The sequence below is a fragment of the Chaetodon trifascialis genome, chromosome 5, assembly GCF_039877785.1.
Source record: "Chaetodon trifascialis isolate fChaTrf1 chromosome 5, fChaTrf1.hap1, whole genome shotgun sequence".
In the NCBI taxonomy this organism is placed as follows: domain Eukaryota; kingdom Metazoa; phylum Chordata; class Actinopteri; order Chaetodontiformes; family Chaetodontidae; genus Chaetodon; species Chaetodon trifascialis.
Window position 1 is genome coordinate 14,360,328 of NC_092060.1, and position 120,847 is coordinate 14,481,174.

At 42.8% G+C, this 120,847-nt stretch overlaps 4 protein-coding genes across 6 annotated transcripts; 1 reads left to right on the plus strand and 3 right to left on the minus strand.

The window, feature by feature from the left end:
• Positions 1-1,855: 1,855 nt before the first annotated feature.
• On the minus strand, positions 1,856-52,745 carry nexmifb (neurite extension and migration factor b). 2 transcript variants are annotated; one of them, XR_011602169.1, is made up of 4 exons: positions 52,058-52,745; positions 15,004-15,134; positions 3,802-9,333; positions 1,856-2,857 (listed from the first exon to the last, which is right to left on the minus strand). XR_011602169.1 is itself a non-coding variant. In XM_070962231.1 (3 exons), the coding sequence occupies exons 2-3, from the start codon at positions 15,083-15,085 to the stop codon at positions 5,111-5,113; spliced, it is 4,305 nt and encodes a 1,434-aa protein (XP_070818332.1). In that variant the 5' UTR covers positions 15,086-15,134; positions 52,058-52,745; the 3' UTR covers positions 1,856-5,110. The 2 variants fall into 2 exon arrangements, 1 of the variants encoding a protein (XP_070818332.1); XM_070962231.1 differs by having other exon boundaries at positions 1,856-9,333.
• Positions 52,746-59,078: 6,333 nt separating this feature from the next.
• On the minus strand, positions 59,079-83,364 carry abcb7 (ATP-binding cassette, sub-family B (MDR/TAP), member 7). Of its 2 annotated transcripts, none has more exons than XM_070961978.1 (16): positions 83,189-83,364; positions 81,478-81,561; positions 81,316-81,393; positions 80,079-80,198; positions 75,270-75,402; positions 73,300-73,568; positions 72,518-72,606; positions 72,239-72,326; positions 68,948-69,122; positions 68,109-68,266; positions 66,338-66,501; positions 66,045-66,174; positions 65,434-65,605; positions 63,315-63,418; positions 62,481-62,588; positions 59,079-61,065 (listed from the first exon to the last, which is right to left on the minus strand). In XM_070961978.1, exons 1-16 carry the CDS (start codon positions 83,336-83,338, stop codon positions 60,847-60,849), a joined length of 2,241 nt encoding a protein of 746 aa, XP_070818079.1. In that variant the 5' UTR covers positions 83,339-83,364; the 3' UTR covers positions 59,079-60,846. The 2 variants fall into 2 exon arrangements, with proteins under 2 accessions (XP_070818079.1, XP_070818078.1); XM_070961977.1 differs by having other exon boundaries at positions 59,576-61,065; positions 83,111-83,348.
• An 18-nt stretch (positions 83,365-83,382) lies between these two features.
• uprt (uracil phosphoribosyltransferase (FUR1) homolog (S. cerevisiae)) lies at positions 83,383-88,361 on the plus strand. The gene is made up of 7 exons (XM_070961982.1): positions 83,383-83,960; positions 84,858-84,900; positions 84,990-85,059; positions 85,287-85,349; positions 86,301-86,462; positions 87,041-87,139; positions 87,733-88,361. The coding sequence occupies exons 1-7, from the start codon at positions 83,725-83,727 to the stop codon at positions 87,837-87,839; spliced, it is 780 nt and encodes a 259-aa protein (XP_070818083.1). The 5' UTR covers positions 83,383-83,724; the 3' UTR covers positions 87,840-88,361.
• On the minus strand, positions 88,071-93,993 carry zdhhc15b (zinc finger DHHC-type palmitoyltransferase 15b). The gene is made up of 11 exons (XM_070961981.1): positions 93,837-93,993; positions 93,374-93,400; positions 93,166-93,260; positions 92,943-93,063; positions 92,565-92,634; positions 92,234-92,266; positions 92,025-92,145; positions 91,711-91,843; positions 91,391-91,517; positions 90,879-90,997; positions 88,071-90,142 (listed from the first exon to the last, which is right to left on the minus strand). The coding sequence occupies exons 1-11, from the start codon at positions 93,952-93,954 to the stop codon at positions 90,096-90,098; spliced, it is 1,011 nt and encodes a 336-aa protein (XP_070818082.1). The 5' UTR covers positions 93,955-93,993; the 3' UTR covers positions 88,071-90,095.
• Between the last annotated feature and the right edge of the window lie 26,854 nt (positions 93,994-120,847).

The following is a 120,847-nucleotide window of genomic DNA, read 5'->3' on the forward strand; positions in this document are numbered from 1 at the left end:
TTTAAAAGAAAATGTCATGTCCATATAACTGTAAAAATCAAGAAGATAATAACTTTAATTCACTTTAACAGTGTAGTGCATACACATTTCTAAAACATTTTGACAATGAGGTTTAATTTCATCTCTAGTTTCTATGCCAAAACTATTGTCAGAAAACTGTATTTTTGCTAACTTGCTATGATAACATCATCGGTTGTTCCTTTTTGTGTCAGCAACTTGTATCAGTAATAATGAATTATTACTAATCCATTTTCATTTCATTCATTTTCAGTTTCTTTTCATGTTAAAAGAAATGCAAGGCAGAAATACTTTGTGTTGTAAATGACTGATTTCACAATCCCACCCTGAATGTGCTTACAATGCATCAGAGTGAAAACAAAAAAAAGGTCATATAGCGGTGTCAAAGTCCAGGGGAATAGTATAAATTCTTTTATCCTTTATCCTTAAAATCATCACATGAAACTTTTTTTAAAAAGAGGAAACTATACATTATTAGAGTAAGAAACACCACAGGCTTATCACAGGTCCTCTACTCGTGTGTGGGTGGTGGTGGGACAGTATGGACACAGCTGCATGCTGGAAGAGACCCAGTGGTGACCCTTTGGCAGTAGGTGGCATCTGCTTACAGGCCATTTGTAAACAAACGTGCACAAAAGTAACAAGCATCCAGTGTTGGGCAGTTGTTGAAAACCCCTGCAGTGGCTTAAAACTACTGCTTTAGCAGACCAAAAAGGATTTACCTAGCAGTAGCACTGTGCCATCTTACTGAACTGAACACAGACGATTAGTGTAAAAAGATTTGCACTGAAAGAGGTATTTTTCTTTCAGAACAACGTCTGCCACCTAAACAATAAAAAATGTGCTTGAGTATGGCGTTTGTGGGCTCTTGTGACTCAATAAGTACACGCCTACATTATGAAAACATGCGGAAATAGACAAGCTGATTATTTCAAAATATTACTTTATAGCCTCATCGCTAACGATGAAAAAATGAACACACAAACAAATGCCCTAATGACAAACAGTTGTCCTAATGAGAGAGTCTATGGCTGTCCATGCAGTGTGAGCACGCACTGACAAAGCAGCTAGGATCTCATTTAATAACCACAGGTGTACTTGATCCATTGCATTAGACGTTCCATCGTACAATTTGCTTGCTCCCTTATCTGCTATGGGTGACTAAAGAACAAAAACAATGCTAATACCACCTGACAATTTTGGAGGCATACATCACAGGATCTGTTTATGGTCTGAGACAGTATCTCCAGCTCCAATTAAGCATGCCAGAATGAGTTGCAGTGTGGACCACAGCAGCCCAGCTCGGAGTTATGGATGAGCAGTCACTCTAGCAATGCCTGACCCTGTGTGCTAATTAGATATGACATTAAAATAACATGAGCCAAAGCCAGACTTGTGCAGAAATTAAAATGCCTTTCATCCAAGAATCTTCCAATATGACAAATAAGGACAGACTAATTGGAATTATTAAGGCTGTATTTACATGTACACATTTTGTGGCAAGAACAAACATTGAATATAACAAATTATATTCTTTGCTGTTACTGTTACTGTAATACTACCACAAAGATGGGGGTGGAGGGTATTTGCTTAACAGATATGTTACTTAGACGTCACTCCGTACATCTCAATAAGTGGTTTGTAATAATGTATTCAAGTGTTTTCATAAAACTGCATGCTATAACCCTTTTGTAATTGTTTGAATTACAATTTTGTTGAATGGACTGAATTTCTTTGCAGAGAAGCTAAGAGTGTGGAGATTTTGTTTACTGTTTATGCTGTAGTTACTGGCTACAGGAGCGGGTGGGCGGTAAAAAACACAACCCAACTCTCTTCAGAAAGCAGCATTCAAAATCTTATTTTAATTTGTATATTTACTCCATAAACATTATTACAAAACTCAGCAAGTTACCAATATTACATTATCACCATACAGGCTTGATCACAAATATTTAAAACCTTTGCAACAGTTACAACAAAACAAAAAACAAAATAATACTCAAATAATTTACATGAAAATCTATAAAACAGCAAATTGTTCACAAATTATATTTTTTTTTCCAAGTTTTCATTTTTTTTTCTTTGCTTATTTGTGTTTTGCACAGTAACACAACACTCTCACAACAAGATCATGGTCTTATTACAAAACTCCCAACAAAATGTAAATATTTCTAGTTTTCTGTTGATACTTTCATATTTTGGTTTTTAAAACCAGAAACTTGTCATTGTATATCCTTTCCACTGCCCATAGTGGCGCATAAAAGGTTACTCACACACACACAAATACTTCACAGCACTTTCTAAGAAAAATATACACTTACAAAATATGTTACAAATTGGCACACAAAAAATATACAAGATTTTGTAGTGTCAAGAGTTCATTAAGATTCCTTCTGGTAACAACTCTAGACAGTATATATAAAGCTCGGTAATCTTTTAATGAAAAGAGCAAAAGTAATTCCAATCAATGTCAAAGAATCATGAAGTGAATACATCAAACATAACATTGTAATATACATTCATAAAGAGGGTTAGGTACCTAATCTATTTTGCATTTCTTTTTTTTTCTTTTTTTGTTAACTCTGGGAAAACAAAAAACAAAACCCAAAAAAAGAAAACAATTGTCAGCTTTCTTAGCACCATTAACATGAGGCAGCTCAACAGTGGCACATTTTAAAAACAAAAAGAAGAAAGAAAAAAAAAAAAAAAAAAAACTATGAACTCAGAGAAGTACATTCAATTTGACAATAGGCAGAAATGAGAGAAGGCAGACTAAATGGGCTTGCAGCCCATGTGGAGCTTCCCATCAGCAGCTTGTCTTGGTCCTAACCCTGATACACTGGAGAAAAGAAACAAAGGATCATGGCAGAGAGGAGAGAAAAAAGAGACAGAGAAAGACTGATTATGATTCTTGCCATATACAAGCAATCAATTACTATCACCTGTGCGTCAGAATTACCATATCCAGTGTGACAAGGCCTGTTTTTACATCACGCTTCAGTTTGTCCGCACATCTCCGTGCAGTCTCATGTAATTACTGCTGTTTGAAAATGAAATTTAACATTCAAAAGAGAGGGAAATATAGGCCTATTGTTTGAGTACATATCTATAAAAGCATTTTATAACCTTTATAACCAATTAAACATGATTGTTAGGTTCATTTATTTCAGGGTCGTGAAGCAGTGGATGAGAACTAAGAAGAAGTAATTGATGTAAATAATTCTGGGAATACACTGCATCAGATAGCACCAATACCTTTTTTTTTTTTTTCCAATTTGTGCCTTTGTTTGGCCTTGATTTTCTGGCGACAATACTTTCTGCCAAAATACTGACCCATCAAAACTGAGGTGACAAAGCAGACATATAAAAGAAAAGAACCTTCAAAAGAAATAATTCTGTTTAGACATTAAGTGAAAAATTAACCAAATTAGCCAGAGACCAAATACACCAGAGGTGCAACTTAAAGTATGGCAGTGTCAAGAAATTACATGAGAATGTCAAGAAAAATTACTGTTTAAATTACCGTTCCAGGTAACAGAAGTAAAATTCCCATGTGGAGCAAATGCAAAGACATGCTTTCCTTCATTTACAAGATTACTGATTCCATTTGTACTGAAAACTGCCTTCACATTCACATTAAGTCTTACTTCAAGAATGCAACGTTCACTCACGACTGATGCGTGCATCAGAATCTCTATGAGTAATAAACTGCCTTGAATTTCCAGTACAAAACAGCTATTCAGTGAGGCACAGCCCCAACTGACAAATAATTTGCTTGCTTACCCTCAAACATCTGCACTACACTTTCCTTGGTCCAGAGAAAGCTCGTTTGAACATCTCTTTTTTTCATCCTCTTCCTCTACAGTAGCCTTCAGAGCAGATCTCCCCTTTGCCTCTCTTTTGTTGCTTCTCAGTGCCAGGCGATGTTGAGGTAAATTGAATTTGGCAAACAAAGTGGGGGGAAACAAGGAGAATTCAGAGTCTTTCTGATTTGGTTTTGTGAGTGGCGGTGTACCACTGCCAGCTGTTGGTGCCTTTCATCAGAGAAGAGAGAAAAGTCCCAAATAAAGAATTCCTGTAGTGGCAAGTCTCTGTAAGGAGTCTCCAACCCGAGCAGCCAATACTCCAATGGATAGAAAAGAGGAACAGCCAATATTCACACATATATAAGAGGTCATTTACACAGCATTGTTACTTTTGGCACATTGATTTTAAGATTATAATCATCTTTTTTTTGCAAATATTGCATGTCCCTGTACAACAACATTGACAAAAATACTCTGAGGGTGGAGCTTTTATGAATTTGCAAGGCGTAAAAATGTAAATTTAGATAACCAGTTCCTCTAAACTCCACAAGAAAAAGAAATGCTTGATAAAAGGAAATGGGGAGTCATTCCAACTTTGAGGGGGGGGGGAAAGACAACGTCTGATATGTCATCAATACAAAATGGTCCCATCTTGTGTTTTCAAGATGTCTTGGGCTTAAATAGGGCTCATTAATTGTAGGTTTCCCTCTTGAAATGAGCCAGGCAGTGTATGAAGGACAGCAACAACAGGACATCCATATTCTGCATACAAAAACAGATGAGGAGGAGGGGTGCGTAGATGTCACTCAATGCATTTGTGTATATAGCTACATCTTTAGGGAAATGGGGAATAAATACATAATTCAGGAGAGCTAGTTCTGCTGAGAAAATACAAAAACAAGGTTCCTCATAAAGGCGACAGAACTGTTTTCAAGGCTTATTCTTTTTTTTTTTTTTTCAGACAAAAGTAAAACAAAAACAACTATAAGAAGAACAAACAAAGCAGAAACAACAAAAGCAAGAAAAATGCAGCCATGGTCGTTTCAAATCTCAGTCAAGCTTGACACAATCACTCAATAGGTAGTTTGCAAAGTACAAGAAGTTTTTCATGCAGATATTAATTTCCTCTTCGGGAGTGGGGTTAAAAGGAAGTGGGAGTAGTCAGGGGGAACGTAGTACTCATGCAGCTCTGGCATAGCGTCAGTGTAGGTATGCTTGGAAGGGAGGGCTGAGCAGGTAGTGGGGGAAAGTGAGAAGGGGGTGCAACAGCAGCTGATAACAAAATATTACCTCAGTTTCTCAAAAGAGGTCATCAGTGCTATGTCCTTATTTGGGTCTCTCTCAGCTCGCTTCCCCTTCAGTGTCTCAATCCGAGGGAACTTTGCACTGGTCTTGTGGCGGTACAGCTTTTTGTGTGCAGGCCCAGGGTTAATAAAGTTGGGTTTATCAAACATGTTACAGCCCAGAGCTAGTTGAGGGAATAACGGATGAGAAGGGTTGAATTTGGCCTGGTTTTTTCCTCCTTTGCCCCCTGCCTTTCTGCCTCTCCCGGCCCCTGTTAGCACTGCTCCTTTTTTCTTCAGGTCAGCCTCTGTGCCTGCCAAGATTTTGAGGGTCTTTAGGTTGAGGCTATTGGCCTCAGAGGGCATGCAGGCCTCAGACATGGGATTCCACAGTGGCTCAATGGACGCCATCATGAACCTTTGGACCTCAGCCATGCCAGATACAATGTTGGACAGAATATTGGAGGGCTCCTCGAATTCTCTCTGGTCGTCCCCAACCAGGCTGTTGCTCTCTGACCAACCGGTGCCAGCCCAGTCCCCAGTGCTACTACTGTCAGTCAGGCCTGTGCCACAACCACCTGCCTGGTTCTTTGCTGCCTTACCCTCTAACATGGCCTTTATCTTTTTGGTGGAACGTGAGTTCTGCTTGGGCGTCTTGACCTTGTCTGACTTCGGAGCTCTAGGTGCCCGGACTTTCTTTGGGCTCTGCCCTGCAGCTGTCTGTTTGCAACTGCCTTTCCTCTTTGACTTGATGCTTTTCGCACCAGCCAACATCTCATCAGTCTGTTCATCAAATTCTGTAACTCCCAGCTCCTTTTTATCTAAGCATAACACATCCTGACTGTTAAAGTTGTGCAGTGGAAACTGGCTGTCTTCCACCGTGTATGCATTTGCTGTATGCTCTTGTTGCTGCATAACATCACAGTTCCACTTTACCTCCCTATTGCAGTCCATGGTCATATCATTCACATCCTGGTATTCTCCAACATTCCCTGCCATCTTCATCTCACGTCCCACCACCTGGGGGGACAGGTTGGGGGTCTCAGGAGGGGAAAGCTCTGACAGTGATGAGTGTCTAAACTTGTCAGGGGTGAAGTTGGAGATGTCCAGCAGGTCTGAGGACTCCCTGAGTGGTGTAAGGGCGTCCACACTCTGCTGAATCACCACTTTAGGACTGCAATGAGCTAAGAAGCTATCTCGACCCTCCTCCTCACCCTCTCGCTCACAAGACTTGAGGCTGAGGGAGCTGTAATTGCTGGAGGAGGCTGACAGAGAGCCCACTGAGTCATAGCTGATGAGCCTGCCATTGTCTGTGCACAGGGACCCTCTCTGGTATTGCACCTGGCCCTCCACACAGGCAGACTGACACACTTGCAGATCGGCCCCAGGCTGTAGCCCAGCCTCAGTCAGGTAGCTCTTCTCATAAAGTAGCCTGTCAGCCTCAGGGCTCAGCTGGCTGTAGTTAGACACTGGCAGGCTGTCATTCAGGGGCACAGCAGCTGGGAAGTTGTTGGGTAAGATGGGAGTCTCAGGGGTTTCGGGCCCAAAGCTCTGGCTGTGACTTGCACAGAGCTGCGGGTGCCACATTTGGGGGAAGCTGGGGCAGTTCTGGGGAGACTGCTGGAGCTCCGACTCAGAGGGAGGAGAGAGGACACAGCTCTGAGCGAGCTGCAGAGAAGAAAACTGTTTCTCCTCCAGGGATAGCCCCAGAGGATACTGCTGCCTGGAGGGCTGCTGGGGGAAATAAGAGATAGCTGCTCCACTGGAAGAGTCTGTAGCATCTAACAGGGTCTGCAGGTAGCCCCCCGGGATGACAGGGACACCCGCCTCCACCTCCTCTGAGGAGGAAGCCTTGTCAGGAGAGCAGGTGGACGAAACAAAGGGGAATTTCTCCTCAGATGTTTGAGGGGTGGTGGTATTGTCAGAGAAATGGGGTTTGACTGTAGTTGAGCTAATGCCTGCCTCTGCTAACCCAGCAGTAGGGTCCTCAATCTGTGCTGCAGCAACACAGGCATCCGTTTCATTTGTCACGCTCCTGCCCTCCTCTCCTTCTGCCTCTTTCATTTTCTTGCTCCTCAGCCTGGCTTCGCTTTTGAATTTTCTTATCCTGACTGTTTTATTTCCTCCCAATCTCCGCCCCTCCCTCTCCTCCCTCTCCTGGGAGCGGCTCTTGGCTGTGACTGTGTGCGTGATGGAGTTTGTGTCTAATGTCACTGGGAGGCCTGGGGCTGCTATTATTCCCCCAACCGTGGGGGTGGCCTCTTCTTTAGTGACACCTCCCTGGCCCCGATCAGAGAGAGGGGAGCCCTGTGCTGTTGCTGATTGCTCCACAGTGTGAATCCTCTGAACCTTAAGCCTGTTTGCAATCTTGTATTTCCTTTTGGGATGACTAGAATTAAAAGGGCGATGATGGCGTCCGTTTAGATGAAAACCGCGTTGTTGTTTATCTCTGGCAGCCAGCTTAAGCTGTTCCTGTCTCTCTCTTTGCCTCTCCTGCCAGAAATCTTTCAGAGGAGCCAGTGTCTCATATTTGCTTACTGTGTCTGTGTTTAAGCTCACAGTAGCATCCACAGGGTCCAACTTGCCCAGTTTCACTGACATGAGTCTCTCTCCTTTAAACCTGTTTATGATGATGTACTTGATGACCACTGGTGGCTCTTTACGGCAGGATTTCCGACGTTTTTTAGGGCACCAGTCTACATCCTCCTCCTCTTTTTGACCCGAGGGAGCTTTCTCTTTTTTCTCTGCATTCTTCTCACTCTCAAGCGAGTCAACGTCATATAAGTAATCATCACTGTATCGAACCTTTCGCTTGGAGCGCAAACCATAGTTAAGAGGGTTAGAAGGGCTGAGTAATCTCTTTGAGTGGCCCTTCTTAAACTTGCCCTCCTGCAGAGTGTCTGAGGAGGAGCCAGTGCAGGAACTGTCATCACTGAATTCACCTGATTCTTCTGTAGAATTGAAGTCCATTAGGTAGCTGACTTTGGGAGTGGACATGGGTGAGCCTTGGGAACCATCAAGGGGGCTCCTGCCACTGCAGTCCCCAGTCTTTCCTTCCTGTACTGTCTCCAGGATGAGCTCATCAGTTTTGGGCTGAAGCTCCTCAGCACTCCTTCTCAAGAGTCCCACTCCTTCCTCTTTCTTGGCACAGCTGGCCAGGACACTAGGGAAGAAGTTGAACTGTGTCTCCTCCTGCAACACATTTGTTTTTTCCCTCATGTTGTCCTGGAAAGACTCGTAACGAATCTTCAGCGAACACACATCGCTGCTTAAAGTTGAATCATCGTCCTCATCATCGAACAGATTGTCAACATCTTCTTCAGAGAAGAGGTTGACTGACAGTTCATTCTTAGAACAAAGGTCCAGCAGTTCCATCTTACTCTCACTGATGAAGGATTCAAAGTAGCCCCAGTCCTGACCAGCATTAGCCAGCAGAACCTCCTCTCCACTCACTTTGTCCAGTAACAGTCCCTCATACAAGTTCTTAGCTGCTGCATCATCCTCTGGGTCATCACAGTCCTCTGTTGTTTTGTTTCCATCCACTCTCTTGCCCTCATCTGGGGCTTTCGGCAGAGGAAAGCTAAGTAGCTGGTCAGAGAGGAGTTGCTCCCCATAGTGACTCACTGCCTCCCCTGCATGGCTCAGGCACTGGATGCTGATATTGTTAATGTCAGAGAAGTCCTCTCTGCTCACATCCCCTATCCTTACACTTAGCCCAGTCTCTGTGTCAGGGTTGGTGTTAGGGGCATGGGGCGGGTTCTGAATGGAATTTGGGTCAGTGGCATCACGGGTCTCGATGAAGCAGCCAAGGCAGGTGCGGTTAGGCTGAAGAAGACACTCCTCTGTCAGGGCAGAGACAGTGCCAGGCTCCATCATTGTAGCTGTCAAAGGGAGGGCAACAGGCAGCAGAAGGGAAGTCTTCTGGGTGTCTCCTGTTGGGGCCCAGGAGCTTACAGCTGGAGCGGGAAGTGATGTGGGAGTGGGAGTGTGGTGAAGGTGGGGGACTACAGTTGGAGCGTCATCGGAGGGAGGGCAGGGGGCCGTTGTCAGGCTCAGGGAGGAGTCAGTGGCAAGGGGCAGGGGGAGGGTTGGCGATGTAGGCGTGGTCCTCTGGTTTGTTGGGCACGCCTGCTGTGAAGTCTCTGCAGCAGGAGGAGGTGAGGATGGAGGGAGCGCAGCATCAACGAGCCCGCACAGACTCAGATCACCACTCTGCTCACATACCCCTGCAGGGGGAAAAAAAAAGATTTCAGCTCTTTCAAGTCTTTGAACTGTAAGTCTTAAGTTAAATTACATTGTTTTTGTTCTGCAGTTACACTGACATTTCTTCTTGGCTGCTGAAATGCAATTAGTGTCAATTAACCCCCTAGAGCTCAAAATGTCATTTTGTGATGCCAGCCTTAAACATTAATAATTCAGTTTTGGTACTAGATTGAATAAGAGGTATTAGCGATGTCAAGTTGGGTGAGGACAAACTCTTACCCATTACTGTTTGATGTTCTAATGTAAAAGTCTAGACAAGGCATGAAGTAACACAGCCATAAAAATTCCTGCCAAATTCTCAGAACACATAAAACACGAAGAAGGTGACTCACAGATGGAGTCATCTGCTTCATGTTATGTTAACATGGTGGCATAAATAAAAGTGACAAAGAGCTGCTAGAAATGAATTTGTTCAATTTTGGTGCAACAAAATGAGCAATTTCATTATGTGCTTTAAGGAAGTGATGCAAAGTTCTAAAAACAAAAAACTGAGTGTCCTGAAAGTGGGTGTTAGTGAACAATGGAATGACTTCAAAGAAACATTTATTTTATGAGATAGTAGTTAATAAATGGTTTGAATTTTGTGCTAAATAAAGCTTTCATTAATAGATAGAGGTAGGAAAAGTCACCCCAAAATGTTGCCTCACTGACTGAAAATAATGTCAGTGCCACCAATCAACCCGTTATGATCATAACACAATGATACTATGGCTATACAGACAGGTGACAGATTAAAGGAAAAACCTGAAGAAATGACGCATGATAAACATAACGCATGCAGATGCGTCTGCACAGGTGCACTACATGGTATAATTAAGTAATTAACACCGTCATGCTCTGTGGCATGTATAAAATGCTGATAAGGCCCAGTAAATTCTGATTTTGTATCAAGATGGCAAGAGGAAAAGATCTGAGGGTTCATCGGCAAGGGTGACAGAAGCTTCAGTCACAGAGACTGTTCAACTGGCTGGTGTTTCAATAGGAACAGTGTGTAAAGTGACATCTGCCTTTAGATATATGGGAAAGACATCAGTAAATAGTCGGAAATTGTGGTCAACACCACACATCAGACTGTCAGCAAGAACAATTACAGGGAGAGGGATATTATAGCAGGGTTGCAGTGCATAAACCCCTCATTACAAAGATGAATGCCCATCTGAGACTTCAGTGGTTCAAAAACCATCTGCACTGGTCTACAGAGATCATGGAAAAAGTAATATGGTCGAATGAGTCATCCTTCACCATTTTCAAGTGGGCGAGTCTATGTGTGGCGCATTCAAAAGAATGGGGGGGGGGGTTGCTGGCATGGTTTGGGTCAACTCGTGCCATTAGAGGGAAGACTCACTGTGAAATAATACGAACTTGAACACCTATGGAAGGCGCATTGACGCTTCTCTGGTGGCACGTGCTGACCCAACTCCTTGCTAAGACACTTCATGTTGGTTTTTCATTTGTCAGCCGTCTACATGTCTTCTACTGCCAGCCCAAGGGCAATAGATGAGATCAAATTAATGCAGTCATCTTACATTATCTCCCCCTCCCTTTAGCATTTCATCTGTATACATGGGTCCAACTTAGCTCTAAGGTAACAAGATAGCACAGAATTACACAGATTGGCAGCAACAATAGCAGTAATGACTAAATTGGAAGTAGGTTTTGGTGATTTTCTTCAGGTCGATTGTGACAATGTCTTAATCAGTTGAAGACATCCATCTGATGAGTAACAATCAAAACCCACAGAAGCGGGCTTGTAGCAGCAGGCAGATAGCTTTGTTTGCTCTGCATAATTAGATGACAGCAGCGGAGGCAGGTACGTACACATGGGACAAGACAGGCCCATATGTTGGAGACTGTATAACCAATATCATCTACACCTGCCTCCCTCTACAATCCCAAGCTGCTGCCTCACACATGTTCTTTAAAATCATGCCAGAAAAACAAATTAAAATTGAAAAACATACCACAGCAATTAATATGTTCACAGAGGTTAACTAGCAACTTCAACCATTTTAGAATGGATGCACCTAATCGTTACTGAGGTACTGATAAATGCTTGAGGGGGGGCAGACTGCTTAACAAACAGTATTCAACATGGCTGTATTGATGGTGAGTAAATCTTTGAATATGGATATAATTTGAGGACGATTTAACGAGGTAATGGAATTTCTGAGAGCAGATCTCTCTGGGTCTGCGGCCTGCAGACACATTGGAGCAACCGCAACGCCTACTAAAAGCATACAACTGTGCTACTGTCATCCTTAATGAAAAAATCCTCAGGAGAAATAATGCATCTTCTCTCTTCCTCTTGGAGTGAGGGAGCTGTTATAGCAGCAACTTGTCAGAGGCTGCAGAAGCATCACAGCGAGGCGTTTGCCATCAGTTCCCTTCAATCTGTGAGCCAAAATGACCTCAGAGCAAAAGCATGTTACTGACACATGTTCTCTGTGGAGAGTCAGGACCTTTTCTACATTTAACAAGGATTTTCTGTTCAGTATTACATTTTGAGCCACATTCCAATGTCTGACAAGAGTAAAGAGAGGAGCACAGGAGGACTGCAATGATAATTTATTTTTTTTTTTCTAGGCATGGACACAATTCATTTGGATTTATTTGGAATTATATGTAAACAGTGCCAGTGCCTCAAATCTACCAAGTAATTTCCAGCACTCATAGATAAGGCAAATATAAAGAAATGATTACTTATCTCTTTTATTAGCCCTACAAAGAAGCAAAGCCACAGAAAGAGGGAAATCACAAAAAAAGGGGAGAAATTAACTTCCTTTATTCCCCCGTGTTCGCATGAATCCTAAGCTGCCACCTAATATTGCCAAAAGATTGTTCAAAATTACTGTGAAACATTAAACTCATATTGAAAACTGTGCTTCCTCAGGGTTTATAATGGATTAACAATCTCTCCTATCCAATGTGTGTGCATGTGACTTTCTGGAGTTTATGAGCATGCGTGTACGTGAAAGAGAGAGTGTGCATGCGTGGATGCATGTGTGTCTTCATGTATGAGTGTGTGTGTTCGTGTGTGTGTGTGTGTGTGTGTGTGTGTGTGTGTGTGTGTGTGTGTGTGTGTGTGTGTGTGTGTGAGAGAGATAGAGGGAGAGTGATATAGTGTGAGTATTGGCTTGGGGGTATAGTGTTATCGAGAGGCCATCTGTCTCCAGCTGGACCATTAGCTCTTCAGCTGTTCAGAATGTGCCACAGATCAGTCAGTCAGACAGGTACACACACACACACATACACACACCCATGCACACACACATGCAGGGTCTCACAGCGATGACTGTAGATGACAAATCAAGTTTGACATTAGAGGTCAAAGGGGGATCAGCAGCCTCATATTCACTGATACAGTACAGCATAATGTTACTACTGCATCTGAGCTGGCAGATGTAAACAGGATAAACATCCAAAATGCTTGCTGCTGCCAGAATTCAATATCTATCTTACAGAGAGAGCAGCTCATATATACGAATAAAAAACATGCTTTGTACAGTCTGAGAACATCCAAACACAGCTGCAGTTTTGTAATTGTATTATCAGGAGAAGTTCTCCTTGAATGAAACCGAGGCTGGATGTGACACTGCTCATGCAAGCTGGCATGGACATTCACCACTGAGCATATGGAAGGACCCCGGCTGCTGGCAGGGGGTGGTGATCTTCTGATCCCCAGCTCTGCCAAGCCCAGCCATGCTAGACAGCCCGACCACCGCCAAACTAGACCAGACCAGACCAGACCAGTTAGCACTCGGAGTTCTCGGAGTCTCGTCTATCTTTCTAGCCATGACATTCAGGGCTCCATCCACCTGAGGTAAGGCCGAGCTGCTCTGTGCCAGGCGGCTCTGCGGGGCAACGAGCCCATGCCGAGGGACATGGTCATGGGCACAGGGAGAGAGACAAGTTGGCGTCTGTGGCCTCATCTATTAGTGTGTCAGATGCCACACATGCACACACGGCCACACATGCACATACACACATGCTTTTCCTCTCCTCACTTAGAGTCACTTTAGAAACGGGGCAGAAACAGAAAATATAAGAATATTCCTATATAGCGACAGTCTGTTCCTGATATTACCAAGAATCAAACTCATACATTCATTCCATGTAGCCCAGGGAGTAAAATAGCTCAAATATCACAATATAAAGTACAATGCAAATGAAAACAGCTGACATGGCCTTTTCTTCCTTTTAATGGCTTTTTGAAATCATTCCTCACTCCCACCCCCCCTTCCATCCCCTTTTCCTGCATTTTCTGCTTGCTATCTCCTTCCCTTCCAACTTCCCTGCTCCTTATCCCTGTTATATGGAGGCTTTTACATTCGTAAAATGCCGAGCTAGCCGTTCTGCAGCTCAGCCACCCGGGGCATTCACTCATCCGGCTGGTAGGCCAGCCACAGAAGCTGCTCGCTACCTATTGCTCTATCTTCACTATATGACATTTTTTGAATGGTGGGGGGAAATCAATCCAGCCAGTACAGGATGTTCATAATAAGTGGTGAGTAACTGCAGCATGATTCATGGCCATCCTCGTTAGAGAGCTTCCCTATCCCTGCTAAATGGAGCTGCTTTCACCCTTTCCTCAACCGCTCTTTTTCCTACTCTCATTCTCCATCCTCTTTTCCTCTCAGTGTCTCCCGAGGAACAGGCTAGTGCTGAGGATAATCTGTGTGATTCTCACAGTGGGGACCAGTCAGTGCCCACTGAGCCTGACCAGAGCTGAAACACTAAGATAAACCTCATCTCAGGATCAGTGGTGCTTGATAGAGGTAAACTTTAGGGGGCAGCAGGTAGTGGCTGAATAAGTCTTGGAAAAGTGTAGCATCAGTGGGTCTTATAGTCCAGTAAAAAGAAGGGACTACACTGCAGACATACCTGGATTAACTTGAATTATGTTTTATATCGAGAGTTTACATCAGGGGAATATTATCATGCATGGTTTATATCATTGAGAATTCACAGGGAGGCAGCGCATGCAAATAAATAAACAAATAATCGGAATAAACAGTGTTTTACACACACACACACACACACACACACACACACACACACACACACACACCCCCTTTTACTTATGTTAATGAATGTGAATGAGTGTGAGAGAATTAATGGCTGCACCCTCTTTCACATTTGCACCTTTTTATAAGAAAAGGTGCATGTCATATTTCTCAGTTGTGGAAGCATCGAGGGAGAGGATTAACAATAGCTTAAAAAGCTTCATTTAATGTTTCTTTTCCACTTTTCATTTAAAAAGACTGGCTGTGTTTCACGTTCCCCATATCTTGTCAAAGGGCTTAAAACTGAGGGTGAAAAGCTAATTTGAGAAAGCCAGTTCCATGGTATGTCCTAATACTAATTGTCTTCTCAAAGTTTTTAAGATGTTGTGAGAGAAACTGTTGTCATTAAGCTTTCATTTATTCTAACAAATACTTGATTATTCTGGAGAAAATTTTAATTTCTGCTCTTAGGTCAATAACCCTGTATCTCTAAATGTTCAAAGCAGAGTTCAAAGACTTAAAAGGCAAAATTAACATTTTTATGTGCATTTCCCATTCAAAAAGAAGTTACATTTAATGAATTTTATGTTTACGAGCGATAGATCGAAGAAAAAAGTGAGTCGTTTTCACCTGTGTCCTCCACTACATTTGCATTCTCCGGTTCTGAAGTCTTCACCATCAATGTGAGACTGCTGTCTGTTAACACATCCATCAATACGGCTCAATGCTTCACCTCCTACGCATCATTTTGACTGTCCCACCTGTTGAAAGAGACAGCCAGAGAGAAACAGAGAGGACACAGAGAAGTAAAAAGACATGTGAGCAAGGAGGGGATCGTTAAAGGGTGACTGCCATGTGTCTAATGCAGAATAACATTAGCAGCAGTACATCAGATTTCACTCCAACAAAGACAGACAAACACAGAGATGCAGTAATTATAGAAAAAGCTACAAACATGACAGAGACATCAAAGAGGCCCTTGGGGCACCAAACAATCACTCATTTCTTCTCTGTATCACAGATTTGTGTCTAAGATTAATTTAAACTTTACCAACCAAGAAAGTACACCAAGAATCACAGCTAGGATCACTATGGCAACTGTATGCCATACGATCCTATTTTAAGCTTCATTTAACATTTATAGCAGAGTTGTTAACCTATGCGAACCTTTCATAGGCAGCTCTGAGCATATTTGTTTATTGTAATTAGCTGTGCCTCTGCAGCACGGAAACCAAGCCGGCTCAAAGAGGACAGATTAAAGAGATGTGACTGAGGCGGTGACAGCAAACTGTGAACACTGACAATACTTTTTACTGTAGCGAGAGATGGTGAAAGTGGGGGTGGGGGATGATTGAGTGTATGTGTAGCAGGATGCAGTGCGCTGGGTACAGTGTAAAACAAAACAATATGTTAAGAGAGAAGAGAGGCTGAAGTTTGTCAACCTCTTGAAATTGGGTGGGGTGGCACAGAGAAGAAAAAGCATATTAACCTGGTGTGATTCCTGAAAGAACAATGAAGATACAAGAGACTCTGGGCCTGTAAATGATGAACATTTGATGTTGTGGCCTCCTGCCTGTTTATATTGTTTTCTTTTTTCAGCTCCTGCAGTCCTTCTCTGGAGGAGTGGTGCTGCAGGATGACAAATGAGCCAGGGGAGGGGATCTAATAACATGATCTCCTTGTGGTGTGAAAACGGTGGCTGGGAGATTAAGACAGACGGCAGACAATAAGACAAAGGTGGTGTGCGGCTGACTACAAACAACTGCCATCTCTTTCATCCTATTGCTTCTAAATGTCATTAGCTGTTCACTGACCTGAGCGAGAGAGCTACCTGAAGGGAACCCCTGCCTCAGCTTACAGTTGCATACACACCGGCTCAGTGGGTAATTATCTCATGAGCCATCACATCTGCTCATGTGTGCAGCAGGTACAAGGACCCTGTAGGCAGACCTAGCCAGAACCCGTTCATCTCTTCATAGAGAAGCACTATTACTCCTAAAGCCGAGGCTTAAGTGCATATGGCATTTACAGAGCTAAGAGATGTTTTTGAGGTCATCTTGTAGCTTATGAATTCGGCACACTGAGAAATTGAAATTCTACATCTGGCAATAAAAACATCCCCTTCGACAAAGCATGGATACCTCCTCCTGAACTGGCTGACACACATGAGCTAAGCCCTGACTTATCAAATGCAACAATCCTGGGGACTCAGAAGAAGTGAACTCACCGCAGCTCCCTTTTAGACATACAGGCTGTAGCCATTGAGCAGTGTGTCTCCAGAGTGGCAGTGACAAAACACACAGCTGGGATGCTGGTGAGGCTACAGAGGTCCTGCCAGAGCTCAGCGCCTAGAGCTGCTTGTGGATGTGTAGCGGGGGAGATGCATGGGTGTGTGTTTGTGTGTATTTATGCCCACTTGCATGTGTGTTAGACAAAGCCCCAAGGCTGAGGATCCACAGCATCAGCATCCACTGGCAGAAGCTGCACATACAATCACATGAGGAGAGAGGGAGGGAGAGAAAACGAACGCCGGGCATTTCACAACACTCCCAACACCCCTCCTGCCAGCCAGTTCCAGTGCCTCAAATGTGTTCATTTTCCACATTATTCATGATTCTCCTGTATGCTCCCCCTCTCCCACCCTTCACCATGTCCACCACTCTGTCAAGACCTGACGAGAGGCCATTTCAATAATGAAGATGGACTAACTGCAATAGAGAGTGCACATAAATTGGAGCTACAGCCAACAAGCATGTCCAATTTGCCAAGCGGTTAAGCCTGATGTCTGGGTGCAGCTTTAAGAGAGCGCCGCGGCTGCCGTCAACAGGTTTGTGTCGACCTGATTCATCCATCCACATCATTAATACTTCACAGAGGGCACCATCACTTAACTCTGCTGCAGGAAACCACTCTTTAAATGCTGCACATTAGGGCACGTAATCACTGTGCACTCATTTCTGGAGCATTCAGCGGGTGCAGGAAAATGGCTCGTATTTCTGACCCCTCCCTTGTTCTTGCATGTGTGCCGGGGTTCTTTGCACGACGAGAAACAGAAATAGAGACAAAGCAGAGTGGGAAAAGCCAAACAGAATGATTAGGATTTGATTTATTCTTTTAAGCCCTCCTCCACCTCCTCCACACACCATGTGTTAATGTGCAAGCCGGATAACAAGATAAGAACATGTTTACTTGCTCTATATGGAACTTATCAGCACCACAATCTAATTCCTGCAAGCCTCTTCGCACATCCCCATTTCTCTGCATTTCCCCTCGATTTGATTGCATGTCTTTCCAGTGAAGCAGCAACAATAGGCATGGCTGGAGCGGGATCATGTATAATTGCCAAAAATACGAAGCAAGGTCCCACAGCAGCAGTATATGTAGGTACAAAGGGCCCTTTGTGTCAACAGAGAGAAAGAGTCAGGGGCCAGGGAATAGATCCCCAGCAGAGGTGCTCTCAAAGAGGGCATAGCGCCAAAGGGAACACAGATCCAAACAGACAGCGCTGAAATGGCGACTCCTCTTTTCAGCACAGGTATACAGTTTCAGAGCAGGTTCACTGGCTGGCTGCAGACCTGCCTCACACGCAACTCACGGCAATACTCTTGAGCCTGTAAGCTTGCAGCAATACGTGGTAGGAGTACAGAGAAACACAAATCCAGTACAGGCGCGCACGCACACTGTATTCACAGAAACATATTAACAGGTATGAACTTATCTTAAAGGCCAGAATTTCTAAATCTAGGAAGAAAACCTTGGCTCCTCTTAATAGAAGTACAGACTCTCTCATGTCGAGCACATGAATTTAACCTGTACTGCTATCATGAAGAGGGCAAATATCCTCCAACACGCTGAGACAAGCTGCAGATCTCCCTCTGATTGAGGGAGAACATGCAAACACCACACAGACAGGCCCCCGCTGTTTTGATATCTGCCAACGGTGCCATCCACTAAGCCACTTCATTTGTTTCTCTATCCCTGTCATTAACTAATTGTTGACATTCTGTTGTTAACTGATAGGTGGACTGTAGAGCTCTCCACGTACTCCTGCTATTGTCTGAGTTGTGTATGCTATGTCTCTATTCCTTCCATGTTGCAGGAGAGGCAGTAACTCTCTGGTTCTCCCCCTCCGTCTCTTTCTGTTTCTCCCTCACAAACACGGGCATTGTTCTGTCGAAGGTCAACTGGCCTCCTCGCAACTGATATGTCAGCGCTCTCCTCTTCTGAGGGCACCTACGGACCAAGCCAAGCTCAAAGAAGCAGCCCTGTCAATGCACTGACAGATCAAACACATTTTTCGTCACCTCACATCTATTAAATGTTTTACTTGAACATATTGTCCAGATCACAGCCGAGAGTCAACATGCTCATATGTTCCGTGCCTGCATGAGTGGAAGTAACAAGCGAGTTGTCAGTGTTTGTAATGAGAACCGGTTGCTATGGCTGAAATCAATTGCACAATATTAATACAAGTTGGTTTTTTGTTCTGTATAGATATGCTGTACATCACAGACAAAAGTCTTCACACGTAAAACAAGAACTGGATTAACTGTTTTTTTGGCCGCTTGGGGGCAGCGCAATAACCAGCTTATAAAATCAATATGGTGAATGTCTTAGCAAACAGCTGCTTATTCGCACATCCTGCAGATATTGAAAAACAGCATTCATTTGGCCACGTGACAAGTCCAGTACTCCACTTTCCTTTTCAGCTCTGTTTTGGTCTCCACCAATGAGGAAAATGTGTCTCTTTAACACTAAATGCTCCCCTATGTTAACCAGCTAGCTGCTAACTTTGTCTGTCTGCTGTTGGGAGCTGTCCAGGTAGCGTGCAGTGCATCTATCAGAGCTTTGTTTGCTGTAAGAGTGAACCAAAACAGCTCAGCTACAGGCCATGAAAGCAACACACTGAGTTAAAGGTGTTAGAAAGATCCAGTCGATTAACTGCTATTAATAATTAATATTTAAAATCGTTTCATAATTTTAAAACTGTATTTTATAAAATGACATGATTCCACACCCTATTTGTAATAAATATTTATACAACTTTTCCAAAAATGTCCACACACACTCAGCAACACAGCAGCACTATCTAAAACAGATGTACAGTATGTGCTGTATGTGTGTCCTGAATCGCACTGCTGTTATAGTTCTAACCACCTCTCCGCACAAAGCTCTGATAGGCTGACTTTGTCATGAGGATTGCTTGTCAGGTAAAAATTGTGCAGCAGCTAAAGACAAATCTCAATAACTTTGTCTCTGACACATGAAGAGACAGAGAGAAAAAGCATTCCTTATCTGTATATCTTAATTCAATGGTGCCTTCTACATGTGCTTCCGCTACCGTGTGTCTTCTCTGTCAGCTGTTTGGTGCAGTATTTGATCAAACTGCCTCACCTAAAATCCCTGACATGGCCACGGTGATGGCAGAGATATGGTATCCGCTTGTGATAATCATCGTCAATCACAGGCTGCTGAAGAGCCCATGAAGCATCTGATAGGTGGAGATTCACTATGAATCAGGATTATAGAGCTGGATCTTTATCAGCACAGCACAACCTGCAGAGCCCGATCTGGACAATTGTAACTCCTGTTACCTCTAAGGCCTCAGTCTGCCTCAGAATAAAGGTGCAGGCCTCCATATGTATGTCAAAATCCATTTTTTCCTCAGGAGACAGTGCAGTCAATTAGTATTTTGTTCTTAATGAGATCATAGTTCTGCTGAGATACAGTATATAACTGACACATCTGCCAGGATTTCTTCCAAACTCAGCACATGGCTTCAGAGATGAGAGGGTTTCAAATGTAACTTACCTTTGAGCTTAGATTTGCAGAAATGTAATGTTTTCTTAAAGCATCATTTCACGACCCTTTTCTGGGAGTCATGTCAATGTTTTTGATCATTAACTCTCTGCAGCAGCTCATATTTCATGCACAACGCAAATACTGTTCCTAAATACAGCATGCACTGTCATTTTGGTTTGTTATAGCAGCAAAATTTCCCATAATTCTCGAGTCACTTGCTTTAAAGACATCTTTCTAAATTCAATATTTAGTGTCCTGTGATAACAACCAAACCATCTCCATGAAAACAGAGCAAATCCATCCACTGAGAAAAGCCACGAGATGTGGAAACAATCTTTAGGATTCTCCTGTTCATACTGAGACGTCCAAGTACCAACATTCATTTTATTTCATCCACTCTGGACAAAATTCACTGACATTATCACCTTATTGTTGAACCGTATTGTGTTGTATTACATTACATTACAAGCTGTTAGCTGCTTTGTCTTCATAAGGGCAGTACTTGTGACATACGGTGACTATTGCATTAGACTGCATTACATTCTCCAATTGGATTTTAGAGGTGTTTGTTGTGTTGTGTCAATTATTGTATAATTTAACAAAGGAAAGCCATTACAGGTTAATCCTCTGATTCAGGGAAGTATACGTCAGCTATTGAACATTTAACAGATGAAACCTTAATTTTCTTTACATTACTTTTTTTCTGCCTTGGCCATTACATGAAACATACAGTTTCTAATAGAAGACATCCATCCATCCATCCATTTTCTATACTGCCTATCCCTTTCGGGGTTGTGGGGGGGCTGGAGCCTATCCCAGCTGTCAACGGGCGAGAGGCGGGGTACACCCTGGACCAGTCGCCAGTCGATCGCAGGGCAACACATATACACAAACAACCAGTCCCGCTCACACTCACACCTAAGGGCAATTTAAAGTCACCAATTAACCTAATGAGCATGTATTTGGTCAGTGGGAGAGAAGAACATGCGAGGGAAGAACATGCAAACTTCACACCCGGGGATCGAACTGGCGACCTTCTTGCTGTGAGACATGCGCACTGCCTGCTGCCCCACCGTGCCGCCCCCTAATAGAAGACAACAGCTGACAAATATATTAATAAGTTAGTTATTCTCTAAGTTTAATTTACATGCACCCAGACACAACATTTCACGAATAAGAACCTATTTAATTTAGTTTTTGGCTCATGCTTTAAAACAAAAAGAAAAGTGATGGTGTCTAAATGGGGATGGGGCCCTGCTGGTGAATGGCAGAGAAAAGAATGGCAATAAGGCAGGCAGTAGGCGAGGTGTTAAAAGTTGATTAGGTTGTTAAAGGTCACATAGTCAGGCCTCATCAGCTGTCCCAATGGAGCACAAGAGGCAGCTCAGGGCCTCAGCACTGCTGCTAATGAGACAGAAACGAAGCCATTCCCAATAACATACGGATATATCCTTTAGCCATGTACAGCTATCTACCTGTGGTACATGAGAGTGCACAGCAGTACGCAGTAAATGTGATAACCAAAAAAACAGCGTGTCTAGTCTGAGGTTGCTGTAACAAGCCCCCCACAAGGGCACACAGTACAGTGGAAGACTGGCTGAGGCATGAGAAGAAATTATTTGATCACTGAAATTGAAATTTTGGTTCCAACATGCATTTGTACTACACAGACACACACATGGACTAACACACCATAAACTTTCGCATTACAGATTCATTTGCAAATCTATGTTTGGTCCACCCACTGCTCTTGAAGGGTCAGTCTTATGAAACGATTGCGTATTTAATGAGGCTCTGCGTACAAGCTCACACACACGTCCACGCACACGTTCCCATACACACTCATTACATACACAGTGCTCCCACTCAGTACAGTTAAAAAGATGCTGATGTATGAGTAACTGCTGATAAATACAGAAGATGCATCCACCGCCCAGAAACACAGAGCCAAAACTACCAATCATGACTAACCCTTAGAACTCGTGATACAGACAAAGCCACAAACACACACACACACAAACACACACACATGTGCATGGTATGCATTGAATAATCTTTACTGCAACGGTGAAGGAAGGTCAGCTTTCAGAGATGCAATTATCATATTTCTAACAGGTGCATTTATTAGAGCTACGCTTCGTTTGCTTTGCTGAATCTAAATCAGGCTGGGGCGATTGGGGGCCATTACACGGCGGTGATCAGTGCTAATACAGTGACATAATGTCCTGCAGGTTTACATGCCTGAAAAGGCACTCTGTCAATGACTGTTTCTGCCACCACAATGCCTGTCAGACACATTATGGGTTGAGGTGATCAATATCTTTTATTACCACCACTTTGTTCTACCTCTCTCACATAAGCTGCAGAATAATTGACATTTATGCAATTTTCAGGGCCACTGCCTTTCTTTTCTTCACAAGTGAGCATATGTGTGTCAGTGCATGTATTTGTGCATGTGTGTTTGTTCCTTACTATAAATGAACATGTGGTAGTATTTGGCTCCAGTTATGTATTAGACTGATGTGCGTCTGACAGCGCAAGAGCGTACTGATCTGTGTGTGTGTGCTTGTGCTTCTGTTATATATTTTAGAGATGTGTGTGCAGCCGTGGACATCTGCTCATGTAAGAACTTAAAGTCCCTCATAATGAGAAGCCCTTAAAGGTAAGGCTGGATCACAGAGAAAGGGCATCAGAACAAGAAGTGATGATGGTCACTGTGGTTGCTGGCTTCCATGGTAGCCAATCACAGCTGAGAAAAAAAAAACAGCACATGTAGCAACACATTTATACTGTACCCCTTTTAATTCAACCTCTGCAAGTACAGACCTGCCTACCACGGATATGGTGGGGAAAAAAGGCAAGATGGCACTCAATATCGGTGTTGGCTACAACTGCCATCAATTGCTAATCAATAGTGCACTGCACCTATGGGACACATGTTCCATTAAGTCTGTGGGTCAATGTGTTTGCCAACAGATAGCACTGGTTTATTTTCCCTGATGCTTGTCCCCAGCCCTGTACCCCATATGGTTTAATAGCGGCCTTGCTTGGCTCCATTGATGTGTAGCAGTGGTCACCCCCAGAGTCCTATCAGTCAGTGACTCTCAGAAGGCAGAGGATGAATGCATGTGACCCATGACCTCTGCCCTCTGACCCAGGATGACCCTCAGTTAATTAGGTGTGTGTGTTTACCAAGCATCTGCTGTACTTGCACCATTACTCCACCATCTGAAAAATAGAATCACATTTACAACACACACACACACACACACACACACACACACACACACACACACACACACACACACACACACACACAAATACTATAAATGAGTTATGATGCAGAGGTGGGCTAAATATTGAGCGAGATAAGTAACAGACAAAAAACTGCAGCCAAATTTCAACTGCCCAATATGTTATTGGCTGCTTTAATCGAAACAGTGAAAATGTGGGTTTAGTTTTTACATCAGGTCATTTGGTTGATATTTCCTTTTTTTGTCAGCAGCGAGCTCTTTTGTCAGCACGTACATGTACATGTCATCACTACACAGACTGACAAACAGAATGTGAGAACACGTACGTAGCACAAGAGCTAGTAATTAATGAAATGACCTCTGAATGCTGAACCTACAGCAGCCCCCTCTCATCACAGCTACACACACACACACACACACACAGAAAGAGACGCACACGCACACATACACACACACACACACACACACACACACACACACGCATACTAGAATAGACGGCCTGCCTGTAGCTGGTGGAACCTGCCAATTATTCTGTACTTTACTGGACCCTCGCTGCATCAGAGGTGTGATTGGAATAACAACCATCCACCAAACCACGCAATTCTCCATTCCCTGTAGGGCAGCACTGAACCAGCAGGGGAAGGAGGAAGGAAGCGTGACGAGATGGTAGCGGCGATGAGGAAGAGGATGCGTACGAGACAGAGGAAGAGGAGAAGGAGAAAGCAAAAAGCCAAGGATTACATGATGAAGGAGAGGAAGGGGAGGAGATGGGAAGAAGTCAAAGCCGGGGCTCCCTGGCAACACGCAGAGGCAGAGGCAGTGTGAGAGTGAGTGCTGTCTGAGTGACACTCACTCTCATATCCCCCCCTCTGGGGAAATAACCCCCTTAATCCAGCATGCTCTTTCAGATAGACAAGATCACCCTTCTTCTCCCAGCAAGGATATGAAACGCTCCCCCTTGTGATTCAAATACCAAGGATGAGGGCTGGAAATCGAATAGACAACAATGTGACGTGGCGCAGCTAGAGAGAGACATCAGTGTCCCCATCTCCTCCTCTCTGGCAGCTGACTCGCTGCCACAGAAGGAGGCACAAAGTCATTGGTTAACACAGGAGGAAGTGGCCTGCCATTGGCTCGTTTGTTGGGAGGTGGCATAACATTGGTAGTAAAAGGCACAATTTTTCCTGTAAACACCAGCTTTTATTTGGACAAAGAAATCTTACTTTCTGTTAGAATGTTTGTGTGTTTGTCTCATGGTATGGAGTGCAGATGTTTTTTTTTTTTTTGTTAATGTAACCGGCCTAAACACACAGCTTCTTTGCCTTGATTTCTGAAAATCACTAACTATATCCTTCCTGCTGTTTTTAATGCGTAGTCTCTCTTAGTAATATCCTTTTTAATAAGCGCACACAATGTGACAAACACTCGCAGACAGAGTTAATTAACAGTACACAGCACTGGACGGACCACGGAATCAATAAAGTAAAGGCAGGCCCAGTCGCAGCAGGCCGAGCGGCAGGACCCGCCAACCACGCAGCCTTTCAGTGTAAACCGAGGGAGGTCTTTTTCTCTCCATACTGGTAAATCACTCCACAGCCAGGCTGCTTGGCACACACAGCGAACTGCAGTGCTAGGCCGACACAGTGTGATATTATATTAGCATTACAAAGGCTTTCCCACCATCTGTGACACACAGTGAAAAAAAAAATCACTTTTCTGTTTCCAAGCCCCAAGTGCTGATGTTTCCATAGGTTCTATGAGGAAGGCTGATGGGAGTGTGGCTGGGGACGACAAACGAAACATGCATTTATTACAGTCTCTCTGGCACGTGTGATTCACCTCCAGTACAGTACATACAGTACGCGTAACACACTCAAAGCCTCGCGATTATTCTAAGCCTTTTAACTCCAGCTCAGGGTTAACAAATATGGATATTCACAGCCATTATAAGCTTATTAATGTTACAACACTGCACTCTGTGGCATTTCTACTCTGATTCAAAAAGATAGGCCAAGTTTATGATCATTTCTAGCATAGCGTGTGATAAAAAAATCCATAAAGTGCTGTGTTCTCCTCAGTGAGAGCAGATAGAGTTCTGTGCTTCACTCAGCGGCCTAGGGGAATGAATAGACTTGGCTCGTCCACACAGCTCTCCTTGCTTTCCACTGTAGCCTGTTGTCACTAGCCCCTGGTCGTACGCCAGTCGCCTACTTGGCAGGGAGAGGTGCTGTACAAAGCAACTGGCAGGTCTGGTAAATAATGCTGATGGAGTGTGATAGAGAGAGAAGCATCTCCTTTATTCCACACAGCTACTGTATCTGTTTCAGTGGGGAGAGTGGAGAGACAAATGCCGCCCGCTTTTTTTCCAATCTATTCAACTGGAGAAGCAGGGAAAAAAAACCCAGACCTACCTAGCTCTTCTTTGTGTTATCTTTCATGATGTTTGTCATCTTAAGAAAAACCAATAGCCCTCAGCCAATGGCTTACCACAGTACAGAGCAGTGCAGGAGCAGACAACCTGCCAACAGCTGGGATTTACAGTTGAAACTTCATGCATACAATTACACAGATGAAGGAGGGACAAGTGGACAATAGCAATGCAGCGTTGAGGGGAAACACTCATCCAGGCAATCATGCAAAGCCCTCTACTTAGTTAGTGAAACGGGAAAGAGGGAGAGTGAAAGAGAGAGAGAGAGACACGTTGTATGACTGACTTCAGAGTTCAAGCTTCAGCATCGACACAGAAACATGATCGCCTGCGTAAACGCTGTGACTTCTTCAACAATGCTGTCTGAATTGGGGGACAATAAAAGCAACCTTAAGTTCAGTCATTGTGGGAAATTGCTCTGCAGTGCATTTCCATGCTGTAAGAGTTTGTCTGTGTGGCTTTGTGTACGCCAAGGGTTTGGCAGAGCTGAGCCAGGACGAGAAATACCTCATTAACATTGCTCATTATCATTAAAATGCTGTCTGGTCCTACCATCAGTGCCTCCTGTGTGGAGACATGAAGGAGCTGTGCAGTTTACCAGTGGCTATATTTGATAGGAGCAAGCCCTGCATTGTGTATGTGTGCACACTCAGTGGACTTCACAGGCGATGGAAACACACATAATCCTGTATGACAGCACACGATCGCATGTAGAGGCTCTGTGCCAACCTGTAACCCGTATGAATAAATACAGTGCACATGTAGACCCCTGTCATCCGATGTGGATATTAACTGGGGGTATTACTGCATATAAAGAGCATATATGGCTCAGTGGCAGTATATAAAGCCACTCTCATCGCTGTGGGAGTGAGAAGGGTCAATGAGGTTTTCAGCCCAGTGTAATATTCCTGTCACCGCGTCTAATTCTAAAAACACCTGTAGATGCATCCGGCATCCTCCCTTTCACGAAGCCTAATTCGCATTAGCATATGGCCCAGAATACCCAGCCTGGTGAAGCCGTCAGCAAGACAGCCTGGTGAGAGCGAAGGTAGCAGGGTTAGCTCTCTTGTCAAAACCAATATCTACCTCTTAAAGACTAGACTGGGGAGAGGCAGCCAAAATCATCTGCATAAAGGAGAGGCACTAAAATCACCTCTCATAAAATACGACAGGGGAGCCAGCTCACACTGGTTAAAGCATGATGAAAGGAATGGAATCCAGCACAGCTCCCTGTCTGTGGATAATCAAACAACCCTGGCGCTAAAAGCATGGCATTCAAATTCAATTGTGAAAGCTGCTGCTGTCTGAGAAAAGGAAAAAGACGCGAGAGAAAATACATCCCTGTTGTTTTGAACTCTGTGGGAGCTTAAAAGATGTGTTTTATAATGCCTCCCATTAGAAATAAACACACAAATCCAAAAATCAGAAAAATAGTTAACAGTACACTTGGTATACGCTGAAATAAAGAAATGCTGCAACAGTAATTGCGTCAAATGATGATTGATTGGTGTTGAAATGAAAGCAATAAAGATTTATTAGAGTGCAGGCAGCAGCGTGATCTCATGATGTCTTCAACCTGGAGCGTGACAGCCACGTCGAATCCCCAAGGAAACAGCAGTACATGCTAACCAGCAGATGATGACAGTATATCAAATAATGTCAATGCCTATTCTTGTTGCGATAAGCCAATCAATTTATAGAACTGAAGTGAAGGTCTAAAAGAAAAATATATGCTTTAAACTGGAGCTGAATAACATACTGTATATCTATGGGGTAAAGTGACATCAATGCACATCAAAGATCCGCACACATTCACTGACACAACAGCAGGCTTTTACACTTGGACTGCAATGTAGTGGTGCGGCAAAACAGCCGAGGCACCAGAGAGAGAGTATGAATTCCTTATTACAGTGTGCGAAGTGGAGCTGGAAGCAGTGAGGGAGAGGGGAACGTCTCAGTGACAGAGGCAGAGGCTGATGAAAGCCCTGCACAGAGCAGTCGAAAGTGCTGACACATGACACAGCTCATAACTGCTCACCATCCAGGACAGGATCGCATTCATGTAGCCCCCCTCTGCTTCATGTATATTTAAACGCTCACAGCTCCAGTTCAATTTCAGCCAAAAACAACGCATACAAACACATATGCATCTTTGAAATAACAGGGCGAGCCTCGCATAGCGGCAAGCTGAAAAGACGAAGCCGCGGATGACCCCCAAATGGAAAGATTTGTCTTTTACGTCATTGTTTCATTTTAATTAATAGAAAAACTGAGCAGGCTGTAGTGGCTCTGACACATTAAGACTGCGTGATCTTCACACATGGGTGTATCTTCAAGGCCCTTGGTGTGTTTGTGTATGAGTGTCAATGTGAGAAAGTGCGTGGGTGAATTTGCTTGACTATATCTTTGTGTAAGAGAAAAAGGGAATGACGCGATGGTGAGAGCGAGAGAGGAGAGACGGAGTACGGACATGAGGGCTGAGAGTGAACGAGAGAACATGGTGTTGATGGTAGAGAGAGAGAAAGAGTTCGGTTGGGGGTGGGCGGGTGGGGGGGTTCTCTGTGAGCCCAGGGGGTAGGTAAGATTACAGATGTACACACAATGTTCTGGAGCACAGGCCGAGGGCTGAATAACAGAGTGTTGCTGTTTTTCCAGAGCTGCTTGCTTCAGCTCACTCTGTGTCTTATTCTGCTCAATGCCCAGGGCAGCCATTCAGAGACGCTCCCCCAGTAGCAGCACAGACACACTCTCATATCCCAAATAGTTCCTCCAACAGAACGGCACTGTTGTTGATGAGCCCTTGAAAAACACACTCACAGGACAGAGAAATCGAATGAGAAGGCTCACATTTTTCTCCACTGTGACGTGATTTGTCATTAGCCCCTCTGAGTACATATTTAGCAGTTATAACACAAAGGTTTTGCTATAATGCTACTATTATGTTCAAATGTAGGGCAGTAGGTAATTGCTCCTGCTTAGCCTCCTTCCATTATCATTATAACTAGTGACACTACAATCTGATGTAAACATCGAAGCTCATGTTACTCAGGTTAAAGTAGGAATAACGCGATTAACCTGGATTACATGTATGTATATGGTATATACATATAATATGTATTTAGTATGCATAGAGCTTGGTGTAACTCTAGTTTATGGTTTGATTCTACACATGATCTTTGGCTGCGATATACGCCACAACAAAAAAACAACAAACAATGACCCTCCTTTTTCTTCCTCTTCATTTGTGGCACTGCTGAGATATTTTCTGCAGGCTACAACAAACCTTTCAAACTCCAAAGCTGAGCACCATAAAATAAAAATCATGTAAACTGAGGATCACAGAAGAATGTCGCTGTTCATCATGTGAAAGCTTTAATTGTTTTCCCCTTTAATTGGGTTATAATGTGCATGTGAATACAGACTGTCTACTGCTATTATTTGCATTTTGAATGCATTCAGTAAGTACTGGAGGTGGTACGGTGTCAGAAAACAAGGTACAAAAACTTTTGTCACTGCGGCTGTCAGTTTGACAGTAATGCACTGTGCAATGACAAAAGGTACAAATTCTGTACAGTGTTTTCTCAGGGTGGTAATAGCAGAGGTTGTGATTTCAAAATACGGCTCATGCCTACTGCACTTGGAGAAACGCCGCTGTCAGCGAGCTCTTTTGCAAATGAAATATGTCAAGCCGTTTGACTTTGTTAATTTCCTTTCTGCACCCTCCATTCTTTCTTCAATTTGCATTTTGTTTACAATTTATTTAATAAAAGGGGAAAATCTACACCTACTGTTGGGAGGTGCTTGCAGGCAGACATCCAAAAAAGAGAGTGGAAAACTCATTACCCTCATGCGATTATTTGCCTATTTTAAGAGATCAACACTTCAGTGAACAGTTACCAGTCTGACATAGGGCTGAGATATAAATGCTCATATATGAAGATTGAAAACATCTCATGTTCAAATTAGGGAAGGAATCCTTTTTTTTAATTTGTGGAATAATATTAAATATTGGCTTTTAGCATTATATGAGTAGATGTACAGTACCTTCCTCTTTTCCTCATTCCTTCCCCAATATGAATGCAATGCAACATGTCCTTTAACATGTATTTTCCTGGTTTGTGCTTGGCTTCTTGATCTTGCTTGATGTTTGCGTTGCAGGCCATCCTTGGATTGGTCACTCAAGTTTATTGCCCTGATTTGACATACCAGTCCTAGATGGCAGAAAAGCCAGGTGACTAGTTGCATGAGTGTAAACCAAACATGAGACTGTTACAACGTGGATGAAGTTGTGTTCAGAAGGGGTGTGTCAGCGCATAGCCTGGTGCTGTGCTTGAGTTAAGTGCCACACAAAAAAGCAGAGTGCAGTGCCAGCATGGCCTGAGCTTGGCAGCCGCTCCAATCAGTCTCACTACTTACTGACCGATAACATCACAGGTCAGCGCCAACTAGAAAACAGCAAGTCAGTTCAGAAGAGCTTCAAGGTACAAAGCTCAAACCAGTTAGCTGCAATGCTATTTCAGGGCACATAGGCCTGTGCACAGCGACACATCTAACAACACGTTCTTACTCCCAACCCGTCACATCCAGACGCCTGGTCACGACCTCTTGGCATCACATTTTTAAGGCACTGGGTCCCCCTTAACATAATTTTTCCGTCTACCTTGTGATTTCACTATTGTTAACACAAGGCTAAGGAGCTACTTTCATGGTATTCAGTAGAGGCAAACGTGCAAACCTTATGTTACGCCCTCAAAATGATATTTTTAATGCATTTATGGCATGGAGTCTGGTGAGGTCAGGTCATTCAACTGCTGGTAGGTTTATGCGAGAGCCTCTTTTTTACTTGCTGTTACAATCAGGAATCAGACATCCATTTCAATCGAGGAAAATAAAAACACAAATCTATGCACCTTTCTGCACATCACAGCCATTCCACAAGCTCATACTGTGCAAATCACAAGCAGTATTGGAGGAGTCACAAAAAATGTCAGGACAATATTCCTTGAAACACAAAACTACAAGCATCATCTCTTATATGATAAGCAAAATAAATAAAGTGCAACAGTAAAGCAGACAATTGCTTTCACACAGGATATGAGTGTAGTTGTTGTGCCTTGTACTGTCATTGTCATTATGTAATTGTGAGTAAGTGGTGTTTGTTTTGTCGCAATGTATATTTAAGATATATCCCAAAGAATAGCTGGTGTGATTATAGCATCTCATGGAGATTCAAATACAATAACAGCATATTACGATATGACCAACAGTTCTTATTAATTATTTTAGCAATCCAAAACTGAGACAACTGTGAAGGCATCCCTCTCTTTTAAAATAGTGTACTGTGCATCATTATGCATGGAAAGAAACATCATGTGTTGTTTGAAGCATCTTCAGGGTGCTGCATATTCCTCAGCTTTTTCAGAAGAGAGCATGCTGAGCAGGCTTTTAAAACTGCATTTCTGCACCTACGATTAAATTATGAATGAAAACAGTTCAAGATAAATTTGGTTTGTATTTCAGAGGTGTGTGACTGCATGTCCTTGGCATGCAAAATGCTAAAAATGAATGAATATTTACAGGTTTCTTCATCTGCTTCATGGATTTTCTTTGTAAGTGATCTGACAGAGGAAGCTCACAGCCCACACTGACCTGTAGGCCCACCCCCACTCATGAATATTTATGAGGAAGTGAAGAGAGCGAAGACATCGATAATAATATCACACAGACCTTGAATATGTCTCAATTTAATGTTGCAAAGTCAGAAACCTTGACCCTCATCATCTCAGGTCAAAACATCAATGTTAATGTTAGTCTGTCAATTCAAATTCACCTCCGGCTGAAAAAACATGAGCTTAATAAGGCAGCAGTAACATGATTCATAGATTTCATGTGGTCATAAGTTGTTTTTAGCAGATATTCATAATTGGAAAATCAGCTTTGCATACATGCACAACATTCATTCACGCTGTTACACAGGTTGTACAACCGCAGTTTTCAGTGCAATGCCTCTACAGTCAAAGTGATGCAATGACCTGGGATAAACTCACATTTGTCTTCAGTGCAAATGGCTCAACATCCATGATGCAGCACCGAAAATGCGTTTAACACAGCTTGACTTTGCTGTGAAAGGATCGACATTGGCCTCAAGCATATAATGATAATAATACAGGATTATTAGATCATTACTGCAGAATTAATACTGAATTGGTGATGGCTTTTGAATCCCTATACCATAAATTCTGCACCCCTCAATTCAGATCAACACAGTTTTAGATTGTTGCATATTTAGTTTGTTAGATCAACTTTTCAAACATTGACCTGATAAAAAAAAATTCCACAAAGTTCCTCGGCACGGTATTGAATTTGTCGTGCAAACTTTGCAGCCACAGTTCCAATTAGCTTATTCAAAAGGGCAGTATATTTATCAGGTTTACTTGTAGTATTTATGGAAGCACAGCTGCTGACCTGTGAATCGTGACGGCCAGAGATATAAGCAGACTGAAGAGGTCAAACGCGGGTGGAGCATGTTCATTATCTTGTGAAAATCTTTTTCTGTGTGAAACTGCTACAGTATATCAGAGGAGGGACTGACACAAAGCACTTTACCCAGCCGTGCTTCTGGACTGGCAGCTCTTTGGTCAAAAGCTTGCTTCTTAACCTCTAGGCTACTGCAGAAAATCTCTTTTTCAGAGTAAGATCAACATTTCTGGACAAAAGAAAGTGAAAAGAAAAGTAACACCTCTTTGGCTCTTGGTTCAAAACAAGTTAATGGATGAAGATTACATCACTGAAAACCCTCTAAAATCTATTGGAAAATTCAGATTGAAATGGCTCTTCAATAAAATTGGTTTGTGACCAAGACCATTGAAAAAATAATGTGTACATATGTGTGGCACTACCTTACCTAACAGTGAATTAAGTGAAATTGTCCTCATCCATGAAGTAGTTGATATTGATATCATAAACAGTAATATACAGAAATTAATGTTTCCACCCAAAACAAAGATGATGCACGATGACCAGAAATGGGGTAAGGGATGTATTTGTAGGGCTACAACTATTATTTGCATCATCAGTTAAAAAACATTTAGAATTTCCTAAAGCCCAATAGTCCAAAAAAAGGGTGATCAGCTTGTTATCATAGAAAACTACAAAAAACAAAACTACATCAGGGTACCCTGATGGACGTAGTCAAAGCGCTGACCCTCAACCAGAAAAAACTCCTCAAATTCCCTCACTTCCTGTTATAAAATAAAATGTCCCAAAAATGATTTGAAATGAAAGACTACTAACCAAAGCCAGCAAATATTCACATCTGAGAAACCGACAATACTTTGGTGCTTTGTTTAAAACATGAGAATTCATTAATTAATTAAAAAAAAAAAAAAACATTGCTGATTAATTTTCCATTATTCAACCGATGGATTAATTTTCTAAAAAATAAAATTTGAGATAATGAGGCATCTGTCAATACAGAGCACCAGTAAAACCACAATTTCAAGAGTTGGAACGCTGTGCAAAACACAAATAAAACAGAATGTGAAAACTTGCCAATCCTGTTTGACATATATCAATTAGAAAGACTACAAAGACAACATATGCACCTCATCAGCACCATTGATTTTGTAAATATATTCTTATTGTGAATTCGATGCAGCCACACGTTTCAAATGAATTGGGACAGAGCCACTAAAGACTGGGAAAGATGTGGAATGCTCCAAAAACACCTGGAACATTCCTCAGGTAAACAGGTTGATTGGTAACAGGTGATAGTATCATGATCGGGTATGAAAGGGACATCCTGGAAAGGCTCAGTCGCTCACAAGCGAGGATGGAGGGAGGTTCCATTCCACTTTGTGAACACATGATCGTACAAAGGAGATTCCTGCACGAGCTCGGGAACACAGCTTGTTTGCAAATGATTGCATTCTGTTTTTATTCACTTTTTACAAAGCCACTCAACTTTTGTGGAATCAGGGTTGCAAATATTGAGTATCTCATAATGAGTATTGAGGTATGTTTTGTATTTTACGCAAAGCTGGCTTTATCATTAAAAATCACACTATATAAACATGCATACATATATATATACAGTACGTGTCTGTATGTGTGCATATATATTTTTTGTTTTGTTTCTGAAACCTGTTCTGTTCACAGATCTAAAGCTACATCTGAGATGAGTCCACATATCAGCCAACTGATGTGAGAGCTGTGAGAGTATTATCGGCATTTTCTTTGACAGCGCATTTGCTTATCCAAATCAAGGCTACAGTGCAGATTTGCCATTGCAATAGTGCATCAACTTCAGCACAGCGTCTCTCTGACCTTGTTAGATGCCCTTTTTTCCTGACAATTACAGCCAAGTATTAGGTTTTTGTCCTGTGCCGTGCTGTGGTGGCCTTGCAGCCTGTATCCAGCTTCTCCTGCGTGAATGACAGTTGATAAAAGCCCTGGGCTTTTGCTGGCGTCACCACCACTATGTAATTCCACTGCAGGGGAGTGTGCTTTTAGCTATGAAGCCCACTGCCACAAGAGCACTAAAGACACAGGCACAAACCCTCGCCAAATTGCCCTTAAGCTCCAGTAACATTTCATCTGACATTTTATTGACAGAGACAATTGTCACTATTCTAACCATGTGTTATTTCTTGTATTGCATCAGTAGCCCTGCGCATACCACCGCCAACACTGGAGCACAACAGCAAGCGATAAGGCTGGTAGCTGCATCAAATACAGCCACCCTAATTATGAGGGTCCGCATTAAAATTTCATAACAAAAAACAAGATGACAATAAAGCCTCTCAAGTCAATAATGCGCCACAGCAGCACAATAGAAAATTATTTTCAACAACCCAGAAACCTCAAGTAAAATACTGAACCCTGCTTATTTATGCTTGCAAAAGTGTGTATGTGTGTGTGTGTGTGTGTGTGTCTGTGTATACATGAGTGCATGTGTGTGTGTAAGAGAGAGAAAAGAGAAAGAGAGAGAGACCTTGAGTGCAATGGGAGGAGTAAATGCTGCAGCATTCAGGGAGGGAAAGCAAAGCTAGCTGTGAGTCAGACTCTCTCTTTCTCTCTCTTCGGCCCTTACCTCCCTCTTTCCACTTCCACTCTCCCCTTCTCCTCCCTGTCTCAGCACTTAAGCAGCTGCCTCCACTTATGCAGGGCACATTTCAGATGACAGGAGGGAGGGAGGGAGAAAAAGGGAGGAAGGGAATGATGGGGGGTAGCAGGAGGAGCAAAGGGGGAGGGAAACAAAAGGTTGCACGATGATTGCACAACGATTCAAAAGCCGCTGAAGGGGGACATTCCAGCCTAGGTGAAGATGCTTCCCCCTCCTCCTCCTCCTCCTCCTCCTCCTCCCCCCGCTCTAAAAACCCACGCTGCTATACATCAAAGAGGAGAAGGTTAACCGCTAGACACAGTAACCTCTGTAATAGAACTGTTTTCTAATGACCATCAAAGAGTGTTTACTACCTCTGGGCCTGTGATTAATGGCTGTATGCACGGGCAGCCTCCTATTTCACATCCTCTCTCCTCGTGCTCAGAGATGGTGAAAGAGATGTGGAGAAAATGACAGCTGGGAGGGAAGATCCGTCTGAGTGCTCCTGTAGGATCTTTTAGGACATGGCCAGCTTGATCTCCTGACCGCTCCTGTGACAAATTAACGTCTGCTGTCAAAAAAAGACTCATTGACCGTCCTGTGTTAACACCACTGTTGTGCTTTCGCAGCTTTAATGAATGGATGACGATGCAGCAAGGGAACTGATCCAAAACACTTCAGGTCGTTTTTTTTTGGTCAATGAAATTACGATAAACTAACACTGGAACTGATGATTAGGGGAAACTGTGTTCCACAGAACACCCCAAATGAACAATCAATGACAAATATTTCACAAAATTAGATTTTATTTTTTAATTTTTTAAATCAGATTATTTAATTCATGCCGTGTCTTCACTGGTTACATCAAGCCGTTAATACACTGCTGTCATGTGAAAACCATGTATCTCCAGGTTAACTTCTTATCAGTTAAGAAAACAGCCCTATATTCAAAAACACTACATGTTTCAAATAGTCAAATTTGTTTCTAAATGATTTCTAATAAATAAATAAACTAAAATAAAATAAAAACACATTGGAGAATTGCCTCATCCTGTAAAGGGATGAGAGAATAATGAAAATCAAAAATCACCAAAATTTGGTGATATATGATCTTCACAGGGCAGCGGTAAAAAGCAAATTGTTGTGGTAATCCTGCCCTTCTGATCCTCCCATCAAAAAAAACTGCTTTCCATCATCATAACGCAACAGGAAATACATGAAATTGGGGAGGGCAAGAGCTCTCAAACCACAGTGTGACATGTTCAGGATGAAGTGACAACTCCACGGTTAAGGTTTGGTTTAGTTAAAAAACAACTTGGTTAGGTTTGGGGAAACATCATAGTTTGGGATAAAAAGCCACTTCATCAAGGTTAGGGGAGCTTTGTCACCATGGTTACAATAATAACACAGTGCTTAAGGTGAGGCAGTAGATGCTTTAAAGGTCCAGTGTGAGGGGCATCTAGTGATGAGGTTGCAGGTTGCAACTAACTGCATCCCTCACCTCATCCTCCTCTAAAGAAACATGCTAAAAATGCTAAAAGCCCTCTCTGGAGGCAGTGTTTGGTTTGTCCATTCTGGGATACCGTAGAGACAACATGAATGAATCCATGGAAGTGGACCTGCTCCCTCTGTAGATATAAAGGGCTCATCCTGGGCTCACAAAAAACACAAAAACTCTCATTTTCAGGTGAATGCACAGGAAAGAAAATATAAGTATGAATGTTATATTACATTTCTGCCAATAACTCTCCCTACATCCTGCACACTGGACCTTTAAAAGAAAGAAATTTCACTGTCAATGTGGACGAACAGCATTCTCCCTGTTAAAGTCTGATGTTGTGTTGACACCCTCCATCTATGACAACATCACCTGACTCCATTTTTTGCACCTGTCATAATACCTATGACCTCTAGGGGGCTCTATCACGTGACTAGACATACTGTATGACCTGTTTGCTAGACCAACTTATGTCTTTCTTCTCAGGAAGACCGTCTTGTTACATCCAACCATATTACCTCTTTCGCCGAATGATTACAGCTAATTCATGAAGGTCAAGAAAAATCTAACACCAGACAAGAGCTGATATGTTTTACAGAGAACACAATAGAAGCATGCAGAAAAAAACAAACAGCTGAAATCTACAATGAATTCCTTTACTACTGCAGTTTAGTGGGCAAGTGTCTGCACTGAGTGCTGGAGGCCGATGCAATTACTGTTTATCACTGATTGCACCAAAATGAAGAAAAGCAGGTAACTCACATTTTACACACTGTATACAGTGCAGAGTTAAGCCAAGCTGAAGGCGTAAACATGCACTGCAGCTGTCTCGCTAATGGATTTAATATCATGTCTTAATTGTGCTGAAGATATTTCTCAGGCTTAATGTAATTAGCCTTCTAAACACTGACTGGCAGTATATCAGTGCTAAATGCAATAAATAAAAAGCTGGGTAGCTTTTGTTTAGTTGTAAACAATGCAGTAAAACATTTCACTGCAGAACCTTGTGTAATTATTGGTGACAAAAGGACAGCAGGCTAAAGTTGTTATACTGTGAGGTCTGCTTCCCCTGACAATTGTGTTGATGGATGAGAATTTAAGATGACTAACACTGCGACTCCAGCAGCTACCAGAGAGAGAGCTCAGGTCATCCCGCCGAACGCCTCTATCACCTCTGTGAAAGCCAGCGCTGAAGGGGAAGGAGGCTGCAGGAGTGATGCAGGACAGGATGCTGCTGCTGCGCTGATTACAGAGCGAGATTAGAGGGTCTGATTAGCATTTCATTTAGAGGTTCAGTAAGTGAGATTTTTACTGTTACTAACACAGAATAACTCACAATAATACAGCTTATCTGTGGGGGTCATATTGGTTTGATGAACACCATGTGTCACTTCACTCACTCACTGTGTGCATTTTGCTCTGTTTTGATTTTATTTTCTGTTACTCAGCGTAGGTCAGTGTTATTTTCTTCTCTCGCTAAAAAAAGATGAAGTCACAGATGCATTTCGGTTGGTACTATCTAGGTATTTTGCAACTTTTAATAAAGCTCTCGTGTAAACTGTAAACTGGAGCGCGCATACATAACACACTTTAAAAGGATTTCACTGTACAAATATCTTGGATAAAATGTTTTTTAGTTAACGATATAATTCAGAAACTGTCAAGATATTCCTTTGCAATTAAAATGTGCTTTAAAAGGATAGTTTGACCTTTTGGGAAATTTGCTCATGTGCTGCATTTTTTCTCAGAGTTAAATAAAAGAGTGATGAGCGACCACTCTCATGCCTGTGCGCTAGGCTACGCATGGAGGAGCCAAGAGGCTGGCTGTTAGCTTAGCATAAACAGCAGAAGCAGGAAGCAATAACCCGCCTGGCTCTGTCTTAAGTTCAGAATCAAGATGTGGGAATTCAAGACAAGACTTCAGTGTCTATGACATCAATCACGGTCAAATGCTAGTGACCCTCCAACTTGTAACTGCGAGTTTGACTAGCAGTCAGTTTGTTTGTGAACACAACAAACCTGCATTAATCATTATTTTGTGTCTAAACATTGAATGGAACCACTCATGGTGCTTGAATGATGAAAATTATCACCCAACTCTGCAGCTCTGTTGACATTTTAGCCTCTGTTAGCAATAACCTAACATGCTTGCAATAACAACTGTATAAGTCAGTGGTAACTTATGAAGCTGCTATTTTTCCCTCTCATTGCCAAAAAATGATATCATATTTAATCATTTGGATAGTTTTTATTAAATGGCTGAGGCACTTACTGAATAAGAGTAAGAAAATGACCAGGTGTCCAAATGACCTATGAACACTGCGTCACTGACAAGACACCATCAGAAGTGTAGCACAAAATAAGATAGCAATACAGTTAACAAGTCACAGCATCAATAATGTCAAAAGAAAAATAATAATTAAGTCAGCTCTTTAAGCTCCTGTATGTCCTGTGCAAGGCTGTGAGGCAAACCACTTTCACATTCACCAGTCGCTCATCAGTCTGTGTGTCCAGCTCTCCGAAGTGTAAAGAAACACTTCTTTTCTGTCTCTTCAATGAAGAGCAACTCAGCAATTATCCCTAAAGTCCAGCAGATTTGGAGCATCATTACAGCCAACAGGCAATAAACTGAAAAGGGTCATTAAATCTTACTTGAGTGCACTACTTCATTTTCTTTAGAAATAATTGCTAATGTTATTTTTCAAATATTTTTTGATGATTTAATGAAGCACTTTCAGGTTAGTCTAAGAGTCTGGGATACAAAAGGGTCACTAACAGATTTATCAATTCAAGTAATGGAAGCACTTTTTTTCTTTTTTTTTTAAAGTTCTGGGGAAAATGTCTTTCTTTTTGTCGAGAGATGGATCTTGTTTTCTCAAGTTTCTTCTTTTTTAATTCCAAAAACAAGAAAACAGCAAATTGGCTGAACTGCTATGAAGCCCCTATAGGCTTGTAGGCATGAAGACACCCCTTGGTGAAGATAAGGAACCACAAGCAATCTACACAGCTGCTAAAAAAAGTGCTAAAGATGTTTGTTGAGGAGACTAACGAGTAAGGGTTTAGTGTAAAGATCAGCTGCATCATGGCTTCCCAATTTCTTCTTTTCTTGCACAATAAATGTCCCACTAATACGTCTGCAGTCCATTGAGCCGAGACAAAAGCAGCTCATTGATAACGGCTCAATAAGTGAGCATGGAGGTCTGTCGAGGGCTTTGAGGAATTTCTAGTCAATATGTGACCATAATGGATTGCACATGGCACTTTTTGAGACTGTACTTTAGCCCTGAAATTGACGTAGCTGCAATTTGCCAACTTGCCAACACAACTAACCCCACCAAAATACAGTAACAATGACGAAACACAATAGACTCATAAATAATAAGCAGCTGATGAATAGTTAATGCACACTTGTAATTTTTTGTAAACTATTTTTCTTCTGAGTTACTTCTTTAAATCTAATAATAATGCTCCTGAGAATATAGATGTATTTTATCCATCACACATTACACCCTTATTATTTTTTCTCTTTAAGCCACAATCTTCTATCAGTACTTTGTTTTTCACAATGACAGTCTAAAATGAAGACAGTTTTCATCCACATCACAAAAACCATTCCATTACTCTCACAGTAAAGACTTCCCTTTGTTCTCCGAGCCACAAATTATTTCTCCGTTGCTTCAGAAGGCGACTCCTTTACTTGGCTTCAAAACCAAAGGACAGGGGCAGGTGGGGGGGGGTGGGGGGTGGGGGGTAGTAGAGGACAGAAGGAGAAGAAAGGAGATACACAGAGAAAAAGAGGGAGAAAGAGGGCAGAGGGAAACATGCCGGAGAGACAAGACTGAAAAATGCAGAGAGGGGTGTCAGTCAGAGGAAGAGTGCGTGTACAATGTATGTGCTGGAGGGTAATAATGAGGAGGGCATGGGACCAAACAGCAGCCCTACTTTGCCCTTCAGACCGTCTACAAACTCAAATCTCAATATTCACCCTCCATCTCTGTGTGCTAATACGCTTTGATATTTGTTTTCCCTTTTTAAGTCATTGATGTTATTAGTTTTTGAAACCCGGCTTAGAGGCTTATTGATAGGCTGTGCAGATGGAAATTCAAATGACCTCAGAATCTCTGATGAGAGAGAACAATAATTCTTGTCTGTTGCTCCTGTGAAGCTGCAGCACATCTACAACACACAAACCACGCCAGGAGGGAGTTTCTGTGCTTTCCTGCATCCAGACATGCGTGCATGTTGCAGTTTGGTAAAGGCCACTGCAAACACAGTGGCCTTTACCAATAATAAATAAAAACCAAGCATTCCTGTGAAGCACTTCATCAGGCTGTATGGAATCAGTGAGAGCAGTAAAAGGAGCACACTGTCACGGCTTTAATGCGTGTCTCTCTGTGTTCAGTTGGGGGGGGTTAGCCTCTCTGATGTGCCACAGCTGAAATTGGCAGGCTATCAGTCACAACCCTGTAACACAATGTACAGCATTTCTAAACAGTATAAAGAGATATGACAGCCAAGAAGGCAGAGAGACAGATTGAGGGAGGGAGGGAGGGAGAGAGAGAGAGAGAGAGAGAGAGAGAGAGAGAGAGAGAGAGAGAGATGGAGACAGAGTGCAAAGCAGAGAGTGAGAGTGAGAGAAATGCCATTTTTAGAAGGCTGATGTGTAAATCTAAATGTTTCCTTTACAACTGGGTCAGAACAGCACATTATTCTAGACTCCCAGAACAAGCGTTTAGTCTTTTGACACCATCAGATTGAGCTCTGTAGGTGCAGCAGGTCATCAGAGTAACAGAAGCATCACAGCCACAGCGTCTTTAAAGGATACCGTGTTGTGTCTGAATGAAGGGGAAGTTGGCAAGATGCTTGGGGGGGGGGGGGGGGGGGGGGGGGGGGTCAAGCTTTTCTGTGGACAAATGAGAACAAAGCCTGCTCTGCCTCCCTGTTGGTAATCAGGCCTATTGATTAGTGGCAGTGTGGGTCTGTGAGGGACCGCAGAAGCCTGGGAGCCAGTGGCTGTGTGCATATGCACAAGGGTATTAGGAGCGCTTATTCTCCGGGCCTGTGGGACAATGCAGCCTCTGAGCGAGGTGATTAAAAGGCCCGAGCTATTGAGCTCCTCCAATCAATGCCCTCCTGTGCTGGTGGACAGAGCCAGAGGCCGCTTCTTAAACAACAGACTCACACACATGCTAACATACTATCACTCCCCGACTCTCTGTTTCTCCTCTCCCTCCCCAAAATCTTAAACCAGCTTTGTTAAGTGTCGGGGGCCAGCGGGACCAATGGGGGCCAAATCCCCAATGCTGTGCTGTATGGCTTGCCTTGACCACACCACATTGCAAAGGGACTTGCCATTTTCATCATGTGCAATGGCCAATTAAACAAATCTAATACTGGAGAGAAGAAGGGGTTGTGGGATAAAAGTAGGAGCTTTTCATTTAAATGGATAAGGTTAATGAGTTATTTGTATGGTTGACGTATTCCGATGGTTTAAAAGGTTAGGCGCATCTACACAGCTGCCCTTTGGAGTGATCACCTCTGTTTCACGCTCCCTCAAGCAGCTGTAATGAGAGGTCACTGTGCACCATGAGGGCCCTGGGAGCCAGCGGGCCCAGCCAGACAACCACACAGGCACCACCATATTACTATTTCCTCCAAAATAAACAGGCCTTGAAGAGAGGAGCAGGTCATTTCGGCCCTTTCTCTTCACCTGCCTTTCTCTCTCTCTCTCTCTCTCTCTCCCTCCCTCTCTCTCTCTCTCTTTCAATATCCTGACAAGTGGTCTGCTCTCAGCTCGCTGTGACCGGAGAACACTCCTCCCTCTTGTTTTTTTGGAACATCCACTTTCATATTTTCAATAACTGCAGAATCCTATTTTTGTTTCCTAATGGAGCCTCTCTCTCTGTCTCTCTCTCTGTCTCTCTCTGTCTCTCTCTCTCTCTCTCTCTCTCTGTCTCTCTCTCTCTCTCTCTTTCTCTCTCTTTCTCTCTCTGTCTCTTTCGTCTCTAAATTCCATTTCAGAGAACTGGCCTGTTTTCTTTACATCCGCCGCCACAATCAGACCTGCTATTTTTTGTCGCTGCGTGTCTCATCAACACCTCGTTTAATCCAGGCAAAAATATCACATATTGCTGACATATAATTAGTCATGGAAAATATAACTCCATCGCAGAATGATTATGGAATAACATACAGGCGAGCCAATGTCAATTTACATACATATTGGCCCCATTCTAGGCATGAACTTGGACTTGAGCTGGGGAGAACTGTGAGAAAAGACCTTGCATTGGTTAATTCAGAGCTATTGATTTGGTAATTATTTCATAAGATGGTATGTACAAGTACTCACAGACACAGAGAAGCCCATATCACAGGCGGCCAGGCAGCTTGGGGTGTGTTGCTGTCAGGTTTGCCATGTGTGAGCGGACAGAGGCGGTGGGCTCTGCTTAAGACAGAGTATTGGACAAACACAAACAAATGAGGCAGCGGCCACTGTGACTCAGTGCTCTAATGAACCAGCGTATTGACTTGCTGGCTTTCTTTCTGCCTCCATGTCTCTCTCTCTCTCTCTCTCTCTCCCTCTCGCACACACACACACTCTGCCTCGCTCACTCTCTCCCCCTGTCTGCTGTGTTTGTATGGATCCCAGCTGCCACTCGGAATACCAATTACTGTAGGCCCAGGAGTGGGGGAAGGAGAGAGAGAGAGAGGTAGAGGGAAAGGGAGGATGAGAGAGAGAGAGAGAGAGAGAGAGAGAGAGGAGAGGCAATGAGGAAAAGGCAGGATGGAAGGACGAAGGGAAAGAAAGAGGAGAAGCTGAGGAGTGAGGGAAGGATTGTCCCCACTTTATGGTCAGGACAAGAAGCTCAGAGTCGTGGGTGATGACAAGCAGGAGGAGGAGGACTTTGTTGGGTGGGGGGGTCTTCATCCCTGGAGCTGTGGCACCTCGCAAGGAGGGAAAATCAAAAAGTGTCTCCACGTGAGACACTTACATCCCTGATGCTGTGATACTCTTGTAGCTGACGCACGAGGAGGGAAAATCAAAGGGGACCTTTTTGTGGTCTGCCACAAATAGGTGCACCCCTGCACAGGAAGGGAGGGAGGGGGTGCAGAGGGTTTCACAGGCAGAAGTAACATTTTCCCTGTGAATTCCTGGGACCAAGCTGGGCGCTACATCTCCCATTACAAGATACTTGTGTTTGATAAAGGGATTTGGACCGAGAGGAGCTCTTGGTTCCAGTGACACTCCTTCTCTCCCTCTCCCTTTCTCTTCCTTTCTCCAACCACCGCAACAATTCTCATGACAACCATAATGAGCATGCTCACATTCTGCACGATACCACTAATTTGAGAAATTTCCAGCACAAAGACATAATTAGACAAACTAATTAGACGAAGACTTCGCTGCACAGAGATCCTCCGCAGTTCAACTCATCCGCCTACCTGCCGATGACTAAAATAGGAAGCAGCCGTCAAGCCCATCCATGCTTATTCCCCTCAGTTAGTGCGGTGAGATGTTTGTGAGATGGCGCACAAGGGAGAATAACATGATCTCTCCCAAGGGCTGCAGCCGCTCCTCAGCAGCAGTACAGCAGTGTCTTTGTTGTGGCTTTAGTGTCACATAGGGCTAACAGGTCTTACCAAGGCACAGATTGTCTTCCTATTTATATCTGAGACAGCAACATTGTCTACATACTGCGACAAAGCCAACTGAGAACAATCTGTACAGGCCAACAGCTATATCTAAGACGTATTAATAAATCAGAGAGGCACTCAAGTGTGCCACCAACACTTAGAAATACACAGGGTTCCAGTCGAGGTGTTCGTAGTGAGCTATAGGTGAAGTGGTGGGTTTTCTAATGAAGAATATGAGGAGAGTACTCAGAGAGAGTTGGAGAGGCGAGGGAGGTAGAAAGGTAATTGATTTTAAAAGTGATGGGAAAACCCACAGGTCTCAGGAGGGAGCAGCAAACCGTCTCAATGGATACAGGAGCCCCAGCTGCCTCCAAGAATAATGGAATTAATTCTTAGTCTGATTTAAATACATTTCATAATGGGAACTTAAATTAACATTTCCTAAAGCCCCCAGAGAAAGAGTCAAAGTGTAAACTGTTACAAATGTTTTATTATTTTTTTAACTTTTCTCCCGACAATGGAGCCTTTGTCCTCTGAATGTGTGTTCCTTGTAGGCACTCTGTGTTAGCCAAATAACAGCGTTTTGCTCGTTACCACTTTTGTGCAGTGTAAGATGAAGAAAACATAAATAATTTCAATATTATATGAATGCCGACTGACTCGTGCATACACAAAAACAAACTTCTGTGCCCACGTAAAAGCTCAGGGGGCCAAATAAGCATGTGCACATGCGTACGTACACATTCATATTTTCAACTGCTTGGCAGGCTGTCGCTGCATTCACTGTGAAGTCTCAGTGGTTGTAGGCAGAGAAGAAGAGGGAGAGACAGACGGGTGTTTGTTATTGCTAATTTTCTGTCACGTTATGAAGTCCAGGTAGACTCAATGCACCTTGGGATTAACAGTCAGCACAGAGGGCTTCTGTAAGCACCGGCTACCCCTAACACAGATAATTCACACACACACACACACACCGTAACACATACACTATGCACAGAGATACCTTACCCCTGATCTCCAGAGGCCTCATCACTGGAGCCAAAACATTGCAGCAGCATACATCTTTGATACTGAGTTTAAAACCTATTAGATCATATGGCTATAAAGTATGCATGCACACTGCACACCAGCTCTCCCCTGACAAAGAGTTTGTCTCAATGGAATTACCTGCATAAATAAACCATAAGCAAATCCCCAAATAGTGCGCACAAAAGGCAAAAAGGAACACTCATACACTAGCATATATACACCTCCAAGCCAGATCTCACAGGAGCAGGTTATACACAACATCATTTGAATATAAAAGGTAAATACCTGGTGTTGCGATGCTCCTAAAGTATTTAGTCCATCGTGACAGAAACATCACTGCATCATAACAGTAAATGGCAGACAGACACTCTCACACTGGAAGCAAGATTACTGCATGGATGAAGGGCAAGCGTGTACTTTCTGCTGCATTATCACATGTAGCAGTTCGAGCAGAGGTTTGATGCCAAACCTTATTTATCATTTTTCACGACCTTACCTTGAGGAATAAAACAGGATTTTCTGCAAAAACCCTTTTATCTATTTCAAAAAAGGTCAAACTTCTTGAATTTCGTTTGTCTTAACTAGGACCAAAATTAATGATTATTTTCTCACTTAATCAACTAATCATTTGGTTTGTAAAATGCCAGAGAAGATTTCTTAAGATTTGTCTGATGAAGGGTCCAGAACCTTGAGATAATGTTTACTTAGAAATAAGCCAAGAAAGAGCACCAGATCCCACACAGAGCAACCAAAAAATAACTTTACTGAAGTGAAACACAGTCTAAAAACAGCTAACGTATGGGCCTAATCAGGAAATACATGATTCAACACTGACAGCTGAGTCAGCACTCAAAAAGTTAATAAAGATCAAAAAGGTTTTCAATACCCAGCCCGAACCAAAACAGTTGGGCTAACTTTAATGTTATGCTATTGTAAAACATCGCTTTCATTTTTCTTTGCTTTTTTACCAAAAAACAAAAAAATATTTGAACTAAAAAGTATCTGACAAAATTAAATGTGACATACATGAGTTGAAAAATAAATGCACTTTATTCACAGCAAAGCTAAATACTCTCTTTCTGAAATCAGTCTTGCACAGAGAGCCTGGAAATTATTCAGCAAATCCAGATCCCCTAAACTCAAACCGTATACAAGATATTACAAAGAATCTCTGAGGCTTTGTGTGACTAAATGATGAATTAGCTCTTTTATCAGCAGCGGCTACGCTGAGGTGCATATTTGACTCCTTCTGGAGAGCATTTTACTGGCTCAACTGTGATATATGTGGGCTGTATTCTGACAGTGTCGCTGAATGATGACTTGGGGAAATGGGTTAGAAGAGCACTGAGAGATACTGAGTTGAAAAATGTCTATTTGCGCATGACAGAGCTTCAGTACGTCACTGAGCGCTGCTGTCAGGGGCGAGCCCAGAATAAACGCAGAGGAGGCATCCTGGCCCTTTGTGTCTCTTTATGTTACAATTAGCTACTTCTTTATGACAGCAAAGACTGGGTCACTGCCATAATGCAAAACATATTTGCGTGTGTGTTTGTGTGTGAGCATAACATAACAGCAGTCACAAAGCTGACGAGAAACCCAGAGCCAGCATAAATTCTGGAGCGAACACACACAGGGAAACAGGCGAGTATACACACAGCTGTACATCCTAGAAGTCAAAGAGCCACAATACACACTTCATACACTCTTCTGCAATGCATCTGAAATGAGAAGTCCTAATTATTATTTCCATTGTGCCCCACTCCTGTGACAAGGACCACTAGCTGTGAATGATTATAATTATTACTCGTAGTAGAATAGCAGTCATGCTGTTGTATCATCAGCAACATCATCCAACAGCTCAGGGTCAAATCCGACTTGAAATTCATGTATGCAATTCAATTCACATTCTCTGTGTTAAGATATTCAAAAACATTTCTCATTTGACTCTGCTTAGATGTGTCGCGCATGGATTATATTTTGCCTCTGGCGTGCTGTGGTAAATGGAAAGTAAAGCGCCATTCGTCAGCTGACTATCTGACAGGAAGACTTTTGCGTCTGCTCAACAGGCTTTTGTCATTCCGCTCTCGACGTCAACCGCAACATATGATAAAATAGCTGTTCAATTCAATTATTGCTAACGTTTGATTAGGGCACAAATGGTGCAGTCTCCACAAACAGCAGCACAATTAAAGTGAAATGAATTACAAGAAATCTTGGGCCCAACACTAGCAATGCCATAAATTTCAAACACTCAACTTGTGAAAGGATCTACAGCAAAATATAGCCTGTCTCGTATTTGTACATAAATTCACAACATCGTTTAGAGTAGCAAACAAGCCTGTCTTGAATGGCTGGTAATTATGTACAGCAGCAAATAAAGCGTGGTTCCTTTCTGAGGCACTGGTGCCTTGTTAAGTGGTGAACAGACAAAACAGCATTTAGAAAATGAAAGGTGCAGGGAAACATCCAAGGCACAGCGAGCTTCTCTTCCCATTAGAAACAACACTGTCTGTCTCACGGCCGTTTGTTTGTTCCAACTGGCTGTGCTGGGAGGACGCACCCTGAACCCCCACAACCACCAGTAACTATGTCTCTCCCTTTTTTCTGTCCCCTCTCGCTCTGTCTGTCCAGCCCTTCCTCTAATCTTCCCACCATGGCCATCCCCCCTCTCCTCTGCAGCTCCTCTGTTTTCTCCTCTCTCACAGTACATCCTACCCTATGTTTTGCTCCTTTTCTCATCATCAACCTCCTTTTTTCATCCCCCTCCCCCCGTTTTCCTTCCACCAAATCAAATCAAAGATAAGGCTAATGAAGGTGGCTTATTATTCCAGCATTCAGGATCCTGACAGTACACACGTCCAGCGGAACATGGATATGTGGCTCCTCCGGCTCCAACATGAGGAATTAAAAAAAGAAATGTTCAAATTAGACAAGGGACAATGAATCTATTAGTGTTATTATATAACAAAAACCAGAGCTGTTATTGCCACTGTGTGTGCCATTACAAAGGGAACAATACATGGGAGCACACTGTGTGAAACCAATTAAAATCCAGCCCCGTCATATAGCTTCCTCCCTCCCGAGTCATGTTGTGAATATGTCGCTTTCACACCATTCATGTCAGTGCACCTGTGTCCACTGCATTAAATCCCCACCTCTTTCGGCTCCTTCTCAAATTTCCCAGCATCACGTCTCGCTATCTGTTTCAAGAATCCCATGAGTTGAAATACAAGGGGGCCCGGGAGAGAGTGAGCAGAACAGGGGAAATTTCACATTATCTATCCATCTGCAATATAAGGGTCTGATGTGGAAGCAGGAAATGAGCTATGAACGTCAAGCCCGCATGCCCATGGTCCCAGTGGCCACCAGCCTACATATTGAGATCAAGTAGGCAACGCGGAAAGTGGTTTAATAGACCCCAGTTTAATTGGACTTTTATTTGTTAATGGCAGAAATCCTGATGCATTACTTTAATTATCCTGGCAGAACTAATTCATGAACACGGTGCGAAAACGTAGCTGGACTTGGCATTCAAATAGCATCCGCCTGCTTTCCTCTCTATCTCTTCTTTAAACCTCCTATCCTCAAAGCACCCTTGCTTCTGCCTTTCACAGGAATCTCTCTGATAGGACTTGTAAGGCATGTGATGGTTTAAACCCTCAGTGTACTTTAACCAGCCAGCTGTCATGAATGAATTCAGAGAAAGAGGAGAGGAGAGCGCCGAGGCCATTTTTCCCCTAAAAGCGCTGGGGCCCACCCAGATCCTATATGTGAGCATGTTTGCCAGGCCCTCAGAGTGCAGAGCAGCCCTCGTCGGTTTGGCTGCTGCTATGAAGCGAGGGAGGGAGAGAAGGGGGGGTAGACACAGCTCCCCCTGCAGAGCGCTGGTCCAAGACAACCACAGGCAGCCTCTGCTCACATCCACACTCAACCCAATCACACGTCAACTGCTCTGTCAATGCCGAGCAGCAGCCAATTGAGGGAGAGATCCTTAATGTCTCTCTGATCGCGCTGTTTTTAATTCATTACATGACTGCGCTGTAACAGTTTTGCCTCAGTGCCTCACACCTCGTACCGACACATATTTTCTAAAACGGGGCATTCTTTAAAGTAGATTAGCACAGTTTGCCTGTCAGCTACAGATGTAATTTTTGCCTCTCTCAGCCACTCTGTATGTTGGTGTCTGTGTGTGTGCTGCAGGATGTGTTTGTGTATGTTTATGTGTGTGTGTGTGTGTGTGTGTGTGTGTGTGTGTGTGTGTGTGTGTGTGTGTGTGTGTGTGTGTGTGTGCGTGAGCATGCCAGTAGCGTGCAACTACAAATGCGTGTGTCTTCCTGGAACAGCTCCCGTCTGGGGGGGCAGAGCAGGCAGCAAAGAGCTCAGCAGCCCCTCAGTCCCTCAGGACATGCTGCAGCTCTCTCTCCTCGCGGCCATGAAAACCAATCAGAGCCCAGCCTTCTCCCCTGGACTTACCTCTGCCTTTAATTACAGAACTCAGCAGCGGCAGCAGTACAGAGAAAGGCTGCCTCCGCTGGGCCACAGCCAGCATGTCACAGCCCAAATGCAGGGCTGAGGTCAACGCAGCGGACCTCTGCATACAGTGGCCTCACATAAACACAGTGTGCTTAAACATACAGTCGGTCCTGATGGGCTCAGCGGGCTTCTACGCAGGCTGGGACAGAGTCAAGGTGCTTCCATACTGAAACAATACAATGAGCAGAGAAAACTGCAGCGCTCCAGACATAAAACCCAGCAGGGCACCACATATGCAGGTAAAGCACTTTCTGTGTGCTAAACAAGATGTTCTCAAATGTATCCTGCCTTTTCTGAAAGTCGGAACTTGCAGCACAAGCTACCAGGCAATATCTGATGACTAGAAAATGATCAATCACACAAATAAACATTGGTGATAACGCAGTGTAATACCCTGATGGTTGCATCTTTTCATTAGTCTGCTTTACAGTGATAAGCAGGTGTAAAGGGGTAAAGTATGAATCGGAAACTTCACATATGAACAACATGTCCACTGGTAAGAAAGCGGGTGATTGATGAGCATCAGCTCATTCTCTACAACTGAGACTCCCTCTAATTTGACAGGTGTGGTAGTAGAGGCCCGACACATGTGCCTAAGGCTGAAGCAGAGGAGAAGCCACAGAGCACACATGGGCAGGGGAAGATAAGAGACTATGTACACAAGCTGCTGGTTTTATTGCTGCAACATAACGCTCGGAGAGCATTTTAAACACATTTTCAGAAAACCTTCCAGCACTGTCCTTGCTACTATGGAACAGAGCCATAAAATGTGTCATTGGGCTCAATTTCTCACCCAATTTCAAGTGAACGGAGAGCAGCACTTGAGCGAGAGCAAATGAGACTGACCAGGCGGAGATGTGAACGGTGAACGCTGTCAAGACAAAACTCCGTGGCTGGCTTGGTGGCACACTGCAGAATGAAGACACAGTTTGATATGGTGGCTCTTGTTAGTTTCCGGATCTGTGATCCTCAAACAAGGCCAGGCGGCCAGAGTGAGAAGACCCTCTCCCCTCAACACGTCACGTGGCCCCGGGCCCAATGGTGTGATGGCACACATGATAACACATGATAATGACTCCCACATCAACATGTCAACTCAATTTGGCCCTCTTATAGGCTCTCTTTGACTCAATCAATGCATGGTTTTCCATCTGGTTTCCACTGCTGTCTTCACATTAGAGAAGGAGAGGGCTGCCCCCATAGTTTAATTAAGCAAATCTCCCAACAAGCACCCAACGCATGCTGAAAAGTCTAAAAACACCCCGTCAAATCGGCTAATAAGAGCTCCAAAACATAAATCAAAACGTGTCAGGTCAGGTCAATAACTGCTGGCTGTGCTGCTGATTAATCGTGGCGATAAATTCACCAGGTTCTTATTTTGAAAATCCCATATTACAAGACATTCCGATAAACATCAGCCAGGCAAATTTCTAGCTCGTTAAAATTTAATCCAATTAAATCCCTATTTAAAACAAAGTTAACAAGTGATTCTAACACCTCCACAAAAGCACAGCACAGAGGCTGCTCGAATGGGCTGCAGCTCATTATTCTCGAGCATGGCTTGTCTGGCTCGCAGTGTGGCTGACTGGGACATCCAGTAAACATCTGTCATGAGGCATCCTTAAAGGGGAGCACAGACACAGTAAGCTACTGATCTAGTGACCCGACAGTGCAGGCATTCACACATGCCTTGGTGCACCTGTGTGTGTGTGTGTGTGTGTGTGTGTGTGTGCTCTGCTATCCTGATGTTTAGGCCATTTTTTTAAGAACTGTGTGCTTATAAACTGTTTATGAATCATTTATTCGCCATATCACAGTGGAGGGGCCTAGCTGTAAGATGATGTGTTATCCCATTGGGTTTCAATAGCCCATTCATGAATCATTCATTAGTTTGGACTATAGATTATTCCCCCTTATTCATCTCTTATTCATTTTTGGGGCAGCACTGCTCGGGATACATAACGCTGATCCAAAATGACGTCCACAGGCCACTGTTTGCCTTCAAAACATACAAACAGTGCAAGGCAGCTGACTCCGATATGAACAACCGCACGTGGCATCTGTATTTGTGTTCAATTTCCGAGCCGAAAGCGAACGGGTCCGTGCCTGTGCTTTATAGAAGTGGGGGTATTTTTCGCAGGGAATAGGTAATCGATGGAGCAGAGACGAATGAATGTAGGCTACGACAGCTGTCCCAAGGAGGCAGGGCAGCTACTACACCGCATGCTTGGTGTGTTCTCCCTTTGAATAAAATGTCCGATCACATCAAATCAGGCAAAGCAGGCACATAAATCAGTGTGTGTATAAATCAAGCTGTCATGTGCATACCTAAGAGAGCTCGCTCACTATTCAAATAGACACAGCACGCTGAATAGCAGCATAATAACGATTTCACTGCCTACCTCCGGAGCGTGTGCGCCCGAACTGCGTTTTTCCCCCGTCGCAATGGGATCCTTCTCAGCCGCTTTGGACAGTATCAGAGATGCGTCTTTCCCCCGAAATGCAAACACTTCCCCTGCATGTCTTCCCCCCCCACCCCCCACCCTCCCCGCCACCACCACCACCACCACCACCAGCACCAGCAGCAGCAGCGGCAGCGGCAGCAGCAGCCCGGGCCTCCAGTGATAGCAGGTGGACGCGCCTCTCAATGATGGAGACAGCGCGACTCTCCTCTCCCCCGCCGCTCCATTTTCAATTACGGAAGAATTCGTATTCCAGGAAACGCGCTATAGGGCAGCCAGCATGTCCTAATATCGCCTCCTCCTTCTCAGGACAAACAGGGGCCGTCGCCTCCCGATTAGCGGCGCCCCCTCGCCTGTTATCTAGGTTTTACGAGATGCTTGATGTTGCCATTGTCACGCCGTATTTTTTTTTTCCTTTTTTTTTCCTTTTTTTTTTTTTTTTTTTTTTTTTTTTTTTTGCAGCTGGACCTCTCCCCCTCCTTGCGGCGCGCAGCCTCGTAAGCGCGCACCTTTTGGACTCCCCCTCCGATTCTTCTCGGTCCGACCTATGAGCGCGCGCAGCCAGCCGACGCAGGGCCACGCACCGCTTTGACGGACGCGCTGAGCAAATCAGGTAGCCCACTCCAAATAGGACTGTATCATAACAGGGCAACTGCAATGACATCAATAATGAATACGCTACTCATGTATGTCTATGCTGGATGATAGGCCCACTCATAACACTTACCGGACTGGAGGCAATACTTGGATAGAGAGGGTCTCTCTCTCTCTCTCTCTCTCTCTCTCTCTCTCTCTCTCTCTCTCTCTCTCTCTCTCTCTCTCTCTCTCTCTCTCTCAGTGAGAAATCAATGAATCGATTCAATACATTCAAGAATAATAATGGCAAAACAAAAACAAAAAAAAAACCCACAATGGGCTATTTATAGCCAAACAGCGATTTTCGCGTTAAGTGTATCAATAATAAATACTCGACTGATCTTGTCACATTTTCTGAAGTAACAATGCAGAGTTATGTCACATGGCAGCTCTCAGTGCATCATGATGTACTGTAAACATGTCAGTCGGTGGAGGGCAGGACTGTACACAAACAGCAGCACTGTCATTAGTTAACACGTTTTGGAAAGATGTTGCACAGTTTTCATTCATTCATTCGTTTCGGATCAAAGTTGGAAAGAAAAAATCTTAATTGATTAATCAATTAATCATTGGAGAAAAATGGCCAATTACTATTTTAATTATTGATTAGTTGTTTTTCAAGCAAAATGCCAGACATGTGCTGGTTCCACACTGAGATGGCTCTTCAGTGTGTTTGGCTTCTGGACTGTGGGTCCGACAAAACAAACCTGAAGACGTTACCTTGCGCTCTGAAAGTCACTTTTATCTATCTCTAGATATTTTGCCGACAAAAGCCCACAAACATAATGTAGCTGTTAAGGCTGAAACTAAGTCTTATATTCATTATTGATTAATCTGACCAATATATTATTTTTCCATTTATCAATGAATTGTTTGGCAAAGCCCAAGATGACGTATTCAAACAGCTTGTTCTGACAGACCTGCAGCATGTTATCCAAAGAGATTCAGTTTGCTGTCACAGAAGCCAAAAAACAGAAAGATGTGCTTAAAATCTGACTTGAATGAGTGCTCAAATATCTAAATTCTTATCAATCTAATATTCTTTGTTGATCGACTTATCGATTAATCAACTTCTTGTTTCTGCTTTGGCATTATTGTACGTCTACTATCACTAAAAGTCTATCTTTAGACATACATATTCAGACATCTTGGTGCTCATCAGTTCTCATCTTCACTGGACTGAAAGTCACTGTGTGTGATATGAATGTGTAGAGCTGCTAAACTAAACAATTTATTCAAACTAGACAGTTGATTTCCTGTTGTGTGAATACATGATTAAGCTGTAATTGCCTCTAAGAAAACAGAGCCAAAAACTGTCCTGCTGCTTGATCACATGGTAAAGGCATGTTGCTGTTCCTTGTTTCTCAACTTGGTCATTTTGTTCGTGCACATATATAAAACATGTATGCTGGTATTTGTGGTCTTGATCTGCAGCATCTATCTGTAACTGAAATGTGGGCACAAATACACAAACACACATGCTGAATTACCTTGGAAACAGATGAGTAGCATACATTTTATTTCACTTCTCAAGTAAAGTACAAGACGCACTAATGACTCCATAGTAACAGAAATTATATCAACATGTCTTAAAATACCTTCTCAACTGCAGCCATCATTACAGATGTTTTAAGGAAGAGGTAAATTGGCTTCACTTCAGCACAAGTTGATAACAAAACTCAAGGCTGACAAGAGCAGAACATTTTCATGCTGATATAATTATAGAGTTTCTTCATGTCTTTACAGTAAACAGAGGTAATCACTGCTGCAGTGTGATGAGTGTATGATGAAATGATAGGCTTAACTATACATATTATCACTGAAGCCGGCAGCTATCCATCATCTGTGCAATATAAAGCATTGATCACCAGAGGTAATGTAATTATCATAAAAGCTGTCATAATCATCATTGCAGCAAATGTATAGAAGGTTTCATATCCAGCTAACTTAGCATATAAACGAAAAGTGACATCTTTGCCTCCCATGATCATAAATGTGGTCGTTCAAAAGATATTAGTATCATCCTCGTGGATGAATGTAGCCACAAAGCAAACACTCTCTTTGAGACTAAACTAAAATGAAGATATTTGAATGGAAGAAACAAAAATAACAACTATAACTATACTATGTTTAACCTTACTGCTGCACACAAAAGAATTTTAATACTAGTATTTTACATTTACTAACGTAAGACCCTCATCCAGTTTGTGCAAAATAATTGTTTTAAGGGATTTGGCTCAAAATTAATTTATTGAAATAAAATTAAAAAAGGATGTGTTGCTGAACAACAGCCTACAATTTCCCCTCCAAAACCAGCCTACATACAAACCCACAGCCGACAGCAGTTCATAGTGTATTCACAGAATTAAAAAAAAGAAGAAGAAGAAGAAGAAGGAAGTACCGTAATGTAAATTAGAAAAAGTAGAAACCAAAAGTGATACATGTTTGCATTTCTGTATTTCAGGAAAACAGCATCTCTAACAAGCCCAAGCAGCTGTTCATAACAGCTGGAGGCTTTACAGGTCCAAATCCTCTTTACACAGACGTGAATTTGTTGTGCTGCCCATGTTTTTGCAGGATTTCTGTTGTGTATGAGTGATGAGTCATATATATATATATTGTTCTTCCTTTATTGTTTTATTGTAAAGCAAGAGCTCCCATTTCATAATGCTGACAAAGTCAATAAAAATATTGCCTGCACTTGTTGAACAGTGTGAGTTCTATATGTACACTTCTGTTTTCATGATTTTCAGTCCTGTTGGCTCATTGTAGTACAGATAATTGCTTCAGTGTGCACTGATTGACCAAATACCTGCCGTGGAACAGTCATTTGGTTATTCTGGTTGATATAGTACTTGCGCTTATTATTTTTTCTCTTTTGTTATTTAAATGACATGAATTGCCATGCGGTTGGGTTTCAGTCACATTAGCCACAGTAAGACATCTGGAAAATAGTGTGTCCAGAAAGATGTTTGTGACCAATTGTGACAAAAGTAAGTCAAGACTGAACTTGAAATTCAGGCAACTGGTGAATAGAGCTAATGTCAAGGTAAGGATATGCACTGAAACCCATTACAGGCCTGCACTGAATGACAGGAGCGTACACTGACAGGCTCGGCATGGTGATAAAATGTTTTACATTACAGTCATAAAGTGAGGTTTCCCAGGCTGTGCAGCTGTAACGTTAATCTGAATTAAATGTGAAAAATGGGCAGATTCTCCGTAACACTGTTTAAAGTTTAAATAAATCGACAGGTGGTGACTCAAGCATTCAAGCCCATGTAAAATTAAAGGCTGTAAGGAGTTGAGAGCAGAATGTAAATGCTGAAATTTCGGGCTTTGACACTCACCAGGTCTGACAGTCAGTGTGAAATCTCCAATAAGATTATGACAGTTGTAACCTGCATGCATCCATCTTTGTATTAGAATCACTGTGCCTGACCAAACAGTGTAAGAAGGGGCCATTTGGTCTGATTTGTCAGCTCTGTTTGAGCTTGATTCACAAAGCGCTCCAGACATGTACACGCAGGTTCACGCTGATTCACATGAATCCATCTAAAAGTCTTAAAGACCACAGAACGACAGGGCACGACCAGAACAAACACATATATCCTCCACACCAGGCCCTCGGCCTCAGGCAGTTGGTCCATTTTTATAGTTTTCTCCTCACCAAATTCAGACATAGAGTTCTGGGATTTTTGCAGCACCATATACACATCTGGCACGCCTAGCTTTTAGAAACGCTTAGAATTTAACTTCAAAACTGTTCAATACATGTAAGACTAAGTTAGTGGGAAGAAGAGTTTGAAAACAGCTCTAGATGTGACCTTTCTATTGGAGACTTTAAATCAAACCCTTGAATAGAAAATCTTCTGTTATGCTTAGTATAAATCTGTGAATTAGTTTCTTTTGTAAAATCAAGGAGACGGGCAGGAGTGATGATGATGTCATCCAGACACAGACCCCAAGGCTGCTCCATAAACAGTGAATAATAGAACAACTCCTGTGGGACTCTTTGACAGCAGCCACAGTCACTTTACTGGGACATGGAGACATTTTCTGAGTCACAGCTAACACATTTACAGTACAATTGAAATTGTCTGCAGATTCATTCAGTAGTTCAGTGTGACATCTAATGACATCACCAGCTCAGGTGTTGCCCTGATTTCCACCTTGGACAAGGAGATTATGACTTTGTCGTCCAAACTCAGTGGATGAACACAGCTGAAACTCTGTAGGGTTTATATTTATAGGGTCAGTCTCTATCTCTTTTATATGTCTGCCTGTAGCATCCAACACAAAATACAAAACTTTCAAGAACCAGTGGAGGCATAACTTTTCAAAAATGGTTGTATAGTTCAAAAGAAGTTGAAAAGATTCAGTTGTTTTTATTGCTGTACAAAGGAAGAAGACCCTTCTGCCTGTGAGTGTAAAACACGTTCAAAGCGTACTGTGCATGCTATAAATGTGTGCCTCTGCTCAGAGGTTGCATCATCTGCATCTTACTGTATCTGACTGTACATGTGCAGAGATGGTTACACCACTATATCTGTATTTATTGACTTTAAAAGGATCAGCCATGTGTGCGCACAAGTGCACACATGTGTGAATATTCATTCTCATTTTGACCAGAAGCATTGATATAGTACACAGGGATTACACACATAAATTTACACTCCCACACAAAACGGTGGAAATAACTACATCTTCTCTGAGGCATCGATGCATATTTATCAAGGCGTAGACGCCCTTGGCCACATACTAGTTCCATTGTAGTGGGATGGGAGTGAGCTGACTGTCTGGTGCAGAGGGATCGCCCTGAGTCTCAGCCTGCTCTGCCTGTTATCATTATGAAAAAGAGCGCAGCGGACTTCAGCAACAGGCCAGGGAAGGGTCAGCTGGGATTTGACGTGTGTGGCTGAACCGCTCTCATCACCTGTGCAGTCTGAACAGCTTTTGTGGGACCAGAGATGCAGCTCTTTGGGCGTGTTAGGAGACCCACATATTAAATCTATCACCGAATCACCACGCAGGGTAATGTGATACAGCGATGCGTAGACAGAAAGAGTGGGTTCAGTCAGGAGATATCTGCTCACCAGCAGCAAGTTCTTTGAAAATCTCTCCTTCAGCAGAAGGTCGTGGTTTGCATTAGAGGCTGACTCTCCTGCTGCGGTCCATATTAAGGATGTTATTAAAGGCCTTTGTGTGCCTGTCTTCTTTTGCGCCTGCAAAATGCTTCATGGTAAACAGGGAGATGGCTTCCTCATTACCTCCTGAGGACATGCAGACAAACAGCTCACAACAGCACTAATCACATGCACGCCACACAGAACAATTAAGGGTCATTGAACAATAGATTCTGTGATTCAGGTCTCAAACATAAATAGCCAGAAAGCAAACACCCTCTCCCTGTGTAAGTCCATCTCAGATTGCAGCAACTTCAATACTTTGAGAGTGTTATGTCCTTGACCGTATCCAACACACACAAAGCTTTGCCTCAGCAAAAAGGAGGGAAAGCAAAATATTCTGCTGTCTGTAATATCTAAAGCTCTCTCACTGAACCCGTGCAGATCATAGTGAATTATGTTCACTGAATAATTAGCGAATAACCTGTTAGGGGCAGCAGCTGAACGTTGTTGGGAGTCGCTAATGAATAGTCTCATAATCTCTTCCGAGGTTGGATTAGAAGGATGCCATTAACATCAACTCATCTGCCTGGACATCTGACGCATGAAAGGAGACCCATCCAACCAGTAATCATCCAGTTGCTTTCCTTTAAAGCAGGGCTCTATCAAAGTCTACTTTCATCTATAATGTGTGACTTCCTCAGGAGGTGGTGGAGGCTACACTACGCAGCGCAGCAGGGCTTGGTCTGTCACGCTATGTGAATGTTTTTGTTATTGTCGGTTTCAATTATAATCCTGCCAAAAGGCCTCGCAGAAAGTGTCGTCTAATGTAGCCGGTCCCCGAGGAGGATCCACAGAGTTCTTGAGAGGGATCCACTGTCATTCTGTTCAGTAGACAATGAACAGAACCGTGAGACTGTGTCGGGATTCAAGGGAAGACAGATCGATAATCTCTTAAGTACAAAATCTGAAGCGATTATTATGACTGCTCTCATTACACATTATACCGAATTTTACTTTTAGGAATCCAAGAATTTTCATTTTCATATCAATTTTGACGCACTGAAAGTGTTTTCTGCATTGTGTGGAAAGATTTCTAAATGTACATACTGATATGTGATTGTGTCACAGTGGATGTAATTTTACATTGCTGTATTGATACACGTTGTTCTAGGGATGAACAATATGCAAAACAAAATCATAATGCAATTACTTTAATGGATAAGCTTGATTCAAATGTACACATACCTCAGATGAGATCAATCTTCTCATCTGACAACCAGAAAGCAAAAAGGCACGTGTCCTAAAATGTCAAACCATTCCTTTAATTACAGGGTAACGTTACCTCTTAAAGGACCAGTATGTAGGATTTAGTGGTATCTAGCAGTGAGGCTGCAGATTGTAACCTCGCCTCACTTTCCAAGCATGTAGGAGAACCTACAGCAGCTCCAGAGCCAGTGTTTGCTTTGTCCATTCCAGGCTCCTGTAGAAAGATGGCAATCCACCAAAGCTAACCAGCAGCTGAAGCCTTGAACTGACCACAGATAATGGAAGTGGTATCAATCTTCTCATCAAGCAATCTTGTGACCCCTCGTTCATCCATTGACCACCAGGGGTCTAACACAACCTCAGACGCTACAGAGAGTTTCCTTGGTATTAATGGTCTAAATACCTTAAACAGCCTGGAACAGCATGGACCTTAATATTTAGACAAAACCCAGTATTTATTAATGTCTGCAGAGTACTCACAGTCACAATAGTCCAGAATACAGAGAAACAAGCTTTATCATGGTGTGAATTGTACAAGACAGCCAACAAATTCTTTTTTCCCCACTTATAGATACAATCCCAAGGTTCACAGCCAAAACATCCCCCAGAAAATGAGGACATACACGTACTGTTAGTTTTTAAATATTAACACGTAACCTTCAGGAGGAAGTCTCTATGTTGTGATCGTACAATCCAAAAAGCTGTCTTAGCACTTTTTAAGATTTTATTAGAAGAAGCCTGTCAACTAAGGCTAAATGACATGACTGTAAGATGTTCCCAGAGGAGGCTTTCAAGTCGTTGCCTCGTAATGTGGCTCCAATTGTGGTGAAAACCATTCATGATTTATTAGAGTTTCTTCTTGTTGTTCTCAGAGTGCTATATTTACATGAATGTGACTGTGACATACTGCTAATTCACCGGGGAGTCCAAACATCCACATCGTGTTGTGATTCGCCTAAAAGACTTGATTATCTGCCAATTTTGGTATTTTTAGAACATCCATTGAAAACAGTGTCACGGGCAGTGTGCACTATGACTGAATCCCAGGGGAATTGTGAAAGAGTTCCTCAAACGATATACAGCAAAACAACATGTACTGCAAAATAATCGTCAGTACTTTCGCTGTGATCGCCTAATAGCAGAACAAACTGTCATGTGTGAATCTTACAATAAAATAAGCAAACTATAGGTTCAGTTTATTGTGAAAATAATTTAAAACATTTAAATCAAAACAAATTTTGTGTCAACATCAAGGCATATGTAAGTCATTACGCGCATTCTCATCTGCTTCCAGTGCAATGGAAGATGTCAATAAACCTGATGTTAAAAATGAGGAGGAGGGGGGGGGCAACCATGTTGACTAACAGATGTCTTACACACACGTATGTGATATACAAGGTCTCTTATGCTTGGCTTCAGCTGAGGCAACTGGCATAGAAGCTCCATCTCTGGACACCAGCCAGTGCTAAACACACTTGCTCCCTGTTCTGCTCCTCCTCCTTCACTTTGGCGAGCAGTGCCCTTTATTCACACGAGTAGGAGGAGGGGTAGTCACATGGGTGGGGGCCTGGCTGAAGTGGGCGTGGGTACAGGGGACGCACCCCTACCCCACTCCCTCCCCAGTGCTGCACAGATTCCAGCGGATTCCAGCATAGGCCATCTGTGAGGGATGAAGAGACATGGAGGTGGCAGCCTCTCTCAACAAGAGCAGTTCCCACAGCCCTTAACACTGTTCAGGATCTCCTCCTGCAATTTTTTCCTCTCCTCCTCCTTCTGGGATAAGCGCTCAGGCGGCAGCTTCGACGAGTTCTTGGTGCTGTTGAGGATTTTGCTGTTCTGAGTGTTCCACAGGTCTGCGTACAAGCTGCCTGGGAGGCTGAGGAGAGTGTTGTGGTCGCCTCGCTCGGCTACTTTGCCCTAGCGGAGAAAAAAAAAAAAGAAAAAAAAAATCATTAAAGAATTAAGGAAGAAGGAAACATATGAAACTTGCTGGGGGAAAAATGGCTGCAGCACACAAGTTAAATGAAGAGGCCATGAACAGAGTCCTATAGTTAGCATCTCCTCATGACCACACTCTCTGCGGAGAGTCAGCTCCCCCCTAGAATCCCTGCCGCCTCCCCAACAACTGTTGCAATTTCTCTCGCAAAAACACAGACTCGCAGACACACATGCACATGCACACGCAACGAACACACATCCCTCCCACACAGTCAAACACAAATGAAGGCACCCCCTTCCCCCACCTCCCATGAGCATGCAGAGGTGTTGGCATCATCTTTAGTGCACCCATGATGAGCACGTGACTGCTTCCGCTCGTTATTTTAATGAGCACCCCAGGCAGTCCTCTGCTGGTGACACCAGCAAACGCCATGGCGACATTATACGCAAACATGCCTCCTCGCCACGACCCTCTGATCCCTGCCATCTGACTCTGGAAACATGGAACGGCACATGCTCTCTCGCCGCAGTTCAAAGGAACCTCTTCTCATTTTATCCTATCTGACTCTAGCACCGGTGGAAAATGTCACTTCATCTATGATACATTTCATATCAACTCTTACTTTGCAGATAATAACCGACTTCGCTCTGTGTCTTTTTGTGCTTCACAGTGTCTCAAGCCCAACCCATTATGTGCTGCAGCATTTTCTCTTCACTTGAATATTTCTCTGATGCACAATGCAATTACAATGCACCAAAAAGATTCACTGCCTGTTTTTGAAATATTCTCTCTCTCCACAGCCCCTCCATCCTGACTTCAATACATCTGACCAAAAACTGTATAGATAAGCCATCTGAATAGCGATCTCCATTGAAAGACATGTTGAGTCCTGGATGAGGCCTCATCAGTGTCTTGGAAGCTGGCCCATACATTATTAGTCACCAAGACAAACAAGACACGCCATCTGACCAAAACAGCCAGTCGAGTCTGACTGCTTTAATGAGCCCTTATGGAGAAAATAATACATTCAATTCGACCAACAGTGTCCTGTTGTTGGTGAAGTTAATGAGAAAAGCTAAACAGTGCATGTTTTCATTATGTACGTTGCACAGAGGTAACTCAAAATAAATGAGTGGCAAAAACAGAGGCTAAGTTTGCTAAATTCTTGTTGCTAGCAGACACAGTGCACTGAAGGTCACGCAGAGTGCAGGTCATCATCCTTCCCTTCAATGCAAAAACCGTCTAATTGGACTGGCAATTAACACAGCGCATGTTTATACTCGAAAAACACTGAACCGTCATATTATTTGCTTTTTGTGAGGCTGGCATTAGAGCTGGAAAAGTTAATTAGGAAAAGCATGAGATCAAGTCAAAAATGTGGATGAGTTCTTACCTCATTGAGGACGATAATCTCGTCTGCGTCTACGACTGTGGAAAGCCTGTGGGCAATGAACACTGATGTCCTGTCCTTCACCATCTCCTTCATTGAACTCAGGATGTTCTGGAAGCATACAGAGTAACCTAATCACTCTTAAGTTTTAAAGGACTATCCTCTTATCCAAATAAATAAATAAATAGTTGCCCAGGTTTGCAACAATTGTGGTCTGCAAAAACAACAAAACAAAGGTGCTTGAATGACAGGATATATATGAAATGTACTCCCAAACTTGGATTTGAAAGAGAAGTTAAGTCAACAGAACGTTGCTCAGCAACATCCACTTTCATATGCTTTTCTTTCCAGTGTTTACATATGATAATTTAAAAATACAGTCATGGTGAGAAGCAACAGAAAATCGCAATTAACAACCACGTCTGCTGCTCCACCCTTTCTCCTGAAGTTTAGAGAGGGCATGCTGAACTTTCTCATTAAATGTAACATTTACAAAGACTGTGGGGTTTAAGCTGAGCTGCAGATTAAGTAGGAGAAAACAGTGGCAGGTGGCAAGGGAGAACATGGGGGTGGTGTGTGTGTGTGCGTTGAGAGGCAGTGGTGGTGACGGTGGTGGTGCGGGTGTGTATGTCACAGCAGGTATGTGATGCAGGAGTGAGCTGAATTATTGTGCACCTACAGCAGGTGACTGAGTGGGTGTTTGTTCAGCTAAACGTGTATGCAGGCACGGTGAGGTGTCAACCTGGACGTGCAGCAGAGGACGGCCATTTGTTGGTAGATTATGTACGCATGCCGGTGCCTGTCAGTGTGTATGTGTTCATGCGCTGTCAGGCCCACCTCTTCTGTGATAGAGTCGAGGGAGGATGTTGCCTCGTCATACAGGAGGATGGGAGGATTCTTCAGTATTGCGCGGGCGATGGCGACACGTTGCTTCTCCCCTCCTGAAAGAAAACAATAGATGTCACACATAAAAGCAGCCCAGGCTGAAGATGAAGGATTTGAAATATGGCCGGATGCAGCAGGTCTCTCTCTGGCCTCTCTCATCAGATAATTACCTCAACCGGAGGGCCGGCACTCAGACAATACTAATGCTACAGGCTTCAGACCGGTAAAACAGACTTTCATTTAATTGAGAAGAAAAATCAGCAGGATGCAAAGATTTCTCCCACTGCGTTTGACTCGGCCTTCATTACATATGAGCTGTGTGTGGCCTCTTGAAAGCACGCGGTATTCACAGATATAAATATTTCTGGCAGTGGAGAACAGCAATGAAGGAAGTTAGGCGCCTCACAGCCCAGACTGCCCCCTCCCCCCTCCTGAACCCCCCACCCCCCCGTCCTCTGACAAACTCACTGGCAGCTGTCACGTACAGCAGCAGTGAAATTAATGAGAAGTTAGTCCTGTCTTTATTTTGTCCGTTCTCTCACTCACTCAGTCACTCCACATAAAGAAATCTGTGCTGCCAGTAATTGCATCTTGAATGTTGAGTGAAAGTGCTCACACACTGTGTGTTTACGTGGGCTAAATGAGTTGCGGAGTGATGCTAGGAGCCAAATACTACCGTCTTGAGCTATCACTGCAGATCAAATAAGGCAACATGCCATTAAACAAGTTCACACGCTACGAAACACAGGACAACAAAATAGCAATGATGTCGCTGCAGATTGAGTCTCATAATAATTAGAGTTTTATCATTACTTTCTTTTACACAACAACAGCTCATAATCAAAGTCTTTTCACAGTTCTTTTCAACTGCCGCAGTTACGCAGAAAGTTTAATATAGTCTAGAGCTGTGCAAACTGAAATATTCCTCAGAGCATTTTACTGTCTCGGTCACATTCCTCTCGCAAAGCATAAAACATGGCAACTACCACCCTAATATATATTCTTGGCAGCAAATGGAGAACCACGCCAACCCTGATTCCAGAAAAGTTGAAATGCGTGTAAACATAAATAAAACTGAATGTAAAAATTTGCTAATCCTTTTTGACATATACTCAACTGAAAACTGTTCAAAAGACAATATATTAAATTTCTGACCTCATCAGCGTCATTGATTTTTGTAAATATCTGCTTATTCTGAATTTGATGCAGCAACATGTTTCAAACAGGTTGGGACAGGAGCAACAAAAGACTGGGAAAGATGTGGAATTCTCCAAAAACACAAAAACAAACAGGTTGATTGGTAACAGGTGATAGTATCATGATCGGGTATGAAAGGGGCATCCTGGAAAGGCTCAGTCGTTCACAAGCAAAGATGGAGCGAGCTTCACCACTTTGTGGATACATGATTGTTAAAGGACATTACTGCATGAGCTGAGGAACACTTTGTCAAACTGTTTTTATTTTTTTGGAACCAGGTTGTAGAAGACTTCAGCTCTTGGGCTCTGCTTTACTTCTACTAATAACTGTATGGAAATAACCATGTGTAAAGCGTACCTTCAAATCGAAAACATTTTAGACACAGCCCTTGTTTTTGGATATATTTGGTGGGTAATCACATAATGTTTAATGCAGGTGGGAGATCAGCCACAACAGCTACAATAATTTCTTGCTTAAGCCAATTATCAAACAAGCTGCAGACCATTCTGTGGTTCCAGCTTCTCGAATGTGAGGATTTGCTGCTTTTCTCCTCTTTTTTTTTCCAATTCTTTGTAAATGAAACATGTTTGGGTTTCAGACTGTTGGTTGGATAAAGTAAGGTCACCTTGGGCTTTAGGAAATTGTGACAGCCATTTTTCACGATTCTGTTTTCTAGATTAAACAACTGCTTTTAAAACACAATCGACAGATGAATCCATAATTTCACAACAACCTTTAAGTTACTGAAATAATTTCGGGGTTTTAAATGTTTTAGCTTAGTATACCACCTAAGGATACACAAAACACACAGCTCTTTTACTTGCTTCTGCAGAGGAGCCCATGTTCAAACAGTAGTCATAATAGTGCAGCAAACCTGACAGCTTGAGGCCCCGCTCCCCAACCTGGGTGTCATAGCCATGGGGCATCCTGAGGATAGCGTCATGGATGCCTGCGAGACGCGCCACTTGGTACACCTCCTCTTGTGTAGCGTTGATGTTCCCGTACTGCAGGTTGTAGAAGATGGTGTTGTGGAACAGAACGGCATCCTGACAACAACACAGTTACAGAGAGGAAAAAAAGAGGCTTCAGAGAATATTTTTATTGCAGCAGAGACAGAAACTGAGGACTGCAAATACAAAGACAAGGGTAGGAGGGAGAAAGAGAAAGAACTTAAATGACAAAATGTACCATCTGTTCAGATCAGCCTCTGAGCTCACGTGAAAGCCTAACTGCATTCTGCTTATTTCGAATGCTGTTAACTATTAATGTTGCATTGTTCTATGCTGCCCCCTTGTTGTCTATTATTATCAATTATAACTCACCCATATTATACATTTACTACTAAAAGTCATATCTAGACACATGTGCATTTTATTTGTGGTGAAGGAGCTCCAAATAGTAAAAAACAATCTCTGTGGTGTTGTTAAAAAAAACATTTGTCATCATTTGTTTTTGTGTATTTTACTGTGTCGATGTGCCTCAGACCTGAGGTATAACCCCCAAACACTTCCTCAGGCTGTCGAGGCTGACGTCTCGGATATTCTGCCCCCCTATGTAGATGTTCCCCCGCTGGGGCTCATAGAAGCGGAACAACAGCCGCACAATGGTGCTCTTCCTGCAACCAGACGTGGAACCAATCATCAGCATCATTCTGTCTGTGAGCCGCACCCCCACAGCCTACTGATGATAAGATTGTACTGCACATACAAATGAGATGCAACACACCTGACTAAAGATTTGACACTCAGTGTACTTGTGAAATGTGAAATGTGACCTACCCTGAACCACTGCCACCAACTATAGCCACCTTCTTCCCAGCAGGCACTTCGAAGGACACTCCGTTTAAGACTTTGTGGCCCTCCAGGTATTCAAAATACACATCCTCAAAGCGGATGGTGGCCTCCTGTGGTGTGATGGTTAATAGCGGGGCGAGATCCCTCTCCTAGAGAAAACCATCAGAGGGTTGAGACAGACGAAGCAGAGAGAGAGAGAGTAGACAGATACTGAACAGCCACTGGCAGACGAGGCCTAACATGATGCAACGTTACTCCAACACCTTGTAAAGAGGGATAACGCTGGAGCACAGAGCCAACACGGACTGCATAAAGCAGAGACATTCACAGCAAATTCAAGAGGTCGTTTCAAAAGACCGTCTCAATCTTCACACGCTGCCCTTCATGGCGACTGAAGGATCAATAGGCGTGAAAACTTTTGGTACATACTGAGCTGAGGCACAGTGCTGAGATACAGCCAAGGTCAGCAGAGAATAAAGCACTGTCCTTACTCTGAGAGTAAAAGCCTCATCTGGTCCTTTTCTATACCACCTAATAGCAACATAATCACCCTCAATCCACCTCAGCCAATTAATACAAATAACTCACAGTCCATTAGTGTAAACAGATGATAATTTTACACACCCTCTAACATGGAAAAAAGCCAAAATCATTTATTTTTTATTTTGTGGAGCAGTTTCAAGTGAGGGGGAGTTTAAATTATTTTACATCTACATAATAGGCCAATGTGTTGCACAAAAAAAAAAGAAAAAAAAGAAAAGCATTCAGACAGTAATGGCCTGTTGGGCTGTGCCATTCCACAGGGAATCACAATGGAGAGGAGTATTACTGATGAGTGAAAAATAACTGGACAGATTCATTTCTCCTACTGTAATTACAGGCTAGAGACGGGGACGGCATTCATAGTTAGTCAGCAGGCGCACATTTGCACTTAAATTTGCTCCTCTGATGCAAGATGGGCTGTGCCGTCATGTAAAAATAAAAGGTAAATGCAATGAAATGTCTGAAATGTCCCACAAAAACAGCCGATAGCTATGACATTGAAGAAAAAGAAGACTCATGAGTATATCTGAACTGTTCTAATGTCCATGTACGTTTAAGAACATCAATGATCAATTCATCAATTAGGATTAATTAACAAGCAGGTGTTTTGATAACCATTTGTCATTTTTCAAGCAAAAATGCCAAACATTTTTTGGTTTCAGCTTCTCAAATCTAAGGATTTTCTATTCTTCTTTGTCATATATGACAAATGGCAGATGAGTCAATACTGAAAATAAAGGATAGTTGCAACACTAGAAGGCAACTGAAAACCTCACGTTTTTGGTCTGTCATTTGAAAAACCTCACTGAAATCAACAATGAAATACAAATGTTGACACTGTGAAACAGCGCCTACTGACACTGACAAGGAAAGAAAGCAGCCCTTTTTACACACTACAAAATCAGTGAAATTTAGAGTGCATCAACTAAAATGGCTACTGATCACAAGTGGTTAATATATGCTCTGAATAAATCACCCAAAATCAGCTAATCACAGTTTTGCTGCAATTTGTCATAATATCCTGATGCAGATCACACTAACGCAGCAAGTAACATCGTGCCGCACAAGTGGCAATCAATGAGGAAGCACCTGAGTTTCTCTCCATTTCTGAAACGACATCTCTCGTTAGAGGAAGAGAAAATGCAAAAAACAAAACACAAAGAAATTTTGCAATTTACTGCCACAATGTGGAGAGCATGTCAGGCCGAGTTACCTTGATCCTGGTGTCGACGCTGAGCAGAGTGAAGAGAGTGTTCATGTCTATCAGGGCCTGCCGGGTCTCTCTGTACACTGTGCCCAGAAAGTTGAGGGGGAGGGAGAGCTGGAAGAGCAGGCCGTTCACCATCACCAGGTCTCCCACCGTCATGGTGCCTGCACAGCAGCAACAGAACAACTTACAGAGATGCACATAACCTAGCTCTATTGTATATGTGTATCTTTGGATGCAAGATCCAAAAAATAAAGAAATAACACTCAAACCATTTCTTCTTTCAAGTTGCGAAAGCAGACAAAGCATGTTACAGCCTGAAACTACCTCCACCCACTGTGATTTCATTTTCTGCATCAAGGTTATTTTATTTCCTATTCATGCCACTTTTTCATGCTTGCTGTGCTTTGTTCTCATTTAGTTTCTATTATCCAGTTCAGTCAGGGTTTTACTTGTCGTTTTCATCTGTCCATTTGATTTTGTTTTGAGGTGTGAGTTGTTTTTTTTGAAAGCTTTCTTATTTCCAAATGCACATTTTTCTCCTTTGTGCTGTGGACACAGATCATGTGCATGAAGAGGTGAATTCAGGTCAGGTGACAGGTACTTTGCACCTCGATGCTATCAAAGCTTTTCATGGTTTCTAGGTCTTTAGAGAAGGATTTTTCCAAATATTTGGACTCACACACAGAGTTGTGTTTTTGTCTTCACCTTAGAATTTAATGGTTTACATTATGGGGAGTTGCATTTTGTCCTCATAAAGAAGACGAGTCCTCACAATGTGACTGTAAACAGATTTATGTCCCCTTCACATGACCAATAGACAACCACAATCCTCACTCACTCACCTGCAGTAATGCCCTGGCTGGCCAGCAACATGATGCCTGTGAGGCCGACACTGAAAATGGCACTCTGACCAAAGTTGAGCATGGCGAGCGTGGACGTGGTTTTTAAAGAGGCCGACTCATAGGTCTTCAGGTATCCATCATACTTCTCAGCTTCATACTTCTCATTGTTGAAGTACTGTAGTAGAGATGAGGAACATGAAGAGAGGGAGGAGAGAAGGGGGTACAGGCCACGGAGATGGCAAAGGGATTCATAAAAGGAAAGATAGTTTGAGTTGAGAGAGAAAGAGGGAGAGACACAAAATATGGTTAAGGTTAGAGGTTAAGGAAGCATGGAGAGCAGTGTCAGGCAGATAGACATTTTAGCGCAGCCTGCCTCAAGGCTGCATTTGTTCTCAGTGACTGCTCTGGGTGTAGTCTGGGTCTCAGTTGGCCTCTAAAACACTTTTTCATGTCTCTGTATCTTCATCTCCTCCCCACTGATCTTAAAGGATGTGGAGGGTGATAAAACAAAATCCTCCTCAGCAAAGCAGGCTCTGGACCTGAAGCTCTGGCAGAGGACAGTGATTATGGCAAAACAACAGATTAGATGATATTAGGCAATGATAATGGCAGGGAAAGCCCAAATATCACTTGCAAGTTAAACAAGAATTGCTGCAGAATATTCATCATTGGCATTGTTGTCGGCCTCTGTATTTACATCTGCAACAGCTTACACAGACACCTACCAACAGACAACAGAAAGCTCTTAAGTGTTACACCACACAAGCAGCTCTAATTTTGATTAAGACATACAGCTATCGTTTAGACGAAAAAAAAAAAAACAACAACAACACCTTATGAATCAGCCACAAACACATCTCTTAAATTCAGCGCATAAAACTAAGGCATGATCACAACAACGACCCTCCTCAACTCTGCTGCCAATTACCTAATATTGCTGTTTGTTTAGTTTGCACTATTGTTCCTCTGCTCTGGTTAAGTGGGCGATTTGCTTCTCTAGCTAACGGCAGTGGTGCTGTGCTGCTACCGACTTGCCACTGATTTGCATATAGGGAAATGCAAGAAATCTCACACACAGAGAGAGAGAGAGAGAGAGAGAGAGAGAGAGAGAGAGTGAGAGAGAGAGAGAGAGAGAGAGAGAGAAAGAGAGAGAGAGAGAGAGAGAGAGCGAAGAAAGTAGCACACGGAGGACAAACAGAAGCAGTGCAAGGCACCATGTTCAGGTTCTCATCCAGCCCTTTGTGAAAGTGGAACGGATTTCTGAGTGGGTGGAGATCTAATTACATATGCACACTCACAGCTCAGAGTGATGCTAAATCCGGCCGCATTGGCACAGATGACACAAAATAACACAGAACAAAACGTTAAGGAAAACAGGACACAAAATAATAAAGCAAAGAAAATAACATGGGTACCAAAATATATCTAGAACAGCCAACAAAGCAGCCGAAACTGGATGGTGATTATGTTTATATGTGGACTATGTACAATGAGGTTACCTAGAAGGAAGCTTAAAGCAGCAAGAGATGAAGATTCAGGACAACCGTGCCACGAAGTGGTAAAAAAGTATAAAGCAATATTTACATCCACACCCCATTGCATCAGGCAAGGTGTCTGTATGAGCACACTCGCGCATAAACCACCCCGCCTGACAGCAGACATGGCAGACAGTGGCAGACACTTCCACTGCAAAACTAGAATTAAGACAACATTTGGGACATTGACTAAACCACAAAAATAGTCCTGAGAGTCCGGTGGTGACATTGTCATTGTTTGTAGCGACAGAAATGACATTTACAAAAAATGGAGAACAGGCTAACACCGAAGGAGAAGGGGAGCAGGACAGAGAGTGATGGAGACAAGACGGAGATAAAACTGTTAGCAAAGTAAAAACTTAAGAAATGATGGTTTTGTCCATTGTCTGGGTGAAAGGGTCAGTATAGAGCTTAAAGGTTCATCGACAGAAAACAAGCTGAAAACCATTTTGATAATTGGTAAGTCTAAAAGTAGTTTTTCAAATAATTATAACAATCATTATCTAGTTCCATCTGCTGAATTGTTGGGATTTGCAGCTTTTCTCTGTCTTTTGTGACAGAAAAATGAATATCTTGAGGATTTGGACAGTCATTCAGGCAAAATGAGCAATTTTAAGACATCACCTTGTGCTTGAGGAATTTTAGAATTTTACAAGCAATGAATAATAAAATTGGTAGATATATCAATAATTATATAGTATACAGTTGCACATAGCTCAGCATGTACACAACATATACAAAATTACCATCGTGATAAGTATCACTGCATTATCGCAATAATAAATTAGACCACGATCAAAAGTTAAACTCCTGTTCATTCCTTTGAAGTTTTCAATATTTTACAAGGATATATTTTTTTTCTAAAATGCTTGAGATCTATATAAACTTGGTGTCATCTCTTTCAGCATGAGAAGTGTGAACAAATGTATCTCAGTATGAGAAGTCCATCCCAATACAATTATATAGAGAGACAGTAACTGATAATATTGAATTATGCCAGCTGTCATTGGTTCTGATCAATACCTCAGCTCTAAAGGCAACAATGTGACTGCATTGGTCCAGTTCACACATCATGAAATACAGCAGAAGAGGTATGTTTGAAATCATTTTACCAGCTTTGAAGTTCTTCCTTGCTCAGATGGGCAACATAAAGTATCCAAACACTGGAAGTAGAATTTTTATAATCAACCTTATCACCTATTGACTTAGACAAGAATCATATCATACTATGTGAACATTTGAAATCTCACCAAATACTGAATCACTGCATAATAAAGGTTCCACAACCTCACTCTCAATCTGGGTCTGTGGGCTTACTTTGGCATGACACTGCACCATAATAACTAGGGGGAAACTTTGAGCAAACCTACGGTCGAGATTGGCAGTGGCTTTCAGTCCTTTCAGCCATAAATTCCAGTCCTCTCACTCAGAAAGACAAACTTGACTTGAGTTTAACTTGCACTTGTTATGAAAGAGAGTTCTGTGTGTGCAAGTGGTGAGAGTCAGAGAAAGAGAGGCAGAGAGATGAAGAGGGAGAGGGAGAGCTTTTCTTTGATTAAAAGGCAAATTCTGACAGTGGCAATCATGCCAGTGAAACACCATTACCACAGCCAAGTAAATATTTGTTCATGTCAATGTGCCTGGCTTAAGTGAGGAGAAGAAAAAGACTAGAAAGGAGGTGATAAAAGCGAGGGATTGTTGAAGAGTGGAGGGATGGGGATAAGGAATGTGCTTGTGAGGGGGGGATTGATCTCACCTTAACAGTCTCATAGTTAAGGAGGGAGTCGATCGCTGCGTTGCCGGCTTCATTGTCTGCTTTGTTCATTTCTATCCGGAAGCGAGTCCTGTGCACAGGCACATTCACAATCACATAAGCACTTTCTTAAGTACATACTGTATCTCAGCATATGAGTGAACACTGTTACTGTCAGCACACAAAACTATTCACTGACTCATATTCAAGTGACAATAAACATAAGACAACCATTTGAACTACAGACAGGCGCAGGACAAGCATAGACATCCTCATTGTTACCTCCACTGAGTGAGGAGAATGGTGAAGAGGGTATATGCTGATAAGGTACCCAAGGCCACTGCTGCAAACTGCCCACCACACTTGTAATACTGCAGAAGAGAAAAGCACAGTCAAAACAAAGGACCTCTCACACAGCCAGACTCAAGAGCTTTGTGATAAAAAGTCAAGCGACCGCATTAGACCGCTGGACCCCAACATTGGTGTCACAAGGCATTTTGAGAACGTACTGTTTTTGACCATTCCACTATGAAATTGAGTGTTACAAATGGAGGGGAAACTACAAGAACTAATCGTGCTAATGCTTTAGCTATTTGGGCAATGGAGTCTGCCCTCATTACAGGCAAGCTGACAGTATGGTCCAGAGTGGAATAATAACACGTGGCTATAGACGAGCCATTCTTCCAGTGGTGGCCAAGGAGGGGGGGTGTCTGTTCAGGCCATGCTCCACAGTAAGGACATTAAGCTGCTACAAAGCTTTGGGATTCATCATTGACACTAATGGGTTCTACGTTGCCACCAAAAGTTCATGGAGATTCTTATTCCATTTAGAATGTAAATGAGACAATATCCCCCAAATTAATTTCCAGACAATCTGCTGTGAAGAGTGTCAAGGTGATGAAAGGTCCTGAGCTAACATTAAGGAATGAAACAGTAACAGCAACAGCAACAAGAGATAAAAGCCAGAAAATTGTAAGCAGTGTTTCTGGTAGTGTCCAACAATGCTGAAGCTTATGATTACCATCATTAGTATCTGTGTGCGTGAATGTCATCCTGAGACTCACCAAAATGGCACTGACGAGGGCCATCTCGAAGGATGTGGGTCCTAAATTGAAGATGAGCGCACTGAGGACAAACGAGATGCCCCGCGTGCCACGGTCGATGGCCTTGGACAGAGCTCCTGTCTGGCGGCTGAGATGGAAACTCAGGTCCAGATTGTGCAAGTGCAGGAAGACGTTCTTGGCGATGCGTCGGATGGAGCTCTGGGCCACCTTGCCGAACACAGTGTTCCTCAGCTCGTTGAAGAGGGCTGCACAAGCCCGTGACACGCCATCTGGGAATAAGCGGAGGAGAAGGAGAGTTTAGCACACCTGCTGTGAAAAGCAGGGAGGTTCAGACAGCGGGGCTGAGCGTTACTGAGTGAGAATATATCCCCATCTTTAACACCGAAGACTGCTATGTAGCTCCAAAGTGATATGAGGCAGCAAAACAAGAATCTGACCGCTACCTTTCCTTACTCGTAAAATGTAATACAGTACTGGGACAGTCGAGACTAGACAGGGTCGAGGCTTGTCATCTACTCTACTACTCTACTGGTGGGGCAGGTTATTCACATCATCGTTGATCTGCAAGCACTGCAGTGCTACAGCAGCAGCCTCCCCGAGCCTCTGTAATTATAAAGCAGGATGCTGTCTGAAGCCTCACTACTATGACAGGCCAGCACACTGCAGACTGAGGGAAGGAGAGTATCTGAGTGTACACAAGTGCTTTCACTGTATATTGGCGAGGAGCCGGCTAACGTGTGTGAGTAAAATACATGAAAGGATGTGACTACGAGCTGTCGATGAACAGGCTTGACTTTAGTTTAGTTTTTTAAGGAAGCAGTGTGATACGCAGCGCTATAATAGCTTCAGTTTAATAAAATGGCTGATGTAATTCCACAACAGGCAATTATTTGATCCCTTACACTTCTCATAAAGCGTTATACAAGCAGATAGCTAGCATGACTGTCACAAATCAATATTAGTCTGCGTTTGAATGACACGTGGCCTTCCTGTGCCAATTTCACCGAGTAGTGTGAATACATGACTTGTCTGCTGAGACCAAAGTTGGGGTAATAATCGCTCTGTCTGCCGGTCTTCATGGGGCTGTAATGTGGCGTTAAATAGGAATGCTCATCTAATGAACAATGTGTCCACATCTGACAAGGTAGGATGAGCATTGTGCAACCCTTTCAGCCAAATTACACTCGTCACCACAGGCTCAGAGTACCGGGCCCCAAGTGTCACAAAGAGGGAACAAAAAATACAATACCTTTCTTTAAGAGCATCCCCTTCATTCTTCCTCGTCATCTTAATTCATCCTGTCTGGAGCCCTGTTCATGTGCTCCAATTATTCAAAAGGCAGCATTAGTGTGCAAGACCTAAGTGGGCTCATTAAAATAAGTGGCTACAGGGCTGAGCGTACGTTGCATCCAAGCTGATCTCACTCAAGGCCAGAGTGACTTGCGGTGGGGGTCAGTTTCACAATATTTATTTTTCTATTTTTGCTTTTCATCAGCAGCTCGGCGGAAAAAAATACTCTAATCAGGACAGAACTTCAGATTCACACTACATGTCACCCTTGACCCCTCTTGTATTCACAGGGCCCATGTGGACAAAGATGAGAAAACGAGAGGCGCTCTTGAGGGATGCAGTGATAGAAACATCCCTGGCATATCCAACCACTTTCAAAAAGGCATTAGCAATTTCTTCCCCACTGCTTAAGAAACATATCCAGCTCCATTTGCCTTGGGAGCACACAGGTATCATATGAAAAGTCGTCAGCTCTCACAAGACGGCCGTGTGGATTGATAAAAGTGAACTCGGGCGCAGAACAGAGCACATGATGTAAATAATGCCAGAGAGACGCAGAGGTTGCGGAGAGGCATTGATATGAATGTGTTGGAAAAGGTCAGGCTGTAGATAATAGGCAGTCCCACAGTCCCCTCTGATGAGCTCGGCACCTGCCACTGAAATACAAGTCTGGAACTCACAGCCAATCAGCACAGCCGTTGCCATGGTAGCGACAGTGCTTGGCGCGTCATTCAGGTTCAGCATGTGTCCCGACATCTGGTTAAGCTCGTCCACTGCATACTTAAACATGAAGGGCACCATCACATTGGTGATCTGAGGGAGGCAGAGGGGGAGGGAGGAAACGTTTAAAGGAGAAAAAATGAGAGGAAACATTTTCAAATAGCCTATTAGACTGACATATGTTCAATATAGTCCAGTGTCATTTTTCTAGTCCTCTGTAGTGCCTCACTATTTATGTATTTGCACCCTACATGCTTAGAAAGATGGATTTCTACTATTGTGAGGCATTTAATTCAACATCATCCATTCAGGCAAATTCAAGAAAATTTATTCGGGCTGAACAATATGGAAATGTATTACATGTGACTGCAATATGAGTGAAGATTTTCTGTGGCAATGATCGTTTTTGTATTTCATTTTCACCCAAAAAATACAAAAATGACGATCATGTGATTTTTGCTGGGATCTGTACCAAATGCTTCTGGAGAAAATGATTTGTAGGCTGTAGCACCACAATGCTTCATTTGTAATGGTATTTATAGTGGTATGTTGTGACACATTTTACCTTAATAAAAAAATTGTAGCTCCTACGATTTGGATATTACACTTGGCCATATTGTGATTTCAATAATATTTCAGTTAATTGTTCAGTCCTAATATGCGTTAGGGATGTTCCTAATTTCCCTGATGATTTAACAGAAATATAAACCTTAGTAGGTGACTAATCTAAAAGTAACAAAACACTCAGAAATCAGTCAAAATTAAGCACAATGTAATCTATTAGATCTATAGATTAAACATTATCTGAAAAAATATTGAGTATAACAGCCATGTTATTATTGACATTCTGACATGCTGCTGACATATATGGCACCTTGAGCTCGGCATCAAGGTTTCAGTGCCTGTCCACATGCTGGTCAACATGTCCTGGAAGATTTCAATGTCCCAGACAAACGGAAGACATTCTGGTCAAATATTATCTGTGTTTCTGGACCTTATTGTCAAGTGTTTTTGTGTGACAAATGACTATTGGGGACAATGATTTCAGTCCAGTACTGAGTGAGGGTGCTGCTGCCAGCAGCCATCAAACGGGCTGCAATGTAATCCTTCTAGGCATCTGTGCACCATCAATGTACGTTTGTTTTTGCCACTTCATTCAAACTCAACAGAAACAAAAAACCTCATCAAAACATTCTTGGTTCATCTGTCCACTGTTCCAACAATCACAACCAACTTTGGTGTGGGTGAAATAAACTCTTAATTCACAGGTAGCGAACATCAAAGAAGCAGCGGGGGAAAACAGTACGTAGAACCAGAATATTTTCATGACCGTAGAGATTAAAATACTTCGGACTTTAGCAGTTTTTCCCGGTAAAGGGGTTATGGGTAGGATAGGGTAATTACTGGATAATGGAAAGCCTGCTGTTCATTATGAACACATTATCCTGTCATTTGAACGTGTACATTAACAAGATAACAGTAATAACAGTAATAAGTTTAACAGACGAGTACTTCTGGTGCCGCAGAGCAAGGGTAGCAACATTTAATCCACTAGTCGCTTGTATGTATATGGGTTGTATGCTGTGTACGTGTATGCTGTGTACGTGTACGTGTGTGTGCGTGCGTGTGCGTGTATGTGTGTGTGTGTGTGTGTGTGTGTGTGTATTCTTCCTGACTGGCTGTGCTGGTGCCGGTGAGGTGGTTGGTGCTTCCTGCTAATGGAATTGAAATGGTTATTAGGCCTAATTAAAAGCACAGGGACAGCTGTGTGACTCAGGCTAGGCGGTCCGCTGCACATTAGGACATCCAGAGAGCACAGCAGCACACTGCAGAGCATTTTCATTTGAAACCCATTTCATTTGAACCTTTCAACCCCAAACACAGGGGAGGGCTTTTTTTTAACTTTTCTTTTTGTTCCTTTACTCCTGTCAAATTCAGCATGATACAATTTTGATGAAATAATAGTAAAACCATTATATAAAAACAGAGTTAAAAAAGATAAACCCACAGTGACCCTGCTAATGTCAAAGGACACCTAATAACGCACCATTTATAGTCGGTTCTCGCCTCATACACTTGGGTATTATACTCAGACAATAGACGTTCGCTGGGGTCCCTCAAGGGACAAACAATATCTTTGCTACCAAGACAACTGAACATGACACAAAAATAGCCTGAGCTATTATCACAGGGCCAAAACATGTCCACAATTTTAGCACTAATACAGGATAAGGATGGATGTGCTCTTTCAATCCACTAACGGCCAACTGGAGATTAAATCAACACCATGTCAATCTGCACCTGCCGATATGTCACCTCATAATAGAGGTAATGTGTCAAGTACTGGAGAAGAGGCTTGAGGCTATCGAGAATTAGCCTAAGTTATGTATGACGCACACACATGCATGCACACGCGTGCGCACACACACATGAGGTGCACAGACACAGATATGGTTTCATTCGAGAAAAACAAAAACAAGTTACTTGAAATGAAAATGTCACTGATATTGCGGAGCGCAGAGGTGTGATTCACTGTAACCACATAATTATTCAGTTGATTTAAAAATTGCCTCCACACTGCTGGTGGTTTCAGTTCAAACAGACAAACTGGAGAAATCGAGGCTAACTCCAGCCAAGCAGGAAAATAGGAGAAGGTTTGCATGTGTATCTTCACTCCATCCGTTGCCTGCACGCGCGCGCACACACATGCAGCCATGCCGAGCAGCAGCAGTACACGCTTATTTAGGAGCTGTGAATTTGTGATTGTTTTCCAAGGGGTAAATTAGAGACCATCAACAAATGAAGGGGAAATACATCATGCACTGATTGATCTTGCAATTAACTTAATTTAAAAATCGCTATCTCTTTTAAATGCACGCTGTTTTTAGTTTTACACGGGTTCTTTACACTGTGGAACAACCTGTGATGAGCGCTCATGTTGCTTGAGCAAAGGTTCGTCAAAGCACAAAGGTTAGCTGATTTAGCAAGGATGTATTTCTGATTCTAAATATTTGATTATATATGTAGATATATATATAATATATATTTTTAAAATCAGAACAGAGCTTTGATGTGTTTTGGCATTGGCCTAAAATTCTGCTACACTGTACTATGGCAGTCTGACACTCAGAGACCGCAACATCACTGTAGGTAATTTCCAAAATTACCAACCTTTTACAGATCAACAAGCTGACGTAAACAGATTGTAAAGCCTTGATTAGAGGTGATTGTTGATCCAGAAAGACTTAACAGCCGGTATAGCAATTCAGAAACCATCATGTGGCAACAATGACAACAAGCCAATAAAAAGCTCAACCCTGATGGTTTCTCTTTAGAAACACTGGCTACTCCTTTCTATTGCTTCTGAAGCAACAGACAATTTGTGAGCAGTGATCACTAATCCCAACCTACATGAATAAAATGGCTGCTGTAATAGCAAGATTAATTTCCAACAGTCATTTAGGAAGGTGAGTGTTTGAAATTTTTATGCTTAGAGGTGAAATTTTATGTAAATGTCAGAAGACCAGAAGATGCCTAAGTTATTCCCTGGTGTGACAAGTGGATACTTCAAATGCTTAAGATAGCAGTGCACCATTTCGCTGTGAAACTAGTTTTAGCGAAACCAGTGATGCTGCAGCCTTCTCTTAAAACAGGTTAGTGTTGAGAAAAGTTGTTCTGCCCACTCAAACTTCTTGGTTTAACGGTGACATTCTGTCTTTGACTCCTGACACTCATTTTAAATGCGGTTTTAACTTAAAAATTAACCTGTGTCACCTAATAATCTTGTGGGTATCATTGACGTCGGCAGCAACCTTGGATTGTCACTTCTCTCTTTCACTGGATTTTACAGTGAAAAGGCAGGGCTGCTTTTCACGGTGAGGCTCAGCAGAAAGAGGTGGCTCTGGGTCACAGCAACCACTTGCATGATTTATTATTGCTATTATTTGCATTGTGGGTATTGTTTATTGAACACCTTGATGATGTATGATCATAATACATCTCTATGCCCGTTTTTACCAGAGTAAAAGTTAATTATCACTATTTCTAATTTCCAATTCTCTGTGATGCACTACTTTCACAATTTCTTGCAAAACAGGGACAAAAAAATTAGCAGTGTGCAAGAAGGACCCTAAAACTGTGGGAATGGATGATGAGTGAAGACTAGAGAATGCGATTTCAGGTACCATAAAGGTAATAATACTTAACCATGTCTTAACCATGACCAAGTTGTATCTGAGAGAAGATGGCTCCTTATAATCAGAAGGAGCATGAGCTTTTGTTAAATTAGTTACTTTAGGGTTGGAGAAATCAACAAAGTAGAAAGCAAAAGTAAGATTCAGTGCTACCAAGAATAAATATGAAACAAGAACTGGAGCCTCTTGCAAGATCAGGCATGTCCAAACTATTCCACAATGGGCTGTGTGGCTGCAGGTTTTTCCTCCAACCAATTAAGAGGATGCAGTCTGACCAATCAGCTGTCTGAAGACTGAGATCAGCTGATGAAATGTGTCAAGTCTGGTGTGCTGCTGCCTGGTTGGAAAGAAAACCTTCAGCCACTCGGCCCTTTGTGGAATAGTTTGGACATGCCTGTGCTAGATGTTTAGTGGCTGAACTTTGAATTTAAAAAAATTCTTCCGTTGAGGGATATGCATATAAATAATGCTGCTTCATGTCGATAAAACAGATCAAATTAGCTTTATGTGACAAAAAAAGTAAAAATGTTGCTGATGTTGGCATGTTGATGCCCTGGACATTATCTGTAAACTTACCTTGGCTCCAGCGAGTAGGCCCAGAGAGATGGCAACACGAGCACGCAGGTCTGGTCTATTCTTTGGCCACACATAAGACAGCATTGCAGACAGGATCTGGGTTGAATTCACCTCCTTCAGCTGTGGAGAAGAAACAAAAGCAAAGCGTCTTCTTAGATAATGGCACCCTTAGTTTGATCAAGGAGTCTGTCCTGTAAGATACAGGTCAAATGGGTAAAAGAGCATTAACTATGCCACAATGTTAACTTTCCAACTGACCCTGTGTTTGCTCATATTGGTAACTAACTTGCATTTTGATTTCAGTGTGACAATCAAAATAAACTAAAGATAGCTCTCTGGGCAGACACGTGGAGCATCAAATGTCAAGGGGAGTCCCTTGGGGGGATCTGTGAGCAGCAATGACAGCAGAGTCTCCAGGTGGACTTGGGGATCCAGTCTGACACTACAAGTCCCAGGAGACACCTGGGCTGTCATCCCAGTTGAGAGCGTACTGGTGCCAACATGGCTGTTTACCCACGCTCCACCACACACCTGCCACAGGGACTCTCTGCAGGCCAAAGAATATGCAGTAATTCCACTAATCCACTCAATATGGTGGAAGCGCCATACAGCAGCACTGTATAGCAGCACCTCCAAGCAAATTACAGTGAAACTGTGCCCAACACCTGCCTTTAATCAAATACAATCAAGCAATATGCGACACTGCAAAAACAGGATTCACATTAGCAGTTGAATGCACCACTGAGGACAATAAAAGTCTGTTAGCCTAATTTTATTACAGTTTTTTATTATATCTAATAAATAGGATGTAACTAAAGCCTGCTCAGTTTGCATGCTGAGAATTTATACTGAAGAAAACTTGTATAGTTAATAAATAATTTTTTTGCCATGTAAAAGGCTGTTGCATGCACTGATCATGTGAAGACAGATATCACTATAGTGCTGAAATGATTAGCCAATTAATTGATTGGTCAAGGGTTTTTCAAACATTTCTGGGCAATAATCCAGTTTTAGGATTCCCAAATTCTCAATTAGACAGCTGTCAGACAGCCATGTGAGTAAAAATGCTTTTGCATAGAATTTTAAAGTTATAAAAAGAGAAAATATGTATTTCAAACCTAGTTCATATTTTATTTAAATATGTAAATACACAAGGCAAAATATCAGTCTTGGAAATCTTATGCGACTCACGAAAAGAAAACAGTTACCTAAAAATAAAAGCAGGAACTGTACTCACAACATTTTTTGGATCTGCATTTAGCCGTCCTCCTGCATTTCCGTGCCAACATGTTCTTTTGTCTATAATCTGCAAATGCTGTAGAGACATCATTCATTGTTATTTTATGTTTGATTCTAGGTAACAGACACTGATTCACAATTATTTCTCAAACATGCTTACTTTTGCAGCCTCTAAAATCCGATGACTGTTTTCGCCTCTGCTTGTGCTCCATGTAGCTGTTCGTAGGTGTGGAGGGGAACTCAACTGAAACACAAGAGACGTCTTATTCGACTGATGATTCTAATTTCAGGAAATTCATTTTTATGGATGTTCTGATCCACACAAACAGGTAAAACAAACTGCAAACACATTCAATTCTGTTCTAAACAATCAAGCACACCACCACATTTTCTTTCCTGTGTGTTTTCACCAAAAAGGTCACAGTTTAAAGGCAGAGTTCAAAGTTTGCACAAGGGTTGGGGACGTACTGAACAAATAAGAGGACAAGTTTCAGGATAAGCTTCAGGACTGGTTTGAGAAGCCTCTGTAAATGTTTCGATAGCTGTTGTTTTTTAACCATGGATATGTCACTAATTAATTTCAACCAATGTGAAATCAATGGAAGCAATACGGGTTCAAAACCCTTCTGAGATTGTGACATGATGTCCGGAAACAGTTTCATGTACATCACTGAAAAGAAGACAGGGACTGTTTGTGAAGGATAAAAACTACTAACACGCCTACAGAGGCTGACCACTTGATAACAGAAGATATCCTGAGGGTGGTTTAAGATAGGCGCACTGAGCTTAAACTAACCCTGTGTTGCACCTACATTGAGACTCTGAAAATACACATCTTTATCAAAGATATGAGTGGGCCAATATTGGATATCTTTATCTCCTTGAGGACACTTTGCTCTATCTATGATGACCAAGCACATCATGTAACTACTGTAACATGTAACTACTGTAAATACACATTTGAGAACAGCATAATTTGTAATGAGCCGAATAAGCTGGTAATTTGACACATTTGCTTACTTATTCCAGTGTCATCCAGATTACGTTATACATCAACTGTAAGGTTGCAAACTGATCTTAAATCACAAAAGGTTAAGTAGCTTTTACTATCCACATAAAACACACCATTCACTGTACTAGGTAGCTAAAACTAATGCAGCGACCTTAATGAAATAAATGGGAGGACTAACCATTGTAGACATTACAGAGCATTACATTATTGGTGATTGTAGAACTCATGACAGGGCGGTTGCATTGGACTTTATTAGTTTTATCAAAATAATGGCTGCCAGCTGAGTGGCTGTTAAAAAGTTTTCAAGTAATCATTAAGAAACTGTGATGACAGCTGTATCGGCAGCACCGTTTGGGTGGGACAGACAGACAGACAGTCGTTATCTAACATAATGTTCACTCACTCGTCACTTACAACATGTGACATGTCAGACTTACCGACATGCTACAGCGTTAGCTCAGGAAACAGTGACTGCTGGTATTAAATAAACAATGGCAATAAACCGGTCACTTAGCATACAAAGCTAAGGGGCGAGGAGTAGACCCCATTGTAACCATTCACAATGATGTTTAATGAATCATAATGACGTTAATGTTAACAGAGATAACGCAACTGTTACAACAGTTAGCCAGTTAGCTAACTCAGCATTTAAGCCAAGTTAGCCGGCTACTTGACTGACATTTTTATTTACAAGACATGGACGACGATTAAAAACAAACAAGAAACGCTAACCCAAACATGTCACCTAACTTCCCGTAAAGTTATCGTTAGTTAGACGTACTTTCCCTCTCTGTCCTTGCACGGTGACTGTCGCACCAAAAACACTGTGTCCTCTCCGACCAGCTGGCCCCTCACTCACCAGATATGTACTTTGTCGTTTAGGGTCCGTCCCGCTTTGACTGCGACTTTTACTCCAAATATGATATGAGCTCGTCTGTCGAAGGAGAAGCGCTAGTTTTCGTCTTTGGAAGTGAAAGCCGCATTTCAGCGGTACCAACACCGGCGCCATGTTGACGAAGAAGGAAGGCGGTTTGTCAACACGCCGGGAACGTCACATCCGGCCTTCCTCAACGCTGTCAGTGTCAAGGCTAGCAAGCGAGCAGCTTTACGCCACTCTACATTTTCGTGGTTATATCAGCCGTTACTTTGTTTTGAACACGACGTGGTTCAGTATTTGAAGGTTTATTAATGCGGTCCTAATGGGCAGTCTGTACGCGGCGAAGTTAGCCGCGTGAATCGGAGATTTTCACTTCAAAACAAGAGTCAAAGCTAAAGGAAGAACACGTTGCCTTTGTGAGACAGCGGGCGAACCGTCAGTAAGTGGGTCGCTCCGTCAAGAAACGCCATCTGGCTTTAGCATAGTTTGAAGGGAAGACCCTAAAACTTGTACTCAGGATGCCATGCCACAATCAGCAACTGAACAATGTCAGCAGTGGCCAGGAGCATCCAATGAAGCAAGTACGATTTGCAAACAGTAGCAGCAGCAGCAGCAGTGTGCCTGCGGTGTTGACCAACTCTGAGCCAACTGATGCAACCACACAGCCTGTCAGCCAAGATGGCCTGGGACCTCAGCTCAAACTGCTTCCTCTGAATGACCAGATCCGGGAGTTACAGACTATAATCAGAGACAAGTGAGTCCCCACTCTTCTGTCTTCACATACAGGCCACAACAGATCTGGTGGTAGTGGCACTCAGTGTTTTAACAGGGCCGGATACCTCTAGTTCAGTGTTAAGGCAAAGCTTTAGGCGCTCATGAACTGTGAGAGTGTGTGGTAAAAAAAAAACAAGCACTGCATAGCAGAAGAAGTATTGATTAACTGTCAAAGAAGTTCAGACAATTATATCCCTTCATATTTAGGCAGCATTCAAGCTGTAGCATGACTAAAATCCAGTCCAGTCTCATGTAACTGTGTCAAATATACTGTGTTGATATGTCTGAATAATCCATATGTCTGTTGGTTTGTTTAGAGTAGAGATGCCCTACATGTGCAGCTAAACATCCTTAAAACCCACAGATCTTTATCTCAATTTCCATAGTATATCCTGCTGAATGTGATGATGGAGCGATGCAGTCTGAATAATATTTCACTCCCTGCGAACCATGCAGGTTCAGTGAAGCTGATAAAGGATATGTGTGCTGCTGTCGAGACAGTGTGGAATATAATGAATTCCCATCCTGAAAACTGTTTCTTAGTCACTGTCATCATAAATTATCATTTCAGCTACATAATTTTAGAAACGCTCTCGAATGACATCATTAAAATATTGCACGAGCATCAAAAGAATATAAGATTTGTGTAGTCACGGCTTCTTTTTACCTCATCTTGCACAAAGAGGAACGATCCCAATCACTTCAACACAGAGAGGTGAACATTTTAAACTGAAAGAGATGACTGGCATAGGATCAGTGCCCAGTATCAGTTAACATTTATGTATCAGAGCAGGAGAGAAAACGAGGGTTTGGTGTATCCAGAGTGAAACATACAATGGTGAACTATCTAATCAAATGTTCATATTCATATATTCAGGACAACCAGCAGAGGAGACTTTGTGTTTTGTGCTGATCGACTGGTAAGATCATGACTAAATACTACACACAGTACTATGAATGTGTAAGCTTCTTCTTTCAAGCGGTGAGCTTCTTCTTCCTCCATCAACAGATCAGACTAGTAGTTGAAGAGGGTTTGAATCAGCTCCCCTACTCAGAGTGCACTGTGACCACACCAACAGGTGAGCGTCTCTTTCTCTGAGAACAAAATTCAGGTTTAAAGGTTGAGCTCAGAATCTGAACTTGGACACCTAAGATTCCCCCGGAGCAGGCTGGTCACAGCTGGCTTATTATGATAATGTAAATGCAAAACTAAGTACAGTGTTTCACCTCCACCATGTATGACTGAGTGGGCTTGTTCCTAGCGGCTACATCTGTGAATGTCCCCGCTTCTTTTTTTTTCTCTCAGGGTACAAGTACGAAGGTGTCAAGTTTGAAAGAGGCAACTGTGGAGTCAGCATAATGAGGAGTGGTAAGTTAAACCTGTTGTAGTTCACCGACCAAATTAGTCTTTCCTTTGTAAGGACACGTATTATGTCTTAGGTGCGTGTGTGATTTGTGCCAGCTGCACTCGTGCTGTAACCCCTGTACTGCACGTATTCATCATGTCAGGCTATTGTGTGCTCTGGATCAACCATTTTTTATCAGCAGTCAGTTCTTTTCTCTCAGTGAAGTCGATTAAGAACTTGAATACTGAATGATACAATGACAAATGATACACGGGACCTTGAGACCAATGCAGTGCCTTTCAGAGCATGTTCTCTGAAGGCATCGTGGTCAGTGGACAGGACTGTCGCTTGTTCTTTCTCCCTCAGATTTAACTCGACTCTTACGGCTGTCAAATGCAAAACCTTATACAGTTATCACAAAATGTGTATTATCCCTGTAGGGCGGTAATGCTGGGGCATGAAATGTGAAATATTGGCTTGATGGACAGACAAAGTAGATCAAATACTGCATCTGAAAGGCAGCACACATCTGTATCTGTGTGACACAGCTCTTTAAAAATGTCAAATATTCAGCATGGCACCAAGTAATAAAGAACTACAACGAAACTGAACTGTACAAGTATTGTGATAATTGAAGGCCCTCTGGTGACTCCTAACATATGTTAGGGTTGTCAGAAGTGTCGAAACTTTTCTATACCATGTGCTTAACATGATTCGATCTCCATTAATTATACATTTAGTATCAAAAGCACTGAAGCTATGAAAGAAAAAACAGATCTACAATCAGATTTTCAAGTCAAAGGCTGCACAGATGAATCACTGGGGATGAAAATCACCTGATCCTAAACCTGTGTTTTCCTGTGCTGCATTGACAAGAGAAGCAACAATAGTGGAAAAAAAAAAAGGACTAATACGCTAATAATGGCATAAAGGATCCCAGATCCCAGTTGTGACCTGTGTGTCTCCCCTCACAGGTGAAGCCATGGAGCAGGGTCTCCGGGACTGCTGCCGCTCCATTCGGATTGGCAAGATCCTCATCCAGAGTGACGAGGAGACACAGAAAGCCAAGGTCTACTATGCCAAGTTCCCTCCTGATGTGTACAGAAGAAAAGTGCTACTCATGTATCCCATCCTCAGTGAGTACCGCACGGCTGGGCACAGTTTATCTTCCTGAGGACTCCGTTTTACCTCTCTTAGTAGCACATAAATGTCAAGAGATGTCTATTTTTTGTGCAAATGCAAAAACAGTTTCATGTATTTATTCATTTTGAGAAATCTCCCTTGAGTTGACCTTCACCGCCGCGTCTGCATTTCCACATCATACCGGCCCATTCACACTGTTCTGGTAATTATAGCTCTCATGGGGGAAATTATACACTGCCTGGGAGATAGCCACCAAGCTGCTGAATAGCATAATGAGGACTAACAAAAATAGTATCTTAATAGCCCTGGTTTCCCAGTGTCACAAAGCAGCATTTTTCTGCTCTCAGGTTTTGAAAAATATGATGGTGACTGAACCAGGTTGAAAGCACACAGACTCAGATCAATCAGCACACGACTCTGTAACTTTTCCAGACACAACCATACTGTAATGCATCAGTTATAGGAAAACAGTCCAGTTCTAATGCCTTTAATACACACAGCTCATTGTTTTTTATGTCTGTACATAAAGAGATATTGTGAAACTTCCAACCTGAACGTTGTGTGTCTGCAGGTACAGGGAACACTGTGATTGAGGCGGTGAGGGTGCTGATAGAGCACGGAGTCCAGCCCAGACATATTATCCTCCTCAGCCTCTTCTCCACGCCTCACGGTATACCACCGCAGCCAGTTCACTGCATCCGCAGCTCTCCACCAATTTACTTTTGTTGACCCTCCAGATCACACAGTTAGTCTCCAATCTCCTCTCCAGTCCTGGTCCTGCTGTGTCATTGTCTTCATACAATATACTGCTGGTAAACACAGTGCTGCTCGGTGGCACTGCTGTCTGCAGCTCAACAGCAGTGGTTTTAAATGAGTGAACAAAGCAGCAAATTAGTTTTAAATTGGACCAGTTATGGACAGTCCTGGACAAACACCTCTTTTTAGAGATTTAAACCTAACATTGGAAATTATGGGGTAATTTGTGGACATGTAACAGTAGTTTGCCATGACATTTAGTGTAATTGTTCTTGGTTTTTGGTAAGGTTTTTTTAGCCCCTTGTTCTGGTGTAGTCACTGAATCAAACTTCCCACTTTAACACAAGAAATACTGAAATCTGAAGGACCTGATATCATCAAATCAGGTGGTTAGCATGTCCCATGTCTTTGAGGAGGGATGCCTCCTCATGTTTACTGTTCCTGAAGGTATCCTCAGGATGCCTTGAACTCTCCATCCATAGCGTAATATTTTTACTTTTCTCCTAGGAGCCAAATCTATAATCCAGGAGTTCCCAGATATCACCATCCTGACCACAGAGGTTCATCCGGTGGCTCCGACACATTTTGGACAGAGGTACTTTGGCACTGACTAAACCGAGGACAACCTGAGGAACATGATCTACAAATTGCTTCGAGTATATGTGTTCTGTCCTGTTTATTTAAACGTATCTCATGTTCTCCGTGTTGTGCCAAATACTGCTACGTTATCTCCAAAGCTCCTAAACTTGATAGAAAATTCTAAATCTGATGGATCATATTTATTATCATGCATTTTTTGCTGTGTATGCTCGTGTTGAAGAAAGAGAACAACACCGAACAACATGAAGAGTTCAACTTGGATCGTTTTATTTTGCATGTTACAACAACTGATGGAAAATAAAGACTTTATATTTGTTAACAGACAGAACAGCAAATCCAACACTATCAGTACTTTTGGTGGTTCAGAGGTGTTGAAAAAGGGGGAAGCGCCACAATCACATAATCTGAAGACAATTGAAAAGGGACCATACTGTATGTGCTTCAGCTATACTGAACTCCTGTCTGCAAACTGGATATAATTTGTCTTCTTCTCATGTTATAAATATCCGACTACATGATAAAAGCACAGTTGCTTCAATAGTTTAAGTGTCACTTCATGGAGCAAAATATACAGACACCGCCTGCAGCAGTTATGAATCAGTAAACTCAATACACAGGAAAATAGCTGAACATTAGAACAATAAATAGACACAAGACGACATGAAACACTCAACATCCACATCTTTCCTAATGTTTTATACATGCTTTCAAACGCCGAGTCACACCTCAGGTAAAAAGGACACAGTTTTAATCAATAGATGAGTTATGAGTTATGATATGAATGTCTTAGACATGAGCAGCATTTGATTTGGCTTTCCCAACACAGTAGAAAAACAGATCTGATGAAGCAAGTTAAAGTGTCAAGATTAAAACAGCATCAAGCGTTGATAAAGGCCCAACTTTTCACTCATACTGAATAAATGGGTGTACTCCGTCACAGAAATGGTTCTCCACTAAGCACACTGGCCAAGTACACAAGCCCATAAAGCAAACAGTCTCAATGAGGAGAATCCATTTCATTTGTATTAAAAATTTCAAAAATACATGAACACAGGTAGAAAACATTTGGAACGTCATATTGCAGAGGACCGCTGACCTCTACCAACCAGTGGATGAAGATCAGGCTTTATATACACGTACAGTTACAGACAGAAGAACCGACGTCCTCTCCTGCATGTGATTTTGTGCCCATGATGAACGTTTTCCTATCGCTTTGCATCAACACAGAGGTTTAATCATACGAGGGCTGGCTAGAAAATGAGATTGTGATCATTATTTAAAAAGGTCTTTCACAGTATGTATTGTATGCTCATCCCAAATTAAAGAAGAAAAATCACTGAAGCCATGACATACAGTATATTCAGGATATTACTGCACTGAAAAAAAATGATGCCTTCCTACTCTGGCTGAGATTTCAGCATTCACTTTCAACCATAATGAGCTGTAGCTGTGAGGCAAAGCTAGAACTTAATGCCAGTTTTCTGTTTATTACTGTCACCGGTCTGATCAGATATTATTAGTGGCATTTTACTCAGCATGTGAGAGGTTCTTTCGCAAAAAGGTGCCCAAAATGTTGGCACAGTCTACTCACAAGCATGTGCTGGATACATTCTTAGGAGATACTGACTCCCAAAACAACAGAAGATATATATATATATATATATGTATGTATGAATAAGGCGAAGGTTAAGTTGGGTTCTCTAATATGCTTATGTTCACTTATATATATAAAAAAAAGGTAAATCTTCTGTTAATATGCTGCATGACCCAAACTGGGAGAGGCCAGACGACTGAATCACTACAGGAGACCTCTGGAGCGTTATGGGTGTGAGGTCACAGCCCAACACTGAAACAGAGGCATACCGTGCCAGACAAGCTTCCCAATTAACAGCAATTTATAATCCCACGAGGCCAGAGCCATGAGATGAGCGATCAGAGGGAAATATGCCCCCATGGTAAGGTAAATAGTAGTTGTCTCTTTGTGCGCGAGGTAAGATTTGAGGTTAGTTCCAAATCAAACTGATACTGTTGTCCATGAGTGGTGAGGAGAGGTGGTTGTCCAGTGAGTTCCTCTTTGCATCATTATGTAAAACACTCGGGTAAAAGTGGCAATGACATTCCAAATGCAGGTTTTACTCCACACGTTTGGCCCCCGTAAGATTTTGTGTCTGAACAGCCACATGATTTGGAATACATTTGCCTCGTGGTACACAGTGCGTGCGATATTAACATACATCCTCTGCACCAGTGTAAATTGTCCTTACATTAAATTACTCTTCCTCCATCTCTATGGTAACGGAGGGGTCTTGGTCCTCAACTGGAAGGAAAAAAACACAAAAAGAAATTTCATGCATCGCTTTGTTTGCTGCATCTGATTCAGCTCATACAGTGGTTAACGTTATGCTGCACGTGACCACCAGGTGGCAGCAGAGTATAACATCTGGTATATCTTGTGGAATTGGGGGAAATCAAGTGAGCACAAATAAAACAAGCTGAAGTCATATTTTAATGTGCTACTGAGGCTTCAAAAAAGCTAACAACTAAAGCACTGATGTAGCATTTCTGAGTGCGAGCAGAATCAGAATTCATTTAAGTGTGTTAAAAAATATGTTTCAAAAGAATTCTTGACATAAAAACAGCAAAAAAAACAGTTGTAGGCAGTTTACTTTATCTCTGTTCGTATTTATGTTGAACTGAAAGACAGCGGGATCGAGAAAACTTGATTTGGGATGAAAGTCCATGTCGAGAGAGAGAAGTGAGAAGTGAAAGTAGAGAGATGGCTGCCACTTCATTTTACAGCCTCATCACAAGTTAAAGTGCAAAATAATGTGAGAGGTGAATATTGCCCAAAACAAACACAGTAACTCTTTTTACAGAAAGCTTTCAGGCTTTTGCTCGTAAATACAACAACAGTGTCTTTAGAAGCACGAAGAGGCAAGAAGCACATATTCAGTTCCCCTTTTTCTCATTTTCTATCTATATTTGTTCTGCACTAAGTACGCACAGATCATGTGGAAGTATAAATATGCATGACAAAAATTAAAATGACTCACCCAGGCTTCCTTCCTCAGAGTCGTCGTCTGACTCCTCCCACATGTCCTCATTAGCTAATAAGGGGTTGTGAGATTCAGAGCTCCGATTCTTCAAGGGGAAGTAGTGGCCATTCCCTTGGCTGACATGTTCAGCGCACAAAAGACAGTGGAAGCTAGTTAAGAGACTATGACCATTACGCACTGATCCCATCCCTCATTCTACATTTTCACCAATGCTGCTACATGTAAAACAACTCTGGATTCTGCAGGCATCAACTTTATTTTGTCCATCCTATTCACTATCCATATCGCCTGTATTTTTGCTATATAACTGATTATCTTAATTATTACGGGCATTTATGCTGTATGGTATCTCTGATTTTGTACTTTAACTCTGTGTCTATTGCTACCAAATACACAACAAGTTACAGGTACATTACAAATGCAAAAAAGAGCAGCAGGTCTGAAAAATGAGAAAGTGGAGGAGAATCAGCTAATGATGCATTTTAACTTGCTGCTGACATCAAACTCACCTTGTGAAGACAGGGATGAACCACAGTCTCCGATCCTCTCCGAACACCTGCTGCAGGTTTCTGCGTATACCGACATTGAAGCCGTTTCTGTCTGGTCCGGTGACAAAAATGGGAGCTGAGAAGGCCTCTAAGAAAAAGGGAAAACAACCGCGGGTCAGAATATGTCTTCATGACTCAATTCTCCACACATACTTTAACAAAGGACCTACATTCATAACACAAGAGCTCCTCCCAGCAAATAATTCATGTCATTCAGGCAATGAGAGAGCAGCTTAATGACCAGAACAAAGGGGTTTTCTGATAAATATGTAAGCCCTCACCTAAAGTGGATCTGTTTTTGGCCACCAACCAGCAGTGGTAGCCAAAGAGGAACATGAGACTGACGAAGAACATGAGCGCCACAAACATGAGGAAGAGGACATGGAACTTTGCGGGCCCATTTGGCAAGTCCCCCTGGGAGACAGAAACAGGAGACCCAGAAACTTGAGAAAATGGTGGGCTTCAAAAAGGTAGAACTCATGACAGAAGCTTCAGCTCTGCTGCTGTGGAGTTTCAATCGCGCTGACTACGCAAACTCATCATATGACTCATTAACAGATGTTGAGCATGAACAGTAATTTTAACTGACACTCACCACCCAGAATCTGAGGAAATACTGAAAGACTGTTGCCGCAATGAATACACAGTACAGCATGGAGTAGGAGAGGAAAAGCAGGAAAAACTTGTAGTTGGAAAAGCCCACACAGTTGTTCACCCTGAAAGAAAAAGAAACTCTGGTGTCAGAACAACATTAATGAACAAATTCATCCAAAGACGGGAAACACGAGCCAAGTTACTGCTTACCAGGGACAGTGGTGGTCCATCTTCAAGACACATCTTTAAGAGAAGAACATGTTTATTTCTACATGTCATTTGGACAATATAACAGCTACATCAAAGCACTGAAATACAATTTCTTCCAGCCCAACTCTGAATGGAACCTTCTTTACATGTATTCTGACAGTGGTCCGCTGAGTCCTTCTGGTAAACCTCTGCTCTGATCGATCATTAGGATTTTCTTTCTTAGAACTAAGCAACACCTTCTAATTATCGCAACAGGCCCTGGCTAATAACTATCCCCTTGCCTGGGGTAATCTCTCTAGGTGAATGGATTGAGGAGGAAAGAGTGACTTACGTTTCACAAACAGAGCAGTGGTGACAGCGGTCAGGCTTCAGCACCTGGCAGCGGTCGCAGAACCTGATAGCTAGAGACAAGAGGATGGCCAGATGAGTGAACGACATTTGAGCTGAGCTTACCCTTTGCTTACTTCCTGCAGCCTAGAACTTAGTCTTGGCAATCAGCACTAATGAAAGCGATACATTGGCTGATTACTCTGGATGGAGATGCTGAGGAGCACGCACAGAGCTAACTGCCCCAGCCTACTCGCTTTCAACACAGATAATGTGTGGGATGACGGACTGTGGCTCATGTGCCTTGCTTTGAGATATGGCAAATAAGTTAGTAATATCATATGAAATCCTGACCTTGCACGGGAATAGGAATACAACTTACCTCCAGATTGGGCTCGGGTGAAGATGGGTAGTTTCTTCGCAATCTCAACCAGGATTTGCTTCTGAGCATCTGGCCTCTCCTCCATCTCATATCTTTGTTTGTCTGAATATGACAGCTGAAACTAGAGCAACAAAGATGATCATCACCAGATTTTGTCTTACAGCCTTACTGTATGGTACAATGAATGAAAAACATTATGTTCATATTTTACAGTTAGGGATACCTTTTTGCATGGTGATGAAGGAGGGGTAAATATGGACTTCCAGTAGGTCCACGAGAACATCATAAAACAAACATGAAACACCAGTAGATAGGCGACTGAAAGCACAAAACAATAGTCACAATTATTTACAAAACAACTATGAAAAAAAGTTTATGTATTGTTTAACAGTGCGCTGTGTTTGTAGCACAAAAAATTGTGGGCAGCTCACCTTTTTCCAATGTGTTGGCGAGGGTAACTGTAAAAAGAAGAATAAAGCACAATAAAAACACACGCCGGATGTCAGAGACGAGCAAAAGTGCAGCAAACAGTTTGCAGTAACACTAGTTTGGTTATTCAAAGGACGAATATTTACCGGCTAACACGACTAGCCAGATTGACAGGATGTAGCTAAAGAAGCACAATAGAGCCAGTCTTTATATGAACACAGTGTCAACATTGACCTCTTAACGTTTATGGGCATGACAAATTAAATTACCTGACCTTTTTTAAAAGCTACGTTGAACGTTATGTTAATCAAATAAACGCACACACCCTAAACCACTTCCGCCTAGTTTGCTAGCTCCTGCTCGGTCTATAACGTTATTATTGTCAACACTGCTGTGCGGCAATCTGCGATGTCTACAGTTACACGGTCAAAATCACAACAAACGAGTACAGTTTCGCATACTTACAAAGACAAAGCTCAAAGACGTAGGCGTAGTATGACCACAACACCACCGAGGTTATAATAAGCACTGGTATCCAAGAGAAAACCCTTTGACAGCATCTCAACCCTCTGGAGAGAGCCATATTCCATCTCACCTCTGTTCTTATCTGTGCTCGACTACCATTCCTGGGATTTATCCATCAGTGGCATCGGCGAGCGATTCACCCGACTCCAGCAGCTAGGCCCGTGACCTGGCAGATGATTATCTAAAATCATTAGTAGTTCTGTTACTATAATACCTAAATAGATCATTTCTATTTCAGCGTTATAGTAGTAGAACTGCTACTGAAATGTGTTTACTTAAGTACATGTACTAAGCATAAAAGACTGAATTATAGAGAAACCAAAAGCAGCTGCGCCATAAGTAAACCCTGACAAACTCCCATCAAGTTTCACAAAATTCAATCTAGTTCACTAACAAATTGTGATACATTTATTCAGAAAGAAAAATCAGACAAGAGAATTAAGCACTGAACTTTCCACTATCCCTGATATGTCGTAGGCTACTCTAACTGTGCTAAGAAACATAGTAAGATGCATCATAAACATCCCATTTCTAAAGAAGACAGCTTAAATTACACAAGATCATTGCATGAAATTGTCAGCAGTCTGTTTAGAAATCCAAGTTATATGTATGGCACCAGATAACAACAGAGATTGGCTCAGGATACTTTCCATATAGAGAAGGTCAGGACCATACATACTTAATGTACACAGACCCAACAATCCCCCCCCCCCCACCCCCACCCCCCCTGGACAAGCACCAGCATACAGGAAAGAAAGTTTATGCAAATCTATAAAGATTTAGGTTTTCTATATTAGCTCTGACATTACTTTCTCTAAAACAACCATAAAAGATCTTCCATGGAAAATCCTATGGAATATTTCTTGAATGTGTGCATAATCTTCCACCAGTGGAGCTATAAGCACAAAGGCGTTGCATTGTCAGACTTTTTTCTACAAAGCAAGTTAAATTTTTTTTTCCCACATATACACATTGTACCTTGGGAACAATTTGGGGTTCAGTGTCTTGCTGATAATACTTTGCCATGTGGGCAGGAGGAGCAGCACCAACCCCACAATTAGTGGCCACCACACTCCACCACCAAGTTCCAGCCTTCCCCGTCCATTAGGTAGCTCACAGAGAGCTGACAAGGAATGAGGAGCGAGAGATGAGGTTGACAAGCAACGTACAGTAGGTCCCCAGCAGGACCATAACCAAGGATTTGATCTAACCACGTACTTTTCCAATTAAGAGCTCTTGTTTACTCATGTGTGCTTCATTTGTAGGCTACACGACCAGCTGTCATCCAAATCTCCGCAGGCCACACACACACACACACACACACACACACATACTGTACACACACACACACAAACAAGAAATCGCCTAATTGTTTTGCGAAATTGGATCAGCATTCTTTGAGTGTAAGCTATGAGCACTGCTGCAGTTAATTTGCCTTCAACATAAAGAATCATGTTCCCTTTCTCCTTAAAACACCGTGAATTACATCACCTTGTGTTGTTTCTTATTTGAATTTAATGTGATAATACTGCATTAGTGAGTTATTTTCATCTCTGCCCCCCGCCATTCACACACTTAAACAGCTCAACCTGCAGATTTGTCTGGATTAAATTAAACTTTAATGACACTGTGAGGTAATTTTATGTATTGTAGAAATAAATAGTAACAAGACACATCAGAAGAAACGTAAGTTTAAAAAAGGAAAAAATAGACCCATATCTTGGGCATGTATTATGAGAATAATCTGGATTCCAGTAAAGATGTGTAAAAACAGTAATAGTGTAAGTGCGTGCATGTAATGACAAACAGTGTGTGTGTGCAGTTCAGCATCAATTTATTAGGCAGGGTACATGGAAATATCTACATGTATTATGTAGTATTTTGACATTAATGAGTTACCAGATATATGTGTAAACTTTGCAAGCAGTATCATGTACTGCAGTATTATGTGGGGTAGAGGGTAGCTTGTACCAGGAGCTGCTTCTGCTCCCACGCTTGCCTTGGTGTGAGTCTCTTTGGTCAGAAAGTTCTGCAGGTTGTGATTGATATTTGCGCAATGGCTTCCTGTCACACCTTCAAGGTATGAGGTGGACACTGTAGGAGCTTCATGTATGTCACAGAGGAGGTAAAAAGGATTGTGGGTTACTGTCTCCAGGGTGTCAGGTTCAGCCTATGACAGCCAGCCTGTTCACTTTGTTTGTCTTGCCTCCCCTGCAGTGATGCTGCCTCCCCAAAACACCAAAGCTAATAATGCTCAAGGAGCGACTGATGGCACGTACTGCTGCATACTGAGAAGCCTGAGACTCGTTGAGAAGAACATTCTGCTGCTTTGTGCCATTTGAGGTTCAGAAGCAGCTGCTCATGCCTGATAGTGACAGACTATCTCTCACTTTGTTGGAAAGTAGCTAACAACTTTTTCATCTCACTGAGGCTGAGCTGCAAATAATTCTCCTTTCAATTCAATTCAATTCAATTCAATTTTATTTGTATAGCGCCAAATCACAACAGAAGTTGTCTCAGGACACTTTCCATATAGAGCTGGTACAGACCAAGCTCTTCTTTCATAGTTGTAATTCTCTGCCAGGTTACTGCAATCACCCAAAAATAGAGAGGCAATCAAAAAATGCCTAGAGGTTACATGTCTCACAACTGAATCTAAAGTTGTGGGTGTACAGCATTTGCACTGCAGCCAATGATACTGTAGGTCGTCTTGTCCCACTGTGGGTTCAGGGGAACTGGTTTCTGATCCCAAACTGTCACCTGACGCCATGACATGTATTGCATGTCTGTCCATCCTGGGAGAGGGATGCCTGTCCTGTTGCTCTTTGTGACGTTTCATTCATTTTTCCCCATCAAAGGGTGTTTTGGGGGAGTTTTTCCTTATCTGACACGAGGGTCTCAGGACAGAGGGTTTCATACGCTGCACAGATTGTAAAGCCCCTTGAGGCAAATTTCTTATTTTGATGATTGTGGCATGACTACACAGATCTGTGACACTACTCTTAAAGACACGAAAGACATGAAAATAAATGTTTTAGACAGTAAAATAAAACATTTTCACTTTTGCTTTTTTTTGTCCAACATCCTACCTGTCTTTATAGGCTACCAGTAGTGTGGTAAAGGAATTCCCTAAGGGTAATATGGTGACAAACCCTGAATTTTAACACATTTTGGGCTGAAACGACATTAACACCACATGTACTTTGCAGCGGCCATCAATGGGAGGCGCTGTGAGACTGTTTTAAAACCAATATAAAAATAGCCTTGCAGCCACAGACCTCATCTCAGCAGCTTACAGCACACCTCTTACCACTGCTCTTCAGAGAATCTCAAATGAGAACATGAATGAGGTTACAGTCAAATGTTAGCTCATTAGCAGTGTTCATCCCAATATGCAAAGTTTGATATCTGCATCAAAGGGTTATGGTTATTGAGGCTAAATTACAGTTTGAGCATCAAGTTATCTAATTAGACTAGTAATTAGGCTTGTTTGAACACACACTTGTGATTGTGTGGCTCACAGCTATCTTTGTAAGCCAAGCAGAAACTGATCTTGAGCCAGGAAGACCAATACTGCTGATGTCACTATCAGCACTGATCTCTGTTTATGAGTGCGCGACTCTCATCTTTAATATATCCCATTAATTCTCCTCTGTCCCTTCAGAGAGATGCTGCTTCACCCATTTTACTCCTTTTGTTCTGAAGATTTATTACATGCCGTCATCCTCTGACGTGGCCGCCCAACGCAATGCGTAACGACCAGTGTAATAGTCTCTCCATTACTGGATGCTGTGAAACTTTTCATCATGTCATGGGACTCCAGAGTCACTGGAGCATTTAACCGAGGACTCTAACAGCCCAGCAGGACTGTTGATCACTGTGTAGAGAGGCTTCGTGTGAGTCGCAGTACCACCTGCTCTTCCCCTTTTACGTAATGCAGACTCCCTCTCTGCACTGCCTTCTGGGACAGGGGTGTGAGGTGAGCTGCACCCAGTATTGACCTCCTCTCCCTCCATCACACAAGTTCTCCCCTCTCTTTCTCTAGGCCTGCTCCTTTCCCTAACATCTTCTCCCACTTCAACATGTTGTCTGCCGTTAGCTCTCCATCCAGTTCCTGCTCTCGTTGCCCCCACCCCGCCCCCTTCCTCCTCCGCCTTCCTCTCTCTTCAGGCAACAGTGTCGGCAGCTGGGTGATGACAGCTCCTCTCTCATTCAAGCGCTCACTGGAGGCAGGGAGCGGCCGTCCATCCATCAGCACGGCAGCAAACCCCTCCACTACAAAGCTATTGTGACTAGCAAAATAGTAACGGCCTTTTAATCAAAACATTTACCCCCGTGTAAAAGTAAAACACAAACAGTTCATATCAGCAGGTTGAGGCAGACTCCTCGTCTCAGAGATGTGTGTGAGCGGAGGTGCATTCCATGCCGCCCTGGTGGTAGTCTACATAAACAGACAGTAGGGGCTGGAGAAGAGCCCGTTTGGGGAGGAAGTCATGCATGGCTGCAGAAAAGTGCGAAAGGACCCTGGTTTACTATGTACCACAATGCAGGCTTATTAAAAGGCGAGAGGAGCACAATGGCTGACACAGTCCAGTGTTATTTGAGTTTGCTCTTGAGCTGCTGCTCCCTGTTATGCCTTGAAGATGAAGTGGCACTTAGAGTGTGCATTTCATTTGACCCCTGAGACTCTCATGTCATGCAGTAGTGCTCTGCAGTCACGGCTGGTTCAGGGAATGCTGATGATGCTAAGCACTTGGGAGGGTGATTCATTAGGGAGGTGTGTGTGTGTGTGTGTGTGTGTGTGTGTGTGTGTGTGTGTGTGTGTGTGTGTGTGTGTGTGTGTGTGTGTGTGTGTGTTTCCGTGAATGTGGGGGAGCAATAGGCCTCATGTGTGTATGTGTGTGAGGAAGAGGAATGGAGGTTTTGTGTGTCTGGAGACTGTTTGTTTGTCTCTATCATTTCTTTTCTATGCAACACCACAAGATGATGCAGCGCTGTGTTTGATAGGATTTCCATTTCATTCCCTGCATGCCTCAGCGTCTGGACGGGGAATTCATCATGTGTGCATCCGTTTGAAGTCAACATGGAGCACATATTGGAAAGTCTGCATTCATCTTAACATATTATCATTGGTGTGCGTCCAGGTGATCATAGAGTCGCTGCTCTGGGTTGCCCACATTTAGACAAAAGGTATGTGCCTGCAAAAATCAGACATGAGCGCAGGAGTAATTAGAGAGATGGACCAGTGCAAGAAAACACAGCTATGGCTTCACAGAGCGTGGCCATACACGTCATTTGCAATTTAGCTGAACACAACACAGAAAAAGACTTAATGCATTTGACTATTAACCTAGTAACACTAATGCATTGCCCTGAGAACTGTCTAGAAACTTGTTTTGGTGCATTATGCATGTATGAATAAGTCATGTTGGATGCCTTTTCTGCATTTTTTTATGTCACACAGCTAAATGTTCTGGGCCTCCAGGTCTGGCTCTCCCCCCACCAATGGACACGGCAGACTACAGACGTCTGGAAAGCTGTTGGGTTGGTGTGACATCAGCAAACGGCACTCAGCGGAGCAGGAGAAGCCCTTAAACATATTTCTGCCTGGCCTCTGCTCATATTCACACTTAACAGCAGAGCAAACAATGACAGGGCGGGGAGGAATTGCAGACACCTCACCCAGCATGTGTGAAAATAAATCTGCTCAAGGGTGGAGACCTGTGTGTCTTCAACAATCATGGAAATCACAAAGGCCACGCCACAAAGGAGGGCTATATGCGTTTTAATAAAGGCATTTCATTACAGTGTGTGCGTGTCATGCACTAGTGGGCGATTTCTGTATCACATGCTGGCTGGAAAAGCCGCGTGGTGCCTTGACGCAGACAGGATCTAAACTGAAAACGTATTTCATCAGTATCATTGTTCTTGATCTCTGCGCTTGTCATCAAACAGATTAATTGCATTTTGCCAAGTGATAAAGTAATACATTGTGTCTAACCACATGATAATATTTAGGGTAGAACATCAAAGGGCAATTGCAGCAGCTTTGTCGCTTTCAAGGGCCTTTTTGAAAGCTAAACCGCTGCCTGTGCTCTGTCTAAACTTAACCACATATTTGCCACTGAAAATACCTTGTGGAAAATCTATCCCCTTTCTCTTCGGAGATAGAGAGAACAAGAAGCGATTTTCTCACTTGGACCCATTTTCATCACCTCAGGTCGACTTTTCCCTCAATATGATTGGTTGCATCAATGTGTGTTATTTGGCTGGGTGAAAAGGAAGTGGTTGTTTAGTGCCACTGGTGAGATACAAATAGAGGCAGGGGAGAAGAGAGTGCAGCACTGGACACAGAGAGCAGCTGGAAAGTCTATCATCTCACAGGTTTAGATGCTGTTTGCCTTGTGTTGTACGGCAGCCTCCAGCGTCTCTCAAGGACACTTATCTGTGGCGCGGCAGTCTTTCCACAGACACAGTCACAACATACACAATACCACACACAAGGAAACGCTTACTGATGAGTACAACCAGCCTTTGAATGTTTTGCTGCAGGATATGACTTTAAGTAGACTTTTTTTCTCTCCTGCTTATACCAAACTCTGACGAGACAGAGCAGGCAGAACACATAACAGAAATAGCAAGAACACAAATGTGTGAACATCCCTTTTTCCCATAATGCCTCAGAAAACAGATTACTCACTGATGGCGCAGCAGGGAATAGACTGAGGGAGACAGTAGAAGGCCTCATTGGGTTCTGATGATCCAGCCTTACTGACGCAACCATGGCGGATTCACATGGGACCAAATCAGTCTTCTTCCACTGTGGGTGTCTGCCCCTCATCCTCATGAACACACACCTCTGTGCCTATACACACACAAGCACACACACAGAATGACCTCCATATATCAGTCAGTCGCTCTCAGAATTAATGATATGGAACTATTATAGCATACATAAACTTTAAAGACTTATTGCCTACTGTATGAAAGGGAATAATGAGAAATCCAGGTAGCTCTTGGCAATAATCAACAAATCTTACTTTCTACCTGTTCTCTCTTTGATGGTCCCTCGCTTGCTACACTCTCACCGGACGACACGGGCCTGGTTGATGGGAGGACAGAGATGAACTCAAGTGTCAGCACTCTGGTACCAGATGTGCGCCGCTATCAGAGCCAGATCACGCAAAGAACCGGGCTGTGACAGAGCAGCAATGTGGCATAAAGAAAATCTGGGTGACAACAGCTTCATCTGTCTCCTGCCATGACAGCTGACAGTAATTTATGAGCGCCCCATTTGAACCATAAACAAATGGATGCTTTCCAGGATTACATGCTCATAAATATTCTGACGAATGCCTCAAGTACAGAGGTGACCCCATCAGTGACAATAATTTACATTTCAAAGGTTGCAAAAACAACTTTAATGTCTTGTTTTTTCTCTCCCCTCTGAAAGTTTGAGTTTGGGTTGACTGTTTTCCCAGTTCTGCATGGAAAGGGTCTGGAGTTATCATCGCGGAGGAGATTCCAGGGCAGGTACTTAAGGGAATCTGTTTCCATGCTCCAATTTAACACACAGGGGCAGAGAGTCAGTGAGAGTGGAATAAATATAACAGAGAAAGATGAATGTGGGAGGGAGAGAGATGGAGAAAAAGAAGAGATGGCTGAGGAGCGTTGAGAGCGAAGAGCAGACAGGAGGGTAAACAAAGCATAGGTAAAAGAGATTAAGAAGATATGTGACTGTGGGGGGGGGGTCTAGAAAAAGGGGCAAATAAAAAGTGTATGAAGGTGGAAAGGGGCTTATTGAGTTAGTAATGCAGTCGGACCTCTCAGCCAAAGGTGGCACAGTCACTGAGCTGCAAACCACATTAAGGTAGGAACGAACCACTGCATCTAAGCCTCCTGATATAGGCACTAATATATTTTCATGCTCCAGGTTACCAAAACAAACGGGGTGACCGTGTTGTGTTCCGTTTTTTGCAAGGAATGTGACAGATGCAGTCTGGAGCTGGTTGGTAGTCATAGCACATGTTGTTGACCTTGTCTGCACCCCCGAGGAACCTGGACCGGTATCTGATACATACATGCCTTTGAAGTGCAGACAGAGACAGACAAGACAGACAGGCAACCACACAAACAGGGCACACGTGCCATTTCAAATCGCTGCCTGTATGCCGGCAGGAACACTTCATTAGCTGACATTGCTTATAAGAGTAGAAAATAACACATAAACCATGTGTCGTGCAAGTTGCTACTCATACTGTTAAGAAATTTCCTCCCAATTTGTACCACTCTGCATTGTGCCTCAGGGTTCACTCTGTGTAATCAGTTATGATGATAGAAATGAATACCAACAAAAACCTGTGTGTTGCCAATATAAACAGCAACTTATTGTTTTATTAGCTGCAGTTTCTGAATTTTGGGACTTTTTTCCCCATGGAAACAAAGCGTGCATTCAGCTAGATAGGCAGGTTTTGCTGCAAAAAGAAAAGAGAAGAAAGGTGGTGAAATTAAACAAGACCAAGAGCCTATAGCTATGCAAGCATGTGCACAGTGACAATGCTAACAGCTAGCAGCGCTTAAACAAAGCACTGGATACATTTAAATTTTGACCTGATGATGGTGTTCAATGAAACATTGTGGAATAATCAAAATCCAGAGGGCAACATGATGTCTGTGCCATGACAATCCATCAAATAGTTCTCAAAACATTTATCTGAAAACCAAACTTTCAACCTCATGGTGGTGCAGAGGAAAAGTCAGAGGATCACCAAGATGATGGCATTCATCATTCAATGAATGTCTGTACCAGATTTGAATGGCAATCCATCAACCAGTCTGGATATGTCAGTCTGGACCAAGGTGGTAGGCAAACCAAGTGATGGACATTTACTGTGGCTAAAAATGTCTTTAATAACACAAGACTGTCATTTAACAATAATCTAAATGAAAATCTTCCACCACTTTCACTGAGCTAACATACCCACAGGAAAGCTTTGAATTAACAGTTCACCCTGCATTTGTCAGTAAGTGCAAAGAGGGCGTTTTTGTCAACAGCTTCTTTTATCAGTAGGCAAATGCCGGTTACATTGAAGATCTTTCCACTGATTTATTTTAAATGCTCCATCTTTCCACTGGCAGTGTCATGTAAACCCTGGCAGCTGACTTCGTCTCCCCTGCGTTGGATCCAGCGTTACAGTCCCACCGCTGTCAGGAGCCACCGGCCAGATCGACAGCTGCCTGGAAAGAGATTCTCGTGGGTCCAGACAGAACTTTAGCTGGGGTCCTTTGGGTCTCAGCGTGACTGTAAATCCTCATCCAGTCTATGAGATCCCAAATGTTCCCCATGAAGACAGACACATTCACCCCCACACACTGCAGACTACACGTACAGTGACCCCAAAGCCTACTATAGCATGCCATTCCAGAGACAAATTTGACAACATAAGTAATCGCTGTCGAAAGAGTGCAAACACAAATACTTCTTAATGTGTGTGTGATTCATTGATGGGAAACAGTAACTGAGCGGGTAGAAACATGTTTCTCTTGGATAGTCATGTAGAGTTAATATTATGAGCAACTGTTGTGCGTCTGGCTTGGACTGAGTTCAGACTAATAAGAGTGGTACTACTGTTGTTTCGCTTCAGCTACTCTTCAGCCGTTTTTGTCATTAGCTATAGCATTAGAGGCATGTCACCTGATGTAAAATATATGCATTTGTGCAAAATTCATGCCACACAAGTAAAATCATGCTGCCAGTGCACGTTGTTCTCCCGCACGCGGGGATACACATTGTATATACAGAAGTGTTTCCGTCTCCATGACAACAAATTCAACTTGCCCACATGTCATCAGGTGGCTGATAATGGACGTGTCTTGCAGTGATGATGTCACTACCTCCATACAAAGGAGAGCTCCAGCATTAAAGAGTGTGGAAGAGACTTTTCATTCGCAAAAGAGCTCTGTGTTGAGTTAGGGATTAGGGGGGAATTAGAGTGCCAGTGTCACCTACAAATAGTTCCTCCATCTTTTAAAGTCACATAAAAAGTTAAATATATGCACTTGGGCAGCAAGGAGAACTTTGTTACATTGTATTTTCCATTCGGTTTCAATAGCCAAGAAAAATATGGCATAACCAGCAGTGCTACATCAAAGTCAGGGACTGCAAAGGGAGGAGAGGGAAAGAGAAAGAGGAGGGGTACAGTTCATACTGCTCCTGTGTACCCCCCTCCCTCTCCCCACCCTCTGGCAAGTAACAGACACGCACTGCCTCAATGCACCAGTGCTGAAGCTATGAGCTGGGACGGCAGCCTAACTATTTAGCCTCCGTAGCCATACACCCTTCACGCTTGACACTTCTCCCTGCAGTCCCTCAACACATTAGCATAACAAACTTTCCACTTGAGGTAGTTTTCTCATAGTTCTCATTGGTGAGGCAGGGTCTTTGAGGAATGTCTGTTTTCTGGTGGATGGACGGCCACTGGTGGGACAGCTGCTACAGTCTGTATGTGTCACTGGAGGCCAGGCCGCCTTTCTGGTCTGGAAGGCTTTCATGTTACCTGGCTCAGAGCAGTGCTCAGTAGATCTTTCATGTTCACAAGTTTTGCTTTTTTCACACCCTTGTCATGCTGTAACACAAGACCTGGTGCTTATTCATTTAAAATATTATTTAATCAGAACAAAATCTTCTCAATTTGAGCCCAGTAAAATGACATTAAGGGGTCTCTCATAGTGACAAACCCACAGAGAACTATCACCGGACTCTGCAGCTCCCCTTAGCCCTCCAATTTTTAGTCTTTCAGCTCACTGTTTTCTAATAGTGTAGCTTCTGGTCGCAAATGAAAGGTGTTTTTAACAAAAAAGCTCTATTAAACATGTTCACTACCTGGCCAGAACCAACAACAGTTAGCAACTAGCTGGTGAATAAAGTGACGCATTCAGCAGCCAAATATTTCCCTCAGAGGTTGGTGGAGACCAAAACAAAGCTAAAGGAAGAGTAAGTTATGTTTGGTAAGTGGTTAGAAACACAACTCATAATGTTGCAGTGACTAAATGTCTCTACTTATAATGATCTGTTTGATAAAGAAAGAAAGAAAAGCAACACTCACAGCTGCCCAGACAGCCTTGCTCAAAGTAAAGATAATTAGACCTGTTTTGAATTTTAATGGTTATTCATATCATCTGCCCTTCAAACACAGCACTTCTGCTGTGTCTAAAGCACAGGAAGACACACACCTCCTCCTCCTCCTGATACATATAAGACAGCGAGTACATTGCATCTTTTACTCCTCTGTTATGCGAGTTCTCTTACTGGTGCCCTCAGTTTTGCAGTTGAACCTGCAGGTGTGTGTTGTGCCATCCGCTGCAACCTTGACAGATAGAGATGAGGCTGTGTTGTTTTGTGTAATGGGGGGTTGACAGTTGTGAACTCTGCTGCACACTCTGCAGTGAACTTTTGTGTCTGGTCATGCTGAGGACAGCTGGGGTCACAGCACTAGCTAGATAATCCCCATCCCTGCACACGGCTAACGTCTGTGTTCAGCTCCTAATAGAAAACAGACACCATTAATAGCAGATTCCTGCCTGTGATTAATGATATTGATTCAGTTCCTCAAGCCTGTGTTTTTCTCCTTCTGAAATGTTTCATCAGTGTTGCCATGGCCAATTAGTCTGATTGCTCTGTGCTGGAATCAAAGACCGGCTGGGAGAACCGACCTGATGGGTCCTGGGCTGAGTGTTTGACATGCACAAGGACTGGAAAACAAGCCTGATGTCTCTCATTAGAACCTTTCTCACGTAATCAAACAAAACCTCGGGAAAATGTCAGCTATTTCAGCTATGCTTTTACGTCTGCTTGCATAAATGGTTACAAGGACTAAGATCTTCCATAAAAAGCCACCAGGGGGTTGAGAGAGAGATCTTCCTAATGCAGAGGCACAGAGGTGTAGGGGAAAGAGGATGAGAGGACTGTTAATGCAGGCGTCAAAGAATCACCTTTTATTATGCAAATGTACTACAGTTGATCGGGAGACATTATCACATGGCTGGAGAGATTAAAACGGAAAATGGAAATCTTTTCAGAATTAAATCACTCACGAGGAAATGGCATTCAAAAAGCAAATGTCATTCCACGGGGGATTTACAGATGCAGCACCAAAAGGACAAGTGGAAACAAGCAGCGTCTGAACCAGGAAAAGACTGACCAATGACCCACAAACACCTACAGCATTCTCCTTCTCTCAGCCTTCACATTGTGCTGAGCCACTGGACCGGCCGCAACTTCGGACACCTGATACAGGTGCACCCTCTCTTCCACGCATCATTTTCCTATTTCAGTTCAATTCAGTTCAAAATGTGTCATGGACATGAATGTTATAAAAACAATATTCCAGAAGCTGAGAAGCTGCAACATGACTTGATGCCTGATTATAATCCTGCTTTGGCTATCATGACGCAGTCTAACTCTTCTCTCACAATACCGAATCACATTCATGTGCTCTCTTTTTACCCAAATTTGGCCTACCATGACTAAGCATCCTGACAAAAAACAGAGAGGAATATTACAAAAGGAGAAAATACTGCTGATGAAATAGGACAACAACAAACTTTCAAGCTGCTCTAATCAATATTTTAAAATCTATAATGGATCTTATGACTATATGCCCAGAAAATCCTTAACAACAGAGCCAGCTTTTAATCCTGCAGTAGTGCTGTTTAGGTAAGGTCCAGGTAAATAAAATGCCGCATGTCATTTCCCACATATTCTGACATGATTATGTTTGTCGCAATTGCATGTCACTCTCCTTTTTACTGATCTCTGTTGCTTCCCATTACTTGATACAATTTCACAGAGAGTCTCAACAGAGACGTTGTATCTGAAATGTGCTACCAATTGAACTGAATTACCTTAGCCCACAAGCTGCAGCACATGGCACATGAAATGTTTCTATTGGCTCTGCCGAATGAGACTGAGGAGCATGTTTGGTGTGCGAACAGAGACAGACAGGAGAGGTGGGGACTGTATGAAGGGAAGTTAGTGGAGATGTTCGTGAATAATTAACATTTACATGTATATGCTAAGTAGACAATAAATTAGTTTTGAAAGAAAGCAAAATCGATTCTAAATATACAAAGCTAGTTTGGGGTTGTGTCTCTCTAATCTTGCGTCCAGCTAATCTGGCTAATAGCCCCCAGATACTGGAGGCCACCAAATATGCTGCTTCCTGACAGAATGATCTGTGCTTTACAGCCCGAGTGGTAAGAGAGAGCACTTTAATGGTGCTGAAGCTTGTGCAACATGTGGTTCACAAGTAACATACCAGAAACAGAAGCGGAGGTGGAGTGGAGGGGGGAGACAGGCGCTTCCTAAAAGCAAAATGGTGCATCGTCATGGTACAGCGGCTCCCTCTGAGAAAGGGGACTGCATCCTACTGAGCAAATCCAGTGTTTGTTGCAAACTGTGAGCCCAAACTGCTAAAGGGGCTTTATCGATTCAGTAATGACATTCCCGTCCTCTCTATCTCCTCAGGGTGCCCCACCCTAACTCAATCCAGATGAGCTCCATCATGTCATACTTGGAGGGGGACCAATCTTACATGACAGAAGTGGGTGGGAATTTCTATACTTCTGATAAAAATGGGGAGAGTAGGAAAAACATTTCTAAGGGGACACTCTAATAAAGAAAAGGCATGAGGCCTTTTCCACAGCTGTTTTGCACATTGGCCTGAGTCAAGCGGCGCGGCTGGTAATGGAGTGATAGGCAGTGTGGAGGCTCGCTCCACTGAGGGCCATTTTATGCTTTTCAGGGTGTTGAAGAAGTACACTAGCAGGACCGCACACACTCACAGTTTGTATCTCTCACAGACGCAGACACCGTCCAACGGCGGAAAGAATCAAAGGCAGAAAGGAACAGCTATATAAACATTTGGCAGACACTTAGCATTTCAAAATTCATCTGTAACGAGTAAGTTAACAACCCCTGAAAATCTTGTTTTTGCTGACCTCCACTGGTTTAACTTTACATCTTGCTGTAGTGATGTACAGGTGTACTCCAGCACCCCATGACATCAGTACAGGGTGAGGTTACAAGTGCAACAAGCAACAAGCTACTCCTCAAACCTGCTATAACTGATGTTTTGCCCACCTGGGTCAACACGAACGAGCTTGAACACAACGCTGACATATGTCGCCTTTTAAGTTCATATGGCTGATCTGTTTGAAAGCATTGCCTATTTATTTAATTTAAGGAGCAACATTAGCAACATTGGCTCTGCTTCACTCTCCATTAGCTGCTAAATGCTAAACTATCTATGCTCACCAACTCTTTTTTTTTTTTTTATTTTGCCATTTGGTGCTGCACAGACTTTTTGGGTCAGTTCTGGGCCAGAAAACTAAAACAATGAGCTGAAAAATGTTGAAACAGCTGAGGGGAACTGCAGAGTCAGGTCATAATTCTTTGGGACTTCAGCCCTAAAATCAATTACCGATTGTTTCTATAAAACTACTAATTATAGCTGCTCTAGGTCCAGCTTCAAAAAATCTTTTTTGGTCCATATCGTAGAGTCTAAAATGGCATCAAAACCAGTAGTGCAACATTTTTTAATTTCTGTATGACGGTGAGGAACAAGGTTGTTCAGCGGACCAACTGTTTTGACCGTTGTCATCACAGTTCAGAGATCAGTGACACACTTTTCTTTGCCTTGACTGCTTCGGTCCATACAGCAGCATTCAGGACAGTCGGGCCTCCTCAGACAGCTTGATTCATACTGTCCACCAGTCACCACAATTTAACTCCCTGGCATGCAAGAAAACTCATTCACACGAATGTGTACTTCAAAGTTCATTTGGATTCCTGAGCTTCCCCCGTACTGATTGCCTCACTCCTACATTAGAGTCATGAGCAATACTAAAACAGGCTGTAAAATTACAATGTGACTGTAATGTTTAATGCAGTTTCTGGTGTTTGCTGTGCAGCGCGAGACTTAATGTTTCCTTTCCCCACGGCCAAGCCTTATTTCAGAGCATGCTCCAGTGATCACTTTGCATTCACGCTCAGCGCCACTTTGTTCCAAACGCAGACACACATCTAGAGTCATCTGTCACATGTGATTATACAAGCAGATGGAGACAGAGTATGTAAATTAGCAGCAAAGGTAGAGAGGGAGGAAAGCAGTGAAATGTGGAAATTAATCAACATGAAACCGAAGGGCCCAATTTAAGGCAGCTGACTGGCCCTCAGGGGTCCAGTGCACCTTTGCTTATATTTCACCATATTTGGCAACTTTTAGTTGTTTAATTAAAAACATTGAGTGTCTCTCTCAGACTGTCCAATGTTCGCTTCTCAAAGCTGTCCCTTTTTGTTTGTTGTTAGAGCGTCTACTCTTAAAACTAATCTGTAATTTTCACCTGCTTCCAAGATGAATGGACAAGGGAAATAGTCTTATACTTTCTACTGCTTTCTAAAAAGTATGTAAAGGATGTATAAACTGCGATTAATGGTTTTATTAACACTAGTGTTCTACAGAAGAGTTATAAGATACACAGAATAACTCTGCTGTAGCTTTTAAATTCATTAAATAGACTGAGCACATTAACTGAATAAGGTAATGTTAATGAGGTTGTTAACAGATGGATTTTGCTGGTCAAACAGTCTGTTCAAGGCAGCTTTCTGATGGATTTCAGAGTGAGCTAAGAGGACAAAGTGAGTGTAATGCATGAGCAGGATTTTCCATAATCTGTCAACCCAAATGTAGTGCTTGGCATAGCTTATAACTGATCTATAAAGCATTAGTGAATGCTCTATTAACCACTAATAAAGTAATTAGTTACAGCTTATAAACCCTTTATAAAGGGTACAGAAAGTGTTGCCAAAAACAGCCTTGTTTTAAAATGGCAGCACAGTTTGCACATTATCATTTGAAATGGATGGAAATTGGTTTCATCCCTTAGAGAACCATGAACCGTCTGTTAAGTAAACCAAAAGTATGAAAATCATACCAATTTGAAATACAAAGTTTTCATGCGGCAGGAGTAATATATTCATGGACACACACAAATTCTTTCTCTCTGCCTCACTTACTCTCTCTTTCGTTCCCCCACTCTCTCTTACATACACACACACACAGTTGCTCACACAACCTTAAAAAGTAAATAGCATGAATCTGTGGTTTCCTATTGTCTTTGTATTCACCTTGTGATGGAGGATTTATACAACTGTGGCTATTTCATTTGACTTTACAGCGCCTGTGGGAGCACTTAAAGTCAATTAATATACTGAACAATAAACAGCTTCACACAGCCATTTGAAAGAAGACTAAGCCAATGGCCTTCATCAGTCCAGCACATAAAACACCTAAACGGTAGGTTTCACAAACCATGATGACTTCTCCTGAGTCAAAGCAAAATAACAGACAATTATCTTCTGAGGTTAGTCGAGGTCCAACGGTTCACTTCCAGTTTTCTCTGCTGCCAAACACTAAGACTCTATTAGTTCACACCTTGTAGCGCAATGAAACATGCTTGTGCTAGTTTTACGGGTTTGGCCAATGGTGCTCCGTATCCACACTGACCAGTAAAAGTCTCCGAGTGCACAGTGGAAAGTCAAGGTAGATGGCCCATGTGTGCAATCAGACAAAGACAGTCAGGATGGGAGAGATACAGGCTTTCACAGCTCACCAAGCACACAATAATGTCACAGAGCGGAGAAATGAATCCATGGAAAAGACACATAATCCTCATTACAAAGGGTTTGGCGTCTCTTTTTATGACACATGTGACTGGCGAACAATTATGTATTCTCTAATCCCATCAACCAGTCAGCAGCCAGTCTTCTGGAGGCTTAACCTTTGCAGCAATAATGGAATCTCCCGATCAAAACAGGAACATGTCAGGTTCCTCTCTCTCTTTCTTTCTCTGCCGCTGACACTCCTTTCACACTCGCTTTCCTTATTATGTTACATCAAGCATCAGTCTGACAAATTAGCACATGCAGAGACCAGTACGTGGAGAACAATTCATGTATGTGAATGCACTTGAATGGGATAATAGTCGGGAATCAGCTTCTCATTTGATGTTGTCTTGCAGGATTGAATTTGTTCACGGCTATTATTTTTTTGGTTTCTATGGTCGCAGATTATTTCAGACATTTCTTGTCAGAGTAATGAGGCTATCAGTGAGTGTCTTGCTTTGTTTTAAGGTGGAGTGGCTGGCAGCAATGGTGGAAAGAAGATATAACAAAGGATAACACAGTGATGAGCCTCAGCGCAAGATGAGGTTCAAGTACTGTAAGCGTGCACCATGCAGTGCGTGCATCTGATAATCCTCATCAAAATGCATGCATGAGTGTATAAGGTGCATGTGTTTATTGTCTTCCAGAGTCGTTAAGGATGGGGTTCGCTCAGTGACCCCGCGTAGGGCTCCTCCAGCAGCTTGTCAGGGTTGGCGGCTCCTTCCCTGGGACCTCTGGCTCTCTTATCCAAATTGCAGTCAAGCTTCAAAAATAAAGAGCCCCTGAGACCCATTCGCCTGAGCAGGCAAACCCCGCACCGACAATGCGTCACAAGCTCCACATTGACACTTTCATGGCTGATTCTTTATTCTCTTTCTTCATTTTTTTTTCTCTTTTTATATGTTTTTTTTTTTTATAATTTTTTTTTTACCAGTGCTTTGACCTTTGGAGAATTTTCACAATTGTTTCCTGCCTCGCTCCCTGTTTTCTTCTTCTACATTTTCCCCCGATTATAGTTGTTTTGTTTTCTGTTTCTCGCTCTTGATTTCTATGGTGACAGTGCGCTTCCCAGGAATAATGGAGGCTAGGGGATTAGGAGGCGTGAAGGCGGATGGATGGCTTTCTCATAAATAGGTAGGAAACTGGGTGGATGGGATCAGCAGATGTGTGACATGAGCTCAGGCTCTAATTGGAGACTTTTCTATCACTCAGAGGTACAGGCAACCAGGAAGCATTCACACGGTGAAACACAGGCACCCTCTTGTACAGACCTTCATATCATCTCATCTGAAGTGAGGGGCCACTCTGAAACACCACTTAATCCCTCTTATAACCAAACATAAGAAATACACACATGCACATATGCAGGTGCACACACACGCAAACACACTGACACACATCTCTAAAGCTCCTACATGTAATGACATCATCAGACGCCACTTGCAGGCTTCATCACAGCGAGGCTCCACGCTGACAGGATCCCAGCTCCAAATGGCATGGGAACCACACACACCGCAAAAGCCTCAAGTCAAAACACATCAAAACACTCAGCACACACACACGGGCAGCAGAACGGGAGGTCGAACAGAAACAAGCTCACAGTGTTTATAGTCCGATTTGACTTGTTTGGAAGATAAGTTTGGGCTATTGGTGGGTTCACAGGGATGTTTCGCCCCAGTGTGCAGCGATTCTAGCACGGTGTAATGAGGGAGTTGGATTTCGACAAGCGGTTTCGTCAAAGGAAATGCCAACCACTGTGGTACGGCACTCTTGGCCTTTAGAGAGTGAGAGGCAGAGAGAGTGTAGTCGCTGAGCGTGTGTATGTGTCTTTCTTAGAGAGCGTTTGTGTGTTTGAGAGCCTAAAACATCCAGTGGCTGCTGCGCTCCATACTTGCCTGACCGCGGTAACCACAGGCGAGCCACAGCTAAGCCTCCAAAGCCAATTAAAATGTTATGAAGTGGAGTTCCCTTTATTTATTTATTTATTCCTCCTGGCGGGGAATAGCCAGTCAGTTACTGTAACTACACAAAACTGGCTGCAAGCGCGAGGCCTCCTCCTCCTGCCGCTGCCTGTGGGAAACGTGTGAGTGGAGGTCCCTCTGAGGCCTGGCGGGGCAGACCAAACCTCCAGATTTTTGAACGAGCCTTCTGACAGACTGACAGCAGAGAGGAGAGGCCTGGCTGCCACGAAGCAGACATCAGACAGAGGTTGCAGGAAAGGCCCCGCCGCTGCACTGAGACTGACCTACGCTCTGCATACCGAACATATTGCGCAGTGACGCATGGTGCACTGACCACGTAACCCTGCGCCGTCAGAGCTAAAGTCTGTAAGCACCTGTGCGTGCGTGTGTGTGTGTGTGTGTGTGTGTGTGTGTGTGTGTGTGTGTGTGTGTGTGTGTGTGTGTGTGTGTGTGTGTGTGTGTGTGTGTGTGTGTGTGCATTGTGCAGGAGGGGATCGCCTCCCTTATAAAAACATCCTGCAGGTCCAGCTGAACACACACCGGCGTCCCCAGCAGCCCCAAGCTCCACACACCGCGCTGCATGGCAAACACCCCAGGAACACACACTTCTTCAGGCCTCGCACACGTCCCCACCCTCGTCCCCTCCATGTTCCCCAAGGGAACCACAACCATGCTTTTCCCAGGCTTTGCTCATATCGTGTGTCACAGGTGTTTAAGTAGAGAAACAGCGGCGAGGCTTCGGAAATACTCCCGCTGCCAGTCGCAGGCGTGAGGGAACATGCTTGATATTGCCTTGACAACATGTTTATTTCTCTGCTGTTTGGCCTTCCCCTCGACAAAATGCCTCTCCCCAGAGTTTGCTGCATAAGTCCACGTACAACACCAACACCCTGCAGATGACAAGGCATCACCTGAAGTAATACCTGACTCCTGATGTAATCCACCAGGCCCCACTCTGCAGCGCGAGTGTGTCTGAGTGTGTGTATCTGAGTAAGAAGTGTGTGTGTGTGTGTGTGTGTGTATGCATGTGTGTTCATGGGTCTCCTGCACTGCAACAGGACGGATTACAGCTGATGGTGTCCACTGTCTTGTCGGGGAAAAACTGCCGTGAAATGACTCCTTTGTCTTTCTCTGGTCTCTCACACACACAATCCTTCAGGGCACGGCACCTCCACCTCCTGACTGAGGAATGTTTTTCTCTCTCAGCCATCAACACAGGGGGAAATTGTTTGCGCACGTGTGTCTGTCTGTGTGTGTGTGTGTGTGTGTGTGTGTGTGTGTGTGTGTGTGTGTGTGTGTGTGTGTACAGGCTCAGGAGAGACAGCTCGTAGAATACCTGTGAGTAGGAAGACAATATCTCATGTCTTAGCAGGTTGAGGAGACAAAGTAAACAAGGAATAAGCACGGAGGGAACATGACAACCTGTTCCGAGATCAGGCGGAAAGTTCCACCGCACACACATGGTCTTCCATCAGTTCTTCTAGATTTTGCTATCAGATAAGATCAAATTCTCAGTCATTACCGTTCTCCTTGATATGGAAGATGCATGGCATGAAGAAAACAGCTGCAAACGAAATTACAATGCTTTGGAAAATCGTTTTTTCTCCACGTAATCAGTAAAAAGACACGCAGCTTGTTTCTTTTCCGTCACATATCACAATGTGTTTTCTGGTGGCCACTAGAGGCCGTAGTTTGCTCTGAAGTGCAATTTATCAGAATAAATAACACACGCCCAAGGACGAGGTTATGAGAGGGATGCTCTGAGAGGAATGAAGGAATTCGCATAGCATGCTCAGAGAGACAAATCCGGCTCGAGTGAGATGCTCTGTCCTCCGCTGGGTGAAGAATGGCGATGTCGATGGTGCTCTAGTGGGATGATGGATGTGTGAGGAGTTGTGTTTCTCCAGGGCCCAGGAGGTGTGCTTCCTCACTCTCCAAATCCTCCCCAGCCCTTTGATATCATGTCTTCCCTACAGCGCGTTCAACCCTGGCAAGAACACCAACACTTATCCTCCCCTCTGGAAGGAGTGGGAATACTTGTATTTGTCAAAATGGTGGAAACATGGAAGCCAGAGAGAGAGATTGATTCCCACAGGTCTGAGGTGCAACTTTGAAGAAACACTCCTGCAGCAGCTGAAACCAGAGTGGATGCCTGAATGAGCATGTGTATATTTGTGTGTCAACAAAGATACCGCTGATGAAAAACAGTTAGTGTCTGAGGAAAAGTCAGAACAAATCCTGATGGATTGTAAAAGTGTCTCAGGAAGGAGGGAGTTCTCTGGGCTTTGGGAGGAATTAAAAGGGACTCATGTCCTCCAAAAACAGCTAACAGTATGATCCAGGAAATACCGCTAAGACATAAAGTTGTGTGAGGAGCTGAGAGGCTTCATGTATAATTTGCTCTGCCTTGTTGATGTTCCACTTTTGATTTAAAGTTCTTGGGAATCTCAAACAGCGAGTAGCTTTTTCATCCGAATATAGAGCTAAACCTTACGCCTGAACTTTGACTTATTTCCCATAAATAAAGATAGATACCCATGGCAAAGCAGATATAGCAGCTCATATGTTTTTTTACAGTTATCAAAGGGGGCTGCAGACTGCACCAGGGGATGGGGGGGTGTAATTCACTTCGGCGAGGTGCGTGCAGACCATCTCATATCATGAAACCTCTTTGATCCCCGGCGGTAAAAGAGAAGAGGTTTTTCCTTCGCTTGAAAAAACAAACAGTGCCATTCTTTCCAATCGAGTCTACTGTATGTGCAGGCGCAGATTTGTTTTCCCTTCCCCCCCCTTTCTTCCCAATCCCAATCAATTCCTGGTGGAATTACTGCATTATTCCATGGAAACTGCCTAACATGAGCAGGTGTTTCAGCCTCTCGAGCTGATTGCCAGACAGTGCAGGCCGGGGTGCAGCTGACTGTTAGCGCTAATGTGAAGTGACAGGGCCTCTGAAGCCGGGGAAAGAATAGAGGATCGTTCTGCTTTCCAGAGCCTCTCTTGGAGTTATCAGGTTAACCACAGGTTAAACACAAATCAGAGAAAACACTTAGATCCAACATTAATTGTTTTTCTACTTGACAAGTTCAACGGCAATCGATCCAATGGCACTGCACTTTATTTCTAAATACTAAGAGAAATAGTATCATAGAAATTACACTCCTAACAGATCATTAATGTATAGCCTCAGCTGTATATCATAATGTTCGCATTATACAGATTTAATACTTGTTTCAGGGCTAAATAATGAGGAGCTGGATAGGGTTGCAATAATAAGGCAACAAGATAAATCAGTGATATTTCATCCCTAAGCGTACTGTTCTGAAAATAGTATAATTTGTCACCGTGATAGTTTTTATGAGGCATAAATTAATGATGGATGTTGCTTCTCCTTCATGTATAACATGGCCTAGATGGCACACATTTATCTGTTTTACGAGCATTACAAAATATTCAAGAATTACTTGTCAACCAAAAGATATTTTTCACTTTGTATGCTTTCCCATTATTTATTTTTTGGTCTGACTTTCCCTAGTATAGCGATGTCAGAGACGTGAGAGTATCAACTTTGATTTGACATCTGCCCCAGCGCAGCAGGTGTTTTGAAAGCGGAGAGACACTCCATAAATCCAATGAAGAACATGTTCACAGGCAAACAAAATGTCATCAATCCCACCATCTACCAGGTTTTCGATCAAAAACAGAAACCAGCAGGAATCTCGCTCACATCTGTTTCTTGTGACGCCAACGGACAAAAGTCATGAAATCACTCACTAGAGAGGCGAGGAGGGATGGAGGGAGAGAGAGAGAGAGGCAACAGTCAAGGTGGTTCCAATTAGAAAGCTATAGATAACCCTTCATTTATTTGAGGTTTGGCCCTGAAGAACAAACGTTAAATTCACACCATTGCCTAATAGAGTCTTCTTTAATGAAAGCAGATACTGCTATCAGTCCAGGACATCATCAGCTGCTGGCTGTTTTTAGCCATTATCCAGCCATGCTGACAGGATGAAGGGTAAACACTGGGGAGGGCGCACGCAAGGCCTGAACCTGCACTCCTTGGGCTAAACCTCTGACAGAGAATAACTGAACGACTGCCATGGCAGCCTGGACGAGGAACAGAGGGAGGACCACATCTGTTAGGCTCATGACTGGGCCGATCCACGCCGAGTCTGTGCCCCTGTGCAGGAGCTGAGACTAAAAGTAAAACTCAGAGCCACCTTCAACTCGCCCCCTCATCCCGGCCCATCCAGCTCAAATAATCCTGCATTCATCCCCCAAAAACATGATATCCCCCAATAAAGACCACGCTGTTTTTAAATCTGACTGACTGCTCACTCTGTCCGGACAATAGCACCTAATAGCGCACCACAGAGCGGTCTGCTAAAGACGACAGCACCACTCAGTTTAACTTTTTGTCAGTGTTTTAATATTCTGAGGCGGAGGACGTATGAGTGAAACCTTATGGGCCAGGTGCATCCGCAGAGCAGCGTCAGAGTCTCTGATTGAGACACAGAGAACGCAGGCAGACAATAGACGGGCTTTGTGAGGACAATGAAAAAGCCATGTGTCCACGTGGGCATTTCCAGACCCCGGGGTCAGAGATGTAAAGTTTCATAATGCAGCGATCACTCGGCAAAACCTAAACAAGCCTGTGATTTTAACATCGCTGCTCTCCACCTTCTCTGGAAAATGGCTTATGTCTGGCCCTCTGGAATGTGTTTATAGACGGCTGTCCACCTGACAAAACCATCGCCAGATATATGAACTACTGTCACCAGTCACTTCAAAGGTTATGCTCATATCTTCCGAAGAAGCTGCCGCTGTGTGTGTTCTGTCTCCATCATCCTAATATTGAATTCAACAGAAGGATATGTACTTATTACCACAGACCACGAGGCCTATTTCCTCTGTTTCCCACAACATGTTCAAGTCACCCATTATCAGTACTTCACTTTATTTCAAACTCTTTCTGTTTGACTGTTCCTAAAACCCTGTGCTGCAAAAGCCTAACCATAGCTTGGCAACTGCAACTGGGCATGGCCTGTCGGGCTTTGGATTTTTCCACATGTTGAAGTGGTGTGCACAAGACTGTAATAAGAGCAACATCTTAAGAGTTTGGAGGGTGGTGTCTTTTTGTTAGCCTTTCCAAAAGCATAAGAAGAAAAATGTAAGGAATTCATTAAACAGTGCGTTTGTAAGCTGCAATCATTAGCATGTTCAGCTAACCAACCTACTAGCTACAGTAGCTTTACCGAGCATCGCTTCCAAGACCAAGGAGCACATCATTAATACAGTAACATTGTCAAACATAATAATCTTAGCCAGCCAACGGCATCTTCATCAAGCTTCACACTCAATAATAGTAACTAGTGTTGGTATGTTTGTGTTAATCTCACCAACTGATACACAAGCAACCGCTAGTTACTATTTGCACCATCCAGCTGTGGTGCTATTAGGAGGACGTGTGAAAAACTGATGCCGATTGGTATGTACCATAGGCTGTGTGAAACATGGACGTGGTCTTCTGAAGAGCTGTGTGGAACGGAGGTGGGCCTGGTTGCTAAAGCCTAGTGGCTAGCTGTCACTCAAAGTGGCCATGCCTACAATTACAGTTGTCAGGAATGGGGAAATTAGCTCTAGAAGCCAAAACCGTTTTTTGGACTAGGCTGTTTATTTCTGCTGTAAAGTTGGGCATGTTAGTATGGGGGTCTATGGGGGATTGACTCACTTTTGCAGCCAGCCTTAAGTGGCCATTAGAGGGACAATTTTTAGCACTTAGACGTTTCCTTCATTTTTCAGCCCGGGATGTTGGTGTACACGTGTGCCGCAGCTTATCGCCTGCAACCACCTAGGCCATACTGTCTACTACGGAGAGGGTGAGAGGAACGAGTGGGTGCCAGGTAGCACTTTAGAGGAGGGAGCAAGGTGACATACGTATAATGCTCAGTAAAAAACTTTGAGCTGAATTTGATTCAAACCTTCAAATTGTTCAATGACAAGTGAGTAATTCATCATTAAAAGGTGAATATATGTGATATTGTATTTAAAATAAATGGCATTTATGTGTGTTGACTTGCCACTACAGCCCTGGTGTGACGTCCTTCGCCCTTAGCCCCGAGCATGATATCATGTACTTTGGCATGAAGTGCACATTCAAGGTTGCTTTTTATGTGATACGTGTTTTAAAACAATTCAAATTTTAAAAAGTCAGCTAGTTACAGCCTTCTGCCATAAACTGATGGAGCTAACATTAGCTTAGTTAGCTAACCAGCTACAACTGATAAAATCTGCCAGTGACATGTATCATTCAGTGGGTCGCTGGCTAGAAATGAGAATGACAATGAAATGACAATGAATTTCAAAGAAAAGACAAGTCCATTTTAATCAGTCAGGTGCTTCGTCAATATTCAATGTCGCTTTTTCTCTATCCCTTCAGCTCTCTGATGAAATGGCAGTTTGTGAGAAACACATCACTCTGAGGCGCAAAGGTCTATTTCTGTCCCTCTCTTTATATACAAAGCCGCCTGCAAGTCCTCTATGAAATGCAGCTGTTGCCTTTACTAGAGCTGAGAGACTGTGATAATTAATAACCTCACTTGTGCCTCACACGCAAAAGCCAATGAGGGCATGTTTAAAGTCAAAATATGCACAATGCCATGACAAATACTTCCATATTTCATCCATGAAGTTTTGGTGTGCGATGGCCAGCAGAGTCTAATATCCAATCTGGTGCGGCTGGCAGCAAGTTGATGTTGTGTACTCTGTGATATTGATTTGTTCTAACTTTCTGGAAACATCAAATGAAGTCGATGATATCAGAGGATGATTTAAGAGGGATGTTGTCAGACTTTCAGAACGTGAAAAGGGCGGAGAGACCAAACCACTTGTGGACTTGAGTGTCCTTTTCAAGTTTGGAAAAAGCAAATATGCGCACACACGCAAGCACACAAAAAGCAGAAAAAACACTTAATCTCTATGCCTTAAATTAGAGTGTGACTAGCTGTTCAAAGGAAACGGCTGCTGTCTTTTCCCACTGACAGATTTGAACCTGCAGCCCCTGAAATCACAAAGGGCAGCAAGAGTGAGCGTTTGACTCTAACTCCGGATTGTAAAATAGACTAAAGATGTGAACGAGAGTCACAGAGAAGGGGCCAAGAGGGCAGTGCTGTTTAAAACAGGCAGTCATTACTTAACAGTCTTAAATATTTGCCCGCTAGAGTCACACATATATCAGGACACAGTTTATAGTTGGACTTTTTGGGAAATACACTTTCAGCTGGATGAGGAGTTTGGTGCCAACCTCATGTCTGCATGGGTGTCTTAGCTTAGCATAAGGATTAGAAACAGCTAGCCAGGCTCTGTTGAAAGGCAACAAAGCTCACTAATTAACATCATTAACACCCTTGTGTCTCGATTGTTTAATGTTTTTTGTGTTTTTTTTAAGTGTCAAAGCAAATAACCTCCTGTAAAACCGCATGCTAAGCTAATTGTCTCCTGGCTGTCGCTTCATCTTTAACAGACAGGTATTGCAGCGGTATCGATCTTCTCATCTAACTCTTGGCAACACAGAAATTTCCAAAATGTTTTCCTTTAGTAACTTTGATGCCTGCTAATGCCACACTTTGATGGTGCAAGGTAAATGCAATTTATAGCAAGTTCTGCAGGTGGCTAAATTCATCCATTTGTCTCCAGCAGACAAAGAACATAAAATTTATCAGTTGCTATAATCCTTATCTCATGATTTATTGCATTTGCACAATGACCTTTTGATTTTGCTCAAAGTCTACGTAATTTCATTACAGCTGATTTATTTCTTTTTGGTTTTTATAAGCCAATTTTGTTTTTGTTCTTTTTACCGCACCAGCTCAGTTTTTAATTTCTGATGCTTTGCTATATTGTGTTTTGTGTGTGTGTGTGTGTATGTGTGTGTGTGTGTGTGTGTGTGTGTGTGTGTGTGTGTGTGTGTGTGTGTGTGTGTGTGTTTTGTTACCTGCACAAACACATAAAATAAAATAAACTGTCAATTGGACTCTAACCAAACTCCATCTCCAAAGAAATAGTGCTCCATAAAGACGCTGTTCAAAGCAAAATTGAAAGTCAGAACAACTGCTAAACCAAAGAGCCTTTGTTCTACCACAGTGTGTCTGATAAGTACTTTTATCTTTGCCCACATTTTTCCTCTCTAATCCCCTGCACGTTGACTCAAACAAGGAAATGAAAACTTCTATTTTATTCCATAAATCCATTTGGCACGTAAACAAGGCGTC

Coding starts and splice junctions, on each gene's coding strand:
- uprt (XM_070961982.1), top strand. CDS start 83,725: ATGCCATGCCACAATCAGCAACTGAACAATGTCAGCAGTGGCCAGGAG. Junction 85,060..85,286: donor CACTGTGACCACACCAACAG/GTGAGCGTCTCT, acceptor TTTTTCTCTCAG/GGTACAAGTACGAAGGTGTC. Junction 85,350..86,300: donor AGTCAGCATAATGAGGAGTG/GTAAGTTAAACC, acceptor CTCCCCTCACAG/GTGAAGCCATGGAGCAGGGT.
- abcb7 (XM_070961977.1), bottom strand. CDS start 83,338: ATGGCGCCGGTGTTGGTACCGCTGAAATGCGGCTTTCACTTCCAAAGA. Junction 80,199..81,315: donor ATGCAGATCCAAAAAATGTT/GTGAGTACAGTT, acceptor TCTTCTCCACAG/CTGAAGGAGGTGAATTCAAC. Junction 75,403..80,078: donor GCCTACTCGCTGGAGCCAAG/GTAAGTTTACAG, acceptor TGCCTCCCTCAG/ATCACCAATGTGATGGTGCC.
- zdhhc15b (XM_070961981.1), bottom strand. CDS start 93,954: ATGGCTCTCTCCAGAGGGTTGAGATGCTGTCAAAGGGTTTTCTCTTGG. Junction 92,146..92,233: donor ATGGACCACCACTGTCCCTG/GTAAGCAGTAAC, acceptor TTTTTCTTTCAG/GGTGAACAACTGTGTGGGCT. Junction 91,844..92,024: donor ATTTCCTCAGATTCTGGGTG/GTGAGTGTCAGT, acceptor TCTGTCTCCCAG/GGGGACTTGCCAAATGGGCC.
- nexmifb (XM_070962231.1), bottom strand. CDS start 15,085: ATGGATGTGTTAACAGACAGCAGTCTCACATTGATGGTGAAGACTTCA. Junction 9,334..15,003: donor AAATGTAGTGGAGGACACAG/GTGAAAACGACT, acceptor TTCCCCCTGCAG/GGGTATGTGAGCAGAGTGGT.